The sequence below is a fragment of the Salvelinus namaycush genome, chromosome 21 (genome assembly GCF_016432855.1).
Source record: "Salvelinus namaycush isolate Seneca chromosome 21, SaNama_1.0, whole genome shotgun sequence".
In the NCBI taxonomy this organism is placed as follows: Eukaryota; Metazoa; Chordata; class Actinopteri; order Salmoniformes; family Salmonidae; genus Salvelinus; species Salvelinus namaycush.
The window spans coordinates 29820505-29964683 of record NC_052327.1 but is presented as its reverse complement, the minus strand read 5'-3'; the positions used below and the strand labels follow the sequence as shown (position 1 = coordinate 29964683).

Genomic DNA, 144179 nt, shown 5'->3' with positions numbered 1-144179 from the left:
GAACAGTTAAGTGGACTGTGTGGAATGTGTGAAATTCAATTACAGACCCGCTGTGGAGGCACTCTGTGCAACACTGGCTGATTGGAGGAATCACCAGCCAGGTGGCGACCCTGCAGGCAGTATCTAGCACACAACACAATGCCCTGTGCCACGGCCAAGAGCTGGGGCTCTGCCACCTCCCAGCCCACCAAGAAACTCACCACTCCACATTGAAACACTAGGACATGGACATGGTCACTAGTTACAGACATGCAGTCTCCACAGATGGCTCTAGCTGCCTTTCTGCACTCAGGTCACTGGGAAGGGAAAGTACATTACATTGTTGGGCACTTTCCTCTATAATTCATGCCCTGCTACTGAAATAGCACGTTCTGATAGCGCTCATGATTTCATCGCCACACACTTACAAAATAGAACCACTGCATATGTAGGATTTTAGAGGAAAAACAAGTGTAGGATTGTGTTTGTGGTTAGAAAAACACACAAGTACCGAACATTATGGTGACATATAGAGTATCCTAAATATCCAGATGTAGGATCTTAATTTGATCACCCTGTTGCAGGATAACTGTTTTATTCCAAAGGGTAGGTTTAACAGAGCAAGTGAAATGTGGCCATACTTTATCACTCATATATCATCAATGATGCTATTTAGGCCTATACAGATGTAGGATCTTAATTTTATCATTCTTTTTTTGCTGAGAATTTTCCTGTACAGCAGGAAACGCAAACTTGTAGTATATTTGAGGTTTTAAAAGGCCTCTGAACTCCCTGTAACGGCAGTCGTAATCCTCCTCCTCGGACGAGGAGAGGCGAGACGGATCGGACCAATACGCAGAGTGGCTAGTTTCCATAGTGATTTAATAATTAACAAAAACAATATGCGATACAAAATAACTACCGTGACAGTCCTGTGTGGCGGAACACTGACACAAGAACAAACACCCACAAAACACACGTGAAACCCCGGCTGCCTAAGTATGATTCTCAATCAGGGACAACGATTGACAGCTGCCTCTGATTGAGAATCATACCAGGCCGAACACAAAACCCCAACATAGAAAATCACACATAGACAGCCCACCCCAACTCACGCCCTGACCAACTAAATAAATACAAGAAAAAGGAAAAACAGGTCAGGAACGTGACACTCCCTTACAAAAATGCATCAACCGCTACAAAAATGTCCATCAATTAGAATCCACATTATAATTCACATTTCCTGTGGCTGCGGGGTTATTTTCATGCTGCAGCAAACTGACTCAAATGAAGATCCTACATCTGTAATGTAATCCTTTGGAGTTTGAGCTGGTAAAGTGTTTGTTTATGATGTTGAATTCATGGTCACCTCCAAATAATAAAAAATGTTAATGAACAAAAAAGACTGTATAAAATAAATAATATAAATACTGAGATATATTGTATGCTCAAATTTTGTCAAATATGATTTCATACCATTACAATTGCTCAGAGAAATATATTAATACTATTTTTCTCTAAATTAGGCACCCCTAAAGCTTCTCATAAATAAAATCAAAATGTAATTCCCATTAACATTCCACTTTTTTAAATGAATCCTAATTTAAGGAACTGCATTGTGGCCTTTCATGGCTTCCTGTTTCACTGTGGTATAACAATGAGGTAACATGCATGTAAAATCCCTTTGTCATCCGTCACAATGTGAAAAGGCAAAGAACTCACAAATTAAATAGACAAATTGTTGTTTACCTTCATAAATCAGACAATGGGTACAAAACAATAGCTGTGGTGGGTTTGGCATTGAAAGAAGGATGCATATGCAGAAAATAACCTCATACCTACTGTAAAATATGGTGGTGGACCTTTGATGTTATGGGGCTGCTTTGCTTCCACTGGTCCTGGGGCCCTTGTTAAGGTCAACGGCATTATGAACATTTCCAAGTTCCAGGACATTTTAGCCAAAAGCCTGGTTGCCTCCACCAGGAGGTGGATCTTCCAGTGGATCATCCAGCAAGAAAAGAAACCCAAGCACACATCAAAATCTTTTTACAAATGAATAAAAAATGCAAAACTGAAATATCTTGAGTCAATAAGTATTCAACCCCTTCATTATGGCAAGCCTAAATAAGTTGAGGAGTACATATTTTTTCTAAACAAGTCATATAATAAGTTGCATGGACTTACTCTGTGTGTAATAATAGTGTTTATCATGATTTTTGAATGACTACCTCATCTCTGTACCCCACACATATTGTACAATTATCTGGAAGGTCCATCAGTCGAGCAGTGAATTTCAAATCAAATCAAATCAAATTTGATTTATCACATGCGCCGAATACAACTTGTGTAGACTTTACAGTGAACTGCTTGCTTACGAACCTTTCCCAATGATGCAGTTTAAAAACTAATAATACAAAATGTAATGGTAACTAGCACAAGGAATAAAATAAAATACACAAGAATGGAGCTACAGTATATACAGGGAGTACCAGTACTAGATCAATGTGCAGAGGTACGAGGTACTTGAGGAAGATATGTACTGTACATGAAGGCAGGGTATTATCAGATTATCAGTGTAAAAGTGTGTGTGTGTGTGTGTATGTTTGTTTGTGTTGTGTCGGTATGCGTGTGTGTGTGTATGTATTGTTTGAATGTGTGAGGGATTTGTGTGGGAGTAACAGTGTAGTGTGTGTGAGTGAGCGTGGTATATAAAGTCTAGTGTGGTGTGTACATAAAGTCTAGTGAGTGTGCATAGGGTCAGTGCAAGATAGAGTCATTAATTGGCTATTTAGCAGTCTGGCTATGTTGGTCTGAGAGCTGATGCTCTGGTACCATTTGCTGGATGGTAGCAGGGTGAACAGTCTATGGCTTAGGTGGCTGGAATCTTTGGCAATTTTTTGGGCCTTTCTCTGACACTGCCTGAAATAGAGGTCCTAGATGGCAGGAAGCTCGGCCCCAGTGATGTACTGGGCTGTCCTCACCACCCTTTATAGCGCTTTACAGTCAAGGGCGGTGCAATTGCCATACCAAGCTGTGATACAGCCAGTCGAGATGCTCTCGATGGTGCAGCTATAGAACTTTTTGAGGATCTGAGGGCCCATGCCAAATCTTTTCAGAACTTAAAGCTCTTCGCCCGCTCCACAACAGCCCTGTCAATGTGGATGGGGGCGTGCTCTCCCCTCTTTCTCCTATAGTCCACGATTAGTTCCTTGGTCTTACTGACGTTGAAGGAGAGGTTGTTGTCCTAACACCACACTGTTAAGTTTCTGACCTCCTCCCTGTAGGCTGACTCATCGCCATCGGTGATCAGGCCTACCACTGTTGTGTCATCCGCAAACTTTATGATGGTGTTGGAGACGTGCGCGGCCACGCAGTCGTGGGTGAAAAGGGAGTACGGGAGGGGACTAAGCACAGACCCCTGAGGGGCCCCCGTGTTGAGGGTCAGGGGAGGTGTTGTTGCCTACCCTCACCACCGGGGGCTGACCTGTCAGGAAGTCCAGGATCCAGTTGCAGAGGGATGGGTTCAGTACCAGGGTCCCTAGCTTGCTGATGAGCTTGGAGGGGACTATGGTGTTGAATGCTGAGATGTAGTCTATGAATAGCATTCTCACATAGTTATTTCCCCTCTTATCCAGGTGGGACAGGGCAGTCTGAAGTGCAACATAAATTGCTTCATCTGTGGATCTGTTGGGGCGGTATGCAAATTGAATTGGGTCTAGGGTATCTGGGATGATGGTGTTGATGTGTGTCATGCCCAGCCTTTCAAAGCACTTCATTATTACCGATGTGAGTGCTACAGGGCGATAGTCAATTTGGGCAGGAGATGTGTTGGTAGAAGTGAGGTAGGAAGGTTTTAAGTCACCCTGCGTTAAAGTCTCCGCCCACCAGAAACGCTGCTTCTGGGTGAGCGGTTTCTTGTTTGTTTATGGCCCCATACAGTTCGTTGAGTGCCAGAGTGATGAGGCCCATGGTAACTTTAAAACAGTTACAGAGTTTAATGGCTGTGATAGGAGAAAACTGAGGATGGATAAACAACATTGTAGTTACTCCACAATACTAACCCCAATTTTTTTAAACCTTTATTTAACTAGGCAATTGCCAGAGTAATTGACAGAGTGAAGAGAAGGAACCCTGTACAGAATACAAATATGACAAAATATGCATCCTGTTTGCAACAAAATATTCATCCTGTTTGTAATACTGCAAAAAAATGTGGCAAAGCAATTAACCTTTTTACCTGAACACAAAGTGCTATGTTTGGGGCAAGTCCAATACAACACATTACTGAGTACCACTCTCCATATTTTCAAGCATAGTGCTGGCTGCATCATGTTATGGGTATGCTTGTAATCGTTAAGGACTGGGGAGTTTTTCAGGACAAAAATGGAATGGAGCTAAGCACAGGCAAAATCCTAGAGGAAAACCGGTTTCAGTCTGCTTTCCACTGCGATATGAATTCACCTTTAAGCAGGACAAAAACCTAAAACATAAGGACAAATCTACGCTGGAGTTTCTTACCAAGAAGACAGTGATTGTTCTTGAGTAGCCGAGTTACATTCTTGGCTTAAATCTACTTGAAAATCTAAGACAAGACCTGAAAATAGTTGTCTAGCAATTATCAACAACCAATTTGACAGAGCTTGGAAATTGTTTAAACAATACTGGACAAATGTTGCACAATCCAGGTGTGGAAAGCTCTTAAAGACTTACCCAGAAAGACTCACAGCTGTAATCGCTGCCAAAGGTGCTTCTACAAAGTATTGACTCAATGGTGTGAATACTTGCATGTATATTTAATCCATTTTGAATTCAGGCTGTAGCCTAGTGGGGCGGCAGGTAGCCTAGTGGTTGGAGCGTTGGGCCAGTAACCGAAAGGTTGCTCGAGCTGGCAAGGTAAAAATATGTTATTCTGCCCCTGAACAAGGCAGTTAACCCACTGTTCCTAGGCCGTCATTGTAAATAATAATTTGTTCTTAACTGACTTGTTTAGTTAAATAAAGGTAAAAACAACAAAATGTGGAATAAGTCAAGGGGTATGAGTACTTTCTGAAGGCACTGTAGCTCAGTAGCTTATTTGTTTAATAAAGAATTTTTTGCTTATCTTTATAAAGGGTGCAAATAATTTTGAAGGTGACTGTATATATTATGTATTGGGTGAATTGAACAACCTGGTGACTCTGCCTGTCTCTCCCATTGTCAGAGCTGGCTAAGGGACAGTACAGTAAGTGCCAGTGGCTGGGCTGATGTGAGATTGAAGTGGAACTAAAGGGGGCTCACCCAGGCAGACATGACTTCTGCATTTTGTTCCCAGAGCAAGACTCGGTCCCTTCAGGAAATACTGTACTACAGTGGATGTACAGTAACTAGTGGTAACAGTAAAATAACATACAATTATTATGAAATCAAAACAGTTTTTTCTTACTGTGCCATGGTCATTGGTACAGTAACAGGCAAGAGTAACAACAAAATCAGACCAGCATTTTCTGGGTCTCCACACTCCCCCACCCATCAACATCACCTCTGACTGGCAGGCCAACTAATGTGTCCTGACAGAAGAGAATCATCCTCAGTTGAGAGGGAGCAGCCGTGGGAGCAATGCCTGCCTGCTACATTATGTTTGGTCATCAGCAAGAATGACCAGACTTCAATCATACAAGATTCGAAATAGCATCTCTTATTTTACTATACCATCACCCAACCGTTCCGCTTTTCTTAAGCTGATGATACACTAGCAATGTTTTGAGGCAATAGTGATGAGCAACGTTGCCAGAAATGGTTGCTGCCAGGGCCATAGCCAGGGTCTGAGTTTTAGTGAGGTCTGGGGGGGGTGTTAAGAAAATGGAAGCTAATTTACTGCATTTCTATTCAATTTAAAAACTCTAAAATGCTATTTGGAGAACAGCAAAAAAAAGCAGCCATTATCACATTGGTTGCTGTAGTCGATCTGAGTCGATATACCTCAGTCGATCTACAAAAACATAGACTATTAGCTATATAATTAGCCGCTACAGTACATATAAACTCACATTAACTTAGCACCAGGATGAATAACTATAACTGAATAGGTATGGAGGGAGAAATCTGTTAAAATATTTTATTAATTAACAAAAGGTAAACAAATATGTTTGCTTTACACAACTGTTTTTGTTGCAATTTTACAGCTAATTTCCTGCAATTCTACACATTTTGCCATGACTTATACCATGTTAATATGATATCTGAGGGAGCTTGTCCTAACAAAATCAATGGGGGTGTCACGCCCTGGCTATAGAGAGGTTTTTTATTCTCTATTTTGGTTAGGCCAGGGTGTGACTAGGTTGGGCAGTCTATGTTCTTTTTTCTATGTTGTTGGTTTTCTATGTGTTTGGCCTGGTGTGGTTCCCAATCAGAGGCAGCTGTCTATCGTTGTCTCTGATTGGGAGCCATACTTAGGTACCCTGTTTTCAATTTTGTGTTGTGGGTGATTAATTTCTGTTTAGTGTGTGTTGCACCTGACGGGGCTGTTTCGGTTGTCACTTTGTTGTTTTTGCTTTTTAGTGTTCAGTTTCTATTAAACATGACGAACACTTACCACGCTGCGTTTTGGTCTTCATCTTCTTCCGACGACAGCCGTTACAGGGGGCCCCTGGGGGCCCCTGGGCATGTGCCCTGTGTGCCCGTTCATTAATTCGGCCGTTATTACTACAAGTTTCTATATATCTGGCTAGACTAATTAGACTAATTAACCAATCAAAAGAAAAATCACTGCCAGGCTAATTGAGTGATTGTCAGTGAGTGACATATAACAAGAGGAAAACTACTGATGCACAACGAAGTTTCAAAATTGAACCTTGTGTATTCTACTATTCTTTCTAATTTTTGTATTAAAAAAAAATCCTCAATCCGAGCACAGATATTGGTCATGTGAACAGTTTGCCATTCAAATATTTTAGGGAAAAATGACGGACATTTTTCGAGCTGAAGTAAGAGAAAATCAACTCCCGTTTTGGAGTGAAATGTTGGCCATTCACGTCTCAAATGTTTCTTCACTGCAACATTCGATCATGTTACATGAATAATACACTGAACAGAAATATAAACACAACATGTAAAGTGTTGGTCCCATGCTGAAATAAAAGATCCCAGAAATGATCCATATGCATAACAATGTCACTAAAATGTTGTGCACAAATTTGTTTACATCCTTGTTAGTGACCATTTCTTTTGCCAAGATAATCCATACACCTGACAGGTGTGTCATATCAAGAAGCTGATTAAACAGCATGCTCATTACACAGGTGCACCTTGTGCTGGGCACAAAAGTCCCCTCTAAAGTGTGCAGTTTTGTCACACAACTGTCACGCCCTGACCATAGATTGCTTTGTATGTTTCTATGTTTTGTTTGGTCAGGGTGTGATGTGGGTGGGCATTCTATGTTGTATGTCTAGGTTGTCTGTTTCTATGTGTTTGGCCTAGTATGGTTCTCAATCAGAGGCAGGTGTCAGTCGTTGTCTCTGATTGGGAGCCATATTAAGGTAGCCTGTTTTTCATTGTGTTTTGTGGGTGATTATTTTCATTTCAGTGTTTTTTGTATTCACCGTTCATGACTGTTTCGTTTCGTTCTCGTTATTTTGTTTTGTGTTCATGATAATAAATTATCAATATGGACACTTACCACGCTGCGCATTGGTCCTCCTCTTCTCATTCCAACGAAGAGCGTTACAACAACACAATGCCACAGATGTCTAAAGTTTTGAGGGAGCGTGCAATTGTCATGCTGACTGTAGGAATGTCCACCAGAGCTGTTGCAAAATAATTGATTGTTAATTTCTCTGCCATAAGCCACCCCCAACGGTGTTTTAGAGAATTTGACTGTATGTCCAGTCGGCCTCACAATCGCAGACCACGTGTAACCACACAAGCCCAGGACCTCCACATTCGGCTTCTTCACCTGCGGGATCGTCTGAGACCAGCCACTCAGAGAGCTGATGAAACTGTGGGTTTGCACAGCCAAAGAATTTCTGCAAAACTGTCAGAAACCATCTCAGGGAAGCTCATCTGCATGCACGTTGTCCTCCCCAGGGTTTTGACCTGACTGCAGTTTGGCGTCGTAACCGACTTCAGTGGGCAAATTCCCACCTTCGATGACCACTGGCATGCTGGAGAAATGTGCTCTTCACAGATTAATCCCGGTAAGCAGTTTGCTGATGTCAACGTTGTGAAAAAAGTGCCCCATGGTGGTGGTGGGGTTATGTTATGGGCAGGCATAATCTACAGACAATGAACACAATTGCATTTTATTGACGGCAATTTGAATGCACAGAGATACCTTGACGAGATCCTGAGGCCCATTGTCGTGCAATTCACCCACCGCCTTCACCTCATGTTATCAACATGATGATGCACTGCCCCATGTCGGATGGATCTGTACACAATTTCTGGAAGCTGAAAATGTCCCAGTTGGCCTACATACTCACCAGACATGTCACCCATTGAGCATGTTTGGGATGCTCTAGATCAACATTTACGACAGTGTGTCCCAGTTCCCGCCTATATCCACTAACTTCGCACAGCCATTGAAGAGGAGTGGGACAATATTCCACAGGCAACAATCAACTCTATCAACTGTCCCTCTCTTTCTAAAATTATCTGCCGAAATTGTTGCAACCCCTATTACTAGCCTGTTCAACCTCTCTTCCTATCGTCTGAGATCCCCAAAGATTGGAACCGTACCTTCTCCACTATGCAATCCGGTTACCGAGCTGGTCATGGGTGCACCTCAGCCACACTCAAGGTCCGAAATGATATCATAAACCGCCATCGATAAAAGACAGTACTGTGCAGCCGTCTTCATCGACCTGGCCAGGGCTTTCGACTCTGTCAATGTCCGCATTCTCATCGGCAGACTCAATAACCTTGGTTTCTCAAATGACTGCCTCACCTGGTTCACCAACTACTTCTCAGATAGAGTTCAGTGTGTCAAATCAGGTGACCTATTGTCCGGACCTCTGGCAGTCTCTATGGGGGTGCCACAGGGTTCAATTCTCGGACCGTCTCTTTTCTCTGTATATATCAATGATGTCGCTCTTGCTGCTGGTGATTCTCTGATCCACCTCTACGCAGACGACACCATTCTGTATACATGGCTGTTCTTTGGACACTGTGTTAACCTGTTAGTGATCCCTTCACGCGCCAATCCCTTTAGCGGGATCGATTTGACAACATCCAGTGAAATTGCAGAGCGCCAAGTTCAAACTACAGAAATATCAATATTCAATATAACCGAAAATATAAGTGTAATACATCAAAATAAAGTTTAACTTCTTGTTAATCCAGCCGCAGTGTCAGATTTCAAAAAGGCTTTACGGCGAAAGCAGACCATGCAATTATCTGAGGACAGCACCCCACATACAAACACATGAAAATAATTTTCAACCAGGCAGGTGGCGACACAAAAGTCAGAAATAACGATATAATAAATGCCTTACCTCTAAAGATCTTCTTCTGTTGGCACTCCAAAATGTTCCAGAAACATCACAAATGGTCCTTTTGTTCGATAATGTCCTGCTTTATATCCCCAAAATGTCCATTTATTTGGCGCGTTTGATTCAGAAATACACCGGTTCCAACTCGCCCAACATGACTACAAAGTATCTAATAAGTTACCTGTAAACTTGGTCCAAACATTTCAAACAACATTCCTAATCCAACCTAAGGTATCCTAAAACGTAAATAAGCGATAAAATTTAAGACGGAATATACTGTGTTCAATACCGGATAAAAACAACGTGAAGCACACTCCAGTTCACGCGCATCAAACAGTAGAGTCCACTTGGAGTGACACTTCCAAAGAACAGCCCTACTTCTTCATTTCTCAAAAGAAAAACATCAACCAATTTCTAAAGACTATTGACATCTAGTGGAAGCCATAGGAACTGCAACCAGGTTCCTATTAAATAGTGCTTTCAATAGAAATCTAATGGGAAATACTATGATCTCAAAAAAAATTCCCCTGGATGGATTGTCCTCGGGGTTTCGCCTGCCAAATCAGTTATGTTATACTCACATACATTATTTTAACAGTTTTAGAAACTTTAGAGTGTTTTCTATCCAAATCTACCAATTATATGCATATCCTAGCTTCTGGGCCTGAGTAACAGGCAGTTTACTTTGGGCACGCTTTCATCCGGACATGAAAATACTGCCCCCTATCCCTAATTAACAAACAAATGATCTTCAATAACATACACACTCCTTCCGTGGCCTCCAACTGCTTTTAAATGCTAGTAAAACTAAATGCATGCTCTTCCACTGATTGCTGCCCGCACCCACCTGCCCAACTAGCATCACTACTCTGGACGGTTCTGACTTAGAATATGTGGACAACTACGAATACCTAGGTGTTTGGTTAGACTGTAAACTCTCCTTCCAGACTCACATTAAGCATCTCCAATCCAAAATTAAATCTAGAATCAGCTTCCTATTTCGCAACAAAGCCTCCTTCACTCATGCTGCCAAACATACCCTCGTAAAACTGACTATCCTACCGATCCTTGATTTCGGCGATGTAATTTACAAAATAGCCTCCAACACTCTACTCAGCAAACTGAATGTAGTCTATCACAGTGCCATTCGTTTTGTCACCAGGGCTCCATATACTACCCACCACTGCGACATGTATGCTCTCGTTGGCTGGCCCTAGCTACATATTCGTCGCCAAACCCACTGGCTCCAGGTCATCTACAAGTCTTTTCTAGGTAAAGCCCCGCCTTTTCTCAGCTCACTGGTCACCATAGCAACACCCACCCGTAGCACGCGGTCCAGCAGGTATATTTCACTGGTCATCCCCAAAGCCAACACTTCCTTTGGCCGCCTCTCCTTCCAGTTCTCTGCTGCCAATGACTGGAACGAATTGCAAAAATCACTGAAGCTGGAGACATATCTCCCTCACTAACTTTAAGCATCAGCAGTCAGAGAATAGTATAGTATGTATAGTATGCTGGACGGTATGGTATGCTGGATGGTATGGTATGCTCGATGATATAGTATGCTGGACGGTATAGTATGCTGGATGGTATAGTATGCTGGATGGTATAGTATGCTGGATGGTATAGTATGCTGGACGGTATAGTATGATGGATGGTGGCAGAAACTTCCTTAGGAATCTAAAGACCCAACCTAGATTCAAGCCAATGTCTTAAGTAGCTGAACTTGTTAATACTCCAACCTCTTGAAAGTGACAAACTGACAAGTTTTCATTTTAGCCCGAGATAACTTTATCGAAAGAGTGCCTTTTATTTGACAGCCTGCACTTGTGTGTATGAGGTAGTTGTGAAATTGTTAGATATTATAGATATCTGCTAACCATGTGTATGTGACCAATAAAATTTGATTTGATTTAATGAATTGATTTGAATTGACAAATTTCCTTATATGAACTGTAAGTATAAAGTATTTAAAACTGTTATGTTAATATTTTTGTTGAGTGTACATACGGTGTTCAGTTTGTCATGTTTAACTGACAAAAATATCTACGCTAGGGTGCATGCTAAACGATAAGCATGCTAATTAAAGCGCATAGATAGTCAATGGGTCAAACTGGCTAAATTAGCTAGCTAGCCACAGATCGCTTGCTACAGTGCCTTCAGAAACTATTCACAACCCGAGCAGGCTGTTTCTTAAAAAAGAAAGAGCAATTAGGGAATATTGTTGGAGAGGATTATGGCGAGTTAGAAGCCTGCTGAATGATGCACAATCAGGAGTAGCGCTGTCTCGTTACAGCCTGAATTTAAAATTTAGTCACTGATCTAAACACAATACCCCATAATGTCAAAGTGTAATTGTTTGTAGAATAAAAAATGAAAATAAAAGCTGAACTGTTTATAGTCAATAAGTATTCAGTCCCTATGTTATGGTAAGCCTAAATAAGTTCAAGGGTAAAAATGTGCTTAACAAATCGTATAATAAGTTGCATAGACTTTCTACATATTCAATAATAATGGTTAACATGATTTTAATGACTACCCCAATTGAGTAGTGAATTTCAAGCACAGAGTCAGAAAGACCAGGGAGGTTTTTCAATTCCTTGCAAAGAGCACCGATTGGTAGATATGTACAACAAAAAAAGCAGACACTGAATATCCCTTTGAGCATGGTGAAGTTAAGCTTTGGATGGTGTATAAATACAGGCGCTCTTGTAATGACACTCAGCGAGAAAAAGGTGTCGATTCACGCGCAGAAGAAGCAGGAAGCAGGAGCGCGGCAGAAGGCAGGAATCGTGGTCCCAGGCAGACAAGGGTCAAATACAGGTAGGAAGTCAAAAAACAATACCTCACAACCATACAAACAGAAAGAACTGAACAGGGAACTGATGAGACCAGGTGAGAAACGAACACAGGTGAAATCAATGAACAAAAATTCAAGAACAAAGAAAAAGAACACAAGATTGACAAAACAAAGAAAAGCAGAACCTTACAACCTTACAGGCTCTTGACGACCCAACGGCATCGGAGGGTGGAGTGGGCGGGGAGCAGAGGCGGACACCTACCTCGGGGGCGAGGTCCGGCAGGCTGGTTCGATGTAGGCAGGTCCTCCCCCCGACGTCCAATGGTGGGGGGAGCACTGCGGGTAGAGACTGGAGGATGAAGAGGACTGTAGGTGACCGGTTTTAACAGAGACACATGGAAGGACGAGGAGATTTTATACGGACGGGGTAACTGGAGGCGGTACGTGACAGGGTTGATGAGATGGGTTATCTTGAAGGGACCAATGAAGCGAGGACAGAAATCTTTGCAGGGGAGGCGGATGTCTCTGGTAGAGAGCCACACATGCTGTCCGGGGTGAAAGAGTGGCGTAGGTCGGCAAAGCATTTTTGGGTATTAGAGGCTTCCTGCAGATGCCGGTGAGCGGTCTCCCATACCCGCTCACTATGCCGAAACCAGTCATCGACAGCTGGGACAGTACCAGACTCCACCTCCCATGGAAACATGGGGCGGTTGGTGACCAAGGACACACTGAAGCGGAGTAAGGCGGAGGGATGAATACATGAGTGAGTTCTGAACGTATTCGGCCCAGGCTATATACCAACTCCAGTCGTGTGGAGAGGCAGAACATTGTTGGGGGAGGTACTTCCCTATTTCTTGGTTCAGGCGCTCCGTCTGCCCATTGGTGGACCCCAGAGGAGAGGCTGAGGGTGACCCCCAGTCGGTCACAAAAGGCTCGCCACAAACTGGGGCCCACGTCAGAGACGATGTCCTCTGGAATCCCATACAGACGGAACACCTGCTGGAACATACACTCAGCCAATTCCATGGAATTAGGTAAATGGGGAAGAGGAACCAGATGACACATTTTTGAAAAACAGTCTACTATGACAAGGATGGTGGTGTTGCCAGAGGATTCAGGAAGGTCTGTAATGAAGTCAACAGCTATGTGGGACCAGGGTCTTTGAGGCATTGGCAAAGGTTGAAGCTTACCGGTAGGGAGATGACGAGGGCTTTTGGTTTGGGGGCAGACTGGACAGGAGAGTACGTAGTCCCTTACGTTGGATGCCATTGAGGACCACCAGAACTTACGGGCTAGAATTTCAGTGGTTTGTGTAATGCCCTGACCCCAAGGACGTGTGACACCATTACATCAGTTGGGGTCTAACAGCTGCTGGTACGTAACTCTTCCCAGCTGGTGTCTCAGGAAGAGCCGGGTCTGAGGATAGGGCTTCCTGTATGGCATAGTGAACCTCCCACTGTACCAGTCCCATAGTGCAAGAGGAAGAATGGGTGTAGGGTCGGAGTTACTGGTCGGAAGGTCAAACTGGCGGGAGAGAGAATCAGCTTTTACGTTTCTTTCCAGGGATGTAAGTAACATGAAAATGGAAGCGTGTGAACGAGAGCCCAGCGGGCTTGTCTGTAGTTTAACCTCTTGGCCCCTCTGATATATTCCAGATTACAATGATCTGTTAGGGCGAGAAAGGGATGCTGTGCACCCTCCAACCAGTGGCGCCAGTCTGAGGGCCAGCTTATATGGCGAGGAGTTCTGTTCTCCACATCATAATTCCTCTCAACGGGGGATAACTTCCTGGAGAAGAAGGCACAGGGATATGATTTGGGAGGTGTTCCCACCCGCTGAGAAAGTATGGCTCCTACTTCAGAGGCATCCACCTCCAGGGTGAAACGAAGGGTCGGATCATGTTGGTGATGGACAGGAGCTGAGGTGAAGAGGCGTTTCAAGTTGTTGAAAGCAATCAGGGCGGTATCAGTCCATTGAAGGGTCCGGGTCTTTTGGCTGGTAAGGGCAGCGGCCGTAGAACTGAAATTCCGAATGAACCGGCGATAGTAGTTGGAGAACCCAATGAAACGTTGGAGTTCCTTAACGGTGGTGGGTTTGGGCCATTTACTGATGGCGGTGACTTTGTTCTCATCCATGCTGACCCCTTCAGGTGTCAGTACGAAACCGGGGAAGTTTACATGGAAGGAGCTCTTTCAGTCTTCACTTAAAGGTTATGGTCAAGGAGCCGTTTAAGAACCTTTTGCACATGCTGTATGTGTTCCTTCAGGGAGTAGGAGTAAATCAGGATGTCATCAATGTAGACGATGAGAAAGCGGTTGATCATGTCCTGGAAAACCTCATTCGTAAAAGATTGGAAGATGGCGGGGGCATTAGTAAGGCATGACCAGGTATTCATAGTGCCCTCGTGCGGTGATAAAGGCCGTCTTCCGTTCGTCGCCTTCATGTATACGGACTAGGTTATAAGCACTTCACAGGTCAAGTTTAGTATAGATGTTGGCACGGCCCACTTGTTCAAGGGTCACTGGGATCAGAGGAAGAGGGAAACGGTTCTTGACCGTGACGTCATTCAGGGAACGATAATCAGTACATGGATGGAGACCACCGTCCTTTTTCCCAATGAAGAAGAAGCTGGACGCAGCCGGGGAAGGACGAAAATAACCGTTTGAGTGATTCATCAATGTAGTTATCCATTGCCGCATTTTCCGGGATAGATAGGGGGTAAACACGGCCCGTCGGTGGGGACACTCCAGGGAGTAAGTCAATAGCACAGTCTCCTGGGCGATGTGGTGGCAGAGTGGAGGCCTTGGTTTTGCTGAAAACATTGCTGTACTGGGCGTATTCAGATGGTATGCTGGGTGGCACTGCCGAGGCAGAGTCCTCAATGGTGGTGGCTCTGCAGGGTAGGTTGAGACAACTGGAGAAGCAGGTAGAAGACCAAGACAGAATTTCACCTTGTCGTCACGAGATGGCAGGGTCGTGACGACAAAGCCAGGGGTGTCCGAGTATGAGTGGCTGTTTGGGGGATGAGAGTTCAATGAGTTGAATGGTTTCGGTGCGGAAGACTCCAATCTGGATGGTGACGCTCTGTGTCAGGTGCGTGATGAAGCCCGTGCCCAATGGCTGCCCGTCCAGCGTGTTAATCCTTAAGGGAGGGGTGACAGGTGTTAGATCAATGTCAAACTCTTGTACTAGCTGGTGATTGATAAAATTACCTGCTGCTCCCGAATCTATCAAGCCCTCTATGTACTTAGTAAGCCCCTTCACGGTTATCAATACTGGGACTGAGAATTTCTTCTGGGGGATATTTAGAAATAAGGACATGCCTACCTGCATGGCAGCGAGGGGACCCTTCTTATCTCATCTCTCCGTGGGGTGCGAACAGGGCAATGGCTAAGTTGATGATCTTTCCCTCCATAGTATAGGCAAAGCCCTTCTTGGATCCGTTTTTGACGTTCGATACACGGGAGATGTCACGCCCTGACCAGAGTTTGCTTTGTATGTTTTATGTTTTGGTTGGTCAGGGCGTGATCTGTGTGGGCATTCTATGTTGTTTGTCTGGTTTGTCTATTTCTGTGTTTGGCCTGATATGGTTCTCAATCAGAGACAGGTGTTTTGCGTTGTCTCTGATTGGGAACCATATTTAGGTAACCTGTTTTGTATTGTGGGTTGTGGGTTATTGTCTATGTGTAGTGTTTGTGTCAGCACTAGTTTTGATTAGCTTCACGTTCGTCGTTTATTGTTTTGTATTAGTTTGTCAAGTGTTCTTCGTTTTCGTCTTCGTTAAATAAATCAAGTATGTATTCATTTCACGCTGCGCCTTGGTCCTCCTCTCTTCAACGTTACGACGATCGTGACAGAATAACCCACCAAAATCGGACCAAGCAGCGTGAAAGAGTGGAACAGCGCGTTGTGGAAAAATGGACTTGGGAGGAGATTCTGGACGGTAAGGGACCATGGGCACAGGCTGGTGAATATCGCCGCCCTAAAGCTGAGCTGGAGGCAGCGAAAGCGGAAAGGCGGCGGTATGAGGAGGCTGCACGTAAGCGCGGCTGGAAGCCAGAGAGGCAGCCCAAAATATTTCTTGGAGGGGGCACACGGGGAGTGGTGTTAAGCCAGGTAGGAGACCTGAGCCAACTCCCCGTGCTTACCGTGGAGAGCGTCGTATTGGGCAGGCACCGTGTTATGCGGTGGAGCGCACGGTGTCCCGGGTGCGTGTGCATAGCCCGGTGAGGTACATTCCAGCACCTCGTATCGGCCGGGCTAGAGTGGGCATCGAGCCAGGTGCCATGAAACCGGCTCTATGCATCTGGTCACCAGTGCGTCTCCTTGGGCCGGGGTACATGGCACCAGCCCTACGCATGGTGTCCCCGGTTCGCCAGCACAGCCCAGTGCAGGCTATTCCACCTCGCCGCACTGGCCTGGCTAAGGGGAGCGTTCAGCCAGGTAGGGTTGGGCAGGCTCGGTGCTCGAGACCTGAAGTGCGTCTCCACGGTCCGGTTTATCCGGTGCCTTCTCCACACACCAGTCCGCCTGTGACAGCTCCTCGCACCAGCCCAGTACCACCAGTGCCTACACCACGCACAAGGCTTCCTGTGCGTCTCCAGAGCCCTGTACGCCCTGTTTCTCCTCCCCGCACTCGCCCGGAGGTGCGTGTCCCCAGCCCGGTACCACCAGTTCCGGCACCACGCACCAGGCTTATAGTGCGCCTCCACAGCCCAGTACATCCTGTTCCTTCTCCCCGCACTAGCCTTGAGGTGCGTGTCCCCAGTCCAGTACCACCAATTCCGGCACCACGCACCAGGCCTATAGTGTGCCTCGGCAAGCCTGAGCTGCCCGTCTGCCCAGCGCCGTCTGAGCTGCCCGTCTGTCCAGCGCCGCCTGAGCTGCCCGTCTGTCCAGCGCCGCCTGAGCTGCCCGTCTGTCCAGCTCCGCCTGAGCTGCCCGTCTGTCCAGCGACCGCCTGAGCTGCCCGTCTGTCCAGCGACCGTCTGAGCTGCCCGTCTGTCCAGCGCCGCCTGAGCTGCCCGTCTGTCCAGCGCCGCCTGAGCCGCCCGTCTGTCCAGCGCCGCTTGAGCCGCCCGTCTGTCCAGCAATGCCTGAGCTGCCCGTCTGTCCAGCGCCGCCTGAGATGCCCGTCTGTCCAGCACCGCCTGAGCTGCCCGTCTGTCCAGCTCCGCCTGAGCTGCCCGTCTGTCCAGCGACCGCCTGAGCTGCCCGTCTGTCCAGCGACCGCCTGAGCTGCCCGTCTGTCCAGCGCCGCCTGAGCTGCCCGTCTGTCCAGCGCCGCCTGAGCCGCCCGTCTGTCCAGCGCCGCCTGAGCCGCCCGTCTGTCCAGCGCCGCCTGAGCCCTTCAGTCATGAGCTTCCCTTCAGTCATGAGCTGCCCTTCAGTCATGAGCTGCCCTTCAGTCATGAGCTGCCCTTCAGTCATGAGCTGCCCTTCAGTCATGAGCTACCCCTCAGTCATGAGCTACCCCTCAGTCTGGAGCTGCCCCTCAGTCCAGAGGCGCCCCTCAGTGGAGTGGGGTCATTTAGGAGGGTCGCCGTTCCTAGGAGGCCACGGAAGCGGGGATTGACTATGGTGGAGTGGGGGCCACGTCCAGCGCCAGAGCCGCCACCGCGGATAGATGCCCACCCAGACCCTCCCCTATAGGGGGGGGGGGGGGGGGGGGGGTACTGTCACACCCTGACCAGAGTTTGCTTTGTATGTTTTATGTTTTGGTTGGTCAGGGTGTGATCTGTGTGGGCATTCTATGTTGTTTGTCTGGTTTGTCTATTTCTGTGTTTGGCCTGATATGGTTCTCAATCAGAGACAGGTGTTTTGCGTTGTCTCTGATTGGGAACCATATTTAGGTAGCCTGTTTTGTATTGTGGGTTGTGGGTTATTGTCTATGTGTAGTGTTTGTGTCAGCACTAGTTTTGATTAGCTTCACGTTCGTCGTTTATTGTTTTGTATTAGTTTGTCAAGTGTTCTTCGTTTTCGTCTTCGTTAAATAAATCAAGTATGTATTCATTTCACGCTGCGCCTTGGTCCTCCTCTCTTCAACGTTACGACGATCGTGACAGGAGAGGAGCATGGCCCAACTGCATGGGCTTTGGGATCCTCGATGGAGATGGACAGACGAATGTATGGATTTAAATCCTGAAGGTCACCTCTACAGGCCAGCTCCGCCTGAAGTTCCCTGTTGAGCCCTCATCGGTAGACGGTAAGTACAACAGCCTCACTACATCCACTCCCTGCAGCCATGGTGCGGAACTCGAGGGCATACTCAGCAGCTGAATTGCGTCCTTGTTGAAGTTCTATGAGGAGGTCTTCTATAGGACGACCGGAGGGAGAGTGCTCGAATATCTCTGATGAGGGTGTGGAAATGTCTCGGATCCGAGTTTTGTGCTGTTGGCAGTCCATATGGCGGTGGCCCAATCCAGGGCTTTTCCTGGGAGAAGAGACAGCAAAATTCACCCTGCTCGTCAGTGGCAAAGTTAGTTGGGTTGTGCTTAATGTATTTGCTGCATTGCATCAGATATCCCTGACATTTCCCAGGCGAACCGTTATATTTTCCAGGCATGGGTTTGAATGAAGAAGGGCTATGGGTTACGATACCTGGCATTGGAGGAGTAGGGATAGGCTGGCCGGGGAAGATGGAAAATTTCCTCCATAACCTCTCTAGGGTATGTGGGACGCTAGCGTCCCACCTGGCCAACATCTGCTAAAATTGCAGAGTGCCAAATTCAAAATACAGGAATACACATAATAAGCATTCATAAAATATACAAGTGTTATACATCGGCTTAAAGATGAACTTCTTGTTAATCCATCCGTTGTCAGATTTCATAAAGGCTTTACGGCGAAAGCATATCATGTGATTATCTGAGGGTAGCGCCCCGTATAAAAAAGCATACAAACATTTACCAGCCAAGTAGAGGAGTCACTAAAGTCAGAAATAGCGATAGAATTAATCACTTACCTTTGATGATCTTCATATGGTTGCACTCACAAGACTTCCAGTTACACAGTAAATGTTTGTTTTGTTCGATAATGTCCCTCTTGATGTCCCAAAAACTCTGCTTTGTTGGCGCGTTTTGTTCAGTAATCCAATGGCTCCAAGGCGGTCACAGCAGGAAGAAGAATACATACTAAAAGTACCGGTAAAGTTCGTTGAAACATGTCAAACGATGTTTATAATTAATCCTCAGGTTGTTTATTGTCTTTATAATCAATAATATTTCAACCGGACAATACCGTTATCAGTAGAAAGGAAAAATAACAAATGGTGCGCGAATCAGGTCTGCAAAGTTCCTCTGTCCTCTGACCAAAATGGCTGTTTACTCGTCGTTTGTAAAATAAAAGCCTGAAACCATGTCTAAAGACTGATGACATCTATTGGAAGCCATAGGAACTGCAATCTGATTCCTAACCCATTGGATTCTCTGTAGGCATTGAGTTGAAAAACAGCCACATGAAAATAATTCCACTTCCTGGATGGATTTTTCTCAGGTTTTCACCTGCCAAATCAGTTCTGTTATACTCACAGACATTATTTTAACAGTTTTGGAAACTTTAGAGTGTTTTAGAGTGTTTTCTTTACTTTGGGAACGCTTTTACTGCCCCCTACCCAAAGAGGATAAGCTCCACTTGCTGGGTTAGGTGCCGCTGTAGCTCCGCTGAATCCATTCCGTTTTTTTGGGGTGAGGTATTGTGTAATGAATACTCAAGGAGAAAAAGGTGTAGATTCACACGCAGAGCGTGGCAGATGTTTATTAAGCATTCGCAGAAGGAAGGAATCGTGGTCGCAGGCAATGGTCAAACACAGGTAGGCAGTCACAACCAAACAATAACTCACAACCATACAAACAGAAAGAACTGAACTAAATAGGGAGCTGATGAAACCAGGTGAGAAACGAACACAGTTGAAAATCAATTAACAAAAATGAAAGACAGGGCTATGTTCCAGAACACAAAGAAACAGGGCTACGTTCAAGAACACAAAGGAAAAGGACACAAGGTTGACTAAGAAAAGACAAGCAGAACCTTACATCTCTGCCTAACTCAGTTGCCGGAGAGGAAGGACATTGCTCAAGGATTTCATCATCTGGTCAATTATGATTTTAAAACAGTTACAGAGTTAAATGGTTGCAATATGAGAAAACAGGATGGATCAACAACATTGTAGTTACTCCACAATAATAACATAAATGACAGAGTTTAATAAAAATATTATAAAACATGCATCCTGTTTGCAACAAGGTGTTTAATACTGCAAAAAATGTGGTAAAGAAATGTGTTTTTTGTCCTGAATACAAAGCATTATGTTTATGGCAAATTCAACACAACACATCACTGAGTACCACTCTTCATATTTACAAGCATGCTCTGGGTATGCTTGTCATTGGAAAGGAAGGGAGTTTCTTAGGATAATAACAAACGGAATGCAGCTATAAGCACAGGCAAAATTCTAGCGGAAAACATTGTTCAGTCTGCTTTCGAGCAGACACTGGGAGACAAATTCACATTTAAGCAGGACAATAACCTGAAACACAACTGGAGTTGCTTACCGAGACAACATTGAATGATCCTGAGTGGCCTAGTTACAGTTTTGACATAAATCGACTTGAAAATCCATGGCAAGACATGAAAATGGTTGTCTAGCAATGATCAGCAATCAACTTGACAGAACTTGAAGAATATTTAAAAGAATAATGGCCAAATATTGTCCAATCCAGGTGTGCAAACTCTTAGAGACTTTCCCCAAAAGACTCACAGCTGTAATCGCCGCCAAAGGTTCTTCCACAAAGTGCTGACTCTTGGGTGAGAATACTTACAGTATGTAAATGAGATAGGTCCCGTGTGGCTCAGTTGGTAGAGCATGGTGCTTGCAACGCCAGGGTTGTGGGTTCGATTCCCACGGGGGGCCAGTACAAAAAAAGTATGAATGTATGTACTTGTAAGTCGCTCTGGATAAGAGCGTCTGTTAAATGACTTAAATGTAAATGTAAATATTTCTATATCTCATTTTCAAAAAATGTGCAAACAATAAAATAAAAAAATATTAACTTTATCATTTTGGGGTATTGTGTGTAGATGGGTGAGAAAAACATATATTTAATACATTTTGAATTCTGGTTGTAACACAACATAATGTGGAGTAAGTCGAGGGGTATGAATACTTTCTGAAGGCACTTACAGATCCTGTGTGGCTCAGTAGGTAGAGAACGATGCATGCAACGCCAGGGTTGTGGGTTTGATTCTTACGGGGGACTAGTATGCAATCACTACAGTAATTCGCTCTGGATATGAGCGTCTGCTAAATTTAAATTAATTAAGTAAATATGTTTATGTTTTAGAAAGTTTTAGGTTTTTGTGTGTTTAACTAGCTGGTTAGCTAGCGCCCCCATCTCACGAGTCACAAACCCGGATCCGGGATCCCCCCATCAAAAAAGCTGACTAGCATAGCCTAGCCTAACGCGACAGGGATATCATATAATATAATTTTCATGAAATCACAAGTCCAAGACACCAAATGAAAGATAAACATCTTGTGAATCCAGCCATCATTTCCGATTTTTAAAATGTTTTACAGCGAAAACACAATATGTATTTCTATTAGCTAACCACGATAGCAAAAGACTCAACCGCATATTTTCACCATTTTTTTACCGCATAGGTAGCTATCACAAATTCGACCAAATAAAGATATAAATAGTCACTAACCAAGAAACAACTTCATCAGATGACAGTCTTATAACAGATTTATTGTATAGCATATGTTTTGTTCGAAAAATGTGCATATTTCAGGTATAAATCATAGTTTTACATTGCAGCCACCATCACAAATCTCACCAAAGCAGCTAGAATAACTACAGAGACCAACGTGAAATACCTAAATACTCATCATAAAACATTTATGAAAAATACATGGTGTACAGCAAATGAAAGACAAACATCTTGTGAATCCAGCCAATATTTCAGATTTTTTAAGTGTTTTACAGCGAAAACACCATATAGCATTATATTAGCTTACTACAATAGCCAAACACACAACCGCATTCATTCAACGCAACGGTAACGATAGCGAAAAAACCAGCAAAAGATATACATTTCTTCACTAACCTTCAAAATCTTAATCAGATGACAGTCCTATAACATCATATTACACAATACATATATGGTTTGTTCGAAAATGTGCATATTTAGCGGCACAAATCGTGGTTATACAATGTGAATACGTAGTCAAAATGAAAAAAAAATGTCAGGAGAAATCTTGGAGAGGCACCTAATCTAATCAAATAACTAATCATAAACTTTACTAAAAAATACATGTTGGACAGCAAATGAAAGATACACTAGTTCTTAATGCAACCGCTGTGTTAGATTTTTTAAAATAAGTTTAGTACGACATACAGCTTACGTTATAGCGAGACAGCGCCCAAAATCAGGGAGAAAAATACGACTACACATTTTCGACAGAAATACGAAATAACATCATAAATGGTTCCTACTATTTGATGAGCTTCCATCAGAATCTTGTACAAGGTGTCCTTTGTCCAGAATAATCGTTGTTCGGTTGTAGAATGTCCTCTTCATCTGTCGAATTAGCAACCAAAGCTAGCCATGTGGCGCAGGAGTGTCCAAACTCACCATAACGCAAAACAAAGAAAAGGCCGAAAATCGCAATAAACTGATATAAACTGATATAACTCGGTTTAAAATAACTACTTTATGATGTTTTTAACACATATATCAAATAAAATCTGAGCCGGAGATATCTAACGTCTATAACGAAAGCTTTTCAGAACGCAATTCAGGGGTCCTTCCCGCGCCTTGCTGAACAAAGGAAACTTGGGGTCATGTCATTCCAAGAGCTCTCATTTGACCTCAGATCAAGCTATACACCCCATTCCACCTCTCACAGCCTATTGACATCTAGTGGAAGGCGTATGCAGTACATGTAGATCCATAGATTTCAGGCAAATTAATAGGATGGCCCTGGAACAGAGCCTCGATTTCAGATTTTTCACTTCCTGACAGGAAGTTTGCTGCAAAATGAGTTCTGTTTTACTCACAGATATAATTAAAACGGTTTTAGAAACTAGAGAGTGTTTTCTATCCAATAGTAATAATAATATGCATATTGTACGAGCAAGAATTGAGTACGAGGCAGTTTAATTTGGGAACGATTTTTTACAAAGTGAAAACAGCGCCCCCATATTGACAAAATTAAAGGTATAGTTCACCCAAATTACAAAATTACACATTGGTTTCCTTACCCTGTAAGCAGTCTATGGACAAGGTATGACAGCAATTCATGTTTTGGTTTAGTTTCCCTGGTACTGTTTCCACATGCTAAAGTTCTAGCATTTGTGGCACATTCTGTTGCCAGCAACATTGATCGGCAATATTGTGTCAGGAAATGACCAGTGTATCATCAGCTTTAGTCTGCAGAACAGCACACAATACCAAAGCTACATGATCACACATGTAGCATGATCCAGGTTAGTTAAAAGCGTTATTTACCACTTTTGCGTATTCTGGCATCCGTCGAAGTGAGGGTTGTTTGGTTACAGCTGATTGGTCAGTCAACACTAGTCAAAACCAATCCAAATGACAACTGTGTGGATCGTTACTTTACATTGGTCTTACTGTACTGTCTAGCCTCCAGAAATCATGGGCTAATGTGCTGGCATCGTTGGACTCCCAGTGTGAGCTCTGACATAGACAGAAGACGAAATTCAGACAGATTATGATGCCACATTATCACTGCAATGCAGCTTCCTAAATACCATTTCGTCCTCTGCACCTTAACCAAGCTCTATACCTTCCGATCTCTCCTCCAGATTCTTCATAGGAAAATCATGTTTCAGTGATTTGAATGTTAATTTGAATATTTTGCTTACTCAGTTTCAATAAGAGCCTGGGAGTGCTGTCACCCCAGCCACCCTAAGTATGAATATGATGAAGCAGACAATGAGCATAAGGAGGGGCATGATAAAACCAAGTAGGCTGTTTCTAAAAAAAGAACGAGTAATTAGTGAATATCGTTGTAGAGGAGTATGGTGAATTAGAAGCCTGCTGGATCATGTAATTAAGAGTAGCCCTGTCTCATCCACAGCACTGAGAGGAGGTTTCTGTAGGGATACTGCAATAGCAGCATCCCTTGGATCTCAGTGTGGGAAATATAGGAACCACAATGGCCATGCCTTCATCGTGACTACTTTAACGCTTGTGGAAAACATGATAAATATATTTTACAAAAATATTAAGATTGTGTATGATCATGACAATAATATGTTTGCCTTTAAATCAATGTGTGCATTTACAATTCTAAATTTTAATTGAGGGTTAAATCAGACTTTAAAGAGGCATGGCTAGCAAGCTGATCATCCGTTTATTATATCGACAGACGAGCACATGTGCCATCTCCCCTCTGTAGGAAGTGTGTATGTGGGAGTAGGTTATAGACAGTGTGTTGGTGTATGGGGGAGGGGGGTCTCCAGCAGAGTTGCTAAGCCATTCTTCTGCCTGAGAGCAGCAGTTTAGTCGGCCCCGATTGGAGCTCCAGACATATAGTGGCTTTTCTCTACTCTATGAATCTGTTGAAGGGAGCAGTAGAGAGGCATCTCTAAACGGACAAGTGGTGCACGTGCTGAGGGCTCAAAGCTCAATGATTCACTGTGTTGTGTATGTTTCGTGGAGCCAGAATCCACCCACTGAGCTTGGTTTCACCTGGCCCTGAGCTTGGTTTCACCTGGCCCTGAGCTTGGTTTCACCTGGCCCTGAGCTTGGTTTCACCTGGCCCTGAGTTTGGTTTCACCTGGTCCTGAGCTTGGCTCCAGGAGAGCATACTAACAATACACCCTATGTTATCAGCTTCTCACATGTGCGTCTATGCAAATGTTTAAAAAATGGTTGGTTAAGATTGGTTGATGATAGGTGCCTTAAGCTTACATTGGCTCAATTTATGGCAAAGGGAGTCATCTGCTCTTATTTCTTCAAATCTACTTTTTTCTTTTTTTACATTGTATGGTTTATATAACCATTCGATGAATTTGACTTTGGATTAATATCAGTCCCCATAAATAGCTAATTGAAAGAATAGAGGAAAAAGGTCTGCTTAAATAGCTGCCTTAGAGAAGAGAGGGATTTATAATAGAATGGATCTGAGAGAAAGCAAATAACAACAGATATAAAGTAATAAATAAAGTATTTAGATGACTGACAGCACCACATTAAAGGCTGGCCTTTTAAACAAATTGGGTGCTCAGAGAGGCATATTGCCTGTGTGCTACAACATGTTTTGTAGCTCAGCTATATAACCACTGTGACAAAGAACTAGCACAAGCCACAGGACATTATGCCAATGACTCCAACAAGCTCAGATAATGGGTTCCCTGATAATAATGAAAACTGTGAGCTATGGAATACCATTATGAATTGTTGTAAACAGAGTAGTGTACATAAATGAATGAGCAATGCTCAGAATTTATCGTCATGCCAATCTATCTGATGCTGGACTGCAGTTTGTTTTGTGCCTCCCTTTTTATGGAGCAATGAAAACAGGCTAAATTAGATCCAGTGTGCAATAATGAACTTTAAAGTACTCATCCAACACCTACCATGTTCTGCAATGGGGAGCAGAGGGTAAAAGTATCTCCTGTTCACTGGTTTGAAACATACCCAAATATTTCTCATTCTATTACAGTATATCACTGGTGTTGATATCCAACACCCTAATGAACTGTAAAAGTCCTATACTTGAGTAATGCCAATGGAATAAAGGTTAGGTCCCACGGTAAAGGATTTAAATAGCTAAAGTAATCCAATAATTAAATAGAGTCATTGTGATGTTGCTCTTTTTATCATCTGGTGCTGGCTTCGAATAATATCATTATTCAGCAACATATTACATTTTATTATGTTTACATTATGAGGCACTATCGTATTTATTGTGTCTGAAAATGTTGTCATCAAGCCTCTTATGGAATGGCTGTGAAGAATCTGCTGCCCTGGGACTAATAAAAGCAATTAATTATAATACAAGAGAAGACAGCTACCAAAGGGCAATGAAGGCTGTTTAAACTACTGTATAGGTTAAAGAGATGCAAGGACCTCCTCATGGGTGTGCCATGGTTGTGAACAGCCTATTATGTTTGCAATAAGTCAGTGGTGGTTCTTGAGCGGCAGAGAGCGAGAGCGAGAGCGAGAGCGAGTGAGAGAGAGAGAGAGAGAGAGAGAGAGAGAGAGAGAGAGAGAGAGAGAGAGAGAGAGAGAGAGAGAGAGAGAGAGAGAGGGGTGAAGGAGAATGCAGCAGGAATGTGTATGACGCAGACAGAACAGGGCAAAGCAAACAGCCCTCAGCCCTCGTGCCACCCTGGTACGTGTGGACCTGGCTGGCTGGCTGGCTGGCTGAGGAGAGCCGTGTTAGGGAAAGATGGACGAGAGTCTATTAGCATAATCTTAATACAGATTCTGAAGGAGGCCCCGGTTTTAGCGTATAAGACAGGAACTCTGCTACCTCCAGCTCTTTGCATTATGTGTGAAGTGTTTTGTGCCAATGCTAACATTCTATACAGTAGGCTAAAGCCAGTTCCATTTACATGTAATATTCTAAATATAAAAGTTGTTTTTATATAATTGCCACTGTTATTGTGCTATGGTAAATTTGTTGAAACAATCAGTTGGGTGTTATTTAAAAAATAGTGCTGATTACTGTGGTGTTATGATAGCCACTTTGAAAACATCTAACTCTAACCCCAGAGGGGTAGTATGGGACAGCGCTCTCCAACCATCTGCCTTCTGTCACTGGACCCTAATTAACTGCAACCAAACCTTTGTTAGGTAGGCTGAGAGTACAATAGCACTGACAGCAACAAAACAGCATGTTTTTTGCAAGGAAATAAAAGGCACTGAGAATTGCTCAGGTGGGTCCACTTGAATAGGTTGCCAAGCATGGGCTAAAGAAATTCAAGATTTATTTTCAATCGACATTGTCATTAACCAAATTGATTACATTAATGTAATGGCAAGGCAAACCATGTATTGATGTATGTCAATGAATAAGACTGACCTTTACAAGTGTGTATTCAAGACGGCCAACTGCTCTATGATTTTTTTATTAAAACAATTAAAATGATCTATAGTAGGCATTTCTGTGAATCACATGGACTTAGGACCTACCCTTATATAGCCAACCACCTGCCTACTCTAGTCTATCCCATGGGTAATGAGCTTTCACCATCTGACTGCCTATTGAAATGTATGCTTTTCATTCTCTGAGTAACAAGGAGTTACAATTCCATCTCATTAAATTCAAAAAGTAGTGTTAATTCACGAATAATACAACTTCCATGTTTGGTTAATGAGAGTAGTCAGGAGGACTAAGGTATCTCTTGCATGAAAACAACAGCTCACGCGACGGCTTCACTTTCACTTGTTTTGAATTCGCTGTCCAAGGTTCTGAAATGTGTTTTCCCGAAGCTACGTCACGTGACTTCGCTGTCTCGCTCAGCTCACTGTTTTCGGGAGATTTCACGTGAGAATACGACAAACCACCTCGCGCACGCTATAATTATCTTCCTTTGCCAGTCTCCGTTTAAATTCATAGTCGGTCTGTTTTTTCTTTATTTTTGGGTAGAAATGTGGGAATTGAAGCCCTAAAATCTCCTCAACGAATTTAGGATGATACATCCTTGTTCTATGTTTTGTTCCTCTCTTTTTGTACTTCATGCCAACATGGTAAATGCAGGGGCAGAGCGGGCTACTGCTTGTCCGCAATCAGAAAGTCCACGTCTGTCTGTGTACCAGGTTTAAGAGGATGTAAGGAACAAGTAGCTTTTTTCAATCAAAGTCTCCTTATAAAAATGCAGAAGGGAATACGACTGAATGATGGTCATGTCACCTACCTGGGTCTTTTGGCAAAGAAGGATGGTACGAGGCGAGGTTGCTTGAGCAAAAGGAGCTCAGACAACACAAAATGGCACACAAAGTGGTTCGCTTTATTCCAAAATATGCTGTTTTATTTTGAGAGCGAGTCCAGCTCTCGACCTGCGGGATTATACCTGTTGGAGGGATGTGTGTGTGACAGGGCGCCGTCACCTAAACCTTCACAATCATCCAAAGAGTGTTTAGAAAAGCAGGTAGGAATAACACACATACAAGTTCACAACATTGTTTCATTTGTCTTTTTTACGACTGTAAAGTTATAGGTTGTCATTGAATACACATGAATGATGCACGAGTTACCGGCGTGCAGATATCCTCATGAGTTTGAAAGCAGGTTATCATGTGAATCAGACGGTTCAGTGTTATGAGTACATGTAGCATATATATTTTGAGGAAAAGTACCCCCCCCATTATTTATGCTATTTATCCCATCTCTCTTTATCCACAGCAAGTATTACATTACAGTCCAGTTAAATTATAACCTACAGTTGGCCTCTACCAGATTCAATAAAGAACTGTTTGCTCAGTGTGCGTGCGTGTGTTATGTAATCTGTGCATCGGTTTAATGATTCCATTATAAACACCTAATTGAATACCGAGCTGCCTCGCGGTTTCCTGCATTGTTTTTATTGTATTTTATTAACAAGTATTTATTCGGTTTTGCTGCATTGTGCCTATATAGTGTCGATTATTTGAGACAAAAAAACAGGCAATTTACTGGCAATTATGTATTTCTACATGGTCTACAGGCCTACATGTTTAAACAAAACATGTGGTTGATATGGAACTATTATTGTCAAACCAAATGTTATCTCACAGTGAAGTTTGGTGACACTGTTTTCTTTTTTCAAGAAAATTGCGCTAAAGGTATTGCGTACCACAGTCGCCATCTTGCGGAAATTTGACGTAATATCACTGTTTGACGTATTGATATAACTCTCGCACTGTTTTTATTAATAGCATCCTACCTCGGCAACTGAGTCTGCAGCAAATATTGTTAAGTAACAAGACCGTACGCCAAAACAACGGGCATGGGGTCCTCGTCACTATTGTTTTTATGTTTTGGTACACTGTATTTTGCTCTCAGAGAAATGGGATGAGTTATTCCTTCACATTGGGATCAGAGGATGAGGCTGTTCAAATCTGGAAGAAAAAATAAAACATAATCGTTTGTCTTGATTGGCTTCTACTGTCTATGATGCTGCAACCTGGTCTCAGATCATTTCGTTATTCTTTATGTAAATCCGAGACACTCCATTTAGTATGATATGTTACGTTTCATGTAGTATGTATTAATTTGTGGATGTTCATCACCCATTTCCTTTAGGCTGCAACCTGGTCTCAGAGCATTTTGTATTATTCTGTTAGTAAATCCGAGGCACTTTAAGGTTAGGGTTAAGTTTAGGAGTTAGGTTAAAGGGTTAAGGTTAGTGTTAAGTTTAGGCGTTAGGTTAAAGGGTTAGGGTTAGCTAACATGCTAAGTAGTTGCAAAGTAGCTAAAAAATACATTTCCTCTCCAGTACTTTTAACTAATGAAACATATGATTTACAATGCTGGAGAAGCCTAAACCTGTAGAAGTAGACACCATAAGATCCTACTTCCTTACTTCAATAAGATGGTTAATTAACTGATACTTTTCATCTTCTTATATGGCTCATCTTGTTTAACATTCCTTACAAAAAACAGTCATGAAAAACAGAATAATTCATGGTGCTGCAATCTTTGTGTTCTCTATTACTGAAAAGGAAAGTTAATATTGTGCACATGAAGGATGATGTAATGATTGTGGAATGTTTTGTGTGTAGGATCATTGAATTGAGGCTCTATCTGCTAGTAGTTCTGTTTACTTCTGTTCTGTTCTGCTCTGTCTGCAGTCCCTATCCATGTCTGTATAGGCTGCAGTCCAAAGTGAGTCCATGCCTTTCCTGTGAACAGCTGTCCCTGTGCTGACAAAGCAATATGTGGCATATTGGCTAATATTTTGCTCTTCCAGTTCCCCTCATTAGAGAATGAAAACTCCTTATATTATGAACGTGCAAATTGTTTCAGAGGAATTTGTCAGGAATTTCCTTCTTTTGATCCATCCTTTTCAACATGATTATTGGATGGCTTACTACAACAAAACACAAGGTTATAATGTTGTTTTGATAGTCTGTGAGTCTGTATTTGTGAAGGAATGATCCATTCTCATCTGTCTTACTCCATAGCTGCCAGAGTCAACAGGCTCTGTTCACAACTCAATACAATGTTACATAGCTCAGAATATATTTGTCACACCCCATTGCATCCTACTAACATCTCCAAGCCAACATACATTACTTCTCATAGCAATTGTTTATTCAAAAACAAGGACACCACCGGATTCTCACATTAGTGAGTGTTCATTGGCCAGTCAATGTGAGCGATGAGCAATAAATAATAAATGATACGTAATTTCTTTAATATAGAAGAATGAGCAGTATATGTATGCCTTATGGGTATGCATAACCATAGACCATGCACCTTGTTTGCACACCAATAGCAAGTTCATCCTGAATGATAAGATATAGGATGGCACAGAGACAGTCAACCGCCTAAATCTGTGACAACCCTAGGATTTGAGATGTAGACTTTTAAAGTTCAATCGAGTTTAAGGCTTAACTGAATGAACAACGGAGACAAAATACAATATGAAAGTTGATTAAAATAGGTTGGGGGAGTGGACTCGTCTCAGAGGGAAGATCCTTTGATGCCAAGTAGTTCTAAACTAAATATTATCTTCAATAGTCATGGTATGCTGGTTTGTAATCAATGTACTGTACTATTCATATAACCATATTTATCTCACCCTCATTTCTGCCCTCACACATTGGCAGCTTTAATCGAAATTTGACTGTGAAGTAAAATTCAATGATGCAGGTCGTTGTGAAGTTTGACAGCTTAAGGGGCCACCATATTGATGAAAGCTCAGAAAGATGGGTGCCTGTGCTTTCTAAAGAGAGTGTTAATGCCCCAGGTAGAATGACAGGTCAGTAGACGTTTTTGGCTTTCTTCTATTTGCATCAAAATCAGGAGTTTGAATGACCTTTGATCTGTTAACTCATTACAATTCTGGATTTGAGCGTTTATTCCCACATTCAATTTATCCCCAAATGTCGTTGTCTAAAGCTGATAAGGTATTTTAGCCCATGGTTCATATGGCAACCCTATTTGCAGGGAACTGCAGAGAGTATCTGTGTGTTGTCGCGCCTCCACTCCCTTCCACTATTAACACAATCAACCGCTATCTGTTGTAAATGTGCTCCTTGCACTACTTCAGAGGGGTCAGGGCCCATTGGGGAACAGCAGCATTTTACAGCATTCGGCAACCAGTGATGGCTGATGTATTTCTGTTCTGTTTTTTTCGTATCAATCTAAAAAATGTTAGCTGACATAGTGATTGTCAGTGTCTAACATAAAAAGAGGAAAACTGCTGATGCATAACCAAAATATGAAATTACACCTTGTGTATTCTACTATTCTAACACTCAACAATAAGTTCAGACCCTGATTGACTTCCTAAAAAAACATTGAAAGTGTGTGTGTTATGATTCAGCTGTAGACATAAAGCATGAAGTAGGCTGTGTGTTAAACAAGCCACTCTCTCTGCTTTTAGAGAGAGGATGAAGGAAAACTACAACAACAACAAGCATGCATCCCTGAAATAAATAGATCCGATTATCTTTGAAGGAAGGATGAATACCATTCAGCCATGAATAGTGATGAGGTGCAGGTTGATGGGTTCCTGTTGGCCAAAGATTAGGCTGGGCATTCGCTCAACATGGCTGCTGCCAAAGTACACACTAGGAGTCACATTTTTAACCTTGAGTGTGATTCCAATGTGTGAGATGTGATAATGTAGGCTGTTCTTTTGCCAAGCAGCGCTGATCTTTTCCTATCTTGCCATGCCAATCATTGTGTGTTTTGGTGTATTTGGTGTATATTTTCAAAAGAAAAGTGCACTGAGATTCTTATTTGAGGAAAGAAAAGTTAGCATATGTTAATGATGTAAATGTACAACAGTTAAGAAATTTACTATATGTACAAAACAGGGTCTGGCAAGGTCTGAAATTAACTTTTAATCCACCAGATAATGTGGATGGTCTATGATTGTTAAGTGACTGTGATGGTTCGTACACAGACCTATTGGTGCTGGGGAATTCAGTGTAGAGAAGGCCAGCTTAGTTAAAATGGAGTGAGACAAGTAGCGCTAAGAGCCTATCCATTCGCACAGAGTGGAGTTGCTAGGTAACAGGTAGTGCACCGTTATGTAATTGGCAGTGCCTCCAGCTTACATGTCTTATGGCTTTTCCTCCTGGGATCCGGAGCCAGCCAGGCAGCCAGGCGGTCAGACAGCCGCTCAGGCGGTAACGCGGTCAGGTGGCCAGGCGGTTAGGCGGCCAGGCAGCCAGACAGTCAGGAGAGGCTTTCTACTAAAATCCCCATTGATCGAGCTGGTGGGTGAGGATGTGGGTTTCCTTTCCCCACTCATTTGTGCAATGTACTCCCCTAATGTCAACAATGAGAAAGGGTACACACAAGCTTAGATTGTGAGAGGGTTCATGGTTTCAATGATGTGTGTCTGCAGCACACTGATTTTTTTGGGCCAGAAATACTCTTCATAATCTTCTGTTAAAATATTATTTTTGTGTAACTATGTTTGTGTTGCAGCTGCTATACTGTGCATTGTCTGACCTTTTCGTTGCATTTTGTGGTTATAATATGATAGCTCATTTAGATTTCTATGGATTGAGAAAATACTTTTTCTCATACATTAAAAAACAAAGAATCCAAATGCCGCTTTACCCATGCAATGTAGTAATGTGTTTTAGAGCTAATTAAGCCTTTGTTTTTTCTGTGTGTTTCAGTACTACTTCACTGTAAATTTCACCCATGAAAACCAGAAAGCCCTGGAGTTGCGTACAGAGGATGTCAAGGACGGTGATGAATGGGTGGCTGCAATAACACATGCCAGGTACCAGGCCTCTATTGCAACCTGTCTACCCAGTCAACACCTACATTAACACACACATGTGCTATTATTGATGTCTACTGTATGGATGGGTGTAATCTCTTAGATAAGGCATGATGTATGGTTTGAAATGTACAATTTGACTCTGTTGAGATGTGATAGAACTGTCATGCAGCATTAAGGCAATGTTTTTGACATACATTTCTGGGGGCAAATGCTGTAGAAAACCTGATAGGGACCTTGAGAAGGATTTTTAAACATTCGTGTCACCTGAGGTAATAGTTTGTATGCAGCTGATGTTAAACCGTATTCCTGATATACTCTGGTTTCAGGTGTTGTTATTGAACTGTTAATAGTAAATCGGTATTGTGTAATTTCAGTTGAATGAAACAGGGTGACTGGTGACGTAGCTTACTGTATAATAATCATTGTGAAATAAGAAGTGCTGTTGTGATGATTGGTGGTCTATTGTGACTGTGGATTAGGGCACTGCTCTGAGGATATTCTTAACAATATGGCCCTGCTGTATTTTGGTTGGTTATCTGCTGAGACATGTGCAGCAATGTACTGTAGCTACACTTCACTGAGCACAAAGGCTATTAATAGTTACGTCACTGCATTATGAGGCTGTTCATAGACCTGAGGTCTGTATGGGTACACATGTGTATGTAGGGCAGGGGTTGAGTGGTGGATGTATACAGTCTGCATGGGGGAGCATACAGTCTTGAGTGTGTCTATCTGGACCTCTGAAAGTATGGAAACATGTCTGTGGAGAGTTGCTGCAGTGTGTGTGAGTGTGTGTTTCCTGTCCACAGTTACAGGAACCTGGCCACGGAGCACGAGACGCTCATGCAGAAGTATCTCCATCTAATTCAGATCGTGGAGACAGAGAAAACGGTTGCTAAGCAACTTCGACAACAGATAGAGGATGGGGAAATAGAGATTGAACGGCTAAAATCAGAGGTAATATTCATTATGATTCCTTCTGTCTCAGTGGGGGATTGTTATGTTTATTTTTTACTTAACAGGAAAGCGTTTGGAGCTTGTGTGGGATCTAGAGCAACTACAGTACAGTGAAATATCTCTCAGGAGCACCGCTCAAGATTTCTAGGATTTTGTCATCTGAGTGAACTAAAATGGATAATGACTGTACTAGTTGTTTCTTTATGTCTATATTATTGAATAATACGAGAGAGAGAGAGAGAGAGAGAGAGAGATTAGGATAGATTGGGAGGGACGCTCTGTCACAAAGAGATGTGTGCAGACCCACCACTTTACATCTCCACTCATAAGAAATCCCTCCAATAGAGCTATGTTCCCTGCTGTATTCTTCAGATCAAATAGTCATGTTACTTTAATGTGCAAATGTGGGGCTTGAAATGAAATGGTGTGCTGAATATGCATGAACAAGGCTTTATTATACAGAGTGCTATCCCCCCCACAACATAACAATAAACCCTTTCAGCCTATACAAAGTAAATGGGGACACTTACCTTCAGACAGTTCTGAGTAGCTCCCAGCTCTTTTGTGCAGCACATTTATGGCTTTTCTATGTACAGCAGCACAGTATCACACAGTGTGAGTCTGCATTTCTAACCAATGGAAATGAGTGCTGTTGTAGAGATATGAGCCAAGTGAACAGAGTTAGTATTGCCACCACTACTACCACATGTCAGAGCTGGCAGCTTTGACAGCCTCTAATTTCATTTGACACAGTCACTTTGTTAATACGCTGTCAAGTGAGGAGGAAACTTGGAGAGCAGGTTGTGAGTGATGATGACTGGTGGATCTTGTCTGTGGCTGTCCTCTCTGTCAGATTTCCGGGCTGCACAAAGACAATGGGAAGATCCAGTCGAGTCCAACAGCTGAACCCAGTGAAGATGATGACTCTGAACTCAAGAAAATAAAAAAAGTACATATTTACACAAAATATGTTCTACTCTATTTTCAGTGTATTTGCCAATGATGCAGGAAAAAAACTCACCTTCCATTCCCCGTGATTCCCGTGGTCCGCTAGGTGCAGAGTTTCCTACGAGGCTGGATGTGCAGGAGGAAGTGGAAGACCATCATCCAGGACTACATCCGGTCTCCCCACGCCGAGAGCATGAGGAAGAGGAACCAGGTGGTGTTCAGTATGCTGGACTCTGAGGCTGAGTACGTCCAGCAGCTCCACATCCTGGTCAACAATTTCCTCCGACCGCTCCGTATGGCCGCCAGCTCCAAGAAACCACCCATCACCCATGACGACGTCAGCAGCATCTTCCTCAACAGGTGTGCAGCTGTAGATGATCACGCCAAGCTAACCACTCACACTGCTGTCTCTCACCTCTCTCAGGGAGACAGTGATATGACTGTCTCAATGCTGTAGGATTTTATGTTCATGCATTACAACTATGGTCGATAATGAAAATATAATAACCCTGAGATGTGATGGCATTATGCTGTGTCAAAGCCTCATTCTAAGATGTTTCTTTTGTATTTTATTTAACCTTTATTTATATAGGTAAGTCAATTAAGAACAGATTCTTATTTGCAATGACGACCTGTCAAGAGGCAAGTGCAGCGGTATAAAATCTTAACACACTTGCACATACAGGCATATTCACTGTTGCATGTTTGAATCCTTTTCACCTAACTATGGCTAGTGTATATTTTTCTCAGAATGGACACTTAACATCTTGTTAATTTCCCCTTTACTTTAGTGAGACCATCATGTTTCTGCATCAAATATTCTACCAAGGGTTGAAAGCAAGAATAGCAAGCTGGCCAACATTAGTTTTGGGTAAGCTGACTAAAGTGCTTTTTTCAGGGAATGGATGGATGAATATGATAATACTATGTCCCAATTGACCTCATACATCATCTATCAATCTCTCATTCACTTGTTGGTCCTCTCTCTTCACAGCTGACCTGTTTGACATCCTGCTGCCAATGTTGAACATCTACCAGGAGTTTGTGAGGAACCACCAATACAGTCTGCAGATCCTGGCACACTGTAAACAGAACCGAGACTTTGACAAGCTGCTGAAGCAGTATGAGGCCAAGCCAGACTGTGAGGAGAGGACTCTGGAGACCTTCCTCACCTACCCCATGTTCCAGGTAGGCATACAGTACTGTACATTCCACTGTCTTCTCATTGACTGTCCAGTCCCCGTCTCTCAGCTCAAACAGCTCTCTCTCTTCAGACAAATGCTCCTCCATTGATCACCAACAACAGAGCAGATATTTGTCTCACATGAATATCCCTGTTGTTTTTTTCATAAACACATAAACTGGTTGTTTGTGAAGCTCAGGGTTTCATAATGGCTCTTTTCTGGCAAGGCATGCAGTTTCAGTGCAGTCTGCTCCACTGGGGTCTACTTTGGACTCTGCTGTGTTGGTAATACATTTCTGCTGATGACTGAGAATGTGCGTTAGAAGTCCCTACTGATCTGCTGCAATGAGTTTGATTGTGTGTGTGTGTGTGTGTGTGTGTGTGTGTGTGTGTGTGTGTGTGTGTGTGTGTGTGTGTGTGTGTGTGTGTGTGTGTGTGTGTGTGTGTGTGTGTGTGTGTGTGTGTACGCAATCTTGTATGCAAGTGTGTGTGACTCACCTGCCCCTATTCATTTTCTGTCACTCCAGATTCCCCGCTACATTCTTACTCTCCATGAGCTCCTGGCCCACACACCACATGAGCATGTGGAGAGGACAAGTCTGGACTACGCCAAGTCAAAGCTGGAGGAGCTGTCCAGGTACACCTGCCCTACCACCTTATAGCGCCAAAGCAGCACACAGGACACCTCAGTTTACCATGCTTACTGTACAGAATGCATACACACTGACAGTGAATACAATGACATTCCAAATGTGAAAAGACCAACCTCTCTGCCCCTAGAATCATGCATGACGAGGTGAGTGAGACAGAGAACATCAGGAAGAACCTGGCCATTGAGCGCATGATCGTAGAAGGCTGCGAGATCCTCCTTGACACCAGCCAGACGTTTGTCAGACAAGGTAAGCTCTGAGAGAAGATACACAAAGGAACCCAAGATCCCACATAAAGGCAGAATCATAGAGGTGGATTTTCTACCTCGCAACTGTTTGACTGCCAGTGCCTTTGTGTTCTCACAACTTCAAACCTCCATAGGCCTACCTGAGCCTCCATAAGGAAAGACTTAACCAGCGGCTTGGGCAATATAATCCTGTCTGCCTTTATAGCATGTACTGAAAGTGGGCCGACTCTTTCATTTCCAAGGGTAATCAGGCTGTTGGGAGGCAATCCGACAGTGAGTCAGGGACTGTAAATGTCATACATCCCCAACGGACTTTGATGGACATATAAAGAAAAGGAAAATCATATAGAGATATGGTTTAACCCTACAGTATGTATATATCCCCCCCAGTCATTGAACAGGTGAAGGAGGCCTCTCCCAGTCTTGCAGTACAGTTGATCTGTGGGCTCTCATCACTAACTGGACTCCCTGCTGTATGTCTCTCCCCCTTCTGCCATACAGGCTCTCTCATCCAGGTGCCAATGAGTGAGAAGGGTAAGATTACCCGTGGGCGACTGGGCTCTCTGACTCTGAAGAAGGAAGGGGAGAGGCAGTGCTTCCTCTTCTCCAAGCATGTCATCATCTGCACCAGGGGCTCTGGAGGGAAGCTGCACCTCACCAAGGTGGGCCTGCCCTGGGCTGCTGAGCCTACTATACAATCTCTTAAGATGCATCCTGGACCAAAATAAATTACAATACATAGATGAGGCTTTCGTTAATACCAATACTTATAATCATGGTCCTATGATATTGAAGTCAACCCATCCTCTTAAGGAGTCCCTTATTACTTGGGTGCGGATTTACTGTTTTTATTGACCTGTAGGTCTATATGTGTTGCTACATAATAATGTAAGTCATATTGTTATTGATTATTCAGTAGTGGAGGGGATTCTTGGAATGTGGTTGTGAGTGTGCTAATGCATATTGTATGTTGTTCTCAGAATGGCGTGGTCTCTCTTATTGACTGCACTCTTCTGGAAGACCCCGAGGGGACAGATGATGAGTGTAAGCACCGCACTGTTTCATTCATATCTCACTGAAATATGGAGCACATATGCTTACTGTATGTAGAGTGTAACATATGATAAGTTTAGTATTACACTTTTATGAAGTATACTAGCTATAGCCTCCCTGCAAGTTTCATCTGTTCATCATCATTTAGAAGTACAATAAACCTCTCATTTATGCCATGGTAATGACCCATTTCTCCTATTCACCTCTGTGTTTGTTTTGCCCAAAGCCAAACCAGACAAGGGTGTACAGGACATGGAGCACCTGGACTTTAAAATCGTGGTGGAGCCTAAAGAAGGCCAGTCGTTCACAGTGATCCTAGTGGCCTCCTCGCGGCAGGAGAAATCTGCCTGGACCAGTGACATCAGCCAGGCACGTCTGCTCTGCTCTCCTCTGCTTTACTCTGCATGCATCACGTCTGTCTGTCTCCAGCAGGGAGACATGTGGCCTGGATGTCTGTCTGCAGAGTGGCTGTACTCACACCTTTCCTCTCCCTTAACCTTCCCTTCTTCTCTTTTACAGTGCATAGACAACATCCGCTGCAATGGGCTTATGATGAATGCATTTGAGGAGAACTCTAAAGTCACCGTGCCACAGATGATCAAGTAAGCCCCATTCACAACTACAGCCAAACAGTCAATGGGATTATCATGGTGTCTTTATTTGTGTGTTCTAGTGTTTTCATATGTGTTTGTGGGTTTTTTCTGTGAGCAGGTCTGACGCCAGCCTGTACTGCGATGACGTGGACATCCGTTTCAGTAAGATGATGAACTCATGTAAGGTGCTGCAGATCCGCTATGCCAGTGTGGAAAGACTTCTAGAGAGACTGACCGACCTGCGCTTCCTCTCGATCGACTTCCTCAACACCTTCCTGCATTCCTACCGCGTGTTCACCAGCGCCGATGTGGTGCTGGACAAACTCATCACTATCTACAAAAAGCCCATCAGTGCCATCCCAGCCCGGTAAGGCCATAAAAGAGCTGCTAATGCTTTACCATTTAGCCTTGACTTTGACCAAGAAGAAAAATCTCTAAATCTATCTCATGCCTAGTGCTGTTTAAAGATGATACATTGTCAGTGTTTTTGCATGGCCATGGCCCCTACACAGTAAAGAGGGCTGTAGTTAGTGCTGGTGATGATAACATCCCCTGACAGGCCCAGCAGCCTCTGGCCTCCTCTGGCTGCCTCTCTCTCCTCTAGCCCACCACTGATCTCCTCACAGCTCTTTTTCCACAGCCCACAGTATTACTTCTTTACCGTGTGCGTTTGTGCGTGTGTGGGTGGGTGCATGTGCGTGGGCGCGTGTTTGTGTGTCTGCGTGCCTGCATGTGTGTGTGATGGAAGGTGAGGTGAGGAGAGCTGGGTAGAGGTCATGTCTGTGTGGGTGATGGAAGGTGAGGTGAGGAGAGCTGGGTAGAGGTCATGTCTGTGTGTGTGATGGAAGGTGAGGTGAGGAGAGCTGGGTAGAGGTCATGTATGTGTGTGTGATGGAAGATGAGGTGAGGAGAGCTGGGTAGAGGTCATGTCTGTGTGTGTCAGTGTGGTTGGTGTGTGTTCTGTGTGAGAAGGCAGTAATTGGGCCCAGCCTCTTCTTCTGCCTGCCTAAGAGCGTCTCAGCAGGGCTTTGTCGCTGTCACCTTAGCAACTGGCCTCTCTGCTGCAGGACCCCACCCTCTCTGTTCTGCAGAGGATCTATAGTATGACATATTTATGGTGCATGTTGTCGACCAGAGCAGCGCTGACCCTCTCTCCGTCCCAGGAGTGTGAGCCTAGGTCCCAGGCTCAGATCAGGGGGAGCTCCCTCCCCATGCCCACACCATGCAGCATGTTTTCATGTGGAGCCTGTCATGTCTCTGTGAGCCACCGCCACTCTGATGCTTGTGTCAGCAGCATGGCTATTTGCTCTGTCACTCGCTGTGCTATTTATGGGAACCCGTGAGGTCGCAAGGAGGGTGGCAGTGAGTGGGAGAGGTTTTCAGCAACATTGTATCATATTCAAAAATGACAAGCGGGACTGCAGAAGCACCATCTTGCCTTGTTGCTGTTGACAATGTATTGATTTATTTACATTTTAGTCATTTAGCAGACACTCTTATCCAGAGTGACTTACAGTAGTGAGTGCATACATTTTCATTCGTACTGGTCCCCCGTGGGAATCGAACCCATAAGCCTCGCGCTGCAAGTGCCATGCTCTACCAACTGAGCCACACTGGACTATCAATACAACACAAAAAGACATGGATAATTCTGATCTCCTTGTTATTTGCAACACACTGAAGTGCTAAAGTACAACGCTACAGTACATCCTTCTGACTACAATAAAATGTGTTGTTTTTTAATGATGCAGATCCCTGGAGTTGTTCTTCGCCAGCAGTCAGAACAATAAACTCCTATATGGGGAGCCTCCCAAATCCCCCAGGGCCAGCCGTAAGTTCTCCTCCCCCCCTCCCCTGGCCATCACCAAGACATCGTCCCCTAACCGCCGCCGTAAACTCTCCCTCAACATCCCCATCATCACTGGGGGCAAGGCTCTGGAACTGGCCGCCCTCAGCTGCTCCTCCAACGGCTATGCAAGCATGTACTCCTCCATGTCCCCCTTCAGCAAGACCACCCTGGACATCAATAAGCTTTATGTCACCAGCCCCATCACCAGTAAGATCCCTGACGAGGGAGAGGGCAAGACAGACAAGGCAGAGGAGACCATTGTGTCTAAACAAGGTAATCCAGCTAAGGGGCGGGTGGGGTGGGTGGGTTGTCCTTATTGGTGCTTCTTAAAAGGAATATTGGGCTATTTATATGAATATAGCACAGGATTTGTATAATGACATGTGTCTAGAATGTGGTATGTACTGACCTGTTTTGCGCTTGGTGTACTGTAGATATTTCAGTTCCGGAGGAAAGTGACATTGACCAAAACCAGAGCGATGACGCAGACCCAGAAACGTCTCCTATCAAGTCGCCAACCACCCCCAAAAACATGAAATGCAAAAACTCTTCAGGTACATTGTGTTCCAGACTGCACAGTGGTGTCATTATCACTGTGCCATGATACCAGAGCACCTGGATCACATGCTGGCATGCCACCTGCGTCCTCCCCTCAGCCAAAATGCCATATTTATCAAGAACTCAAATATGCTCTCCTGTTTGACAAGGGAAACAGAGTCAGAATTAAGAAATCAAAGCACCCATTTTGATTGTTAATTTTATATGCATTTTCCCTATTTATGTTATATCCTCCATCTCTTGTTTTTATTAGAAATAGTCAAACATGATAGAGAAAAAGTATTTTCTACGCCTATTCAACTGCCAATGTGCATACACTCAAAGAATGCTAAACTTTGTGTTCAATGAACTCCGCCACACATAAAATTCATGCAGACTGTAACTTCGTGGCGAGAATAAGAACATGCTGGGAAAGCCAGCGCTAGGAATGAGTAGGTGTTGGGGATACTTGTGTCATAGCAACTACAGTATGAGTGTGTTTCCCAGCCTGCCGCCCCCGGTAACGAGGTTGTTTTAGTACAAAACAGTCAGTGAAGAAGGCTTTTGTTGTCTGTCCCAGCTCCAGGCACGTACACAGATCAAATCAAATAAAACATTTTATTTGTCACATGCGCCGAATACAACAAGTGTAGACCTTATGGTGAAATGCTTACTTACAAGCCCTTAACTAACAATGCAGAGTAGGAAAATATTTGCTAAATAAACGAAAGTTAAAAAAGTAACACAATAAAATAACAACGAGGCTATATATGTGGGGTACCGGTACCGAGTCAATGTGCCGGGGTATGGGTTAGTCGAAGTAATTGAGGTCATATGTACGTGTAGGTAGGGGTAAAGGGACTATGCATAGATAATAAACAGCGAATAGCAGCAGCGTAAAAAAGGGGGTCAATGCAAATAGTCCGGGTAGCCATTTGATGAACTGCTCAGCAGTCTTATGGCATGGGAGTAGAAGCTTTTAAGGAGCCTTTTGGTCCTAGACTTGGCGCTCCGGTACCGTTTGCCATGCGGTAGCAGAGAGAACAGTCTATGACTTGGGTGGCTGGAGTCTTGGACAATTTTTAGGGCCTTCCTCTGACAACGCCTGGTATAGAAGTCTTAGATGGCAGGAAGCTTAGCCACAGTGATGTACTGGGCCCTACGCACTACCCTCTGTAACGCCTGGCGGTCGGATGCCGAGCAGTTGCCATACCAGGCAGTGATGCAACCAGTAAGGATGCTCTCGATGGTGCAGCTGTAGAACCTTTTGAGGATCTGAGGACCCATGGCAAATATTTTCATTCATTTTCATTCTCCTGAGGGGGATTTAGGTGTTGTCGTGCCCTCTTTACGACTGTCTTGATGTGTTTGGACCATGATAGTTTGTTGGTGATGTGGACACCAAGGAACTTGAAGCCCTCAATCTGCTCGAAGCCCTCAATTTGAGGGAGAGGTTGTTGTTCTGGCACCACACTGACAGGTCTCTGACCTCCTCCCTATAGGCTGTCTCATCGTTGTTGGTGATCAGGCCTACCATCGTTGTGTTGTTGGCAAACTTAATGATGGTGTTGGAGTCGTGCTTGGCCACGCAGTCGTGGGTAAACAGGGAGTACTGGAGGGGACTAAGCATGCACCCCTGAGGGGGCCCCGTGTTGAGGATCAGCGTGGCAGATGTGTTGTTGCCTATCCTCACCACCTGGGGGCAGCCTGTCAGGAAGTCCAGTATCCAGTTGCAGAGGGAGGTGTTTAGTCCCAGGGTCCTTAGCTTAGTGATGAGCTTTGAGGGCACTATGTTGATGAACGTATTATAGTCAATGAACAACATTCTCACGTAGGTGTTCCTTTTGTTCAGGTGGGAAAGGGCAGTGTGGAGTGCAATTCAGATTGTGTCATCTGTGGATCTGTTGGGGCGGTATGCGAATTGGAGTGGGTTAGGCTTTCTGGGATGATGGTGATGATGTGAGACATGACCAGCCTTTCAAAGCACTTCATGGCTACAAATCAAATCAAATCAAATTTTATACATTCACATATACATATGTGAATGCTATGGTTTGGTAGTCATTTAGGCAGGTTACCTTGGCGTGCTTGGGCACAGGGACTATGGTGGTCTGCTTGGAACATATAGGTATTATAGACTCGGTCAGGGAGAGGTTGAAAATGTCAGTGAAGACACTTTCCAGTCCGCGCATACTCTGAGTACACATCCTGGTAATCCGTCAGGCCCTGCAGCCTTGTGAATGTTGACCTGTTTAAAGGTCTTACTCACATTGGCGAGAGAGAGCTTGATCACACAGTCATCCGGAACAACTTGTGCTCTCATGCATACTTCAGTGTTGCTTGCCTCGAACCATGCATAGAAGTAATTTAGCTTGTCTGGTAGGCTTGTGTCACTGGGCAGCTCGCAGCTGGGCTTCCCTTTGTAATCCGTAAGAGTTTGCAAGCCCTGCCATATCCGACAAGCGTCAGAGCCGGTGTAGTAAGATTCAATTTTCGTCCTGTATTAACGCTTTGCCTGTTAGATGGTTCGTCAGAGGGCATAGTGAGATTTCTTATAAGCGTCCGGATTAGTGTCCCGCTCCTTGAAAGCGGCAGCTCTAGCCTTTAGCTCAGTGCAGATGTTGCCTGTAATCCATGGCTTCTGGTACTTACGAACACTGTGGGGATGATGTCATCGATGTATTTATTGATGAAGCCGATTACTCATGTGGTATGAATCTCGGAACATATTCCAGTCTGTGCTAGCAAAACAGTCTTGTAGCTTAGTATCTGTGTCATCTGACCACTTCCGTATTGAGCGAGTCACTGGTACTTCCTGCTCTAGTTTTTGCTTGTAAGCAGGAATCAGGAGGATAGAGTTATGGTCAGATTTGCCAAATGGAGGGCGAGGGAGAGCTTTGTACAGGTCTCTGCGTGTGGAGTAAAGGTGGTCTAGAGTTTTTTTTCCTCTGGTTGCACATGTGACATGCTGATAGATATTAGGTAAAACGGATTTAAGTTTTCCTACATTAAAGTCCCCCGGCCACTAGGAGCGCCGCTTCTGGATGAGCATTTTCTTATTTGCTTATGGCCTTACACAGCTCGTTGAGTGCGGTCTTAGTGCCAGCATTGGTTTGTAGTGGGAAATAGACAGCTGCAAAAAATATAGATAAACTCTCTCGTTAAAAAGTGAGGTCTACAGCTTATCATGAGGTACTCTACCTCAGGCGAGCAAAAACTTGAGGCTTCCTTAATTTTAGAGATCGCGCACCAGCTGTTATTGACAAATAGACACAAACCACCACCCCTCGTCTTACCGGAGGTAGCTGTTCTGTCTTGCCGATGCACGGAAAACCCAGCCAACTGTATATTATCCATGTCGTCGTTCAGCCATGACTCGGTGAAACATAAGATATTCGTTTTTAATGTCCCGTTGGTAGGATAGTCTCGAATGGAGCTCATCTAATTTATTTTCCAATGATTGCACGCTGGCCAATAGGACAGATGGTAGAGGCGGGTTATCCACTCGCTGACGAATTCTCAAGGCACCCAGATCTGCGGCCCCTGTATCAGGGTCTCCTCTTCATGTGAATGACGGGGATTTGGGCCTGTTCTGGGAGCCGCAGCAAATCCTTTGCATCTGACTCAAAAAAAATTATTGTTCACTTCAAGGTGAGTAATCACTGTTCTGATATCCAGAAGCTCTTTTCGGTCATAAGACAGTGTCAGAAACATTATGTACAAAATAAGTTACAAACATGAAAAAACAAAAATAGCACAATTGGTATGGAGCCCATAAAACTTCAGCCATCCCCTCTGGTCTAAGGCTCTACCTGTGCAGAGCACATGCCCCTTCCATTCGCCAAAGTGCTTTTTTGGGGTTGTGGTACAATTCCCCCACAAAAGTTTTTGTATACCTTTGTTGCCCTCAAGTCGTCAGGTTTGCCACCACCCAACCCGTCCGTTGGTCGAGTCTTGAACCAGAATCTGTCTTTACAGGATATGTTGAATATGACAATTCTCTTTCAAGCCCAGGAAGCCATTCACCAACTTTTCCAGCTTAACTTTTTACGGCTGAGATTGGACTTGACAACAGCCAGTGAAAGTGCAGAGCGCCAAATTCAAACAACAGAAATCTCATAATAAAAATTCCTCAAACATACAAGTATTTTATACCATTTTAAAGATAAACTTGTTGTTAATTCCACCACAGTGTCCGATTTCAAAAAGGCTGTACGACGAAAGCACACCATCTGATTATGTTAGGTCAGTACCTAGTCACAGAAAAACACAGCCATTTTTCCAGCCAAAGAGAGGAGTCACAAAAAACTGAAATAGAGATACATGTCACGTTCGTCATAACATTGAAGAGAGGACCAAGGCGCAGCGTGATACAAATACATTCTTCTAATTTATTATAACGTAACGAAGAACACTTAACAGACTTACAAAAGAACAAATGAACGTGAAGCTATAATTTAAACAAGTGCAGACACAGGCAACTTACACATAGACAATCACCCACGAACTACCTAATGAATATGGCTGCCTAAATATGGTTCCCAATCAGAGACAACGATAGACAGCTGTCTCTAATTGAGAACCAATCTAGGCAACCATAGACATACATACACCTAGACTAGACACTGCCCCATAAACATACAAAACCCCTAGAGAATACAAAACACATACATCCCCCATGTCACACCCTGACCTAACTAAAATAATAAAGAAAACAAAGATAACTAAGGCCAGGGCGTGACAATACAATTAATGACTAACCTTTGATGATCTTCATCAGATGACACTCATAGGACTTCATGTTACACAATACATGTATGTTTTGTTCGATAAAGTTCATATTTATATCCAAAAATCTTAGTTTACATTGGCGCGTTGTTTAGTAATGTTTTGCCTCCAAAACATCTGGTGATTTTGCAGAGAGCCACATCAATTTACAGAAATACTCATAATAAACACTGATAAAAGATACAGGTGTTATACATGGAACTTTAGATAAACTTCTCAATGCAACCGCTGTGTCAGATTTCAAAAAAACTTTAGGGAAAAAGCACACCATTCAAATAATCTGAGTACGGCGCTCAGACACAAAAACAAGCCATACAGGTACCCGCCATGTTGTGGAGTCAACAGAAGTCAGAAATAGCATTATAAATATTCACTTACCTTTGATGATCTTCATCAGCATGCACTCCCAGGAATCCCAGTTCCACAATAAATGTTTGTTTTGTTAGATAAAGTCCATAATTTATGTCCAAATACCTCCTTTTTGTTCGCACGTTTAGTTCAAAAATCCAAATTCATGACGCGCAGGCCAGACAAAAAGTCAAAAATGCCATTACAGTTCATAAAAACATGTCAAACGATGTATAGAATCAATCTTTAGGATATTTTTACACATAAATCTTCAATAATGTTTCAACCGGAGAATTCCTTTTTTTTCAGAAACGAAAAGGAACACAGCTACCTCTCACGGGGGCGCGCCTTTCTGAGCTCATGGCACTCTGCCAGACACCTGGTTGAAACAGCTCTCATTCCCTCATCCTTCACAGTAGAAGCCTGAAACAAGGTTCTAAAGACTTGACATCTAGTGGAAGCCTTAGGAAGTGCAATATGACCCCATAGACACTGTATATTGGATAGGCAAATCTACAAACCTCCTATTTCCCACTTCCTGGTTGGATTTTTTCTCAGGTTTTTACCTGCCATATGAGTTCTGTTATACTCAGACATCCTTCAAACAGTTTTAGAAACTTCAGAGTGTTTTCTATCCAAATCTACTAATAATATGCATATCTTAGCTTCTGGGCCTGAGTAACAGGCAGTTTACGCTGGGCACCTTATTCATCCAAGCTACTCAATACTGCCCCCAGCCATAAGAAGTTAATGTCAAATTACAGTCGGTACTTACCAAAGAATGTAGTTTCACTGAGCAACTATTGCTGCTATCCTGGCACGTACGTTAAGTGCATTAAGTGCTCTACCCTGCACCGTAGATGCTGCTGCCCTAGGTCCATAGTCATTGAACACTGTTGTTTACATACGGTTTCACCCACGTCATATGTACAGTGAAGAACGAAAAAAAAAAAATCCAAAGATTTTACCGACTTACAGTTAAGGAAATCAGTCAATTGAAATGGTCTCACGATCCCACAGGTGAAGAAGCCGGATGCTGAGGTCCTGTTCTGGTGTCATTATTTATTTCAGCTCATGAAACACTTCACATGTTGCGTTTATATTTTTGTTCAGTATATACACACACACACAGTAGTCTAGCCAAGGCTCAGGCTATATAACTACTGCAGTACACCTTTTCTATTAATATACTGTCCATACTAGCTAGACACACCATCATATACATATTCCGGACTGAGACATTGCTCGTTCTGATATTTCATTATTGTAACATATACGCAGGGAGTCACAAGCAGTTGCCGAACATTTAAAAATGAACATTAAGAAAATACAAAAACAGGAGAAGCGTACTGAACGTAACCAAAACTGCCCAAAGACTATATGAAGGGAGAGTAATCAGGGTGGTGATGAAGTCCATGTGTGCAATGTAGGTTGCCAGGACCAGTGGTTAGTAGACTGGCAACGTCGACCGCCAGAGGGAGCAGGTGACAGTACCCCTGAGAGCACTCCTCAGGACCATACCCCTCCCAGTCCACCAAGTACTGAAGCCGACCCCCACGACGTCAGGAGTCCAGAAGGGACCTAACAGCATAGGCGGGGGTCCCCTCGATGTACAGGGGAGGGGTGTTGCTGTGAATGGCATCAGCCAGGAACCACCAGCCTGAGGGAAACATGAAAGGAGGGTGAGATCTGGTAGTTGGTGGGGAGTTCTAAACGATAGGTTACCTCATTGACCCTACGAAGGAGTCTCAGCTTCCACCAGGGCAGGTAGAGCGGGAAGTTCCTGGTTGAGAGCAAGACGCGATCACCAGGATGGAACACGGGAGCCTCACTGGTCCTGATGCCGGAACCACTCGTCCACTGAAGGGGCCTCTGTCTGGCTTGGAGTCCACAGAGCCAGGGTCGGCTGACATCCCAGGACGCACTGGAAGGGAGTCAGCCCGGTGGAGGAGTGACGAAGTGAGTTCTGAGCATATTCCACCCAGGGAAGTAACCGGACCCACTCCACCTGCCGGTCCTGGCAGTGTCTCCTTAGGAACCTCCCTAGCTCCTTGTTGGTCTTCTCCACCTGCCCATTAGACTGAGGCCGATACCCAGATGCGAGGCTGACTGCGGCCCCCCAGCTTCTCCATAAAGGCTTTCCAGACCCGCGACATGAATTGGAGACCAAGGTCGGAAATGATGTCCTCTGGAAAGTCAGTGCCGGAAAACCTGCTGGACTAGTGCCTCGGTGACCTGGAGAGTGGTAGGTAGACCAGAGAGGGATAAAACAGGATTTCGAGAATCTGTCAACCAGAATAGTGGTAAAACCCATCAGAAAGAAAGAGATACATTACAAAGTCTATGGACAGATGTGACCAAGGCTGCTGAAGCACAGGAAGGTGAAGTAGTTTCCCTGCTGGAGCGTGCTGGGAACATTTAAATTGAGTACATGACTTAACATAGTGGGTGACGTCCTGCGCCAAAGTGGGTCACCAGTATTTATTGGAAAGGGATTAGATGGTGTGGGTGATATCTGGCTGCCCATAGGCGAGGGATGTGTGCCAGGATTAACAGCCAATCTCTCACCAACGTGGGGACGTAGATTCCCTCTGGAGGGCATGTAGCAGGAGCGGGTTCCCTCTCCAGAGCCTGGCAGATATTCACATCTACGTCCCAAAACACAGGGCCAACGAAACGGGGGGACCGATTGATGGGTTGGAGGACACTCACAGGGCCCTCCACCAATGTGGAATCACAGGGTGCGGGAAAGCAGGTGCTCTGGTGATTGTCATCTTTGACCAGGAGATGGTGGAGTTATGAAGTTGGAGCCACAGGATGACTTCGTGTACGGGTGCAGTGATGAGGAAGGGAAGGCTTTCCTGGTGCTTGGGTCCCACGGTGAGGGTGAGTGGTGCTGTGACGTGCGTAATTATGCCGGATCCCAATGGTTGCATATCCAGGACTTAGAAAGGAAAGGCGAATGGGTATGAAGTTAAGTTCAGGGAGGAGGCGAGGGCCTGGTCAATAAAGTTCCCCACGGCACCGGAGTCCACTAGAGCTGTAGAAACAACCCTTAAAGGACAGCCAGCAAAATGGGAACCAGAAAGGGTTTGGCGGAGAATGATAATTGAATACTCACACCTACCCTGGGAGACAGAAGTTCACAGGGCTGTTCTAGTGGACCCCAGGCTGGAAAGCGCCGGACACCACTGATGCCCCTCTTAGCCGCAACAGGAACAGAGCATCAGCTGTCTCCGGCGACGCCGCTCTGCTGCGGAGATGTGTGGCCCCTACCTCCATGGGTTCAGGCTCTACCTCAGGACAGCCAAAGGCGGGAGGTGAGTGGCGAACTGGACACCGGCACTCCCAAAGAAGGTTATCCAGACAGATGGCCAACGCGATGAGCGCATCCAAGGAGGTTGTCACCCCGACATGCCAGCTCCATCTGGAGCTCGTCACACAGTCCACTGCAGAAAAGGGTGCCAGCTCATTCCAGCCGCTGGAGGCTGCCACAGTCCGAAAGGTGAGGGAGTACTCTGCAGTGGTCTGGGCACCTTGCATGGGGTTGAACAAGTCACTCACCGCTCTCTGGAGGATGGTTGAAGACCACCATGAACTTATCATAGGAACCCAGCTCCTACTCTTCCCTCTCCCAGACGGCCGGAGCCCACACCCGTCCGGTCAGCAGGGAAATGACCATGGCAACCTTAGACCTCATGTGGTGGGGATCCCATCTGATAAGCAAAATACAGGGAGCACCGGAGTAGGACGCCACGGCATTTGTATGGAGTACGGTCATACTTCTCCAGAAGGGACAGTCAGGCGTCGCTGACCATTGTGACAACCTGTGGTAGGAGGCCCTCCGTTAGAGATGGAGAACCTCGCTAATGGTCTCGAAGCGATGGAGAACACAGAGGACCTCCTTCATGGTCGTACCCAGTAGAGCCAGCTGGTCATGGTGTTGGTGGAGTAGATGACCCTGTTCTTCAACAGGCAGGAAGATGTTTTAATCTTCTGCAGTTTCCATCATTTCTGAGGCAGTATACTGTCACGCATACACAGTGAGTCAGGTGCAGAAAGTGAGTTTAATAATAATAAAAAATAAACGTTATACAAACAAGGATGAGCATGACCAAAACCAATACTGCCTGATGACTGTGGCTTACTGAAGGCTGTATGAAGGGAGAGTAATCAGGGTGGTGATGAAGACCAGGTGTGCTTAGCAGGTGTGTGCAATGATGGTTGCCAGGACCAGAGGTTAGTAAACCGGCAACGTTGAGCACCAGGGGAAGGGAGCAGGAGTAGGCATGACAATTGTTTGGTATTACTGTACTGTTGGAGCGAGAAACATAAGCATCTGCAAAACATGTGTACAAGTCCAATAAAATGTGATATAGGGTATGTTTTTACAGTTATTGTACATTTCAGTTATTGATATTTTCTTTATTTAGTGTATTTTAATTCCATTACTAATATTGCAGGAGGTGCAGAAGACGTGAATGCGCACTTGCTCAAACAGGCATTTTTTTGGGTTGCATGTAACTTTTTATTTAGACTTTTTTTGGGGAGTACATACCATCCGGAACGGCAGTAATGACTATAGTGGCTCAGTGAATCTCCATTCTTTGGTAAGTACCGAATGCATGACATTATTAAGCTTGAAAAGCTGGTAAATGGCTAATTGACTGGCTACTTCCTGGGCTTAAATGAGAATGCCATATTCAACGTCTCCTTTGTAAACACACTCTGGTTCAGTAGCATCTGTTGATATGCCCTGTATGTAGCTCACGCACATCTGGTTGCGCCTTTTTCCCAGTCTGCCCTGTACTGAGATTGCTTCTTACGAAAAAAGATTGCAGTTTAACTGTAGTACAATGCAGTATAACTGCACTTATTCTGCAATTACTGCGTCCAAAATATCACAGTTGACTGCAATTACTGCAGTCTTAAAACGGCAATATTTTTTTGTAAGAGGTGCTGGGTATCCAAATATGCATAGCTTGAGAGATTCGGTCACTGATTTGAGTGTGTGTGTAGCTAGCTACCTAGTTTAAATATCAACAGTACTGCCACAGCAGCATTACATTTGATTAACACTTGATAACACTTGATTTAGACTACATCATAAGCAATATTTGGTCTGGTTGGCTGATACGGGCAGCAGAGAGAGGTAAATCACAATCAGTAAAAGATATCGAGCTATTTACATTAATCATCAACATCAATGAACAGCTGATAGCCCACCCTCTTCCATATGTCAATTATGTCTTTAGGAGGCACTGTAACTCAATAGTGTGCAATTGCAGCCTGCAATTCGGGGCGTTCCTGCATGTGGGCTTTTGGAGCGTTCCTACATGCGCCCCCCCTGGAAGCATCCCATTTGTTCTTTCATGAGCCCCGCCCCTCGTGCACCCTGTTGGTTCCTGCAGAAATCAAGCTCCCGCCTGCTGAACACCTGCCCTCACCGTCGTTAACAGAACTGCGGAAAACAGTACCTGACAGGCAGGGGCAAAGGACACTGTCTACCGGTGTACGGATAGCTAGCTACCATTGTCGCCCCCGGCCCTTCTGTGGGGATTATCGCGGATGGCATCCGTTATCGTGCATTAATGCCACCTGCTGTACTGGAGCACCCCGCCTACCACACAAAAAAATGGATCAATAGAACTATAAAGAGGGGTTCCTGCAGATGCAGGAATGCCCACATGCAGGAACAACCCAAGTTGCATGCCGCAATTGCACCCTTCTCCTGTAACTAGCTTGCTTACAATTTGTGATGAGTGAGTGTGTTGTTGCAGAAATAAATAGGCCTATACCCTATTTTTTTAATGTTCGCTACAGAGCACCTGCCCCTTGCAGGTCTGTGCACGGCCCTGCCCAACTCTTAGGACAGAATGTGTACCAAGTCAAAGGTGAACAGAAACCTGACATAATTTACATTAACAGTACTCAGATCAGGTTTATATTACTCTCACCATAAAGCTCAACTGATTTGATTTGTTCATTAATCACACAGTAATGTCTGTATATTGTCAGTCAGTGTGCAGACAGTGTGATGAGAAACCAGTCAATTTCTCCATTATGCTGATATTGGTGGCTATATTTAGCTACACCCATCTTGAATATCAAAGCCTCATGTAAGGTCTCTATGCTCTACTGGGATAGAATGTGGTGCTCTTGGGTTGCTGCCCTCTACTGTAGACAAAAGAAATTAACATCTGTCCTGTTACACAATATGAATTACACAGCCAAACTAGATCATGTGTTTTGAGGTAAGATCCATTAAGTTGCTAAGCGTTGTCAACAACCTCTTAAATCTCAGCGAGCAGGTTATAGTTGCATCTATTTCCCTCCGGTTCCTATTGAAGTAGTAGTGAGAGACCAATTAAGAGCATTTGATGCAGGTGACACTTTAATGGATAATTTTTGTGGCTGTCCTAGTGCAGTCATAATGTCAGCAATTCTGTTTTATGGTCTCTCCATTTTGTACCTACATTACTTTATTGTAAAGGTATCACACTGCATCAATCAAGTTCACTAAAATGAATCTCATGGCATTTTACGGCCAGTATAACTGTCTCCATATTGTATCTCCCTGTAGAATTCTCCCTGTTTTCCTACAATAATGGCACGGTGATGTCATCGTGCCGCCCTGAGATGGACAACAACAATCGCAGTGCCCTCTCTGCAGCCTCCGCCTTCGCCATCGCCACGGCAGGAGCCAATGAGGGCACGCCCACCAAGGAGAAGTACCGCCGCATGTCCCTGGCTAGCACAGGTACACAGCGTATTAAACATCAGTTTTGTCCACAATGGAACAATTTGCGTACACCACATTTTCAAAAGCATGAGATCTTCAATGTCATTTTTGTTCTCAAGAGAAAAAAAAAAAAATCATAAAAAATGTAGGTGTGATATTTACATGGCATATTTGATCCATTTTCCCCAGGGTTCCCAACAGACCAGAGGAATGGGGACAAAGAGTTTGTCATCCGAAGGGCTGCAACCAACAGAGTCCTGAATGTTCTGAGGCACTGGGTGTCAAAACACTCTCAGGTAAGTCTTCCAGATACATAGTCATTACTTCTAAGGTCAAATAGTGTCCAATCAGTTAACTCTTATGTGTGTGTTTGTGTTGACCTCAAGGACTTTGAGAGTAACACTGAGCTGAAGCTAAAGGTGATAGCCTTCCTGGAGGAAGTGATGCATGACCCAGAGCTACTGACCCAGGAAAGGAAAGCAGCCGCCAACATCATCAGGTACCTACCGGCACTACCGCCGCCTCAGCTTATGAGGCGAAATCTGGACCCTTACAAATCAGCCGGGCTAGACAGTCTGGACCCTCTCTTTCTAAAATTATCTGCCGAAATTGTTGCAACCCCTATTACTAGCCTGTTCAACCTCTCTTTCGTATCGTCTGAGATTACCATAGATTGGAAAGCTGCCGAGTTCATCCCCCTCTTTAAAGGGGAGACACTCTAGACCCAAACTGCTACAGACTTATATCTATTTTACCCTACCTTTCTAAGGTCTTTGAAAGCCAAGTTAACAAACAGATTACCGACCATTTCGAATCTCACCGTACCTTCTCCGCTATGCAATCTGGTTTCAGAGCTGGTCATGAGTGCACCTAAGCCACGCTCAAGGTCCTAAACGATATCATAAACGCCATCGATAAGAGACATTACTGTGCAGCCGTATTCATCGACCTGGCTAAGGCTTTCGACTCTGTCAATCACAACATTCTTATTGGCAGACTCAACAGCCTGGGTTTCACAAATGATTGCCTCGCTTGGTTCACCAACTACTTGTCCAATAGAGTTCAGTATGTCAAATCGGAGGGCCTGTTGTCCGGACCTCTGGCAGTCTCTATGGGGGTGCCACAGGGTTCAATTCTTGGGCTGACTCTCTTCTCTGTATACATCAATGATGTCGCTCTCGCTGCTGGTGATTCTTTGATCCACCTCCATGCAGACGACACCATTCTGTATACCTCTGGCCCTTCGTTGGACACTGTGTTAACTAACCTCCAGATGAGCTTCTATGCCATACAACTATCTTTCCGTGGCCTCCAACTGCTCTTAAATGCAAGTAAAACTAAATGCATGCTCTTCAACCAATCGCTGCCCGCACCTGTCCGGCCGTCCAGCATCACTACTCTGGACAGTTCTGAATATGTGGACAACTACAAATACCTAGGTGTTTGGTTAGACTGTGAACTCTCCTTCCAGACTCACATTAAGCATCTCCAATCCAAAATTAAATCTAGAATCGGTTTCCTATTTCGCAACAAAGCATCCTTCACTCATGCTGCCAAACATACCCTCGTAAAACTGACCATCCTACCGATCCTCGACTTCGGCGATGACATTTACAAAATAGCCTCCAACACTCTACTCAACAAATTGGATGCAGTCTATCACAGTGCCATCCGTTTTGTCACCAAAGCCCCATATACTACCCACCACTGCGACCTGTATGCTCTCGTTGGCTGGCCCTCGCTTCATACTCGTCGCCAAACCCACTGGCTCCAGGTCATCTACAAGTCTCTGCTAGGTAAAGCCCCGCCTTATCTCAGCTCACTGGTCACCATAGCAGCACCCACCCATAGCACGCGCTCCAGCAGGTATATCTCACTGGTCACCCCCAAAGCCAATTCTTCCTTTGGCTGCCTTTCCTTCCAGTTCTCTGCTGCCAATGACTGGAACGAACTGCAAAAATCTCTGAAGCTGGAGACTCTTACCTCCCTCACTAGCTTTAAGCACCAGCTGTCTGAGCAGCTCACAGATCACTGTACCTGTACATAGCTCATCTGTAAATATCCCATCCAATCTACCTCATCCCCATACTGTATTTATTTATCTTGCTCCTTTGCACCCCAGTATCTCAACTTGCACATTCATCTTCTGCACATCCTACCATTCCAGTGTTTAATTGCTATATTGTAATTATTTTGCCACCATAGCCTATTTATTGCCTTTCTTATCCTACATCATTTGCACATGCTGTGTATAGATTTTTCTACTGTATTATTGATTCTGTTTGTTTATTCCATGTGTAACTCTGTGTTGTTGTATGTGTCAAACTGCTTTGCTTTATCTTGGCCAGGTCGCAGTTGCAAATGAGAACTTGTTCTCAACTAGCCTACCTGGTTAAATAAAGGTGAAATAAAAAATAAAATAAATTATGGACACACTGTTAATATTGAGTACATGGGCTATCACCTTTTATAGGGCTTCTATGTACCGAGTAAAGAGAAACACACATTATAAATACATACTTGACTCTGTTGTATGGTCTATTAGGACCCTGACACAGGAGGACCCAGGTGACAATCAGATCAGCCTCGAGGAGGTGACACAGCTGGTGAGTGGGATGACTGCACGTGTAAATGGCAATTGAGTCAAAGGAGGACAATCTCTCCTTGACATACGTATGTTAAGTATGTGTCTCAGGAATGTTTGAATATAGTGAAGTAGTTGTCATACCTCACGTCTTGGGAATGGTTACCGGTGATGCGCTGTGTGTGTGCTAGGCATCAGTAGGGAAGGCGGAAGCGTTTGAGAGCCATTCTGCCTTGGAGATAGCAGAGCAGCTCACCCTACTGGACCACCTGGTCTTTAAGGTCATCCCATATGAGTGAGTGACACTGAGTGACACAGCTGATGATACATACACACAGTGCGTTCGGAAAATATTCAGACCCCTTGACTTTTTCCACGTTTTGTTATGTTACAGCCTTATTCTAAAATGGATTAAAATTGTTTTTTTGTCTTCAGTCTACAGTTAATACCCCATAATGACAAAGCAAAAACAGGTTTTTAGAAAATTTTGCAAATGATTTAAATATTACATTTGCATAAATATTCAGACCCTTTACTCAGTACTTTGTTGAAGCACCTTTGGTAGTGATTACAGCCTCAAGTCTTCTTGGGTATGACGCTACAAGCTTGGCACACCTGTATTTGGGGAGTTTCTCCCATTCTTCTCTGCAGATCCTCAAGCTCTGTCAGGTTGGATGGGGAGCATCGCTGCACAGCTATTTTCAGGTCTCTCCAGAGATGTTCGATCAGGTTCAAGTCCTGGCTCTGGCTGTGCAAATTAAGGACATTGAGACTTGTCCCGAAGCCACTTCAGCGTTGTCTTGGCTGTGTGTGCTTAGGGTCGTTGTCCTGTTCGAAGGTGACCCTTGCCCCAGTCTGAGGTCCTGAGCAGGTTTTCATCAAGGATCTCTCTCTACTTTGCTCTGTTCATCTTTCCCTCAATCCTGACCGGTCTCCCAGTCCCTGCTGCTGAAAAACATCCCCACAGCATGATGCTACCACCACCATGCTTTACCATAGGGATGGTGCCAGGTTTCCTCTAGACGTGAAGCTTGACATTCAGGCCAAAGAGTTAAATCTTGGTGGCTTCCCGAGCATCAGTGCTAGCTGTGCCACTAGAGATTCTGGGTTCGAGTCCAGGCTCTGTCGCAGCCGGGTGACCCATGGGGCAGCGCACAATTGGCCCAGCGTCGTCCGGGTTAGGGGAGGGTTTGGCCGGCAGGGATGTCCTTGTCCAATCGTGCACTAGTGACTCCTGTGGCGGGCCGGGCGCAGTGGACGCTGACACGGTCGCCAGGTGTACGGTGTTGCCTCTGACACATTGGTGCAGCTGGCTTCCGGGTTAAGTGGGCATTGTGTCAAGAAGCAGTGCAGTTTGGTTGGGTTGTGTTTTGGAGGACGCACGGCTCTCAACCTTCGCCTCTCCCGAGTCCGTACGGGAGTTGCAGCCATGAGACAAGACTGTAACTACCAATTTGATACCACAAAATTGGGGAGGAAAAAGGGGTAAAAAAATAAATAAAAAATAATCTTATTTCTCATGGTCTGAGTTTTTAGGTGCTTTTTGGCAACACTCATGTGCCTTTTACTGGCTTCCATCTGGCCATTCAACCATAAAGGCCTGATTTGTGGAGTGCTGCAGAGATTGGATGTCCTTCTGGAAGGTTCTCCCATCTCCATAGAGGAACTCTGAAGCTATGTCAGAGTGACCATCGGGTTCTTGATCACCTCCCTGACCAAGGCCCTTCTCCCCCGATTGCTCCATTTTGGCCTGGCGGACAGCTCTAGGAAGAGTCTTGGTGGTACCAAACTTCTTCCATTTAAGAATGATGGAGGCCACTGTGTTCTTGTTTTTTGGTACCTTTCCCCAGATCTGTGCCTCGGCACAATCCTGTCTCGGAGCTCTACGGGCAATTCCTTTGTACTCATGGCTTAGTTTTTGCTCTGACATGCACTGTCAGCTGTGGGACCTTATATAGACAGATGTGTGCCTTTCCTAATAATGTCCAATCAATTGAATTTACAAGAGGTTGACTCCAATCAAGTTGTAGCAACATCTCAAACAATGGACAGGATGCACCGGATCTCAATTTCGAGTCTCATAGCAAAGGGTCTGAATACTTTTGTAAATAAGGTACAGTATTTGTTTTTTTATTTGTAATACGTTTGCAAAAAATTCTCAACCTGGTTTGCTTTGTCATTATGAGGTATTGTGTGTCGATTGATGAGGAACATGTTTTAATTAAATTTAGAATAAGGCTGTAACGTAACAAAGTCAAGGGGTCTGCATACTTTCCGAATGCACTGTACAATATGGGAGACAGTGATTTTTAAACAAAAGCTATGCTGTATTAATGAGAATAAATTGTTTTTCTACTTGATCTTCCAATATTGTTTTACAGAGAGTTCTTTGGTCAAGGCTGGATGAAGAATGACAAGAATGAAAGGACACCATATATCATGAAAACAACAAAGCATTTCAATGATGTATGCAGCCAACAACGCCCATCTTCCAACATATTACCACTGTACATTTTCACTTTTTATTAGTGTGTGGCTTTGGTTGTTATGCATTAGGAACATGGCTATTCCTTGTCTGTCTTGCCTCTGTTAGATCAGTAACCTGATTGCCACTGAGATCCTGCGTTGTGACGACGTGACCACACGGGTGGCGGTGATGGAGAAGTGGGTGGCGGTGGCGGACATCTGCCGCTGTCTCCATAACTACAACGCTGTGCTGGAGATCACCTCCTCCCTCAACCGCAGCTCTGTGTTCCGTCTCAAGAAGACCTGGCTCAAAGTGTCCAAGCAGGTGGCCACATTTCCCACTACACACACCCAGCTCACTGAGGGCTCATAGCGTGGTCCTAGTAATATTACTACATGTTTTATCATTGCACTAGGACCTCAATACATTATTATAAACAGCTTATGACACCACAGACCTATGAATCGTTATTGCTTATTACAGATTACACATCACTTTAACTGTTGATTATACTGTACCTGGGTGTTTTCCAAAATAATATTATTTTAAACAGTATTTTATTTTATCCCTCAGACTAAAACCGTAATTGACAAGCTGCAGAAGTTGGTTTCGTCAGAGGGGAGGTTCAAAAACCTAAGAGAGGCTTTAAAGAAGTGAGTGTTTCTTCTGGTTGTTCTAATAACTACAAAAGCCAATGTGTATCAGACAATGATGCTGGCCATTCAGGCAGTGGATCGATCAAAGTATTGTCAAATTGGTGACATCCTACTCTTCTGTTTTTCCTTCTAGCTGTGACCCTCCCTGTGTACCATACCTGGGGATGTACCTCACTGATCTGGCTTTCATTGAGGAGGGGACACCCAATTACACTGAGGACAAATTAGTCAACTTCTCAAAGATGAGGATGGTCAGCGGTCTCTGCTATGTGTAATGTTACAGAGATATTAAAATGTATTCTATGGCTTTGTATTGTATACATGGCTTCTGTTCTCTCTCTCTACAGATTTCCCATATCATCAGAGATATTAGACAATTCCAGCAAACAGCATACAAGATTGATCATCAGCCAATGGTAAACTTTTAAAGCTTTTTTATGCTAACTTATTTTATATTGTACATATAGAGAAACAAAAGAAAATGGCCATGAGGGAAATCCTGAGTGTCCGTATTTGTCACATCGTATAGATTATCGTAGTAGTAGCCAACCTGCTGAAACTGTATATTTGTCCTGGTCTAGGCAGCACAGTATTTGCTGGACAACAGCTCTGTTCTGGATGAAGAAAGCCTGTATGAAGCCTCTCTCAGAATTGAGCCTAAAGTCAACAACTGAAGAGGATGACAGTTTCCCAAAGTGTACTCTCTGTTAAAGAACTATGTCATACACAGTAGACGTATACAATAACTGGTGTTAAGTCATGTTTAACATGTTTGCTCTCATACGTGTATTGTTTTTAGAAGTATTATGTACAAATGTTAATTTAATCTTCACGTTGTTGAAATATTTCATTTTCCTCTGCAACAAGGACCATTTCACTGGGCTTACTAGGGTGATAACTAAAGTCACAATGATCTTGTATAATGGTATGTCCTTTAACCAATTAAATTGATTGACATCTTTTCATACTGTGGACTTTGCACTTCCTGTAAGCACACATGCTGCCAGTATCATATTGTACATAGGAAAGATTGTTCTCTTTACTCAAATAGATGTGTTTATCTGCAACTGATGTAGCATTGTAAAAATCAAACCAGGTAAAACATTGACATTTTCTCACCCCAAATTGATGTGGCTAAACCAATGAGTGTTCCTTGAATTGTTCTATCAATTCCGCCTCAGCTCTGCTTTGTTTATTTGCTTCCGCTTGTTGTATCTATCAACATTTGAGTCATCCTGTCACAGTTGTGACTGAGATGTGAAAGTCACTAGCATCACAGAGCTTTGTCTTGTCATCATGAATAATTCTTACGTAACAAGATAATACACTTGCCTGATACAAGAAACACCTGCTCTTAGAAGTTACTGATTTTCAGCACAGTACTGAATCTGCTCTGAAAATAAATAACTCATAAGGGCATGTTCACACGACAAGCTTTAATCTAAGAACCAGCAAAGTCTGGTTTGTTTTGAAAACAATTTTATTAAGTCCTGTGTGAATACAACCTACTAACCTAGAAGATGATTAACAATATCTGTAGCTTTATTTCATTACTGTTGCATGTTTCATTGTAACAGGCAGTTAAATCAAAATTCATGCTATATATTTTCAAAAGTAATTCAAGTAGCCATGAATTCAACTTTGTTTTGCAGAATAAGCTCTATTAATCCATGTAATTTGAAGGGACAGTAATAAGCCAGTGTATGTTTTATCTCCAATACAAGTGTATTTCCAGTTTGACAATGATTAGTTGGTGATATCTTGTTTCACTATGACTCACTGGGCACAGTTGTCAATTCAATGTCTATTCCACATTGGTTCAACAGAATTTCATTGAAATGAAATGGAAACAACGTGGATTCAACCAGTATGTACCCAGTGGGGAGTTTGGGGAGGAATATGTTAACCATTTTGCTGCTATTCTTGGAGCATGCCATTGTATAATGATATGTAGCTGTTTCCCTTTTTTAAACCACATGTTCGTTTGCTTTCAATTTAATATAAACGGAGCACACATTTTAAAGAAAAATAAAGCGAAACCCTTGAAATTGTATTTTTAGGCTTTGTGATATTCGTGTACAGTGCAAGGTTGTTCCGCTATTATACTGTATATTTCAAAGACAATCTATGTCCTTTTGCTGTTCCAGTGATTGTGGAACGTGACCGTATATCACTCTGTTAAATGCATTGTTAAGAGTATGATAAAAGTAAGTGAATGAGTTACTCCGCCTGCAGCATTCAAAAGGTATTTTTGTAGTATTAGTATAAGGGAAGGGGATACATACACAGGGAAGTATTTTGTACTTTGTTGTTAATTCACCTGCAGAAATGTATTCTGTACAGTTTGTATATGCAGCCCTGCATATTTCTTAATGTGGAACAGTGTCAAGTACACCTCAAAAGCATTGTATCCCAAGCTTTAACACAAAATGCTACAACAATTGTGATTTTGAAACCATGACTTAGAGGTAGAAGACAACTTCAAAGTGTTTTGCATATACTGTAATCCTGTCTATAATCATTCTCTTAGCAGGAATATAGTGATGTAGTGCTTATTCTGTGAATATTTGTATGTATTTTTACCATGTACAGTCTAGAAATATTTAAAGCTCATGTGGCAGGCATGCAACACTATCAGACAATATTAAAACAATATATATACTTATATATACTGTATACACTTATACGTGCACATACTCTTAATAAATATACACATAAATGAATTATTAACAAACGTTTTGCTGTTAGCAATACCCAGTGGTATGAGAATTATCTTTCAACCCTTATGTTTATTTCCACGGCTTGAGAAATATTTCCAGTTTTATAAAAATACAACAAATATGTATGTTTCCTGATTACCTCTTGCTAATAAATCTATTCTATCTCAGGGGCATTGTTGTCTCAAGTGTGTTTGTGGAGAAAATGATATTTTTCTCTCTGCCACCTCTATCACACACAAACACACACACTGCAGCAACTTTACTTGAATTTATATTTATGTATAATAAAAGTTCGCGTATATTTCGTCACCTTTTGCACAGTCACGGCGAAGTCGGGAAGTGATCAAACCTCGTGACTTTCGGTTAGTTAATTCATTGCTCTCACTGTTTGCTGCAGGAAGACAACAGCTTTACTAAACTTTGAAGTATGAAGATCTTAGTTTTGTTGATTTTTTCCGTATACTCTGTTACTTCTTTATATCCGTTTTCCGAGGAGGGTAAGTTGCAATTGAATCTGTTTTAGGCTATGTAGAATCGAAATGATACCTAATTTGCGCTTTCAAATTAACCTATCATAATACGAGCGAATGAAAAAGGGCTGAAAAAGACAAAAGAAAAATAGAAAAGTCGATAAAGGGTGAGGAGAAGCAGTACTACGGACTCTAGGAAGAAAAGAAAAGATGACGAAAAAGACCATCAAAATGACTGAAATGTTTTTGGAAAATAAGGTCAATTGATTCAAGACATACTTTATGACAGTAGGTCTTACTGATCACAGTTCAAAATAGTGATGCACAAACTAATCTTGCACTTGGTTCTGAAGCCTACCTCTATGATATATATATCATTGTGCAGTGGCGCTTTATATATATATATATAATTGTATTTTGTTCAGTGTAGGCCTCTACTTGAATGCATATTCTACAGGCTACCTCTATCCTAAATGTTACCTTTATGTTCAGTGGGAATGAATCACATGACTGCTATACAGTTGTTAGTGAATGTTGCACTAAAATGTCACAATGACAATGTTACAATGAATAATGCACTAAAGTACAAGTTCAAATGTTAAAATAAAGTTACAATATGTTTCAATACATGTTGCACTAAAGTAACAATGTTGAAATACGTTGATGGTTGTTTTTTCTTTGTCTTTCCTCTCAGTATTCATATCGCGTTGTATAAGGGTTTTTGATGTGTAAAATGGTCACACTAGAATGTGACGGGGCATTCTAGTGGCAATGCTGGGGACTGCTAGTGACAGAGTTTTAAATGTGTTAATAACTGGGTTGGGATATATAAGAACTTTGATAACTGCATAGGAGAAATATGTTAATTTAGTATACGTAACATTATCCTGTGACCGACCATGAAACACACTTTTTCACCTACTTTTCCAATAAAATGTCAAAAAATAATGATTGATTACTTCAAAGGGTTACTAATGACACTTGATTTGGATATTTTCATGTCTGAGAAAAATTTGGGATTAAATGGGTTAATGTCGATTGATTTATCAACATCACATTGTGATCAGAATGACTGATAGAAGAATGGCTTTTAGCCTATTGATCTTTACAATCTCAAATCAAATGACCCTTCTCTGTTTTCTTTACAGGCGAATATCACTTTAAGTTATGGATGTCGCGGGTAAGTTCGATTTGGCACGGAACCAGGTACTTTCCTACAATACAAGGAAGTGTTCTGTTTTTTCTTCATATCTGTCTGCAAAAAGTATTATTTGAAAATAATAAATATTGGAGAATATTCTCATCATACTAAGCCTTATAGATAGAATACATTTTATTTTAAACTGCAATAGTGTGTATAGAATTACTGATAAACTAGGCAACTAGACAGATAGAAGAGTGTCTTATCATTGTAAATAAGAATTTGTTCTTAACTGACTTGCCTAGTTAAAGGTTAAATACAAAATATCTAATGCATTTTGAAATGCACTGTATCTACATAAAAAATATTTGTAAAATCACAGTGACCTGAATTTTGAGATGTTACTGTGTCATCCATGCAGTACAACAAGGTGTATGACATGGAGGAGTACTACCACAGACTTCAGATCTTCATTGAGAACAAGAGGAGGATTGACTATCACAATGAAGGAAATCACAAGTTCACAAGTATGAATAACTGCATGATGCTTGGTTTTCTTCAGATGTTAGAAGTGTCCACATCCTTTGAGTATGATCAGTGGAGACTGCTGAGGGTAGGACAGCTCATAATAATAGCTAGAACGGAATGGTATAAAACACATGGAAGCCGTTACCACGAGCCCATTCTCCCCAATTAAGGTGCCACCAACCTCCTGTGTGGCATATTAATTCTGTCTTCTGACATTTGACCTTTTTACCTAGTGGGACTGAATCAGTTCTCTGACCTGACGTTTGCTGAATTCAGAAAATCTTTCCTCTTGACTGAGCCCCAGGTATTTATATTCCTGTTATGTATACTTCTCTTGATTTTTTACTTGAAAAACACATTTTAATCTTTCTTTCTGTCATTCTTAGAACTGTTCTGCCACTAAAGGGAGTCATGTGAGCAGCAATGGACCATATCCAGAGTCGGTCGACTGGAGAAAGAAGGGGCACTATGTCACAGCGGTGAAGAACCAGGTATCCTAACACATACAGTATAGGATGCACTTTAATGATATAAATCATGCATTATCTGGCAAGGTAAAGATGCTTATGTGGAAGACCACTGTATGTGCTGAAAATAGATGTTGATTTGTGGTGTTCAGGGGCCCTGTGGTAGCTGCTGGACCTTTTCCACTACAGGCTGTTTGGAGTCAGTCACAGCAATCGCAACAGGGAAACTCTTACAACTGGTGAGATACTTATCTACTTCTCTATTCTAAAAAATTAAGTGGGAAGGAAAGTTGGCCTCCTTTTGCTGAGGTAATTCAATACCATTTTTACAATTGTGTTTAAGGCTAGTAGTCGCAATACATTTTGGAATTAATTGAAATTCTTGTCCTATTTCTGATCTTGAATAATGAAAAGTATATTTTATCCAACTGCTGCTGCCTTTATATTGTCCAGTCAGAGCAGCAACTAGTGGACTGTGCTCAGGCCTTCAACAACCACGGCTGTAATGGGTGAGTGTCACCACTGGAGAACACGTTTCTTTGTAATATATATTCACACAATTTCTTGGTCTTACTGGACACTTAGATTCTTACTGAGGCTCTGAAAAAATTATCTTTTAGCGGGCTCCCCAGTCAAGCATTTGAGTACATCAAGTATAACAAGGGAATCATGACAGAGGATGACTATCCATACACTGCACATGTATGTAAACAGCCATTCCATCTTTATAACTACAGTACTAGCACTTCAAACGGTGACGATATATTAACATCATTCATGTTGGAATCATTTTGAAGGATGACACTTGCAAGTTCAAGACTGATTTGGCTGCTGCCTTTGTTAAGGATGTAGTCAACATAACAAAGGTAAGTAAATGCAAATTACTCTGGATTATTTGGTACATTGACTACACAGGCAGTCAGCTAATTGTGTATTTATTACATTGCAGTATGATGAAATGGGTATGCTGGATGCAGTGGCCAGATTCAACCCTGTCAGCCTTGCCTATGAGGTGACCTCTGATTTCATGCATTACGATGGTGGTGTGTACACCAGGTGAGAATGAGTCTCTGCTATTTTGTTAAACCTAGAATAAGGATCATATCTGTGCCTTAAGAGCTATGTTGCATATTTTCCAATAAGCAGTTAAAAACAGGACTCACAGCTGTAGCCTACCTACCATACAACCAGCATCAGAAAGCAATACAAATAGATATGTAGATTTTGCATGACTTCTTCTTTCTATAAAAAAGGAATCATGGCCTTGCATTCTGCATCTTCACTTCTCTTATTGTAGCATGGAGTGTCACAACACCACAGACACAGTGAATCATGCAGTGCTGGCTGTGGGGTATGGTGAGGAGAAGGGCACACCCTACTGGATAGTGAAGAACTCCTGGGGAAGCAGCTGGGGAATGAAAGGGTAAGACTTCAATGACAAAAGTAGAATAACATTGTGAACAGTATGGGCCCAATGTTATGTAACAGAACAGTGTTATGATACAGTATGTTGTGCTGTTTTCACAGCTATTTCTTCATTGAGCGTGGGAAAAACATGTGTGGACTGGCTGCCTGCTCATCTTATCCCCTTCCTGTGCTGTGAACGTTGAATTCTGCACGCCATGGGGGCAAGAGTACTAAAAAGGGACATGGAGCCAAAGACTTCATTATCATTTAAAATTTTAAATCAATGATATGGTTTGATTTTTATGTTTGCTCACCACCTCAGGGAGTCTGATTATATACTGGGAGAAACACACTGCACATCTACTGTTTTTAATCAGGATTTGATTGATTCGATTATTGTGCTGACATGAAGTTTGTTATGATTTTAATCACGTGAAATTGTTTTTTAATACAGATTTAATGTTTGTGAATAAAGTTTCTTGATTTCTCTGTCACAATTTGATGGGCGACACATTTCGAATTCAGATAAGACTGTGTGATGATGCTGTTTATATAGTCCAGAGTTCTTTTTAATGAACCGGGTAGTTTGGCTTCTGGATGCTGATTGGCTAAAAGCCGTGGTATATGGTCTAATATACCAAAACATTTATGCCAAAACATTTATTTGTATGTTGGTAACCAGTTTATAATAGCAATAAGGCACCTCTGGGGTTTGTGGTATATGGCCAAGGCACTCCACATTGCGTTGTGCATAAGAACAGCCCTTAGCTGTGGTATATTGGCAATATACCACACACCCCCCCCCCCAGGCCTTATTGCCAGTGCTTGAACTGAAATAAGTGCTGATACTGATTTTGGGTAATGGTACTGTTTACATTTAGGTGCAGGAGCCCCACAATACATGAGCTAACATTCTATAAGAGGAACGGTAGTTGAAGCATCAGAAAATGCAAGGTGCCGGTACTCAGCTTCGGTGACCTGCCCAAGTCAAGCACTGCTTAAATAAATGGGTATGATGCAAAACTACTTGTTTACTGTTCTAATTACATTGTTAATTAGGTTATAATAGCAGTAAGGCACTTTGGGGGTTTGTGGTATATGGCCAAAATACTATGGCTAAGGGGCTGTAACCAGGGACTCCGCATTGTGTCATGCTTAAGAACAATAAATCAAATGTATTTATAAAGCCCTTTTTACATCAGCCAATGTCACAAAGTGCTATACAGAGACCCAGCCTAAAACCACAAACTACAAGCAATGCAGATTAGAGGCACGGTGGGTAGTAAAAACTCCCTAGAAAGGCCAGAACCTAGGAAGAAACCTAGAGAGGAACCAGGGTCTGAGGGGTGGCCAGTCCTCTTGTCTGTATTGGCCATATACCACACACTCGGGCCGTATTGCTTAAATACTGTATATTCCTTTCTGCATGTAGCCAGATAGAAAAGCTATCTTTGACTACATTTCCCATGATGACCAGGCCCGTAACAGGAAATCAGTTTCTGAGCCAATGGAAAGCATTTAGTCAAAACGGCGCTAAAACACGTTAACAGACAGCCTCTTTGCCTTTGGTTGCTGAATTTATTTATTTTTGTAAATTAGCTATAGCTAGGTAGACAACTTTTTATTTTATAGACCACGACAATAATACATCCACAGACTGCACAAGTGGTTGCTCGCGAAATAACAAGACTAGCCAGTTATTATGATGCTAATGTTGAGATGCTAGCCTAGCTGATGATGTCCAGTCTTCCTCAAAATAATTTGAAGGAACAACTCGAGAGACATAGCAATGCTGCTCAGAGAAAACTGTCGTTGTCTAAACCCAAACCAGGGTAAGTATCTTGATTGTCCAGCTGGAGTTGTATGACGTTGCTAACTGTTAGCTCTGGTCCTGGGAGATCTGGGCGGCCTTCTTCAACGCTCTGTTGGACCGATTTGGTTCTGTGACCGGCTGCATTAGTTACTCACAAAAAAAAAGTATGTATGTATATTATAATGCTGATGGACTATCCTATTTATGCGCAAGCTGTCGTAATATGCTGCGTTCACGTGCTCGTCGCAACCAGGAAACTCGTACATTTTCGAGAAGCTACAGTAACGTTAACTAGTTGTATATGTGGACATTAACAAGTTTCCTAGTTCCGACCAGTACGTGAACACGGAAATAGTTCCAAAATACGAGAACTATTTTTGTACGGTCAAATTAACTCTGGTCCATGCGCATGCGTCGGTTCCAACGTTAGACTGCCTACATATTTCTAACTAAGACCATTTTAGTTGGGACAAGTAATTTACCTAAACCTCAACTAAATCTTGTAATGATTAATGTGGAAATGGAGCGAGTTGAGGAGACTAAACTGCTTGGTGTAACCCTGGATGGTAAGCTGTCGTGGTCAAACCCTATTGATGCAACGGTAGCTAAGACAGGGAGAGGTCTATCAATAATAAGGCGCTGCTTTCTTGAAATTGCTATGAACAAAACAAGTACTACAGGCCCTAGTTTTGTCTCACCTGGACTACTGTCCAGTCATATGTCAAGTGCCACAAAGAGGGACATGGACAAATTACATTTGGCCAATAACAGAGCAGCACGGCTGGCCCATAAATGTACAAGGAGAGCCAACATTTAATAAAATGCATGTAGAGGGAAGATTGACTGCATCACTTTGTGCGAGGTATTGATTGACATGTTGAAATCACAGAGCTGTCTGTTTTAAGGGACTAGCGGACAGCTCAGACACCCATACATACCACAAAAGACATACCACCAGAAGTCACTTCACACCCCTCAAGTACAGAACAGACTAAGGGAAACGCACAGTACTACATAGAGCCATGACTGCATAGAACTCTATTCTACATAATGTAACTCAGTCAAGGAGTAAAATCAGATGAAAAAACAAACAGATAAAACTACACCTTATGGAAAAGTGCAGACTGTGAAGGCACACACATGATAACACGCACTCTAAACACACACAGACATTTTAAAGGGACGGTTCACTCATTTTGAATGTTACATTGTTTGTGTGCATCTAAATGGTGTAACTATTGATTCCCTTGGTCATTTCATGTTCATGTGTATCTGAGTTATTGCCGTTAAAGCAGGCAGAAATCCAGCCAGTGTGACATGGCGCTGTGATAGTTGCTCTCACTACATTGGAAGTTAATAGGAATACGACTTTTAGATTGCGAAAACATCTATCATACATGTCAGATTTCAGTACTGGCCGATGTCATAACTCGGAAGGATGTCTTCTCTTGAATGAGCCATTGATCATATTTTTGCGATATTTCTACCTCAATAAATTTAATTTAACAGAGGGTCTAGCACATTTTTCCTATTTGTCTGCCTCTTTAGTCCAGGGTGCATTGCATGGTGCTGTTGCCAGAGATATTATAGAAAGGAGAATCCAATGAATGAAGGAACAACTCTCCACCCAGCAGACTGTCAACCAATCGCATTCACGTTGTCATGCTGCGTCACGCGGTTTGCTTAGCTAATCGTCAGGCAATGCAAATAGTCTGGGTAGCCATTTGGTTAGCTGTTCAGGAGTCCTATGGCTTGGGGGTAGAAGCTGTTAAGAAGCATTTTGGACCTCGACTTGGCGCTCCGGTGTCGCTTGCCGTGCAGTAGCAGAGAGAACAGTCTATGACTAGGGTGGCTGGAGTCTTTGACAATTTTTAGGGCCTTCCTCTGACACCGCCTGGTGTAGAGGTCCTGGATGGCAGGAAGCTTGGCCCCAGTGATGTACTGGGCCGTACGCACTACCCTCTGAGGCCGAGCAATTGCCATACCAGGCAGTGATGCAACCGGTCAGGATGCTCTCGATGTTGCAGCTGTAGAACCTTTTGAGGATCTCAGGACCCATGCCAAAACTTTTTAGTTTCCTGAGGGGGAATAGGCTTTGTCGTGCCCTCTTCACGACTGTCTTGGTGTGTTTGGACCATTCTAGTTTGTTAGTGTTGTGGACACCAAGGAACTTGAAGCTCTCAACCTGCTCCACTACAGCCCCGTCGAAGAGAATGGGGGCGTGCTCGGTGCTCCTTTTCCTGTAGTCCACAATCATCTCCTTAGTATTGGTTACGTTAGGGATAGGTTGTTATTCTGGCACCACACAGCCAGGTCTCTGACGACCTCCCTATAGGCTGTCTTGTCGGTGATCACAACCACTGTTGTGTCGTCTGCAACGTTAATGATGGTTTGGAGTTGTGCCTGGCCATGCAGTCGTGGGTGAACAGGGAGTACAGGAGGGGACTGAGCACGCACCCCTGGGGAGCTCAAATGTTGAGGATCAGCGTGGCAGATGTGTTGCTACCTACCCTCACCACCTGGGGGCGGCCCATCAGGAAGTCCAGGATCCAGTTGCAGAGGGAGGTGTTTAGTCCCAGGTTCCTTAGCTTAGTGATGAGCTTTGAGGGTACTATGGTGTTGAATGCTTGTAGTTGTAGTCAATGAATAGCATTCTCACATAGGTGTTCCTTTTGTCCAGGTGGGAAAGGGCAGTGTGGAGTGCAATAGAGATTGCATCATCTGTGGATCTGTTTGGGCGGTATGCAAATTGGAGTGGGTCTAGGGTTTCTGGGATAATGGTGTTGATGTGAGCCATGACCAGCCTTTCAAAGCACTTCATGGCTACGGACGTGAGTGCTACGGGTCTGTAGTCATTTAGGCAGGTTGCCTTTGTGTTCTTGGGCACAGGGACTATGGTGGTCTGCTTGAAACATGTTGGTATTAGACTCAATCAGGGACATGTTGGAAATGTCAGTCAAGGCACCTGTCAGTTGGTCAGCACATGCCCGGAGCACACGTCCTGGTAATCCTTCTGGCCCCGCAGCCTTGTGTATGTTGACCTGTTTAAAGGTCTTACTCACGTCGGCTACGGAGAGCGTGATCACACAGTCGTCCGGAACAGCTGATGCTCTCATGCATGCCTCAGTGTTGCTTGCCTCGAAGCGAGCATAGAAGTGATTTAGCTCATCTGGTAGGCTCGTGTCACTGGGCAGCTCGCGGCTGTGCTTCCCGTTGTAGTCTGTAATAGTTTGCCAGCCCTGCCACATCCGACGAGCGTCGGAGCCGGTGTAGTATGATTCAATCTTAGCCCTGTATTGACGCTTTGCCTGTTTGATGGTTTGTCGCAGGGCATAGCGGGATTTCTTGTAAGCTTCCGGGTTAGAGTCCCGCACCTTGAAAGCGGCAGCTCTACCCTTTAGCTCAGTGCGAATGTTGCCTGTAATCCATGGCTTCTGGTTGGGGTATGTACGTACAGTCACTGTGGGGATGACGTTCTCAATGCACTTATTGATAAAGCCAGTGACTGATGTGGTGTATTCCTCAATGTCATCGGAAGAATCCCGGAACATGTTCCAGTCTGTGATAGCAAAACAGTCCTGTAGTTTAGCATCTGCTTCATCTGATAATTTTTTTATAGACCGAGTCACTGTGCTTCCTGCTTTCATTTTTGCTTGTAAGCAGGAATCAGGAGGATAGAGTTGTGGTCGGATTTACCAAATGGAGGGCAAGGGAGAGCTTTGTACGCGTCTCTGTGTGTGGAGTACAGGTGATCTAGAATTTTTTTCCTCTGGTTGCACATTTAACATGTTAATAGAGATTTGGTAGAACTGATTTAAGTTTCCCTGCATTAAAGTCTCCGGCCACTAGGAGCGCCGCCTCTGGGTGAGTGGTTTGCTTATTTCCTTATACAGCTGACTGAGTGCGGTCTTAGTGCCAGCATCTGTTTGTGGTAGTAAATAAACAGCCACGAAAAGTATAGCTGAGAACTCTCTCGGCAAGTAGTGTGGCCTGCAATTTATCACAATATACTCTACTTCAGGCGTGCAAAATCTTGAGACTTCCTTAGATTTCATGCACCAGCTGTTGTTTACAAATATGCACAGACCGCCCCCCCTCGTCTTACTGGAGGAGTGTGCTGTTCTATCCTGCTGGTGCAGTGTATATCCCGCTAGCTGAATACCCATGTTGTCATTCAGCCACGATTCCGTGAAACATAGGATATCACAGTTTTTGATGTCCCGTTGGTAGGATATTCGTGATCGTACCTCGTCTAATTTATTGTCCAATGATTGCACGTTGGCGAATAGTATTGACGGTAACGGCAGCTTCCCAGTCGCCTTCTCCGGGTCCTGACCAGGCATCCGGCTCTTTGTCCTCTGTACCTGCGTCGCTTCCTCTTGCGAATAACTGGGATGTCTGCCCTGTGGGTTGTTTGGAGAATATCGTGTGAGTCCTGCTTGTTGTTGAAGAAATCTTTGTCTAATCCGAGGTGAGTGATCGCTGTCCTGATATCCAGAAGCTCTTTTCTGCCATAAGATATGGTTGCAGAAACATTATGTACAAAATAATTTACAAATATCATGAAAAAAAACACATAATAACACAGTTGGTTGGGCGCCCGTAAAACTGCTGCCGTTCCTTCCGGCGCCATTTTATATCATCATCTGTGGATCTGTTGGTCAGCGCATGTAGGAGTACACGTCCTGGTAATCCGTCTGGCTCTGCGGCCTTGTGAATGTTGACCTTTTTAAAGGTCTTACTCACATCGGCTACGGAGAGCGTGATCACACAGTCGTCTGGAACAGCTGATGCTCATGCACGTTTCAGTGTTACTTGCCTCGAAGAAAATTCAGTGTATAGGTAGAAAAAGTGCCTATTTTTCTCGAAAGTACATAATCTCACGATTCCAAAGCTATACGATATTACAGATAGCAAGTTATCTGAAAAGATATGTAATTTTGTTCTTGTTGACAAATTTGGTGCTACTGTTGGATTTTTGAGCTGGCGCCCAATAGACTCCCGTTTACTCCTTGAAGGAGAACGCTCCTTGTCCCAGAATTGCCCAGAATGCACCGCGTGACCTTTGACGTGGCATCTCCTCAAAAGTATATCTGCCATTGAGAATGTCAGACTCCACTCTGTGAGGCACATTGATCTGCAGGTTGGACATGGTGAGATTGTAGACTCCTAAATTGATAGTGCAGTTTGTTTATGCGATTTTTACTGCTAACTTTACATGCTGATATTGTCTTTGGTATTATTTTGTGTAGCTACTTTTGCTTGCTAGCTTGCCAGCCAGCGCATAGAAAGCATTGCATTGTGGATTTTGTAGTTGACTTGAGCTGCAACTTATTTCCACAACAATTTTTAGTGTTGCTACCAACCTTATTATAATGCCAAAATTAAACATTTGTTCACAAAAAATATTGTTCTCACACATTAGTGTTATTTAACACTGTAAATTAAAGGAATGAGAGGTTTGGTCTGGATTTTTCCTTTAATATTGTTCTGTTGTATTATTGATTTTGTGTTATTGATATGTTATGGTAGATTAGTGTGTAATAATGTGTTATGTACTGTTTTATTTTATGTATCTGCGTAATTGTGATTGGACCCCAGGAAGAGTAGCTGCTGCCTTGGCATAAAATACACCCCAAAAAATTGGGCCAGAGCTAGCTAGAAGTCAGTAGCCAGCAGAGATATATTCACAATATACTGACTAAAGTAGGTAGCTTTCCAGATAAGGATTTTCTGGATAAGAGCGTCTGCTAAATTACTAAAATGTAAGAATTTTGAGGACATTGGAGCTACAAGTTTTCCGTGTAAAAAGTTAGCTATAATGACTTCACTTTTCTTTGCAGGACATTTTGTTTCAAAAAGAAGTCCACATCAGGTATCACCAAGGTGGAAGTTCCCACTAAGGTAAACAGCTCAAATGGTTTAACAAACAGGAGTGTCAATGTTCCTCATGATAATGCAGTAATTAAACCTCCTTTGACATTTTCAACCAAGCCCGAAAGACCTCTCTCCAAAATCAACTTCTCCTCAGTCAATCCCATAAGCAAGTATGAAGCCATCAGTCCTGTATTAAACCCCTTTTCAGTGAGGAAACCCATCCCAGCTGTGTCTGCTGCAAAGATCTCCCCTGCTTTGACCAAATCTGATAGCTTGATCACAGGTAGCAATGGCAGCAAACCCACAGGACTTGATAGCTCTTTTGGTATTCCCCTGGACGGATGGGATGATTTTGATGACTTTGAAACCCCTGTCAAGGGAAAAAGTACTTTACCAAGCCCAGGGATCTCAGGTAGGAGTGTCAAGGTGACACCTGTTTCCAGTGTTGAGCAATTGGATACTAACACACATAGATCAGACAAAGATGTCCCTCTACGAGCGCTGAATACAAAGACCAACAGCTGTCATAGAAATAAGTGTAGTCTTGATGGGACAGAACAATGTACTCTCACAATGGAGGACTCACAAGATGCTTCGGAGTCTGCCAGTACTGCTCCAAGAGACAATCCCATCCAGGATCCAGCAGAGTGGGAGCACTGGGAGGTGGAGGATTCTCCCATTAAAATGGTTAGAAGACGACCTTCTGCTTCTCAAGCCAAGTCTGTGCTGAGTGACAGTGAAGATGAGAGCATCACTGCACCCGGTCCAGTTGAAAAGACAGGTGAATAGTACTCTTAAAATATAGCCTTGCTCAGGTCCAATTATCAGTGTCTCAAGTCCAAGTATTTTCCATTTGCACATTTATTGTAAGCTGGAGGTCACCTACTTAAAGGAAAACTACACCCCAAAACTGTTTCATGAGTGTATTGTTGATTTAGTCCCACAATGTTTTGCATATCAGCAATCACGTTTTCAAGATGTATAACTTTCAACATACATAAATACAGCTGGTATGATGCATTTTGCATTATATGGTGCTGCGTTTTGCGCCATATCGGCTGTATCTTAAACTTGATTGCTGACATGCAAAACATTTTGGGACTATATTAACAATGGACAAATGAAACAGATACCAAAACATAGCTTTGGGGTGGAGTTTTATTTTAAGGATGAACATCTTGGCAGGGTGTTGATAAATAATTATATCAACATTGAAAAGACATCAACTCATCTCCCAAAATGTTTCCGCAGATCATCAAAGTAAATGGAATGAGACAGATGTCATAGACCTTGATGACAAGTCCGAGCTAGATGGAGACCTAGATTTCATCCCTCCTTCCCCAAGTCCAGAGGATTTCAGTCATTCTACTTCTACAAAGGAAACAAGGTACGTTTCTGCTGTACATGTGTACATTCATCTGTTGCATTTTAGTCTATGATTATGTTTTACATTTCTGTCTAATGGAAGTATGACTTGAGCACTGATGGTGTGAATGCAATTGTCTTTATATGTTGTACAGCAAGCTATATAGTACCTTCAGAAAGTTTTCATACCCCTTGACTTATTCCACATTTTATTGTTACAGCCTGAATTCAAAATGGATGAAATAGATTTTTCTTCTCATTGATCTACACACAATACCCCATAATGGTAATCAGGGAGGCAAACTAGTCACCTTTCAGGGGAAATTCTCAGTTTTGAATCAAAATAGGTGAGCTACATGATTCGTGTAGATCCGATTAGAGAAGTTTTCGGGGAGGGGCTTTGGATGACTACTGGTTGTATGCGAATGAGTGATGCGCATTTGGAGCAATACTGGCTGTGTCCAAGGCTCTGCCAATCGTTCACATAACAACAGAATGCAGCACGTGGCTGAAGAGAGAAGAGACAACCAATGTGCTACTTACAGCATCAGCACTCGTGCATGCTGGAAAGACAGCAGGAGAGTGGAAAGGCAGTTTGTATCCAAAAGTTTGCCAGTTAACTTACAGCAGCGCATCCCCTAAACGATAGCGAAGAGGTAGGTCAGAAGCCTGACCATGGAGACGGGGGTGAGAAGGTGATGAAGCGTACTTCATGAGCTGTAACCAAAAAACAATTTGCATTTGGAAAGTTTGAGGTGAGGGAGAAAGTGTGGTTGAACAAGTATTGTTATCATTGTTAATTCGATCCAGCTAGCAAGATACTTATCTGTTAGCTAGCCAGAGAAATGTTGACCAACATTAGCCAACTTAACTGAACAAATAATTGAGGCTATGGTGTGAAAATTAGCTAGCTAAAAAGTCAGACAGCTAACATTAGCAAGCTAACGTTACAACATCAGATGAGCTAACGTTAGTAACCTAACCAATTTGCTATAGTATTAACTTCTTATGGCTGGGGGCGCTATTTTCACGTTTGGATGAAAAGCGTGCCCAGAGTAAACTGCCTGCTACTCAGGCCCAGAAGCTAAGATATGCATATTATTAGTAGATTTGGATAGAAAGCACCCTGAAGTTTCTAAAACTGTTTGAATGATGTCTGTGAGTATAACAGAACTCATATGGCAGGCGAAAACTTGAGAAAAATCCAACCAGGAAGTGGGAAATCTGAGGTTTGTAGTTTTTCAAGTGATTGCCTATCCAATATACATTGTAAATTCTGGTCCGATTGCACTTCCTAAGGCTTCCACTAGATGTCAACAGTCTTTAGAACGTTGTTTCAGGCTTCTACTGTGAAGGGGGAGCGAATAAGCTGTTTGAATCAGGGGTCTGGCAGAATGCCTTGAGTTTAGTCACGCGCGCAGCTGTGAGCGTGAGCTCTGTTCCTTTTCATTTCTAAAGACAAAGGAATTGTCCGGTTGAAACTTTATTGAAGATTTATGATAAAAACATCCTAAAGATTGATTCTATACATCGTTTGACATGTTTCTACGAACTGTTTCTACAAACTTTTTTGACTTTTCATCTGGACTTAGTGCTCGCGCCTTGTGCATTTGGATTACTGGACTAGACGCGTGAACAAAAAGGAGGTATTTGGACATAAATTATGGACTTTATCGAACAAAACAAACATTTATTGTGGAACTGGGATTCCTGGGAGTGCATGCCGATGAAGATCATCAAAGGTAAGTGAATATTTATAATGCTGTTTCTGACTTCTGTTGACTCCACAACATGGCGGGTACCTGTATGGCTTGTTTTTGTGTCTGAGCGCTGTACTCAGATTATCGCATGGTGTGCTTTTGCCGTAAAGCTTTTTTGAAATCTGACACAGCGGTTGCATTAAGGAGAAGTATATCTTTAATTCTATGCATAACACTTGTATCTTTCATCAACGTTTATGATGAGTATTCCTGTAAATTGATGTGGCTCTCTGCAAAATCACCTGATGTTTTGGAGGCAAAACATTACTGAACATAACGCGCCAATGTAAACTGAGATTTTTGGATATAAATATGAGCTTTATCGAACAAAACATACATGTTTTGTGTAACATGAAGTCCTATGAGTGCCATCGATGAAGATCATCAAAGGTTAGTGATTCATTTTATCTCTATTTCTGCTTTTTGTGACTCCTCTCTTTGGCTGGAAAATGGCTGTGTTTTTTTGTGACTAGGCACTGACCTAACATAATCGCATGGTATGCTTGCGTTGTAAAGCCTTTTTGAAATCGGACACTGTGGTGGGATTAACAAGTTTATCTTTAAAATGGTGTATAATACTTGCATGTTTGAGTAATTTTAATTATGAGATTTCTGTTTGAATTTGGCGCCCTGCACTTTCACTGGCTGTTGTCAAGTTGATCCCGTTAACGGGATTTCAGCCGTAAGAAGTTAACTGGTAACGTTATACGACTCCTTGCCGATCCTCAAGATATATTATGTGTTAGTTGCTTACTGGACCCTGGCAATCTGTGAAATGTTAACTAGCTAACTACTATCTGTGAACTCATGTTTTCCCTCTACAGTATGTGGTTAATCAGAATGAGAGAATTAGGTGAAAATGAGTCGCTGCTTGTTAAACAAGTGTACAGTCGTGGCCAAAAGTTTTGAGAATGACACAAATATTAATTTCCACAAAGTTTGCTGCTTCAGTGTCTTTAGATATTTTTGTCAGATGTTACTATGGAATACTGAAGTATAATTACAAGCATTTCATAGGTGTAAAATACTTTTATTGACAATTACATGAAGTTGATGCAAAGAGTCAATATTTGCAGTGTTGACCCTTCTTTTTCAAGAACTCTGCAATCCGCCCTGGCATGCTGTCAATTAACTTCTCGGCCACATCCTGACTGATGGCAGCCCATTCTTGCATAATCAATGCTTGGAGTTTGTCAGAATTTGTGGATTTTTGTTTGTCCACCCGCCTCTTGAGGATTGACCACAAGTTCCCAATGGGATTAAGGTCTGGGGAGTTTCCTGGCCATGGACACAAAATATCGATGTTTTGTTCCCCGATCCACTTAGTTATCACTTTTGCCTTATGGCAAGGTGCTCCATCATGCTGGAAAAGGCATTGTTCGTCACCAAACTGTTCCTGGATGGTTGGGAGAAGTTGCTCTCGGAGGCTGTGTTGGTACCATTCTTTATTCATGGCTGTGTTCTAAGGCAAAATTGTGTGTGAGCCCACTCCCTTGGCTGAGAAGCAACCCCACACATGAATGGTCTCAGGATGCTTTACTGTTGGCATGACACAGGACTGATGGTAGCGCTCACCTTGTCTTCTCCGGACAAGCTTTTTTCTGGATGCCCCAAACAATCGGAAAGGGGATTCATCAGAGAAAATGACTGTACCCCAGTCCTCAGCAGTCCAATCCCTGTACCTTTTGCAGAATATCAATCTGTCCCTGATGTTTTTCCCGGAGAGAAGTGGCTTCTTTGCTGCCCTTCTTGACACCAGGCCATCCTCCAAAAGTCTTCGCCTCACCGTGCGTGCAGATGAACTCACACCTGCCTGCTGCCATTCCTGAGCAAGCTCTGTACTGGTGGTGCCCCGATCCCGCAGCTCAATCAACTTTACAAGACGGTCCTGGCGCTTGCTGGACTTTCTTGGGCGCCCTGACGCCTTCTTCACAACAATTGAACTGCTCTCCTTGAAGTTCTTGATGATCTGATAAATGGTTGATTTAGGTGCAATCTTACTGGCAGCAATATCCTTGCCTGTGAAGCCCTTTTTGTGTAAAGCAATGATGACCACGTGTTTCCTTGCAGGAAACCATGGTTGACAGGGGAAGAACAATGATTCCAAGCACCACCCTCCTTTTGAAGCTTCCAGTCTGTTATTCGAACTCAATCAGCATGACAGAGTGATCTCCAGCCTTGTCCTCGCCAACACTCACCTGTGTTAACGAGAGAATCACTGACATGATGTCAGCTGGTCCTTTTGTGGCAGGGCTGAAATGCAGTGGAAATGTTTTTTGGGATTCAGTTCATTTGCATGGCAAACATGGCAAAGAGGGACTTTGCAATTCATCTGATCACTCTTCATAACGTTCTGGAGTATATGCAAATTGCCATCATACAAACTGAGGCAGCAGAGTTTGTGAAAATTAATATTTGCGTCATTCTCAAAACTTTTGGCCACGACTGTAGCTGGAGCTGGCTTAAGCTGGATGCCACTAGAGGTGAAGGGAACACCACACACTTTCTCTATCACTTTTTCAGTACAGTGGATAAAAAGGGGTATGCGAGGTGTACTCTGCCTGAATGAGGTCAATTATGCCATCAAAAGGTATCATGCTCTACTGGCACATTGTAGAACAGATGTCCACAGGCAGAAAGTGTACAATGTTACAATGTGCAGTTTAGCCCAAAGATGTTGCTTTTCTTGTGTTGAACTTGACAGTAACACTTGTGTGTGAGTGAGGGGGGGTTATTAAATGTTTTTACTTGGTAAATGTTATTTTTGCACACATGTAGCCTTATGCACTTGATCGATGTCTTATAGTGGCCTCTATAATAGAGCAAACATTGTTTCATTCTAACAGGCATTCTATTTCTGCGTGTGTGGGGGGGGGGGGGGTCACAAGCATTCTATTATAAAGGCTGTCATGGCTAACTGCAATATTAGTGTATTATTTTTTCTCAAGACTTGTGTCATTTGCAGTAAAGTTTTGGCAACAAATAACATTGGATTGCTTTCTTTACATTTTTTAGCTGTGTGTTAGGTTCACATTAGCCACTTTCTATTTTACACACAGACTGATCATATTCTTTGTTGTTTAATTAGTTAACCCTTGTGTAGTCTTAACATTCTGTGTACTCCCCTTGTCCTAAGGGTCAAAAATGACCCGTCTTCACTAAACCCCTAAAATAAAGCAGCTTAATTGAATTTTAAACCCCAAATCTATTTTGCATGAAGAAGCAACCTGTCATTCATCACAAACATCAGGGTTTTCCCTCTTCACAATGCAGAAAGACTGCATTTAATCAGTGGACACCACTCATTTTTATTACAACACACCTGTCATAATTGTTTTCTTTACTAAAGTAGAGGTGTATTATTATTGTTTAAGGTAATGCATAGGTCTAAACATATTTTTTTTTTAGAAAGAGATAGCACTTGTGTAGCAGAAATGTGCAGAAAGTAGTTTTGAATGCATTTTATTGAAGGGAAACAATAAGTCTTGAACTTTTTTGGCAACATAGTGATATTTTCTTATACTGTACAATGAGGAATTCAACTACAAAATACTATTCTTCTCCCATTTTTTTAAACTATTGCCCCCACCCACAAGGTGTATAAACAACAACAATAAAATAAGATAATAGATACAAAACTAAAACATGAAGAACATAAATCAATCAACTCTAATTAGCACATGTAGGACAGTATGCAAGTGTGTGTGCATGGACTTTCCAGATGTATTTCTCACATGTGCAGGAAATAGTATTTATTTTACAGTCCTTCTTTGGGGGGCAGAATTTGCATCTCCTCCTCTTGCCTGCTGCAGCCTCAGGTGGATCAGGACAAGATTCAGCCCCCTGAACAGCTTTCGCAAGCGCTGCTGTGCGGGGGAGGTGCTCCCTTCTTTGAATGTGTGGGGTTACAAGTGCCTTTCCCAGCTGCGCCAGGAACACCCTCCTTTTGTTCCACTTATCAGACATCCAGGTAAGGTTGATCTTGTTCCATATCATGAAGGCATTGTATGAGGACACATCAATGGTGATATGGAAGATGACCAGCGGGCAGTCATCCTCCTGCAGCTGTAAGTTCCAATCATCTTGTCCAGGTTGTCCATGCCTCCTTTGTTGTGGTTGTAGTCCAGGATGATGGCTGGCTTCCTGTCCTCACGATCACTGATCTCAGCCGTTTTGTGCAGTGTGCTCAGGAGGACCACATTCTTGTTCCTCTTTGGGAGGTAAGAAACTAGAGTGGTGGTGGGGGTGAAGGCAAACTTTGATGAGAAGGCCTCTCTCCCCCTTGTTGTGAGGAGTGCAGGGGGGAGCTCAGGTTTGTTCTTTTTAACTGTGCCAACCATGGTGAGTTAAATCAGTAGCATAATCTCAATTTCCTATTGTGTGTGTCTTTGGTGTTTGTGGTGTGTAAATGATTTTAGAACTACCGGGTCAAAAATGACCCTAAGACAATCTTTGTACCCTGGTGGTGTACAGTTTTCATGGAAATATGAACAAAGGCGATGTTTTACTTTTTCTAATGTTGGGGTCACTCCAAGAAACGTCATCAAATTTCAAGTTGAAAAAAAAGATCACTTGGGTGGTTTTCTCTGCTGTTAAACATAGTGGCGGGTCATTTTTGACACTTAAAACAACACAAGGGTTAACCTGCATTTCCCCCTAGCAGGGATGTTTTTGCATGTTTTAGTGCTCAAAAAAAGTGTCACCTTTTTGGACCCTCACCAGTTTGCATCCCTGGGCAATGTGAAAACATGTTTTATAAATTTTTGTAAATGTATTGAACATGAAATACAGATATCTCATTTACATAAGTATTCACACCCCTGAGTCAAAACTTTGTAGAAACACCTTTGGCGGCGATTTGCACATCTGGATTTGGAGATCTTCTCCCATTCTTCCTTGCATATTTTCTCAAGCGCTGTTAAGTTAGATGGGGAGTGGTGGTAAACAGCAATCTTCAAGTCTTTCCACCGATTTTCAGTGGGATTCAAGTCTTGGCTTTGGTTGTGCCACTCAAGAACCTTCATATCCTTGTTCTGAAGCAGTTCCAGCATTGGTTTGGCTGTATGCTTGGGGTCATTGTCCTGTTTGAATGTAAATCTTCACCCCAGTCTGAGGTGGTTTGTACTCTGAAGCAGGTTCTCAAGGATTTGCCTGTATTTGGCTCCATTCATTGCTCTATCCTTACAAGTCTCCCAGTCCCTGCTGCTGAAAAGCATCCACATAGCATGATTCTGCAAACACCATGCTTCACAGTGTGGATGGTGTTAGACAGGTGATGAGATGTGCCTGGTTTTCTCCAGACATTGTGCTTTGCATTCAGGTCAAATAGTTCTATTTTTGTCTCATCAGACCACAATCTTTTGCCTTATGCTCTTTCTTTCATGTGCCTTTTTGCAAACTCCAGGTGTGCTGTCATTTGCTTTTTCTCAGGAGTGGCTTCCATCTGGTCACTCTCCCATAAAGCCCAGATTGGTTAAGTGCTGTAGAGACTGTTGTGCTTCTGGCAGATTCTCCCATCTCAGCCAAGGAACTCTGTAATTCTGTCAGTGTGGTCATTGGGTTCTTGGTCACCTCCCTGACCAAGGTCCTTCTTGCCTGGTTGCTCATTTTGGTCAGACAACCAGCTCTCGGCAGAGTCTGGGTACTTTCATATTTAATTTCCCAATGATGGAGAGTGGAGACCACTGTGCTCTTGGAAACTTTCACCACTTTAGAAATAGTTTTATACCCTTCCTCAGATATATGCCTCATCACAATTCTATCTTGGAGAGCTACGGACAGTTCCTTGGACTTCATGGTATAGTTTCTGCTCTGAGATACTGTGGGACCTTATATAGACAGGTGTGTTTTTTTCGAAATAATGTCCAAACAATTGAATTGGCCACAGGTGGACTCCAATCAAGTTGTAGTGACATCAAGGATGATCAAAGGTAATTGGATGCAACTGAGCTCAATTTGGAGTCATAGTAAATTAATACTTATGATATTTCTGTATTTAATTTTTATATAAATTAGCAAACATTTCTAAAACCTGTTTTCACTGTCATGGGGTATTGTGTGTAGATGATGGGTGAGAAAATAAAATCCATTTAATCCATTTTAAATTCAGGCTGTAACACAGCAAAATGTGGAATAAGTCGAGGGGTATGAATACTTTCTGAAGGCACTGTATCTACTTGGCAAGCGTTGTTTATGATCACAACAGATTGAAGACACCTGGCTCTGCAGTCCGTAAAGACGTCAGCCCTGTATCAACAAGAGGGTCAGTGTCAAGCCTGCAAAGAGTGTCTGATGGTCCTCTTAAAGAAAGAAAAGGTGAATAACATGGGTTATGTTTAAGCCAGATGTTTTGGTCTGTTTTTATAATTCCAGTGAACATTGCATATAATTCTCTTGTATTGACTCCTCATTTTATTTGTTCCTTTAGTCACCAATCCAAAGTCTGAATATCAGCTCTTGAGTATCATGGAGTCCATCTGTGCTCTGGTGGATTCCATCCCTGATCATGAACTATTAGGCCTGTCCTGTGGGACAGAGCTCTTACTGCAGCGGGCTCATAGGTAATTCATTTAATCTGAACTATTTTATATGGGACAACCGCTGTAGATTAAGTTTCAGCTGTAGTTTTACTGTGACATCTATTAATCTGTTAGTCATATCACCCTTTTTACCATCAGGAAAAGGATAATTGCTACTGGCAGCAGTGACACATCTTTCGGGACACAACAGCCAGACAGCGCTGTCTTGGAATCCAGATTCAGTGAAAAGACTACTTTTTCCTTTGCTACTCCAAGTGTCATGTCTTCCACCACTTGCCTGCCCAAGGGTAAAGGAGATTCTTCCATGAAAGCCCTTCCCTTCAGGAGGTCCTCAGTCATATCTGTGGACTACGACAGTAGTGTTTTTGAGGACTCTGACTGTATGATCAATGTTCAGACTCCAGGCATCTCTTGGAGACCCAGCACTCAGGAAAATCCTATTTTCACTAGAGACAAGAAGAAAGCATCCACAACAGGCCAAAGTAATTGTGACTCTCCATCGAATTACGGTATCTTCAAAAAACAAATTGGTGATGTGGCTCAGTCAAATCTCTTCTTCTCACCGAAGAGCCCGGCAGCTGCTGTACAAATGACTGGGGAGAGCAGTACCCAAGCCTCTGTGGCACAAGCCCCAGCAGTCACGGAGCCAGACGATTTCTTCATTGATGACTTTGACATAGATGACTTCAATGATTCAGATATCCCTGATTACTTTGAACCCCCAAGCTCCTCAGCGTCAAGGCAGGACTCCAGTTCTGTCTCTAAAGTGGTGTGTGAGGGAGGACCAAGTACATCAACATGGCAGAAGAAACCAGCTACACCAGCTCCTGTGGCCAAGCCTCCTAAAATCACCTCTCCTGGCAAGTACATTCATTATAGGGCAGCCTTGAGATTGGATTATTCCTTCTACTAAACAAATGTTTTTTAGTTTTTCTTACATGGATTACTTGGTCTGTAGCTCAGACAGACTCATGTTTATCTCATAATTTGCAGAGCTCACATACAGAAACCCTGCCCACGATCGCTTCAGAGGCTTCAACTTCCCCCACTGTCCAGAGATGATGAAGATTTTCCACAAGCGCTTTGGTCTCCATCAGTTCCGATTCAATCAGTTGGAAGCCATTAATGCTACGTTGTTAGGTGAAGACACATTTGTCCTGATGCCAACAGGTGAGTGGGGAATCAATGCCGATTGTAGTATACAACAAGTGCCTTTTAATGCATTGATTCAAATATCTCAAACTGACTTTGCAGATATGTAATATTTAGTAGGTATGAACAGAAAATGTTGATTAGATAATGTAATGTGCTGGATGTGTTTTGTTATTTCCTGTTTTTCAGGAGGGGGTAAAAGTCTTTGCTACCAGCTGCCGGCCTGTGTGTGTGCAGGAGTGACTGTGGTCATCTCACCACTGAAATCACTCATTGTAGACCAGGTCCAGAAACTCACTACTCTGGATGTAAGTTTTCTACATACTGCTCACAGTGTGAAGTATGAAATGTACACATTCTTGCCACCCTATGCTTGGAATGTGTTTTAAATGTCCTTGCCTGTTTTTAGATTCCCGCCACAAGTTTGTCTGGTGAGAAGACTGACAGTGAAGCAGCCAGGATCTACTTGCAGCTGTCCAAGAAGGACCCCATAATTAAATTGCTCTATGCAACTCCTGAAAAGGTGAGAACTAAATAATTTAACCAGTAATGCTGTTATCAACCTCTTCTAATGGGAAATGCTATATTCAGACCTGTTTTTCAATCTGTTTTCCTCCAGGTGTGTGCGAGTGGCAGGATGATCAGTGCCCTTCAGAACCTGTATGAGAGAGGTCTTCTAGCACGCTTTGTCATTGATGAGGCTCACTGTGTCAGTCAGGTAGGTTCCTATATGTGATGCCTTATCTGGTCTAATGTTAGGTGTTAGAGGGAGACGATGAACCTGATGCCCTGTTGTTTCTCTCAGTGGGGCCATGACTTCCGGCCAGACTATAAGCGGATGTACGAGCTGCGGCAGAAGTTCCCCAAAGTGCCGATCATGGCCCTGACCGCCACTGCCACCCCCCGCGTCCAGAAGGACATCCTCAACCAGCTGCAGATGACCCAGCCTCAGGTGTATGTGCTCTAAGACGTGCCTTACCTGGGAAAAAACACCAGTACAGTTGTAGTATTGTCGTATGCAAACATACAGCAGCTGTTTGTATGAATGTTCCTCATGGTGTCATTTCTCTTTCAGGTTTACCATGAGCTTCAACAGAAATAACCTCAAATATGCTGTGTTACCCAAGAAACCCAAGAAGGTAGATGAGGACTGCATTGACTGGATCAAGAAGAATTATCCACGTTAGTGTTCTCCCTCACTTGGTCAGAGGTTTTTAATGCTAGTGGAATGAAGTGTTTTGAGGACTGGGATCATGACTGGTTTTTACTCCTTGTGTGTAGGTGGCTCTGGCATTGTGTACTGCCTGTCCCGTAATGACTGTGACAACATGGCTGACAGTCTTCAGAGAGCTGGTATACTAGCGCTAGCCTACCATGCAGGCATCAATGACAAAGACAGAGAATATGTGCAGACCAAATGGATCAATCAGGATGGCTGCCAGGTGAGGTGATTTCAACAGATGTTTACACGTTAACGTCACTAACCACCTTCATACTACTTGAGCTATCATTACCCAGGGTTAATGTTGTATCCCTGTACTCCAGGTCATCTGTGCCACCATAGCCTTCGGCATGGGCATCGACAAGCCTGATGTGCGCTATGTGATCCACGCCAGTCTCCCCAAGTCAGTAGAGGGCTACTACCAGGAGTCAGGCAGAGCAGGCAGGGACGGAGAGATCTCTCACTGCATCCTCTTCTACTCCTACTCTGACGTCATCCGCATCAAGAGAATCCTCACCAGTACAGATCTGAATTTTGACTATATAGACTTACAAATAATAGTCTGCAATTTTGTATGGGTTATATATCACTTATTGGAACATTTCCATGGAGGTATGGAAAGCTCCATGGACAATGTCTAAAATCCTTTATGTCAAAGTGTGAAAGTGATATTGAGAAAATGTCCACTCTGTTTTGATCACAGTGGACAAAGATGGAAACCACCATACCAAAGCCACTCACTTGAACAATCTGCACAGTATGGTACATTTCTGTGAGAACGTGATGGACTGCCGAAGGATACAGCTGCTGGCTTACTTTGGAGAGCACAAGTTCAACCCAGGCTTCTGCAAGGAACACCCTGATGTCATCTGTGACAACTGTGCCAGACCCAATGTAAGAGTTAACCCTTGATAATAGTTAGCACTTGTTCTATTTCACTGCAGTATTTTTACGGCTATGTGGTTATAATGTTTCATGTTTGAATTTTAAATGTTTCTATTTAATCAAGCTGGTTATATTATTTTTCGCTTTCAGCAATACAAAGCAAGAAACGTGACTGAAGATGTGAAGAAGATTGTGAGATTTGTCCAGGAGAATTGTGAAAAAGTTGGCTCCAGATACAGCAAATCTGCGAACCAAAACCGACTCACTCTGAACATGCTGGTGGACATTTTCTTGGGTAACCAGTAAATTAGAGCACCACTTAATTGAATGATTAAAAATTACTGTATGTTTAGTGTTTCTGAGAGAAACTCAACAATGCTTTCTGACAGGTGCTAAAACCGCTCGTGTCCAGTCAGGGATGTTTGCGATAGGAAAGGCTTACTCCAAACACAATGCTGACCGTCTGTTCAAGAAGCTGGTGCTGGATCACCTCCTGGTGGAGGACCTGTACATCACAGCCAACAGCCAGGCAGTGGCTTACATCTCTGCTGGACCCAAAGCCATCAATGTCCTCGGGGGACACATGCAGGTGAGCTTACACACATCATACTGGTACTTAAACTTAGTTCTCATTCGATACGTCAACAACTGTTGTGAACGTGTTCTGTCATTCGTTATTAGCTTCACATATTAGTTATGTTTGTGAGATCCCTGCAGTAGAAATGGGAACAGTTATTTTTCCTTGTCCTAGGTGGAGTTCTATGAGACCGAGAGTGCCTCCAACATCAGGAAGCACAAAACTGCTGTGGCCAAGGATGTCTCCAAGAGCGAGGAGATGGTCCAGAAGTGTCTGCAGGAGCTCACTGATCTGTGCAAGAGGCTGGGCAAAGTCTTTGGCATTCACTATTACAACATCTTCTCCACTGCCACCCTGAAGATGATAGCCGGTGAGTGCTGAGAGCATACACCACTATTTAGACTTATTGTATTTCATTCCTGTTCATATTCCTTTTCCAGACCAAGCAAGTGTTTACCTAACATTTTATTGGTAGACTTCCAATAACCAGGAGTTGTTGTAAAACTGCTTCCTTCTCCCAGAGACTCTGTCGGCCGACCCGGATGTGCTGCTGACGATTGATGGTGTGACGGAGGACAAACTGGAGAAGTATGGAGCAGATGTCATCGCGCTTCTGCAGAAATACTCTGAGTGGAAGCTACCCGGTGAGTGACCATACTGGGGAAAGCATGTCCTACACAACTCGATAAAACTGGATTTCATATGTTCATGTTCCTACTCAGTGATATCTGTGCCCTGCTGTGTTTGACCTGTAGTGTAGTTGGTTTGTGTTAACATGTGTCTGTCTGACTGAACCCCTCTGCAGTGGAGGAGCAGTCTGACACCACTGAAGGAAGCTCCACTATGGCATGGATAGACACAAGGCGAGGCCGCGGAGACGACGAGGAGGACTGTTATGAGGACGACGCTGGATCATCCAGTTATTTCAACAGTAACAACGGCAGAGGAGCGAAGAGGAAAAAGGCCCCCGCCTTCAAGAAATCCAAAAAGAGAAAAGGATATACAAACTCCAACTCTAAAGGGTTAGTGTTATGTGTCAAATCTTATATGCAGTCATATACAGTGACGAGTGAAAGTTTACACACCTGCTTATGAGTACAGTCTTCACATTGGGCTGCCTTAAAATTACATCTAAAAAGGGATTACATTTTATCTATACAGTAACAGTCAAAAGTTTGGACACACCTACTCATTCAAGGCTTTTTCTTTATTGTACTATTTTCTTATTTTACTATTGTATGTAGAATAATATAGATGACATCAAAACTATGAAATAACACACATGGAATCATCTAGTAACCAAAAAAGTGTTAAACAAATCAAAATAGATTCTGGATTCATCAAAGTAGCCACCCTTTGCCTTGATGATAGCTTTGCACACTTTCAGCAGAAGGCTGTGGTAGCCATGCTGGTTAAGAGTGCCTTGAATTCTAAATAAATCAGACAGCGTCACCAGCAAAGCACCATCACACCTCCTCCCCCATGCTTCATGGTGGGAACCACACATGCGGAGATCATCCTTTCACCTACTGGTGTTAACTTAAAATGACACAACTAGGTTCCAGTTTAACAACGTTTACTAAACCGTATTTCCACAATACATGGTTGCCATTGCACTCCGGTAATGGCAACCCCGCGCAGGCATACTAATAAGAGTGATGGTGCCGTGATGGGGATACTTAATACATGTACTTAACAGTTGGAACCAAACATCTCACATTTGGACTCATCAGACCAAAGGACAGATTTCTACCGGTCTAATGTCCATTGCCCGTGTTTCTTGGCCCAAGCAAGTCTTTTCTTTTATTGGTGTCCTTTTGTAGTGGTTTCTTTGCAGCAAAGACCATGAAGGCCTGATTTCACGCAGTCTCCTCCGAACAGTTGATGTTGAGATGTGTCTTTTACTTGAACTCTCAAGCATTTATTTGGCCTGCAATTTCTGAGACTGGTAACTCCAATGAACTTATCCTCTGCAGCAAAAGTAACTCTGGGTCTTCCTTTCCAGTGGCGGTCCCCATGAGAATGCCAAGAGTGTGCAAAGCTGTCATCAAGGCAAAGGGTGGCTACTAAAATATATGTTGATTTGTTTAACACTTTTTTTGGTTACTACATGATTCCATGTGTTATTTCAGTTTTGATGTCTTCACTATTATTCTACCATGTAGAAAATAGTAAAAATAAAGAAAACCCTTGAAGGAGTAGGTGTGTCCAAACTTTGACTGGTACTGTGTGTGTGTGTGATAAATAAATATATATATACACACACACACACAGTTGAAGTCAGAAGTTTACATACTTAGGTTGGAGTCAATTAAAACTCATTTTTCAACCACCACAAATTTCTTGTTAACAAACTATAGTTTTGGCAAGTCGGTTAGGAGATCTACTTTGTGCATGACACAAGTCATTTTTCCAACAATTGTTTACAGTCAGATTATTTCACATATAATTCACTGTATCACAATTCCAGTGGGTCAGAAGTTTACATACACTAAATTGACTGTGCCTTTAAACAGCTTGGAAAATTCCAGAAAATTATGTCATGGCTTTAGAAGCTTCTGATAGATTGTCAATTAGCCTGAGTCAATTGGAGGTGTACCTGTGGATGTATTTCAAGGCCTACTTTCAAACTCAGTGCCTCTTTGCTTGACATCATGGGAAAATCAAAATAAATCAGCCAATAACTCAGAAAAAACAATGTAAACCTCCACAAGTCTGGTTCATCCTTGGGAGCAATTTCCAAATGCCTGAAGGTACCACGTTCATCTGTACAAACAATAGTACGCAAGTATAAACACCATGGGACCACGCAGCCGTCATACCGCTCAGGAAGGAGACGCGTTCTGTCTCCTAGAGATGAACGTACTTTGGTGCGAAAAGTGCAAATCATTCCCAGAACAACAGCAAAGAACCTAGTGACGATGCTGGAGGAAACTGGTACAAAAGTATCTATATCCACAGTAAAACGATTCCTATATCGACATGACCTGAAAGGCTGCTCAGCAAGGAAGAAGCCACTGTTCCAAAACCGCCATAAAAAAGCCAGACTACGGTTTGCAACTGCACATGGGGACAGATCGTACTTTTTTGGAGAAATGTCCTTTGGTCTGATGAAACAAAAATAGAACTGTTTGGCCATAATGACCAGCGTTATGTTTGGAGGAAAAAGGGGGAGGCTTGCAAGCCGAAGAACACCATCCCAACCGTGAAGCACGGGTGTGGCAGCATCATGTTGTGGGGGTGCTTTGCTGCAGGAGGGACTGGTGCACTTCACAAAATAGATGGCATCATGAGGGAGAAATTATGTGGATATATTGAAGCAACATCTCAAGACATCAGTCAGGAAGTTGAAGCTTGGTCGCAAATGGGTCTTCCAAATGGACAATGACCCCAAGCATACTTCCAAAGTTGTGGCAAAATGGCTTAAGGACAACAAAGTCAAGGTATTGGAGTGGCCATCACAAAGCCCTGACCTCAATCCTATAGAAAATGTGTGTGCAGAACTGAAAAAGCATGTGCGAGCAAGGAGGCCTACAAACCTGACTCAGTTACACCAGGTCTGTCAGGAGGAATGGGCCAAAATTGACGCAACTTATTGTGGGAAGCTTGTAGACGGCTACCCAAAACGTTTGACCCAAGTTAAACAATTTAAAGGCAATGCTACCAAATACTGATTGAGTGTATGTAAACTTCTGACCCACTGGAAATGTGATGAAAGAAATAAAAGCTGAAATGAATCACTCTATGATTATTCTGACATTTCACATTCTTAAAATAAAGTGGTGATCCTAACTGACCTAAGACAGGGAATTGTTACTATGATTAAATGTCAGTAATTGTGAAAAACTGAATTTAAATGTGTTTGGCTGAGGTGTATGTAAACTTACGACTTCAACTGTACATGTGTTTTTTTGTTGTGTTTTTTCAAATGAATACTAGCGATATACTATATACTTGCAACTGTATATTTGAGTTATTTCATGCCAGACTTTGATTCAGAATACTATCTGGCATCTACATTTACCCGTTTCATTCTCTGCACTCCTGTCTCTTGGTGTAGGAAGTACAGCAACAATGGGTCGTGGACAGGGTCCAACTCCAGAGGTGGATCTAAAGGCCGGGGGTCAGCAGCAGGGCAGGGCTCAAGGCCTTCACCAGCAGGCCCAGTGGGGAGGAGGCCTGGCTTTATGGCCCTCCCCACACCACAAACAAACAGCCGGCCATTCCTCAAACCAGCCTTCTCTGTACTGTAGGAGTATAACTCCTGGCCATACCTGGAGTCTAACAGAGGGATTTTGGAGTAGCAAGGAAACTCCTAGTTAGTAGAGGATTTGAGACTGGGGTTCAATTTGATTACAATTTACTTGTAAATGATTTACTTGTTTCATTTTAACCAATGTGTGTTTCTGTACAGCATCTTCAATAGTCTTAACTTTTTCCACTGGATTATCACTGTTTGTTTGCTTCTTTAGCAGTATTTCTTATCCATTCTGACGTGACGTTTTCCACTTTTAATAAAGGCTCCCTAAATGTGATACTGCTTTAAACTGTTTTCATCTGGAAAAGGTAAACATGGGAGATTGTTTTGTTTTGAACCACGTCCTTAATACTGTACTTCCATTTACCCAAAAGCATGGAATGTGTAATGTTCCCTGTAGATGGCACTATATAATATAGAGCTTTCAAAAAAATGGTGTGAATTTGCATTGAAGAGCCATAAACCACAAGAAGCCCATTTTTAAATGTTTATTCAATGTTTATTTCAAATTTGAATAGTTTAATGGCACCAGTTACAAGGGACTATCAGAGAGAAACAATATTGTATACTGTGTTGTACAGAAGGTTTTTTATACATGGGATTCAGAATGGATCTGAACAAGAACTGGATTTGGCACATATTTGTATATTCATATTACGTAAATAAACAGCAACCTTCATTGGAGAGAGAAAGACACGTCTACAGACACTTATGTATATGCACAGCTGTGTGAGTGTTTGCTTGGGAGCTGGCGAAGGGGCGGAAGCATATTACAACAAGGTGACATAATAATGACTGGTTCTATTAACTCCCTCAGCTCTATAGCTGTAGCTCTGTCTGCCCTATACTTGTTAAGTAGTATTACTGTGGGAGTAAAGGGGACCTTCAGGAAAAGACAGCTCAATGCCATTTACCTTTTGCAGTCAAACTAGCTCATCTGCTGGCATGTTATTTTTCAAGCTGTACTTTTCACTTGACTACTATTTAATCTTCATGTCATTGGCAAACCATCATATGTAGAATATCTTGTACCTCCTTTAATCAGAGTAATGGCCAATCAGCGTTATTTATTAGCCTGTGGTTTCCATAATTGCCAACATACTATATGTAAACCAGGGCAGTTGTCCAAAGATAACAGAAATCCCCAACACACTACAAGCAAGAGTCTGAAACATCTACCAGACAAACAAGTACTACAGCCAGTTCCCAGGAGAGATCAAATAAACTAATGTAAACATGACATCACCAGACCAAATGTACTGTACAGATTCAAGGTTTTTCAGAGGCAACGTGCCTGTACAGATAGATTCAGACGGATACAGAACTACATAACTTTCCCTCAGATACACAAATGACTCACTCTGCCGTAAGTGCCGACCATACAACATCACATGGGATCAGTAACCACCACCCTACATTAACAGCTACATAGCAAACAGTGTTTTCCATTTAAGCCTGTGAGATTAAAGGGTAGTCCATACATTATGAGGAGGGTACTCTGCATCTGTCTCTGTCCATTCACTCATTTGCCCCTTTGTTAAAAATGCAGAGTTGTTAGGGACTAAAGATTCCAGGCACGGGGAAAGACCCTTCGGTCACAATGAAGTACTGTTGAACAAAATGCTGAAGACCAACATCCCAATAAGAGCTTTAACAATGGAAGGAAAAAAACATCTATAAAATATGGTACATACTAAGAATAATGATAATTGTCTTCATTTTACATTATTACTGTTTTTTATGAAAAAGGAAAAGGCGCGTACCATGAGCTCTAATTTGTTGGTAATGTAAATCCACTACATGGCAAAAGTATGTGAATATCTCATTCCAAAATCATGAGGATTAATATGGAGTTGGTCCCCTCTTTGCTGCTATAACAGCCTCCACTCTTCTGGGAAGGCTTTCCACTAGATGTTGGAACATTGCTGCAGGGACTTGCTTCCATTCAGCCACAAGAGCATTAGTGAGGTCGGGCACTGATGTTGGGCGATTAGGCCTGGCTCGCAGTCGCCGTTCCAATTCATCCCAAAGGTGTTCGATGGGGTTGAGGTTAGGGCTCTGTACAGGCCAGTCAAGTTGTTCCACACAGATCTCGACTAACCGTTTCTGTATGGACCTCGCTTTGTGCACGGGGGCATTGTCATGCTGAAACAGGAAAGGACCTTCCCCAATCTGTTGCCACAAAGTTGGAAGCACAGAATCGTCTAGAACATCATTGTATGCCATAGCGTTAAGATTTCCCTTCACTGGAACTAAGGGGCCTACCCCGAACCATGAAAAACAGCCCCAGACCATTATTTCTCCTCCACCAAACTTTACAGTTGGCATTATGCATTGGGGCAGGTAGCGTTCTCCTGGCATCTGCTAAACCCAGATTAGTCCGTCGGACTGCCAGATGGTGAAGTGTGATTCATCACTCCAGAGAATGCATTTCCACTGCTCCAGAGTCCAATGGCACCGAACTCAGTAGTAAGTGTTGCAACCGAGGACAAACGATTTTTAAGCGCTGCGCGCTTCAGCACTCGGCTGTCCTGTTCTGTGAGCTTGCCTTCCACTTCGCGGCTGAGCCGTTGTTGCTCCTAAACGTTTCCACTTCCCAATAAATTGCAAGGCTGTGTGCTCAATGTTACACACCTGTCAGCAACGGGTGTGGCTGAAATAGCCATATCCACTAATTTGAAGGGATGTCCACATACTTTTGACCATGTAGTATACAATGACAGTCAACTGATTTTTGACACTGCAAAAAACAGCACAATGTGCAGTGTAAGACTTCTGTTTACATTTCTATGTCTATTTGCTCTTACAATTTGACTGATTATTGCTTATTGAATGATGCTGCCTTAATTGTTGCATGCTTGGAAAGAACATTGAAGCTGCATAATGCTGATAATGTGTACGAACATAGACCATCAATTGACCTTTTTGCTCTTCCAGTTCCCTGACCTTTAAGAAGTAACACTAACAGACTATCTGGAACTGTCTTGTTGACCTTTACAGTATTTAGCATTAGGCAAGTTATAAATAGGAAATATGAATGTATAAAATAACAAATAAGTACCGTTATCTTGCATACTGGATCAACACTCCCCATCCAGGTACAGACAAATTCAACCTTTCAAGTCATCCTCTATCTTTGTGTGCTGTTCATTGGAAGTGCATGCATAATACACTAGCATAAGGAGCATGCATATTTGACTCAGGAATTTCTGCCTTTCTATGGTACGTAACTGTTACTGCACCAGATTTTCTACTAAGGGCTGCTTTTAGCACACCTCTGCCATAAACATGGGTATTTCACACCGCAGATGTCTGGGCTCCACACTGTTGATGGAGGGTTAAGAACTGAAATGTCTAGGACCACAGTAGACACCCAGCTGTAGCACTGACTGGTATATGCTGCAGTGTCTTCCTTGCTGGGTCTACATCAACTAGCAGGGTGCTGTTGGGGGACAGACTACACTCAGGGCCAGGGGATGCAGTGCTCTGGTTACATGGGAACAGGCTGGGCTCCCCAGGGCAGAGCAGGCAACAGCACCGCTGGGGGATCAGAGCATGGAGCATGGAGCAGCTGTGTGGGGGTCATGGTGTTAAATAACAGGCCATAACAAGAATGGCTGCAGCCAATAGTCACGAGCACCAAATGGTCAATATGCATTCCCCTTTGATTATACTCGTACCGGCCTCTTGCATGTGAGGCTGGTCGACTCATCAGTGCTCATTTATTTTGACGTCCCTTGAACCTCTACCTCATTCAATCTCTTTCTTTCAATCTCTCTTTCTTTATCGTTATCTCTCTCTTTTTCTCTCACTTTTAAAAAATAAGACCATATTTTTATCTGTCAACACTTCACATTATCAGCTTGAAGTGTGTTACATTCCTACATACAAACACACAACACACACTCACACCTGGACCAGGTACAGTAGAGGAGGTAGAGACGAAACCCCACGAAAACAGATTTGACCCAATATCAGCCATGACAGCAGAATTACTGCTCCCTTGAGCTATGAGACAGAATAGTCTGCACAGTCACTCAAACTGGAAAACGACTGACCAATCTGCATTTATTGTGATGTTTACAGGCATGAAAACATGTCTTTGGAGTACTATGTTTTCTGTTGGTATTGTAGTCCAGTCTACTTTTGACAATATGTATTGTTCCTCCACCATCTGTTGTGCCTTCCTGGCCTACAGTGGGCATTTGAAATAGTTGTCTTGACAACTAAAAAGTGTGCATGCTGGTGGAGTGAGAGAGGTGTGATCTATACGGAGTGGATCTGGATAAAAGCCCAGTTTTTGAGTCAACCCCCTCTCATATATGTCCATAAATGCCAGACCTCACTTGAAACAGAGCTAAAAAAAAGTATAATTTCATCTTCAATAACAAAATATCATTTCAGTTCTGTTAAAAATATACATGGAAAAACTGTCAATATAATAGGAAACAAACTACTTTGTACAAAAAGTACATCATTGTTATTCTTATACTAACAATTAATTATAGTATAATATACGCAAACTTAAGAGCTAGGTTGATAAGGAACTGAAAGAAATCATACATTTCAACAGATCTTCAATTTCATCAGATCTTAACATAATCAAGAAATGTACATAAAACAAAATTAAGAAATATGACAAAACAAATGCACACATTCAAAAGTACTGAAGTATTTAACCTAAAGAGTATTGCATATCTACCTAGACTGGTCCTATTGGTGCTAGTGAGTGTTTCCAAGAAGTTGATCATCAACCCTTCTAACAGATACTGACAATATGGGGTCACAAAACACCATGGTCACTGGTTTATTTAACTGTATCCTTTATAAAAACTTTAAACAGATTTCAACTTCACAGCTTCTACTTTATACACCTATTGTATTTCCACTAAAGTATAACTTTAAAACAATCCGACAAATTCAAAACCTTCTTCATATCATCTACTTTTTTCTTCATAAAAGGCATTTGGTAATCATCCCGACTTACTCAATTTCAATCACTTGCACTTTGACAGACTCAATGCACATCGCTCTAGCTTCCCTCATTTAAGGTGTTCTGATCAATGAAAACCATTATAGATGTATGGCTTGGGATGGATGTTACTTCATCTTAAAAGGCATGACTGTCTACTTCACTGAACACTTTTCAAAGCTGTATTTATCTCACTTCATTCTGAACCATTTCGATGACTTGGTGGCTTCCCTGATATCCTTGCATCACATTCTTCCCCTATGCAAATGCAATTTATTTTCCAAACAATACATAGTAAATGTAGGCAACTTTCATTCGTTGCAACAAAATGTCTCGCTCCTGTTAAAAAATACTTCAGTTCTTTAATTTCAGTTTCTTATTTTTTCGTTTATATTTTTTGAAAAAATAAAATACCTGAAATGACCTGAAATTCAACAAAAAAATGTCTTCAGGGTTTGTAAAAAACAAACGAACGGTAAAGTGGAAAAAAGGGGGAGTAACTCAAAATGGAGGGAGAGAGAGAAACTCCTGGCACAGTGATTCCAGGAGTGGTCCGACATGTATGTCAGCGGGAGTATCATGAGAGAAGCTGGGTTCATGGTTGGGACGGGGCTGCCCTCCATCTCTCCGGAGCTTTAATCGTCTTCTCTAACCCCGAACGGGCTTACGCACTCTACGGCCTCATGCTCTCTCTCATTTGTTAATGAGCAAACTGCCCGCCCAGCGGAGCTTGCAGGCAAACCACCGCCTGAGGGGACAAAAGTATTCGTAATGGAACTGCTCAAATTCGGGGGTCTGGCGGATATCACGTAAAAATGCAACGTCAAGGTCGGATTCAGTGAGGACGATGAGGAGGAAGAGCAAGACAAAGAGGAGTCCAATGGTCACAAGAAGCAAACGGAGGACACTTAAAACAAACGTATTCACCTGTTCCACTTCGCTGAGCGGTGAGGCTCCCTCTGCACCTTCAACCGTCGCTCTACTGTCTGACAAGTCGCCTGCATCCCCCACCGAGGGGGTGCCTGCCTCCGACTCCTTCTCCTCCTTGATGCTGCAGGGGGCTCCGTTGACCTGGCGTGCCACGGCCAACTCCAGGCTGTGCTCTGCCACAGGGGTGGGCAGCACGCTGTCAGAGGGGCTGTAGGCCTCGTCAGAGATCACCGCCGAGCCCTCGCTGGCGTCCGTGGCCAGGCTGCGGGAGCGCGGCATGAAAGAGTCCCCATGGGACACAGAGCGCACAGGTGTAGAGTGGGCACTGTCACGCAACGACTCCAGACCTGTCCAGGGCAGGGAGTGGAGAGAGAGGGAAACAGACTCAGAGAGGTTTCCAGTACACAACACTACAGTGCTAACACCTAATAAGAGATTGAGTTTCAACCATGTGAGTGAATATCAATGTGTTTATACAGTAACATAATGCAATCCATTTGCTTAATGATGGATCATATGAACATCACTCTGGACTGGACCATTGATCTATTATAGATGAAGGTCTGATGAGTGGGGAATGTCCAGTGACAGAGAGCTCAAGAAACACATGCTCCATACTGATTAGCAGCTTGTTCATTAGTCCCACAGCACGCTGAGCCCTCCCAGGTATAAACCTTGAAGATCACAGTGGGTAGGTTTATCTTTCAGACAATAATAACACTCACTAAGTATTGCTAATTTCAACCTATATGCAGGGAGTTATAATTCCCACAAAATGTGAGGTTCATACAATAGCAGGGGGAGAATATCATAATCCACAACATATAAATTAATATAAATAAGATACGTGCAATTATAAATAAACACCCCACATAAAGCATTTGGTCATTCTCAAATAAGAGATTTTTAATGTTTTCCTAATAATTATTGACACAGTATTGGTCTCTGGGGTAGCCTACAGTTAGCTTTAGGATGCATTAAAGGTTGCTAGCTGTCACATATGCTCCCTCTCCGGCCTCTAGGTCACCAGGCTGCTCGTTATGGCGCACACCTGTCATCATCGTTACGCGCACCTGCACGTCATCAGACTCACCTGGACTCCATCACCTCCCTGATTACCTTCCCTATATACACTGCTCAAAAAAATAAAGGGAACACTAAAATAACACATCCTAGATCTGAATGAATGAAATATTCTTATTAAATACTTTTTTCTTTACATAGTTGAATGTGCTGACAACAAAATCACACAAAAATGATCAATGGAAATGAAATGTATCAACCCATGGAGGTCTGGATTTGGAGTCACACTCAAAATTAAAGTGGAAAACCACACTACAGGCTGATCCAACTTTGATGTAATGTCCTTAAAACAAGTCAAAATGAGGCTCAGTAGTGTGTGTGGCCTCCACGTGCCTGTATGACCTCCCTACAACGCCTGGGCATGCTCCTGATGAGGTGGCGGATTGTCTCCTGAGGGATCTCCTCCCAGACCTGGACTAAAGCATCCGCCAACTCCTGGACAGTCTGTGGTGCAACGTGGCGTTGGTGGATGGAGCGAGACATGATGTCCCAGATGTGCTCAATTGGATTCAGGTCTGGGGAACGGGCGGGCCAGTCCATAGCATCAATGCCTTCCTCTTGCAGGAACTGCTGACACACTCCAGCCACATGAGGTCTAGCATTGTCTTGCATTAGGAGGAACCCAGGGCCAACCGCACCAGCATATGGTCTCACAAGGGGTCTGAGGATCTCATCTCGGTACCTAATGGCAGTCAGGCTACCTCTGGCGGCCCCCCAAAGAAATGCCACCCCACACCATGACTGACCCACCGCCAAACCGGTCATGCTGGAGGATGTTGCAGGCAGCAGAACGTTCTCCACGGCGTCTCCAGACTCTGTCACGTCTGTCACATGTGCTCAGTGTGAACCTGCTTTCATCTGTGAAGAGCACAGGGCGCCAGTGGCGAATTTGCCAATCTTGGTGTTCTCTGGCAAATGCCAAACGTCCTGCATGGTGTTGGGCTGTAAGCACAACCCCCACCTGTGGACGTCGGGCCCTCATACCTCCCTCATGGAGTCTGTTTCTGACCGTTTGAGCAGACACATGCACATTTGTGGCCTGCTGGAGGTCATTTTGCAGGGCTCTGGCATTGCTACTCCTGCTCCTCCTTGCACAAAGGCGGAGGTAGCGGTCCTGCTGCTGGGTTGTTGCCCTCCTACGGCCTCCTCCACGTCACCTGATGTACTGGCCTGTCTCCTGGTAGCGCCTCCATGCTCTGGACACTACGCTGACAGACACAGCAAACCTTCTTGCCACAGCTCGCATTGATGTGCCATCCTGGATGAGCTGCACTACCTGAGCCACTTGTGTGGGTTGTAGACTCCGTCTCATGCTACCACTAGAGTGAAAGCACCGCCAGCATTCAAAAGTGACCAAAACATCAGCCAGGAAGCATAGGAACTGAGAAGTGGTCTGTGGTCACCACCTGCAGAACCACTCCTTTATTGGGGGTGTCTTGCTAATTGCCTATAATTTCCAGCTGTTGTCTATTCCATTTGCACAACAGCATGTGAAATTTATTGTCAATCAGTGTTGCTTCCTAAGTGGACAGTTTGATTTCACAGAAGTGTGATTGACTTGGAGTTACATTGTGTTGTTTAAGTATTCCCTTTATTTTTTTGAGCAATGTATGTCACTCCTTTTGGGTCCTTCCCCAGGTGTTATTATTATTGTTTCTGTTTCATGTCTGTGTGCTGTTAGTGTTTCTTGTTTTGTATTATGTTCTGTTTATTTATTAAAACACTCCCTGAACTTGCTTCCCGACTCTCAGCGCACATCGTTACACTAGCTCATCAGTGATTGCATGCTTACTCTACAAAAAGCAAATGCAGCATTTTTCATTATACCAAAAGGATATGCAAATGTATCTATATTGAACAAATAATATAAGCGCAACATGCAATCATTTGAAAGATTCTACTGAGTTACAGTTCATATAAGGAAATCAGTCAATTGAAATAAATTCATTAGGCCCTAATCTATGGATTTCACATGAATGGGCATGGGCGCTGCAATGGATTGGTCTTGGATGGCATAGGCCCATCCACTTGGCAGCCAGACCCACCCACTGGGAATGCAGGCCTAGCCAATCAGAATGACTTTTCCCCCACAAACTGGCTTTATTACAGACAAAAATACTCCTCATTTGAGAGAAATAAGGTTTTTGTGCATATGGAACATTTCTGGGATTTTTTGTTTCAGCTCATGAAACATGGGACCAACACTTCACATGTTGAGTTTATATTTTTGTTCAGTGTATATATTCTCTTTTTACGAGCTACAGGACAGACGTCACTGCGGATGAGAAAGAGTTGTGCTTGCGCTGACTCTTCCATTCCTCAGACAGCCACCGCAGAAATATTACACCTTCATAGAGGCAGAGGGGTATCATCTCCTGATGATGAGGCATATTTTAAATGAAAGAATCTCCCATTCTGCGTGATGTTCAATCGATTCCCGGGGTCATTTCATGTTTTCATGTATCTGAGCTATTGCTGTTAAGCAGGCATATGAGTTTTAAACATTCCAGGTGTATTTCTGCCTTCTTGAATGGCAAATAGCTCAGATAGACATGAAAACATGAAATGACCACGGGAATCGATAGAACATCACTCAGAAATGCTCAAAAACCATATAACATTCAAAATGGGTGAATCTTTCCTTTAATGCTCATATGTGTTCTTTTCATCCATAGGCGGAAAAATCCTCCTCAAGGAATTACAAAATAGAGATTAGGCCAGCTCTGTTAAGCCATGCTGACTGCTGAGATCCTGTCAAAAGCAAAAGCAGGATGCCTCTTTAATGGGTGGCAGTGAGAGTCCATCTTCACTCATTGGTAATCTCCTTCAGTACATCCTAGGATATGCTTGGTTGCAGGGCAGATTACAAAATGCAACCTATAGACATTTCATTACACAATATATCTTCCAGAGGACATTGCGTAAAGCTCGTCAAAATCCTCCAAAGGCCAAAATATCGTAAAAAATATAAAACTGAATATTTACCTGAATTCAAAATCAAATCATAACTTCACAAATCAACAACAAAGCAGTATCACCTCACTAGTCTGTACCTCAACCATTACAACCAGAATAAGAAGACCCATAAACTCAGACTTCCTCTAAACCAGCAGATGGATAAAGGAACCGATGAAACTCAAAGAGGTCAAGAAATAGATCCAAAGACTCTGTTCACAAAGGGCCTCCAAGGACCATATGATTTAGAGGATCAGACATCAACGCATCAAAGGCATGGTATCATTTCCATTCTGTTAACATTGATGAGGTGGGAGTGAATTAACACACATGGATGCTGGTCACTGTGTAACACACTCCAGGAGGGCGATGATGATGAGGTTACCTGTCGGGGTGCTGGACTGGGGCCAGCCGTCGGGCAGAGGGGTGCCAGGCAAGATGGGGGGAGGCAGGGGGGAGAGGCTGCCAGGCTCCTGCCCAGTCAGGGCAGGGTAGAGGGGCAGGACGCCCATGGCCTTGCCAAGCATCCGGGGTCCCAGGCTCAGTACGCGTACCTTCACATCCCGGTAGCAGTGGTTGATCATCCGCAGGTGGACGTTCACCCGTGTGGTGATGCGGATCAGACACTTCACCATGGTGGTGTCTTCAAAAGCTCAAAGCATGCACGTCTGTGTACTATCCTGGTGGGCCCTGTCCCAGAGCCCCAGCGGTGCGCTGGTCTCGCTTTATGTGTTAGGCCAATGGCTGCAGTCTTGGCTGGCAGTATGAGGGCTAGCGAGAGCGACTGTCCTGCTGTAGCAGTATTCAGACGACCAGCACTGGCCATGTCCAGGCCCCACCCAGGGCAGTGACATACATGGAGAGGAAGGCCTTGGCTATTTTCAGCAGGGGTATTAATACTACTGTAAGACATCCAGTCAGCACAGGCAGGGGGTAACGGTTGACAGGTGAGAGCTTGTCATAACTCTCTGATACATACAGCACCAGACCCTTTCACTCACACTCTCCACTCTACTGCAGCAGCATAGAGTGTATAGCCAGGTGTACATACTGTACTGTGTATTTGGGAGACAGGCAGGGACTGAGCTGTGACAAGGACAGGTCTTCAGTCCTGCTGCTCCTGTTCACCTGAGCCCATGCTGCAGTGTCAGCCCCTGGGTTCAGGGCAGGTGGACTGACTGACGGCTGCACCAGCTGCCCTTGTACTGGCACTGTACCCCTCGCTCACACACACCCCTAGTGCTGATAGCTCGCACTGAAATAGACCAGCCTGAGTGACACACACACCTGTGACTTAGCCCTCCACTCCCACAAGCAGGGGCATGGCTAAGCTCAGGTTACAGTGTGTGTATATGTGTGTGTGTTCTGGGGGGAGGGGGGGGGCATAAAATACTTCCAAATAGAAGCAAGGACCTGATCCGTTTAAAAACGTTTGGATTTAACACCCTCCATTGAAATATCCACAGATTACCTTTAAAACCTCAGACCCAAACTAAAGCATGGCGACCCATTTCCACAACTATCCAGATTACCGTACATGTGTTCATTTGGATACAGACAACAATATAGAGCTGTGTCACTTCTGGCCACATTCCTGAAGGCTCTTATGGGACAATGATTCACCTTTGCCCATAACATGACCGTGGGGATTGTTATGGAGTGCCAGTGTTGACTGAGGGGAGTAGTGGGTCAGGGGTTAGGTCAAACACTTACCCTCCATGATGGAAATGTGGACGGCTCTCCGGCGGGTGCGTGGAACACTGGTGAGGCGCGGCCCGTGAGTGATGGACGGACAGCTTCTACTGGGAACCAGGCCAGCCCTTTGGAGACACACACATGAAAAACACACACACACACACACACACACACACACACACACACACACACACACACACACACACACACACACACACACACACACACACACACACACACACACACACACACACACACACACACACACACATCCCGTATTTGTCATCTGAGATGGATGATATAGCGCCCACATTGACATCTAGTGAATAGCATTGATCTTACCTGTGTATTTCTGGAGGCTCTCGTTTGATTTTGGCACTCTGCTCCATCACTTCTTTCGCCACTCGTCCACTACAATAAAGCACAATAATAGAGCTCAGGCTCACACCAGACCCCAGACTCCCTGGTGCCACACACTACACAGAGCAGTTCAGTGAGAAGCATCAGTACAGTACACAAGAACTGAGATTAGATTAACCTGGTGAACCCAACTCTCTCTAACCCAATCACCGTCTCCAGACTACACTGCAATATTATTTATGTTACAAAAGATTGAAACACAAACTCAACCTTTCATCATAACATACTGACTCAACTGTAGCTATTTTAAACCATTAGAAAGTTCAGATTTCCAGTAACTAGAACCAGTAATTTGAAAGGTTTCACAGACCAAGTTATTTCCCTGCTCCTAGCACTTCAGCATTCACAGATGTGAAAGGAATGAAATTAAATGAATGCTGGAACATTGCTCTGAATGCAACACTGTCCCCCTCCCTGTCCCCTCTGTGTCCCCTAGTCTAGTGTGTGAGGTGTATGGCTCAGGTAAAGTAGACTGACGTTACAACAGGGCCCCGAGGTCCCCTACTTAGGGAGAAGCTCTCCAGCATAGCTGTGGGCTATCTGCAATGCCCTCTACTTACTGTCATAATTTACTGTACCTGTAGCGGAAACGACTCCCCTTGAAGAACAGGTTGCTGCTGGACACTGTCCGCACCTGACTCGACTTCTCCAGCCTGATGGAGGGAAGAGAGGTGGAGAAGAAGAAAGGAAGAGAAGAGGGGTGAACTCTGGGAGCTGTTTTGGGTGACATCATACTTTTTACGTTATAGCCTGTTGCTGCAGTCAAATGACTAGTGGCCTCACGGGTGGAATGGTATTAACATTTTTCATAATTTCGTAATTAATCATCTTTGGTGTTTCTATGTCAAACGGTTTTGTTATATTTCAGTCTTCTGTGATGTATATAAAGTGTAATATTGGGATGCAAATGCAAAATTGAATACATTTAAACTCTCTATATTTGTTGAAGCCCATAACAATGTGTGTGAGCTGTATAGTTTGGTTTCAAAGTAGATTTGTTTAAGACTACAAAGAAAGACTCTGTGTGACCCTGATTTAGCCCACTGTAGTAAAATATTAAGGGAGTCTGTTGACTGGACATCTTCTCCCTCCTACAGCATCACAACCAGTTCTCACTTTGCTGTTCTCACTTTCAGTACATACAATAGGCTACTTTATTCAAGCCTCTTATATGGTATCCACAGTGTGTGGTTCTCTAAGCCCAACTCGGACTGAAAACCAACCACTTACCTCTCAATTATGTATTACTTAGTGCCTAGATCCTTGGAGAGGTGTGCATGCATTATGTAAGTAAGTAGCCTTGCACGAGCAGTAGCCTATCTCCTGGAGCAGTAGCCTATCTCCTGGAGCAGTAGCCTATCTCCTGGAGCAGTAGCCTATCTCCTGGAGCAGTAGCCTATCTCCTGTTTCTGTAGTGCGAGGCAGCTTGATGTACAAGTTCACCACATGCAGTATGTACTGTCTGTAAAGACATAATAGCTTACTTATTATTATGGGATAATGCAAAAGATGGTGCTAAATTATATATTATATAACATTAAAATCAAATGTGTGTGGTGCTTGCTTGATGTTTATTTATCCATCAGTCTGTTTCTGTGGGATTTAGCACACACAGACAGATGTCTTTCATTAAAGCAGTATGAAGCTCTGTGCCAATCAGCCAGGCCTCCCTGAAGATCCACCAGTCCCCACTAAGATCTACAGCTCTATAGCCGGATATCTCATCATACTAATTCCATCTCTGTGTGTGCTGTGCGCTGCCCTATGTTTGCCCCCCCCCCCCCCCCCCCCCCCCTTTCTCTATCTCCTTCTATCACCTGAGCACTCGCTCAACCCACATGCTCCTCAGCAACCTTCCCTGTCACCCTCATCCATTACTAGACTCTCTCTGGTCATTGTGTTGATGTGTTGCAGGGGGAGGGGACACACAATCAGTCATGGCTGAGACGGAAGGAGCACTCATTTCTCTGGAGGAGCCGTGGAGGGTTCACTGGCATGTCCCAGTGCACACTAACTCACAAAAACTCACCGTTGCCTCACGTCTCGTTCCCTATCTCATAAACAGCCTGACAACGCTGCTCTCAGGACACTTCAAGGTCAGAGGAGAGGAGAGCCCTCTTTAGATAGCTCTCACAGATGCCCTGGAGTAAAGTGTATAGCTATGACTTAGAGGAAGAACAACACTTACTTGTAGAAGGCTTGGTTCTCCACTCCACATTTCCACAGGTGCTTGCAGGCCTCAGGTGTTGGTGCAAAGTACGTCAAGATGATCTTTTTGTCCTGCACATTAGAAATAAATGTGCAGGAAAATAAAACAACCTGACAGTTTCTCAGTTTCAAGAGTCATTACTATTACTACTGCTGTTTATTGAACACACCAGGCTGTGGTATGACTAGAACATGCTATCTCCAGGACCTGTTTTCAGAGAGTATTGGCCATAGAACAGTCACAGTCGCTGCCCTGCTCTCTATACTTGACTCCCCCAACACATCAATAATTCATGCTCTCACCTCCTTCTGATTTGCATATATATGGAATATCTTTCCCTCGAACTTCAGTTTGGTCACCTCGTTCCTGCCCACAAGGAAGGGGATAGTTAATCACAGAACCAACTGCACTGTGAGCCACAAGCTCTTAAAAAATTAATCACAACCACTAGCAGACCACACAAACAGCAATGGAGCTCCATGTTTGGCTAACAGAACACATGTCTGATAATACCCCAGGTAAACTGGAGACATGGGATGGGAGAATGTGCAGAAGGTTAAAAAATCTAACAAAGCAGCTGTAAATGCTGTAACATATTGTAACATTCACATTGTCTACTTGGCCAGATTTTGTAAGTATTACAGACATACTGTACTGAATTAGGTGGTGGCATTTCTATATCAGGAGTGAATATCTAACTCATATTTAACTATTACAGACCCAATATAGTGGGCTACTGGCTTAATGAGAGGGGCTGTATGGAATAGTATGTTACAGCAGCACTGATCCATGTATGTCTTTAAGGATTCTTACAGTCCCTGCTGCATGCAAGATCAATTATTTGTTGTGGTTGAGAACATGTATTTTTCTTGTGCATTTAAAAACAAGTTGATTTCTAACAGACAGGCCTGTGAAATCATATGCCCAGAATAGTAGCGACTAACTAAGACAATGGGACACCTGTATGCATGCTGGCCCTCTGGTCAGGAGGAGAGAATCAGCAGTGGTATGTGGTTTAGGATTATTTATTTTATTTAACTAGGCAAGTCAGTTAAGAACAAATTCTTATTTACAATGACGGCCTAGGAACAGTGGATTAACTGCCTTGTTCAGGGGCAGAACGACAGATTTGTACCTTGTCAGCTCGGGGATTCGATCTAGCAACCTTCCAGTTACTGGCCCAACGCTCGAACCACTAAGCTACCTGCCACCCCAGAAATCAGCATCAGAGCAGAAATCATTCTACTCACCACTTGAGAAAATGAACCCTCTTGTTTCCCTGAAGCACGACAAATCCAAATGGGGTGAAGGCAAGAAAGGCTGGATTTCCAGACACATCCTGTCATACACAAAAAACATTGTTATGGCACAACACAATAGACCTACAATAGATACCTGTATGAAATACACACATACATACTGTATGACTGTGTAGATGCATGTGTGCTGCCATTTGCTTTAGCAATGCATTATCCATTCTACCAAGAGAGAACTCAAAGCTCAAGTAGAGGAAACAGGGTGTTTTAATGCAAATGTCTTAAAATGAAGCAGCAGTGTGTGAGAATTGGCCACCCAACCTTGCATGGATGAGGATCCACACCATATGTCTCCAGCATCTGGGCTTTCTGGAGAAAATTCAGCTCTGATGTTTCAGGTGTCTGGCCACTGAGAGAGAGCATCAATGTCTGATTAAGAAACTTAACATCAATACAGGTCTATGAAACGAAAGAAGAAAAGGTCAAATGCATAAATAATATTAACTATGACAGAACTACAGTGCCTTGCAAAAGTATTCATCCCCCTTGGCGTTTTTTCCTATTTTGTTACATTACAACCTGCAATTTAAATTTATTTTTAATGGACATACACAAAATAGTCCAAATTGGTGAAGTGAAATGAAAAAACGTAAAAGTGGTTTGTGCATATGTATTCACCCCCTTTGCTATGAAGCCCCTAAATAAGATCTGGTGCAACCAATTACCTTCAGAAGTCACATAATTAGTTAAATAAAGTCCACCTGTGTGCAGTCTAAGTGTCACATGATCTCAGTATATATACACCTGTTCTGAAAGGCCCCAGAGTCTGCAACACCACTAAGCAAGGGGCACCACCAAGCAAGCGGCACCATGAAGACCAAGGAGCTCTCCAAACAGGTCAGAGACAAAGTTGTGGAGAAGTACAGATCAGGGTTGAGTTATAAAAAAATATCCGAAACTTTGAACATCCTACGGAGCACCATTAAATCCATTATTAAAAAATGGAAAGAATATGGCACCACAACAAACCTGCCAAGAGAGGGCCGCCCACCAAAACTCACAGACCAGGCAAGGAGGGAATTAATCAGAGAGGCAACAAAGAGACCAAAGATAACCCTGAAGGAGCTGCAAAGCTCCACAGCGGAGATTGGAGCTTAGGACCACTTTAAGCTGTACACTCCACAGAGCTGGGCTTTACGGAAGAGTGGCCAAAAAAAATAAGCAAACATGTTTGGTGTTTGCCAAAAGGCATGTGGGAGACTCCCCATGTGGGAGACTTCCTCTCTGGTCAGATGAGACTAAAATGTAGCTTTTTGGCCATCAAGGAAAATGCTATGTCTGGCGCAAACCCAACACTTCTCATCACCCCAAGAACACCATCCCCACAGTGAAGCATGGTGGTGGCAGCATCATGCTGTGGGGATGTTTTTCCATTGGCAGGGACTGGGAAACTGGTCAGAAATTAAGGAATGATGGATGGCGCTAAATACAGGGAAATTCTTGAGGGAAATCTGACTCAGTCTTCCAGAGATTTGAGACTGGGACGGAGGTTCACCTTCCAGCAGGACAATGACCCAAAGCATACTGCTAAAGCAACACTCGAGTGGTTTAAGGGGAAACATTTAAATATTTTGGAATGGCCTAGTCAAAGCCCAGACCTCAATCCAATTGAGAATATGTGGTATGACTTAAAGATTGCTGTACACCAGCGGAATCCATCCAACTTGAAGGAGCTGGAGAAGTTTTGCCTTGAAGAATGGGAAAAAATCCCAGTGGCTAGATGTGCCAAGCTTATAGAGACATACCCCAAGAGACTTGCAGCTGTAATTGCTGCAAAAGGTGGCTCCACAAAGTATTGACTTTGGGGGGGGTGAATAGTTATGCACGCTCAAGTTCTGTTTTTTTGTCTTATTTCTTGTTTGTTAAACAAAATAATATATTTTGCATCTTCAAAGTGGTAGGCATGTTGTGTAAATCAAATGATACAACAACCCCCCCCCCCAAAAAAAATCTATTTTAATTCCAGGTTGTAAGGCAACAAAATAGGAAAAATGCCAAGGAGGGTGAATACTTTCGCAAGCCACTGTATTTCCCTTACACAGAGGAGTGATCAACAGAGTGAGCTGGCAGGATGCTGAATAGACCAGAGAGCTCTGAATAGATGGCCAGACAGACAGTGTATCAACCATCCTAGATACAGTACCTCTACCAATTAACATTTAATCAAGCACCAACCATTCAACAGCAATGGAGTAACGTGAGCATCAGCCTGACCTCTATCACAATCAATGGAAAAAACATGGAGATGCCAGTGGCTTGAATTACTGGTGCATTCAAAAGATCCAAATAGGCACCTGTCCCAGCATTCCAAGGATATTTTCTATGATCACAGAGTCAGGCATGTTAACAGGTGTTTTGTTGGTGATGAGACATGAACAACCCACTAGAGAGCAGCAGAGGATCTTATCTATAATTATAATTTTAAAGAACCTTTATCTATGAACCTCTGACTACACTCCTTTGGTCAGTCACATCCTCCATGCTGTCCACAGTATACAGTATGTCCCATGGCCATGACAAGTTCACTGAGCTGGGTCACTAGACAAAGCACTCAGTAATGGGAACCAACATTAAAAAACCTTCAAATCGACTCTGAGCTAGTGTGAAAATGGCTGATCCATGTTCCAATGTCTTTAATTTCTGTAGAGCACATTATCTCACACTAATTATGATTTAAACAAAGGAGAAGTGCCTTGTGGGAGGATAAATAGCTCAGACATTATGGCTAAACCATTATCCATGTGGCTCGAACCACATTAACTTTAGAGGCCTGAGGGTGAGTGTAAAGGATCAATGTTGGGAAGTGTCTGTCACAGCCTGTCCCACTGGGAACACCATGTCATTACAATGTGGAGAATTGGGTAATATTTGGTAGATACATTGATCAATGAGATTCCAACCTATTTGTACCCACAAAAAAATTGCCAAAAGTCTGTTGAATTCTGTTATCACTGCACTTTCAACCATTTAAAAGCACACTAATGTTCAAATGGGAATACAATGTCAGATATTTTATTTATACAACAACTTAATGTGCTATCACTGTGCTTGATCTAATAGCACAACCAAATAACCTGAATTGCAGTTAGTTGAGATTACATTAAAGTACATGGTGCAAGTGATCAATGCCATTTGAGATTCTGTGCAGATTTCTATGATTACATAAGAAGACATTTATTGTTATAGTAACCTCAAAATGTGGCCATGGATTTTAATGTTGAATAATGTTACATTTGTTTGCAAGATAACATTAGGCTATTTACTGTATTACAAAAGTAATATTGAATTGTGTTTGGTTGACAACACAACCAAATACCAACATTTAAAGGAGATGTATCTACTGCTTGGATAGTTTAATCTGAGCCACTGACTTAATCCTATTCTTTAACTTTTATTTTTGGTTGAGATGGAGATGTGAATCCAACAGATAATTTGATAACTTGTCGACAAGTTAATATGCTATTTACCATATTGCAAAAGTGATATTGATTGTCTTTGGTAGTCAACCCAACCTAATATCAACATTTGAAGGAGATAGAGCTATCTAAGCAGAAGATACATCTGTACCACTGAGTCTGGCTTTTAATTGCAATTTGTCATCAAATTAATAATTGATATGATGGATTCACATCTCTATTTCAACCAAAAATCTAAAGTTAAAGGATAGGACTAAATCAAATCAAACTTTAAATGCACTTCAAATACAGTTTTATTTGATCCTATTCTTTAACTTTTATTTTTGGTTGAGATGGAGTCATGAATCCAACATATTTATTATTGACTTGAAGATTCCATTTGAAATAAATCTTAAAACCCTAGGCCTATACAGTGTTTTCGGAAAGTACTCAGACCTCTTCCCTTTTTCCACATTTTGTTACGTTACAGCCTTATTCTAAAATGGATTAAATAAAAACATTTCATCAGCAATCTACACACAATACCCCATAATGACAAAGCGAAAAACAGGTTATTTGACATTTTTACAAATGTATTAAATATAAAAACAGAAATACCTTACTTACATAATTATTCAGACCCTTTGCTATGAGACTCGAAATTGAGCTTAGATGCATCCTGTTTCCATTGATCATCCTTGAGATGTTTCTAAAACTTGGAGTCCACCTATGGTAAATTCAATTGACTGGACATAATTTGGAAAGGCACACACCTGTCTATGTAAGGTCCCTCAGTTGACAGTGCATGTCAGAGCAAAAATCAAGCCATGAGGTCGAAGGAATTATCCGTAAATCTCCGAGATAGGATTGTGGGGAAGGGTATCAAAAACTTTCTGCAGCATTGAAGGTCCCCAAGAACACAGTGGTCTCCATCATTCTTAAATTTAAGAAGTTTCGTACCACCATGACTCTTCCTAGAGCTGGCTGCCTGGCCAAACTGAGCAAACGGGGGAAAAGGGCCTTGGTCAGGGAGGTGACCAAGAACCAGATGGTCACTCTGTCAGAGCTCTAGAGTTCCTTTGTGGAGATGGGAGAACCTTCCAGAAGGACAACCATCTCTGCAGCACTCCACCAATCAGGACATTATGGTAGAGTGGCCAGACGGAAGCCACTCCTCAGTAAAAGGCACATGACAGCCCGCTTGGAGTTTGCCAAAAGGCCCCTAAAAACCCTCAGACCATGAGAAACAAGATTCTCTGGTCTGATGAAACCAAGATTGAACTCTTTGGCCTGAATGCCAAGCGTCACGTCTGGCGGAAACCTGGCACCATCCCTACGGTGAAGCATGGTTGTGACAGCATCACGCTGTGGGGATGTTTTTCAGCGGCAGGGACTGGGAGACTAGTCAGGATCAAGGCAAAGGTGAACGGAGCAAAGTACAGAGAGATCCTTGGTGAAAACCTGCTCCAGAGCGCTCAGGACCTCAGACTGGGACGAAGGTTCACCTCAACGAACCTAAGCACACAGCCAAGACAATGCAGGACTGGCTTCAGGACAAGTCTCTGAATGTCTTTGAGTGGCCCAGCCAGAGACCGGACTTGAACCCGATCGAACATCTCTGGAGAGACCTGAAAATAGCTGTGCAGCAACGCTCCCCATCCAACCTGACAGAGCTTGAGAGGATCTGCAGAGAAGAATGGGAGAAACTCCCCAAATACAGGTGTGCCAAGCTTGTAGCGTCATAACCAAGAAGACTCAAGTCTATAATCGCCGCCAAAGGTGCTTCAACAAAGTACTGAGTAAAGGGTCTGAATACTTATGTAAAATGTGATATTTCAGTTGACTAAATTATCAGAAATGTCTAAAAACCTGTTTTTGCTTTGTTGTGTAGATTGATCAAGAAACATTTGTTTAATCAATTTTAGAATAAGGCTGTAACCTAACAAAATGTGGGAAAAGTCAAGGGGTCTGAATACATTCCGAAGGCACTCTTTGTATTATCTATTTTTAGTTGAATCCTGGGCTGAACTTAAACAATAGCTGTTGATGACTTCCCAAATGCTATACACTGTAGGCTTAAATAGCATCATTGATGATATACTGTATGATTGATAAAGTATGGTTTCATTTCATTTGCTCTATTGAACATACATTGTCCGGTCCTCTGGCAGTCTCTATGGGGGTACCACAGGTTTCAATTCTCGGGCCGACTCTTTTCTCTGTATATATCAATGATGTTGCTCTTGCTGCGGGCGATTCCCTGATCCACCTCTACGCAGACGACACCATTCTGTATACTTCTGGCCCTTCCTTGGACACTGTTCTATCTAACCTGCAAACGAGCTTCAATGCCATACAACAGTCCTTCCGTGGCCTCCAACTGCTCTTAAACACTAGTAAAACCAAATGCATGCTTTTCAACCGTTCGCTGCCTGCACCCGTCCGCCCGACTAGCATCACCACCCTGGACGGTTCCGACCTAGAATATGTGGACATCTATAAATACCTAGGTGTCTGGCTAGACTGTAAACTCTCCTTCCAGACTCATATTAAACATCTCCAATCCAAAATCAAATCAAGAATCGGCTTTCTATTTCGCAACAAAGCCTCCTTCACTCACGCCGCCAAACTTACCCTAGTAAAACTGACTATCCTAACGATACTCGACTTCGGCGATGTCATCTACAAAATAGCTTCCAATACTCTACTCAGAAAACTAGATGCAGTTTATCATAGTGCCATCCGTTTTGTTACTAAAACACCTTATACCACCCACCACTGCGACCTGTATGCTCTAGTCGGCTGGCCCTCGCTACATATTCGTCGCCAGACCCACTGGCTCCAGGTCATCTATAAGTCCATGCTAGGTAAAGCTCCGCCTGATCTCAGTTCACTGGTCACGATAACAACACCCACCCGTAGCACGCGCTCCAGCAGGTATATCTCACTGATCATCCCAAAAGCCAACACCTCATTTGGCCGCTTTTCCTTCCAGTTCTCTGCTGCCTGTGACTGGAACGAATTGCAAAAATCGCTGAAGTTGGAGACTTTTATTTCCCTCACCAACTTTAAACATCTGCTATCTGAGCAGCTAACCGATCGCTGCAGCTGTACATAGTCCATCTGTAAACAGCCCAACCAATTTACCTACCTCATCCCCTTACTGTTTTTATTTATTTACTTTTCTGCTCTTTTGCACACCAGTATCTCTACTTGCACATGATCATCTGATGATTTATCACTCCAGTGTTAATCTGCTAAATTGTAATTATTCGCTCCTATGGCCTATTTATTGCCTACCTCCTCATGCCTTTTGCACACAATGTATATAGACACATTTTTTCCCCTACTGTGTTATTGACTTGTTTATTGTTTACTCCATGTGTAACTCTGTATTGTTGTCTGTTCACACTGCTATGCTTTATCTTGGCCAGGTCGCAGTTGTAAATGAGAACTTGTTCTCAACTAGCCTACCTGGTTAAATAAAGGTGAAATAAAAAAAATAAAAAATACCCTTTGGAATGACTTTGATAGCAATATTTCAACTATTAAGTCGAGATTTCTCAACAATCATTCTCATGATAACACATTGGCAATAGTCAATGAGAAATATCAAAGCTAAGCAAGGGCTGGGCTAAAACCCTGGATGAGCCCAAAGGGATAGCTGTAGATAGATCAACTCTCCAATAGGAGGTGCAATAGGAGCCTTTTATTTTTTTCTGTTAATGGATCTTATATTGATCTGACATTTCAAAGGTACAAATTCAATATATTTTCCACATAGATTCCATGTTACAATATGTTGACAAATTATGTTGAAACTACATTGATTTAACCAGTTTGTGCCCAGTGGAGTGTATCATCATTAAGAAACGCTCAGTGATGCTTCATCAGCTAACCTGCTGGCAGAGAAAGTAGTGTGTGTGTGCATGTATGCCTTTGTGTGTTTGTATGTGCACACACTACAGTATCTTACTGCATTAGGTGTATTGCACTGCACTCCCTGACAGGTCTTGGGCCACGACCCTCATAATAATGACTGTATTAATGAAAGGTAGTTTTTGTGCTCAAGAAAATCCCACCATCTTGTCTCTGCAACATCCTGGAATGACAGTGGGCCATTAGATTAAACACATGTTTGAGAAGAGTGTGAAGGAACTAGTTTCCAAGACAATAAGCATTCGCACAATGGTAGTTAGTGCTTTCTCAGTCAAATTGATTCATCTTATAGGTGCAGTGTGTGTTTGAACGTGCATGCACGTGTGAGAGGTTAAAGAGAAACAGTAGATTGGTCCTTACATCAGTTCTGTCTTGTGTATGTCTGAGATTCGTTGCTCCAGCTTCTCTGAATGTTTTGGGAAGAACTGGAATTTAGAACTGTATCCTTCAGGATGCTTCCCAGGGTCATAGTCCCCAATCTCAGCTGGAACACAGTTAATAAAAATGATCCACCATTTCACATCACCACAGTCTAACCATACATGGTTACATACAGTACATACAGTAATATATCTAACATCCTTCCATTCAATAAATTATAAAAGTGGATACAGAATATGTTTGCAGTAATAACTTCAGATGAAGTGTGAACTCTTAAACAAGAATTATTAGGGCTAAGGTGAGTATTTACACAGTTCTACACACACATTACTGGCACCCTTGCCGAGGTGTTGTTAGATCACAGGCAGCCTGTGCTGTATGTCAGCAGAGCTCTTAATGACGACAAGTTAAACTGGCCCAGGGTTGCTGTTGTTTATTTGTGACTTCATACCACACTGAGCTCCCTCAGGCGGCTCTGACAATTCTTTCCCCCAGCGAGCGAGGACAAGGAGGTGATCAGGCAGCACCTCCTCATGAACAGAGCCAGTGCGCCTCCCAAAGGACCTGCCTTCTCTTTCTCCTAACACTGCACTTTCTGCGGCCTTCGGCTCGCTCGCCGTACCCCTCAAACATACAGCCTGCCTGCCTCTCGAGGGTCTACTGCGTGTGATCTCCATGCTTTGACAGCTAACGATACTGCTGAGAGCAAGATGCCTGATGATCATGCAGAGGGCTTACAATCTAGCATGAAATTCACATGTTTAGCATTCAAAGCATTGATCTTACTTATCAGCTGTCCCATCTTTCTTTATCAGCTATGGTTTTACAGTGTAAATTAGTATGGAGGTGCACGTGTTGTCTGCATTAACATTTTAATTTGATGCTTTGTAGTATACAGTAGAGATCAGTCAATACGGAAGTAAGAATCCCTCAGGGCATATAATTTACAAAGTGATAACTTCTCTGGATTTCTCATAAGGATGTAGTTATGTGAAAGTGCAGTGCAGAGAGTGGAGCAAGCAAATCCAGCCTGTCAGGTCCTGTCACTGTACCTTGCAGGATGAAGGCAGCCATCATGGCAGCATCTGTCGTCTTACACAGGAGGCGTCCGTGATACAGATCTCTCTTGATCTGCAGGAAGACTAAATATCTGGGACCAGAACAGAGTGGGCGAAGAAGGTCAGAGGTCATGGATCTCAGTCACCCATCTACTTTAATGAGATTCATCAACATTACAGACCACACTTATTTTTAGATCTATTGCAACAACAAGACATCGCCACAGATAAATCTCAAAAGGATGTAAAAAAAAATTGTGTGTTGGGGACAGGGTTTGGTAGGGGATGCCCTGAGGCAAACTGCTGCTATTGTCGACTGACTGTGTTTCTGTTCAAGCCTCCAGATTAGAATCCAGACAAGACCAGAGCATCCCAGAACACAGCAGCACTGTCCTGACAGATACAGCAGCTACACTGGCTGCAGACTGAGACTAACACCTGGAACAATGCAGGTGTTACCAATGATTACAGTACAGGATTGCCCATTTATTGATTCTAGCGTGAATGTAACACGTGATAGAAACAGTGGGAGAAACGACCCAACGGATCCCAGATTCCCCTGAAACCAACTTCCCACAACCAACACCAAAATGAGCCCAGGAGAACCCATGCATGTGAATGCGAAGAATATACACTACCGTTCAAAAGTTTGGGGTCAAATGTACTTGTTTTTGAAAGAAAAGCTAACTTTTTTGTCCTTTAAAATAGCATCAAATTGATCAGAAATACAGTGTAGACATTGTTAATGTTGTAAATAACTATTGTAGCTGGAAATGGCAGATTTTTTATGGAATATAGAAAGAGGAGAAGGCCAGCATCCCGGCGTCGCCTCTTCACTGTTGACGTTGAGACTGGTGTTTTGCTGGTACTATTTAATGAAGCTGCTAGTTGAGGACTTGTGAGGCATCTGTTTCTCAAACTAGACACCCTAATGTACTTGTCCTCTTGCTCAGTCGTGCACCGGGTCCTCCCACTCTTTCTATTCTGGTTAGAGACAGTTTGCGCTGTTCTTTGAAGGGAGTAGTACACAGCGTTGTACGAGATTTTCAGTTTCTTGGCAATTTCTCGCATGGAATAGCCTTAATTTCTCAGAACAAGAATAGACTGACAAGTTTCAGAAGAAAGTTATTTGTTTCTGGACATTTTCAGCCTGTAATCGAATCCACAAATGCTGATGCTCCAGATACTCAACTAGTCTAAAGAAGGACAGTTTTATTGCTTTTTTAATCAGAACAACAGTTTTCAGCTGTGCTAACATAATTGCAAAATAGTTTTCTAATGATCAATTAGCCTTTTAAAATGATAAACTTGGATTAGCTAACACAACGTGCCATTGGAACACTTTGGAGTGATGATTGCTGATAATGGGCCTCTGTACGCCTATGTAGATATTCCATACAAAATCAGCCATTTCCAGCTACGTTTCCAATACAATAACAATGTCTACACTGTATTTCTGATCAATTTAACGTTATTTTAATGGACAAAAAATTGCCATTTCTTCAAAAACAAGGACATTTCTTAGTGACCCCAAACTTTTGAACGGTAGTGTACATATCCTCGGCTGTAATTTTGTCATCTAGGCCAGCTCCACAACAGCTAATAGTATGTCACTTAAGGAGCCATAGGTGCTAAAAAGGAAATTTCATTTTCTCTCTTTGGGTGACTCCAGTTAAATGGCTGATGCTGTAAATTGTCTGCCCTACATTTCTTTTGTCTTTTCTGCTTGCCTTTCACATCTCTGCTGTCGGTAGATTTGGTGAAGGACAGCTGTGAAATTAAATGAATATTTGACCCATCTCTATCCTCTTCCCTCATTGTGTGATCTAACCTTTGTGCCATATATTGTCCAGTATCCCTTCAGTATTTGATTAATGAGGAAACTATATTGAAGAAAACTTCAGTGTCATTGATTATTTCCTCTCCTCTCCTTCCTCTCCTCTCCCTCTCATCCTGCCCTACCATTCTCATCATATCTCTTCCTCTCTCTAGTATGAGGTGGTCTATCCTGCCCTACCAATCTCATCATATCTCTTCCTCTCTCTAGTATGAGGTGGTCTATCCTGCCCTACCATTCTCATCATATCTCTTCCTCTCTCTAGTATGAGGTGGTCTATCCTGCCCTACCAATCTCATCATATATCTTCCTCTCTCTAGTATGAGGTGGTCTATCCTGCCCTACCAATCTCATCATATCTCTTCCTCTCTCTAGTATGAGGTGGTCTATCCTGCCCTACCAATCTCAACATATCTCTTCCTCTCTCTAGTATGAGATGGTCTATCCTGCCCTACCAATCTCATCATATCTCTTCCTCTCTCTAGTATGAGGTGGTCTATCCTGCCCTACCAATCTCATCATATCTCTTCCTCTCTCTAGTATGAGGTGGTCTATCCTGCCCTACCATTCTCATATCTCTTCCTCTCTCTAGTATGAGGTGGTCTATCCTGCCTTACCAATCTCATCATATCTCTTCCTCTCTCTAGTATGAGGTGGTCTATCCTGCCCTACCAATCTCATCATATCTCTTCCTCTCTCTAGTATGAGGTGGTCTATCCTGCCCTACCATTCTCATATCTCTTCCTCTCTCTAGTATGAGGTGGTCTATCCTGCCTTACCAATCTCATCATATCTCTTCCTCTCTCTAGTATGAGGTGGTCTATCCTGCCCTACCATTCTCATATCTCTTCCTCTCTCTAGTATGAGGTGGTCTATCCTGCCCTACCATTCTCATATCTCTTCCTCTCTCTAGTATGAGGTGGTCTATCCCGCCCTACCACTCTCATCATATCTCTCGCTAACTATATTTCTCTTTTCCTCAGCCTTCACTCTCCTTCTCCCCTCTCCATCCATTCATAATTCACATAATTCATTATCTGCACTCTGCATTCTGTGTTCATTTCATCACACCTAAGTGTAGACTCCCTGGACGGTAATGAATATGAGATGGCAACCACCTGATTCAAACAGGCTAGGTTGGTGTGCCTCCTTTCAACACATACACACATTGTAATAGACATTAGCAAACACACATGTACTAATGCACAGACACAAGAAACACATTCATACTCAATTGCACACGTACTTGCTTCTTTAATGTCATCATCAAGTGGTTGAAATCAGAGAGTATCAGAGGGCGTTTAAAGGCCCTATTGAGGGCACAGAGGGGCTTTTCTGGGTAACCTCATTGCAGACTGCACAGGGGAGAAGAGTCAGGCGAGGAAATGCATAAGTGATTCTAATCTGAGCTAGCTGGGAGCTAATCATGTATCATTTAGAGGAGTCTGCTAGCCGTAATTGACCCTCAGTCTTCCTCCTTCCCTCAGCAGTCAGCCAGCCAGAGAGACCAACGCAGAGCACAGCTACACAACCTCGCAATTTAGCAGCCATTCTACTTCAGAGAGCAGGCTTGCTCACAAGCTTAAACAGCACTGTCTTTTTAAAATATTTATTGCATTGTTTTTAGAAAAAGTGCTCTTTTATTATAGAGGCCCTTCAATAATGTCTGGGAAAAAATACTGTCAGTGCATTCAGAACACAAACATTTCTTGGGAAAATGAAAAGTGTGAGAGAAGGTGATAAACAACAGACGCTGCTTTGAAACTGCTTTAGAAAAGGCTAAAGTTATTGAAGATGTTTATACACAAAGCTTTCATGTCTGCTTTCCTTGACTTCCTCTTCATACTAGAGTCTGGGGGAGTGGTTGTTGGCATTTCTCTACTTTGCTGAGATTCACACAAAGTCCTACCTGGTGATTTCCTCTTTGAGAGCAGCGGGGTCAGGGGGGTAAAACTTGACTCTGAGACACATGGTGAACGGAGGCTGGGCTGGGGAACAAAGGAAAAGGAGAACCAAATAGTCAGGAACATTTCATGATCACAGTTCAAATGATTAACTGAAAAAATGCTCTAAATGCACCACCTTGCAAAAGTGTCTAGCATAGTTCTAACCTGACCTGTGTTTGATTCAGACACTATGAAGTTAGAATTTAAAATGACTAGTCAATTTAAACACTCATGGATTAAGCAATCTGTGAAGGGGGCACTGACAAATGATTACTGTAAATGACAATTAGCTTCGATCTTTACTTCATATCATCACAAGGTAAACAGTAGAATAGGTAAACGGTATCTCACTTAAAGGGAAAATTATTTTGCATCATCATAATGATGTGGCCGGTGACACTTTGCTTCTTGAAAGTCCAATATCTTGAAAACTTGACTGCTGACATGAAAAACATTTTGGGACTGTATCAACAGTGGACTAATGAAAAAAAATACCAAAAGATAGATGTTGACTGGATTTTCCCTTTAAGCTCTGTATCCACAATTAGGGAGACACAGTTCATGATGATTTGCAAGAGAGTGGGTGAGAGACCTTTTGTGTGGATTATCTTCTGCTAGGATTTATGTGAGTTCTCATAAGGGACAATTCATACAGTTCTGTCCTTCCAGTCAAATGGAGAATCTTGATCTATTGAAATCCTAATACAGTAACTTCCTACCATTTGAATTCAAATGCACATTCATTAGTCAAATTAGATGATGCGTCATTAAAGATGCCATGGTGATGATAACTATAATTGCTCAATTAGCAGAATGATCATAGCATGAAGAGGAAGACACTAAAGACTTACATTTCATCTGCTTGGCAATACACTTTGTGACCTCCAACCAATGCTGCATCAACAACAAAAAGACATATGATCAAAGTGTGACAAAAGTGAAACATGTCTAAAAATCCTGCAATGACACTGACACCACGCTCATATCACTCTACATCGCTCTACGAAGCAGGTTAAATGCAATAAACAGGAATGACAGTTCATCGAAAGACGTGTGAAAACCTGTGTTATGTCATGTCAGCTTCACGCCTAAAACACACTGACACATGTCTCTGTTCATATCCAACATCCATCTCTAATCATCATATAATTAATGCTATCAGTTCCTGATTTGTATAATTAAATCATCATCATACTGAAGCAAATTGAACAGTAAGGGCATACAGAGATAACAGCTCTCTCTATAAATGACAGTAATGGATGGTCTTTCAAATTATAATACTATACCACCAGCATGCCTGGGGCTGCCTAGACAGACAGACAAGCAGACACTGTGCAGTGGCAGTGCTCTCTAGGGTCAGTTCAGAAGGTGACTGGTTTTGCCAGTATATCAGGCACTGATTCATCCCCCATCCTTCTGGCAACATTCACTCCATCAATTCCCTCTCTCCGCCAACCCCTCACCCTAACAACAACCACTGAAATAGCCCTGAGTGGCAGCATAGGAAATGCAGGATGGGCAGGACCAGTCTTGTCTCTGATGCTAAAACACACAATGTGAGCGAGCACATGTTAATTCTTCATGAATCAAGCAGTGCAGCTACAAGCCATCTCTGAGTAATAACCCTCTGTGCTCTGCTGCTGCTGCTGATGATGATGATGATTGTATGAGTGTCTCTCTAAAAGCGTGTGTTATGAAAGTGTCACGCCCTGATCTGTTTCACCTGTTCCTGTGATTGTCTCCACCCCCTCCAGGTGTCGCTTATTTTCCCCAGTGTATTTATCCCTGTGTTTCCCGTCTCTCTGTGCCAGTTCGTCTTGTATGTTTAGTCAAGTCAACCAGCATGTTTTTCCGGTACTCCTTTTCTATTCTCTTTTTATAGTCCTCCCGGTTCTGAGCCCTGCCTGACTCTGGACTACTTTCCTGCCTGCCTGATCATCCTGCCTGCCCTGACCTTGATTCTACCTGCCCTTCGGTACCTATTGGACTCTGATCTGGTTTTGACCTTTTTGCCTGTCCACAACCATTCTCTTGCCTACCCCGTTGGATTAATAAACATTTTAAGACTCCAACCATCTGCCTCCTGTGTCTGCATCTGGGTCTCGCCTTGTGCCTTGATAGAAATAAATAAAATAACATATCTTCAATCTGGCCCTGTATCTCTTTAAACAGTCACCTCTACCACAGCATGCTTCATCCAACACAGACACAGACACACACACTCACTCACCCGCTGCTTGTCTGGGTCCACATATCTGATGCCGAAGTAGTCCTTCTCCAGCAGATTCAGGTGGTGGCAGATGAGGTCGAACAGATACTGTCCTTTAGCATCCCGCTGCAAGAGAAGGGAAAAACAATAGCATGAGAAACTCACAGCGAACACAAGAAAAGACCACAACTAACAACTTAAAAGGAAATTTTGAGGCAATATCCCCACTGATAGGGATCAAGTGGTCCGGCCCAGCCCAGGAACTCAACAACTTCATGAGGACATGAGGGAGAATGTGAGATTGAGGGAGGAGGTAATTACTGATAGCAGAACGTGCTTCATATTTTCCAGACCCTGTGGAGATATCCAGGATTCATCCAATATTAATGACAACCACTACAGCCATCTGCAGATTCTAGGCCAGAAACCCTCCATAGCTAAAGCACAATGAGAGAATGGATTAAGTGTGCTGACAACTGGCTGGGTTAGACTGACATTTGTTCAGGGAGATGACTCAGAGACGGGGAGGGTGATATGATACTGGGTCTTGAAGACTTTATGATAACCAAACAACGCACATCAAGTATCATACAGTATAAGTATGAAGATTTAAAGGCATTAATGATGTATGAATGGATTTAAAGGCATTAATAGGAGATCAAAGAGAAGTCAACTCACTTGGCACAAATTGGTAAATCAACATTGTTTCCACATCATTGCAATCCCCCAATATCTATGTGATGACGTTAAATCAACATGAAAAACTGAGTTGATTTGAAAAAAGTCCATGACAGAGTGACATTTTTGGCTGATTTCACTTTGAATTCACGTTAGTTGACAACTCAACCATATGTAAATCAAAACTAGACATTGAACTGACGTCTTTGCCCAGTGGGAAGACATTGAAGGAGAGGATAGAAGAGGACAGGAGACTGCCCACCTTCACAAGCCTTTCCCCTCCCTCTCTGACACATCGCTGAAAGACTTATCCAGCTCCCAGCACTGATTACCATTTAAAATGTCACTCAGACCAACATGTTTTCCATAATAATAGCCACACTCTCTGAATTATTCCAGAAAGATAAGTTATTTAAGTTTCCAACAAACATTGCACACCACCATTACAAGTTGTTTTCCCTCAGGCATTTGTGAGGACTGCTGGTATTAGCAAAAGCACACACCAGGGATGATTACAGCTCATTGGAACAGGGTGGTGATCCATTCAGCAGGCAGGCAACTAATACATCTCTCTACCTAGCCTACAACCTAAGAGTTTTATACTGCAGGCTCAGCCAGGCTGTCAGCTTAACACTGTGTCAGTCATCTAACTATAGTCTAGAGGAATGGCACTGGTCCTGTGATGAGCATGTGTACTGGGACTGGGTGGACTACAATTCTGACACACTGGCACTGTGTTTCAATACCCTGTTCTCATACAGTAACAAATCAAATTTTATTTGTCACATGTGCCGAATACAACAGGTGTAGACCTTACAGTGAAATGCTTACTTACAAGCCCTTTACCAACAATGCAGTTTTAAGAAAATACTTTAAAAAGTAGAGATAAGAATAACAAATAATTAAAGAGCAGCAGTAACTAACAAAAGCGGGGCAATATACAGGGGGTACCGGTACAGAGTCAATGTGCAGTGGCACCACTGTCGAGGTAATTGAGGTAATATGTACATGTAGGTAGAGTTATTAAAGTGACTATAAATAGATAATAACAGAGAGTAGCAGCAGCGTAGAAGGGGAGGGGGTGCAAATAATCTGGGTAGCCATTTGATTAGATGTTCAGGAGTCTTATGGCTTGAGAGTAGAAGCTGTTTAGAAGCAGAGAGAACAGTCTATGACTAGGGTGGCTGGAGTCTTTGACAATTTTTAGGGCCTTCCTCTGACACCGCCTGGTATAGAGGTCCTGGATGGCAAGAAGCTTGGCCCCGGTGATGTACTGGGCCATATGCAAATCCCTCTGTAGTGTCTTGCAGTCGGAGGCCGAGCAGTTGCCATACCAGGCAGTGATGCAACCCGTCAGGATGCTCTCGATGGTGCAGCTGTAAAACCTTTTGAGGATCTGAGGACCCATACCAAATCTTTTCAGTCTCCTGAGGGGGAAAGGTTTTGTCGTGCCCTATTCACCTATGGACCATGTTAGTTTGTTGGTGATGTGGACGCCAAGGAACTTGAAGCTCTCAACCTGTTCCACTACAGCCCCGTTGATGAGAATGGGGGCGTGCTTGGTCCTCCTTTTCCTGTAGTCCACAATAATCTCCTTTGTCTTGATGACGTTGAGGGAGAGGTTGTTGTCCTTGTCCTGAGGTTGTTGCACCACGAGGTCAGGTCTCTGACCTCCTCCCTATAGGTTGTCTCATCATTGTCAGTGATCAGGCCTACCCCTGTTGTGTCATCGGCAAACTTAATGATGGTGTTGGAGTCTTGCCTGGCCATGCAGTCATGAGTGAACAGGGAGCACAGGAGGGGACTGAGCACGCACCTCTGAGGGGCCCCCGTGTTGAGGATCAGGGTGGCGGATGTGTTGTTACCTACCCTTACTACCTGGAACGGCCCGTCAGGAAGTCCAGGATCCAGTTGCAGAGGGAGGTGTTTAGACCCAGGGTCCTTAGCTTAGTGATGAGCTTTGCGGGCACTATGGTGTTGAACGCTGAGCTGTAGTCAGTGAATAGCATTCTCACATAGTTGTTCCCTTTGTCCAGGTGTGAAAGGGCTGTGTGTAGTGCAATAGAGATTGCATCATCTGTGGATCTGTTGGGGTGGTATGCAAATCGGAGTGGGTCTAGGGTTTCTGGGATAATGGTGTTGATGTGAGCCATGACCAGCCTTTCAAAGCATGTCATGGCTACAGACGTGAGTGCTACGGTTCGGTATTCATTTAGGCAGGTTATCTTAGTGTTCTTGGGCACAGGGACTATGGTGGTCTGCTTGAAACATGTAGGTATTACAGACATGGAGAGGTTGAAAATGTCAGTGAAGACACTTTCCAGTCGGTCAGCGCATGCTCGTAGTACACGTCCTGGTAATCCGTATGGCCCTGTGGCCTTGTGAACATTGACCTGCTTAAAGGTCTTATTCACATCGGCTGCGGAGAGCGTGATCACACAGTTGTCCGGAACAGCTGATGCCCTCGTGCATGTTTCAGTGTTACTTGCCTCAAAGCGAGCATAGAAGTTATTTAGCTCGTCTGGTAGGCTCTTGTCACTGAGCAGCTCTCGGCTGTGCTTCCCTTTGTAGTCTGTAATAGTTTGCATGCCCTGCCACATCCGACGAGCGTCGGAGCCGGTGTAGTACGATTCGATCTTAGTCCTGTATTGACGCTTTGCTTGTTTGATGGTTCGTCGGAGGGTATAGCGGGATTTCTTATAAGCTCCGGGGTTAGAGTCCCGCTCCTTGAAAGCGGCATCTCTACCCTTTAGCTCAGTGCGAATGTTGCCTGTAATCCATGGCTTCTGGTTGGGGTATGTACGTACAGTCAATGTGGGGACGATGTCATCGATGCACTAATTGATGAAACCAGTGAAAAACAGATGTGGTGTACTCCTCAATACCATCAGAAGAATCCCGGGAACATATTCCAGTCTGTGCTAGCAAAACACTCCTGTAGTTTAGCATCTACTTCATCTGACCACTTTTTCATAGACCGAGTCACTGTGCTTCCTGCTTTAATTTTTGCTTGTAAGCAGGAATCAGGAGGATAGAATTATGGTCAGATTGCCTATTGGAAGGTGAGGGAGAGCTTTGTTCACGTCTCTGTGTGTGGAGTAAAGGTGGTCTATAGTTTTTTTCCCCTCAAGTTGCACACTTAACATTCTGATAGAAATGAGGTAAAACTGATTTAAGTTTCCCTGCATTAAAGTCCCCGGCCACTAGGAGCGCTGCCTCTGGATGAGTGTTTTCCTGTTTGCTTATGGCGGTATACACCTCATTGGGTGCGGTCATAGTGCCAGCGTCGGTCTGTGGTGATATGTAGACAGCTATGAAAAATACAGATGAAAACTCTCTAGGTAGATAGTGTGGTGTACAGCTTATCATGATATACTCAACCTCGGATGAGCAAAACCTTGAGACTTCCTTAGATATCGTGCACCAGCGGTTGTTTACAAATATACATAGGCTCCCGCTCCGTGTCTTACCAGAGGCTGCTGTTCTATCCTGCCGATAGAGTGTATAACCCGCCAGCTGTATGTTATTAATGTCGTCGTTCAGCCACGACTCGGTGAAACATAAGATATTACAGTTTTTATTGTCCCGTTGGTAGGATATAGAGTTGAAGTCAGAAGTTAACATACACTTAGGTTGGAGTCATTAAAACTCGTTTTTAAACCACTCCACAAATGTCTTGTTAACAACTATAGTTTCGGCAAGTCGGTTAGAACATCTGCTTTGTGCATGACACAAGTAATTTCCCCAACAATTGTTTACAGACAGGTTATTTCACTTATAATTCACTGTATCACAATTCCAGTGGGTCAGAAGTTTACATACACTAAGTTGACTGTGCCTTTAAACAGCTTGGAACATTCCAGAAAATGATATCATGGCTTTAGAAGCTTCTGATAGGCTAATTGACATCATTTAAGTCAATTGGAGGTGTACCTGTGGATGTATTTCAAGGCCTACCTTCAAACTCAGTGCCTCTTTGCTTGACATCATGGGAAAATCAAAAGAAATCAGCCAATAACTCAGAAAAAACAATGTAAACCTCCACAAGTCTGGTTCATCCTTGGGAGCAATTTCCAAACGCCTGAAGGTACCACGTTCATCTGTACAAACAATAGTATGCAAGTTTTAACATCATGGGACCATGCAGCCGTCACACCGCTCAGGAAGGAGACGCGTTCTGTCTCCTAGAGATGAACGTACCTTGGTGCGAACAGTGCAAATAAATCCCAGAACAACAGCAAAGGACCTAGTGAAGATGCTGGAGGAAACAGGCACAAAAGTATATATATCCACAGTAAAACGAGTCCTATAACGACATAACCTGAAAGGCCGCTCAGCAAGGAAGAAGCCACTGCTCCAAAACTGCCATAAAAAAGCCAGACTACGGTTTGCAACTGCACATGGGGACAGATCGTACTTTTTGGAGAAATGTCCTCTGGTCTGATGAAACAAAAATAGAACTGTTTGGCCATAATGACTAGCGTTATGTTTGGAGGAAAAAGGGGGAGGCTTGCAAGCCGAAGACCACCATCCGAACTGTGAAGCATGGGTGTGGCAGCATCATGTTGTGGGGGTGCTTTTCTGCAGGAGGGACTGGTGCACTTCACAAAATAGATGGCATCAAGAGGGAGGAAAATTATGTGGATATATTGAAGCAACATCTCAAGACATCAGTCAGGAAGTTGAAGCTTGGTCGCAAATGGGTCTTCCAAATGGACAATGACCCCAAGCATACTTCCAAAGTTGTGGCAAAATGGCTTAAGGACAACAAAGTCAAGGTATTGGAGTGGCCATCACAAAGCCCTGACCTCAATCCTGTAGAAAACTTGTGGGCAGAACTGAAAAAGTGTGTGCGAGCAAGGATGCCTACAAACCTGACTCAGTTACACCAGCTCTGTCATGAGGAATGGGCCAAAATTCTCCCAACTTATTGTGGGAAGCTTGTGGAAGGCTACCCGAAACGTTTATCCCAAATTAAACAATTTAAAGGCAATGCTACCAAATACTAATTGAGTGTATGTAAACTTCTGACCCTCTGGGAATGTGATGAAAGAAATAAAAGCTGAAATAAATCATTCTCTCTACTATTATTCTGACATTTCACATTCTTAAAATAAAGTGGTGATCCTAACTGACCTAAAACAGGGAATATTTACTAGGATTAAATGTCAGGAATTGTGAAAAACTGAGTTTAAATGTATTTGGCTTAGGTGTATGTAAACCTCTGACTTCAACTGTACGTGCTTTCATTTCGTCCTATTTCTTTTCCAGCGATTGAAAGCTAGCTAGCAGTAAGGATGGCAAAGGCAGATTAGCCACTCGTCGCCTGATCCGCACAAGGCACTCCGATCTCTTTCTGCAAAATCACTGTTTCTTTCTCCAGCGAATGATGGGGATGAGGGCCTGTTCGGGTGTTTGGAGTATATCCTTCCCATCCGACTCATTAAAGAAAAATTCTTTGTCCAATTCGAGGTGAGTAATTGCTGTTCTGATGTCCAGAAGCTCTTTTCGGTCATAAGAGACAGTAGCAGCAACATTATGCACAAAATAAGTTACAAACAATGGGAAAAAAACAAACAAAATAGCACGGTTGGTTAAGAGCCAATAAAACATCAGCCATCCTCTCCGGCGCCATCTTCACTACATCTTTTTAGTGTAGTTGTAACCTCACAGATTACTATACAAAATCAGACAAACTACAGTCTAAATCATTAGAATATCATGAATAAGTAACAATGTAATACAATTAATCTTCAAAGCAATGCTATAGGGCTATCTTCTGTATACCACCAATACCTTGTCACAGCACAACTGATTGGCTCAAACGCATTAAGGAAAGAAATTCTACAAATTAACTTTTAACAAGGCACACCTGTTAATTGAAATGCATTCCAGGTGACTACCTCATGAAGCTGGTTGAGAGAATGCCAAGAGTGTGCAAAGCTGTCATCAAGGCAAAGGGTTGCTACTTTGAAGAATCTCTAATATAAAATATATTTTGATTTGTTTAACACTTTTTGGGTTACTACATGATTCCATATGTGTTATTTCATAGTTTTGATGTCTTCACTATTATTCTACAATGTATAAAATAGTAAAAATAAAGAAAAACCCTTGAATGAGTAGGTGTGTCCAAACCTTTGACTGGTACTATATATATATATTTATATATATATATATATATATATATATATATATATATGTGTGTGTGTGTATTATGGTGTAAATTACATATTAATAGCTGAAGTGGATGTACACATGCAGCTGCTGATGTAGTGTCTTCTACGCATGACGTGTGTGACATATTAAGAGGATTGCAACTCCCAGTCTAACTAATAACTGTGATTTGGATGAGGAGGTGATAAATCAGTGCCAGGGAGTGAACAGAGATTAATGTTGGCGCTGATCACTCCACCAGAGATGGTAGAGAAAGCAAGACATCTCACTTGCAATTTTTTTCTGGTGGGGGTGGGGATGGGACAATAAGTAGACTGGAGCCAGCTGTTATTGGGCAGTTTCCCATAGAATAAAATCCTGTCTGTGTAAGTGGGCGTTCCCTCTCTTGCGTAAGCATGCCAGAGATTACGGAGGAACCGTGAGCTCACGCAGGAAAGCATGCGCACGCGAGAGAGAAAGCCCACTTTACATAGACAGGAACCGTGACCATTGTTTCCCAATGATAAACTGCCTGAGTAAGACATCTTCATATATCTACCATCTTTGGCTCCACTGCTCTCCCTCTCCACCTTCCTCTCCATGCCAGGGAAAAACAGGCCTCACGTGCCACCTCACTCCCTCCCCACTGGTTCACTGGGGGCCATTTAATGGAGCTCAGTAATGGGGTCAGTAAACACACATGCTCCTCACAATCAAACTCATAAGCTCATAACATAAGTCTTCACTCTCTAAGGAACATGCTTCAAGGTCAAGTATATCAGGTGTCAGATAAACCAGTCACACTGCTATTGATAACATGTCAGCCTCCTAATGCTGTGTTGGGGCTACGTTTAACAGAACATCATCACAGTGAAGGATGTGAAAATCTCTGCTTGAGTTCATGTAGAATCTGTAACCCCCTATAGCAGTATGGGAATGGAATGAAGTCTATTTAGTGGCCTTGGTCAGGAAAATAAGGTGGTTAATCCAAATGTATATCTACAGCATCCATATACTGTATCTAGCATCTCTCACTGTCCCTATTTGCATAACAACCAGAGACGTTCATGATGCCCTCAGTGTGGTCAGAGCTCTGCATGTCTATTTTTGGTAGTCTGACAGATGGGGTGCAGTGGACCTTAAATGCACCCGATTAAAGCATGCCAAGCACAATGTGATGTGTGGGTGAACAGCAGAGGATTCCCTAAATGAGCTCCTGACACAGAGGGGACTGAAGCCTGCTGGGAATGTCTGACCATGTGTGGGTAACATGCTGCTGTGGGTAACATGCTGCTGTGGGCCTGGACACAACCTGATGGCTGCTGCTGTTATTGGATCTTGATGGATCTCACCAGTCCAGAGAACAAGACGACATCATGTCCCTCTCCATCACAATTAAGAACAGTATGACCCTAGAGCTTCAGGCCAGGCCAGGCAGTTTGGACTGCAAGAGTCAGCCTCAGTCACTCGCGCTCTCCTCATTGGGCCTGTGATGGCAGAGGAAGTGTCCCTGGGAGCAGTAGTCTCCTCCATGTCATTACTCAGTCTCCAGATAACACACTTCATTAAGAGAGAGCTCTGTCAGAGAAGGCTTACTGGGTGCCAGCCGTGACTCTCCGGACAAATATCGGCGCGAGGGAGCGGTGCTCGAGGTGTCACAGTCTGACCTTTCCACAAGACTAAGGGCTCCCGGGCTGCCATGGGCGATCGCCACTGTCACTTCTAGACCGCTCTTTCACAGCGAGCTCACAAATCAACCCGACGAGCCTGCTTACTGGGCTCGGGCATCAAAAATAGAAGCGCAGGGCTGTTGCATTGTGCAAGGACACACACTCGCTTATCAATTATGCATATTAGATAATACAGTAAATTACACAGATCCCTCAATAAGATAAATCACAGTCTCTCACTCGTGTATTGACACAAATATCCTGTCATGCATCATTATGTACTACATACAGTGCATTCGGAAAGTATTCAGACCCCTTGACTATTTCCACATTTTGTTACATTACAGCCTTATTCTAAAATTGATCAAATTGTTTTTTCCCTCATCAATCTACACACAATACCCCATAATGACAAAGCAAAAACAGGTTTTTAGAAATGTTTGCAAATGTATTAAAAATAAAAAACGGAAATATCACATTCACATAAGTACTGTATTCAGACCCTTCACTCAGTACTTTGTTGAAGCACCTTTGGTAGAGATTACAGCCTTGCATCTTCTTGGGTATGAAGCAACAAGCTTGGCACACCTGTATTTGGGAAGTTTCTCCCATTCTTCTCTGCAGAACCTCTCAAGCTCTGTCAGGTTGGATGGGGAGCGTCACTGCACAGCTATTTTCAGGTCTCTCCAGAGATGTTCTATCGGGTTCAAGTCCGGGCTCTGGCTGGGCCATTCAAGAACATTCAGAGACTTGTCCCGAAGTCACGCCTGCGTTGTCTTGGCTGTGTGCTTAGGGTCATTGTTCTGTTGGAAGGTGAACCTTCACCCCAGTCTGAGGTCCTGAGCACTCTGGATCAGGTTTTCATCAATGATCTCTCTGTACTTTGCTGCTTTCATCTTTCCCTCGTTCCTGACTAGTCTCCCAGTCCCTGCCGCTGAAAAACACCCCCACAGCAGGATGCTGTCATGACCATGCTTCACTGTAGGGATGGTGCCAGGTTTCCTCCAGACGTGAAGCTTGGCATTCAGGCCAAAGAGTTCAATCTTTCATCAGACCAGTGATTCTTGTTTCTCATGGTCTGAGATTCCTTTAGGTGCCTTTTGGCAAACTTCAAGGGGGCTGTCATGTGCCTTTTACTGAGGAGTGGCTTCTGTCTGGCCAGGTCTGATTGGTGGAGTGCTGCAGAGATGGTTGTCCTTTTGGAAGGTTCTCCCATCTCCACAGAGAAACTCTGGAGCTTTTTCAGAGTGACCATTGGGTTCTTGATTACCTCTTTGACCAAGGCCCTTCTTTCCCGATAACTCAGTTTGGCCGGGCGGCCAGCTCTAGGAAGAGTCTTGGTAGTTCTAAACTTCTTCAATTTCAGAATGATGGAAGCCACTGTGTTTTTGGGGACCTTCAATGCTGCAGAAATATTTTGGTACCCTTCCCCAGATCTGTGCCTCGACACAATCCTGTCTCGGAGCTCTACGGACAATTCCTTCAACCTCATGGCTTGGTTTTGCTCTGACATGCACTGCCAACAGTGGGACCTTATATAGACAGACATGTGCCTTTCCAAATCATGTCCAATCAATTGAATTTACCACAGGTGGACTCCAATCAAGTTGTAGAAACATCTTAAGGATGATCAATGGAAACAGGATGCACAGGACTCAATTTCGAGTCTCATAGCAAAAGGTCTGACTACTTATGTAAATAAGGTATTTCTGTTTTTTGTTTTTATACATTTGCAAACATTTCTAAAAACCTGTTTTCACTTTGTCATTATGGGGTATTGTGTGTAGATTGATGAGGAAAACAATTAATTTAATTCATTTTAGAATAAGGCTGTAACGTCACAAAATGTGGAAAAGGGAAGAGGTCTGAATACTTTCCGAATGCAACCCATGCCAAGGAGAGCCAATGACAAAGCAAAAAAGGCTGAGAGACAGTGATGTATATGGACGAACGATGATGCTTTGAGTCAGACAGGAAGCCTTTCTTTGGTTACAGACAGCAAGTGTGTTAGTATTCCATAGCACTCCTCTTTCCCTCTCCTTCTCTTCTCTCTCTCCCTTTCTGAGTTGTTTCTTTCCCCCACACAGAGCCCAGCTGCATTATTCCCCTCCAACAGGCTCTGTAATTACAGGATGTGTGTGATTGTGTGGCGGGAATAAAGGATCTAATGAATAATGCTGGTGAATTCCTAATTAAAACTAATGCAGCGTCTCTTCAGTTGGGTTGGCCATGGATTGTTTAAGGGTGTCTGACCAAACTGCCAATATAATCTACTGGTCTGACCATTGACTAACCAAATAGCATCTCTGATAAAGACACTGATTTGTTTGTGTGAACAGGGATATGCAGACTCCTTTCAGATGAATCACTTAAATGGACTTGTTTTATAGCGAGGGGAAACACAATGCTGTTGGCTCGTGTGTGACTGGTGTGTGTGTGTGTGTGTGTGTGCGTGTGTGTGGGTGGGGGGGGGGGGGGGGGGGGGGGGGGGGGGGGGGTAAAGCACTGAGAGGAACAGGAGTGGTAGAGCCCTGGGATAATTCCTCTGGTTTCATTAGCAGATTACTTTCCTTATCTCCGGGGCCTGGGGTGTGTGAGTGATTGTAGCAGGCTCACTCAACCACTAGCCAGCCCTGTGTGAATGTTCAAACTCAGGCCCTGCTACCTCAACCAGTCCGCAGCAACAGCAGCATCACAGCCTGGGGTCTGAGGCCCAGAGCGCACCCACGGCAACTCATCCAGAACCCATTACATACAGTACACAAACAGTTCTGCTTGGAACAGAAAATCAACCATCAAGTTCTCAAGCCAAGTAACAGCCGTGTAATGTAGAGAACATTTAACGATCACCCAGGAAATCTATAGGTTCTTTTAAACAGAGAACATAACATCAGACCGTCCTAAAGAGCAGATCATTATGAGTTAGATTTATGAAATTAATTCTTTAGCACTCAACACATTTATCAAGCAGTTTAGCTTTATTGATCCCAGAGAGTGCCCTCCAGAGATCTGCTGTGTTCTGCTGTTATGGGAATGTAAGGCATCAAGGATACAGAGCAAATTCTCCACTCAGCAACTTCACACTTTCCCCATAGCCTCGCCTGTCAGGTTTATACTGTAATGTATGGAAGACACACGTCTGGGAACAAGGCCACAGACTCCCTCTAAAACTTCCACCTGCACTGGGCCAGTGCTGCTCCTCTACCCCAATTAAAACGTACTGTGTACTGTACTGAAATCTACTTTTCTTTACTGAACTATACTCTACTGTCACGACAACAACAGCAACCACTCTGGCTGCTCCTGTCTGGCGGACGGCTCTGGCTGCTCCTGTCTGGCGGACGGCTCTGGCTGCTCCTGTCTGGCGGACGGCTCTGGCTGCTCCTGTCTGGCGGACGGCTCTGGCTGCTCCTGTCTGGCGGACGGCTCTGGCTGCTCCTGTCTGGCGGACGGCTCTGGCTGCTCCTGTCTGGCGGACGGCTCTGGCTGCTCCTGTCTGGCGGACGGCTCTGGCTGCTCCTGACTGGCGGGCGGCTCTGGCTGCTCCTGACAGACGGGCGGCTCTGACGGCTCGGGACAGACGGGCGGCTCTGACGGCTCGGGACAGACGGGCAGCTCTGACGGCTCGGGACAGACGGGCAGCTCTGACGGCTCGGGACAGACGGGCAGCTCTGACGGCTCGGGACAGACGGGCAGCTCTGACGGCTCGGGACAGACGGGCAGCTCTGACGGCACTGGGCAGACGGACAGTGCAGGCGGCACTGGGCAGACGGCAGACTCTGGCCGGCTGAGGCGCACAGTAGCCTGGTGCGTGGTACCGGAACTGGAGGTACCGGGCTAAGGACACGCACCTCAAGGCTAGTGCGGGGAGCAGCAACAGGATGCACAGGACTCTGGAGACGCACAGGAGGCTTGGTGCGTGGTGCCGGAACTGGTGGTCCCGGGCTGGAGACACGCACCATAGGGCGAGTGCGTGGAGGAGGAACAGGGCTCTGGAGACACACTGGAAGCCTGGTGCGTGGTGTAGGCACTGGTGGTACTGGGCTGGGGCGGGGAGGTGGTGCCGGATATACCGGACCATGCAGGCGTACTGGCTCCCTTGAGCACTGAGCCTGCCCAACCTTACCTGGTTGTATGCTCCCCGTAGCCCGACCAGTGCGGGGAGGTGGAATAACCCGCACTGGGCTGTGTAGGCGAACCGGGGACACCATGCGTAAGGCTGGTGCCATGTATGCCGGCCCGAGGAGACGCACTGGAGACCAGACGCGTTGAGCCGGCTTCATGGCACCTGGCCCAATCTAGCCCTGCCAGTGCGGGGAGGTGGAATAACCCGCACAGGGCTATGCACACGTACAGGAGACACCATGCGCTCTACCGCATAACACGGTGTCTGCCCGTACTCTCGCACTCCACGGTAAGCATAGGGAGTTGGCGCAGGTCTCCTACCTGACTTCGCCACACTCCGTTGTAGCCCCCCCCCCAAGATTTTTTTTGGGCTGACTCACAGGCTTCCTACCGCGTCGTCGTGCTGCCTCCATTCGCCGGTATCCCTCCTCACACTGCTCCAGAGAATCCCAGGCGGGCTCCGGCATTCTCCCTGGGTCGATCGCCCACCTGTCGATCTCCTCCCACGTAGTATAGTCCAGACTCCGCTCCCATTGCCATAAATCCTGTGTAGGTTGCTCCTGCTGCTGCTTAACACGCTGCTTGGTCCGAGTTTGGTGGGTAATTCTGTCACGATCGTCGTAACTTTGAAGAAGAGTGGACCAAGGCGCAGCGTGATAGAAAGACATCTTCTTTATTATGAAGACGAAACAAACGAACAAAAACAACAAACAGACGACCGTGAAGCTATTCAAACAAATAGTGCTGACACTAAACACTAGACATAGACAATTACCCACAATAGCCTAATGCCTATGGCTGCCTTAAATATGGCTCCCAATCAGAGACAATGAATGACAGCTGTCTCTGATTGAGAACCATTCAGGCAACCATAGACTTACCTAGACACCTACACTCAACACAAACCCATACACTCTACCAAAAACCCCCTATACCATACACCCACCCCAGACGAGACAACTATACACAAACATCCCCCCTGTCACACCCTGACCTAACCAAAATATTACAGAAAACAAAGATAACTAAGGCCAGGGCGTGACATCTACTGTGCTGTACTATGCTGTCCAAACTTGTGAACCCAACTGTGGTTTGTGACTACTGTTGGGGTTCGTTCTTTGTTCCTTGTCAATCATTGGCTCATTGGTGAAATTAGCATTCAGACAATATATTTAATTAAATCATTCAAAAACCTTTATTAATGCAATTGCAGACAGAAGTTGACAACAGGAACATAGCACGCATGTTTCCGAGTAAGTTCTGCAAAATAGAAAAGGGTCCGAGTTGTTTTATTATTCCTACAGTCATATATCTTAGTGATGTCACTGCCTACGTCATTACCTTCTACTCATGAGACCAAAACCATGCTTACACAGCTATATAAACAAGAGTTTTAGTGTTATCTAAAATCTCAGCAGTAAATGTCCACTCCCCAATTTGATTTATAGTGGAATGTCTGACTAGTCTCTTATCTCTTACACTCCCCTGCAGAGTTCTGTCTTCACAGTCACACATTTCTCAGACAGTTTCTTTATAAGAGGCAGAGATTAGAAAAGACTGTGGAACAATATTAAACATTTATAATGAATATATATGTTGTTAATCTGTAGTCTAGGACCCTATAAATGTAAGGAGGGAGGGTCTTATAACCCCTCCCCTTCTATTAATACAACATAAATGTAACGATCGTTGTTGGAAGGATGGTCGGACCAAGATTCAGCGTGGGGTAGGTTAATCATTTTTATTTATGATAACCGGCACAAAAACAAGAAAGAGTATCAAACGAAACGTTCAGCTTTGTAGGGCTAAAAAGCAACAATACAAAAACAAGATCCCACACACAACAGGTGGAAAAAGGCTGCCTAAATATGATCCCCAATCAGAGACAACGATAGACAGCTGCCTCTGATTGGGAACCATACCAGGCCAACATAGAAAATTAAAAACTAGACTACCCACCCTAGTCACACCCTGATCTAACCAAAATAGAGAATAAAAAGCCTCTCTAAGGTCAGGGCGTGACAATAAGCATAATCAATTATTATAATACATCAAACATTTGGTACAGCCCCTATCATGACCCCAAGGTGAACCCGACACTACTATCATTTCCCATTGTATCCAATTCAATTGCAGAAATTCCTTTACCAATTTATTTTTTTTCGTTACCGATTTCGAGTTAAAATCACTTAATTCATAAACAAAATTGAGATCAGTAAAAACACTACAACTCATTTATGTCTACCATTACTTGTTACTTCTGTGAACTTTCATTATCCTCCCTCCCCATGAGGAAGAGTGATTAGAAAATATCTTAACAATATGTGGGTTTTTGGTAATGGACTTTCAAGGCACAAGGCAATGTTTCTTAAACTTACAGAAGGTAGAAAAATGTATCCAAAACTATACATACACTGAGTATACCAAACATTAGGAACCCCTTCTTAATATGCCTTAATTTCTCTTAGTTTTCATTTGACACCCAATTTGACATGCTCCTATGAACTTCACATGTTGGTGCTCATGGGTCCTTTCACATGGAAACTACCAAAACTTTCAAATCAAAATCAAATCAAATTTGTCACATCCACACAGTTAGCAGATGTTATTTCGGGTGTAGCGAAATGCTTGTGTTTCTAGCTCCAACAGTGCAGTAATATCTAACAATTCGCAACTATACAAACATTTAAAATTAAGGAATATATAAATATTGGGATGAGCAATGTCGGACTGGCATAGACTAAATACAGTATAATAAAATACAGTATATACACATGAGATGAGTAAAGCAAAAATATGTAAACATTATTAAAGTGACTAGTGTTCCATTATTAAAGTGGCCAGTGATTTCAAGCCTTCCTTTGATATCGGGTGCTGTAGGTGTCCTGGAGGGCAGGTAGTTTGCCCCCGGTGATGCGTTGGGCAGACCGCACCACCCTCTGTAGAGCCATGCATTTACGGGCGGTGCAGTTGCCATACCAGGCGGTGATGCCGCCCAACAGGATGCTCTCAATTTTGCATCTGTAAAAGTTTGTGAGGGTTTTAGGTGCAAAGCCAAATTTATTCAGCCTCCTGAGATTGAAGAGGCACTGTTGCGCCTTCTTCACCACACGGTCTGTGTGTGTGGACCATTTCAGATCGTCAGTGATGTGTACACCGAGGAACTTGAAACTTTCCACCTGCTCCACTGCGATCCCACGATGTGGATAGGGGCGTGCTCCCTCTGCTGTTTCCTGAAGTCAACGATCAGCTCCTTTGTTTTGTCGACATTGAGTGAGTGGTTATTTTCCTGGCACCACACTCCCAGGGCCCTCACTTCCTCTCTGTAGGCTGTCTCATCATTGTTGGTTATCAGGCCTACTAGTGTTGTTTCGTCTGCAAACTTGATGAGTTCAGGAGGGAGTTGAGCACGCACGTTTCAACGTGGCACCGTCATAGGATGCCACCTTTCCAACAAGTCAGTGTGTCAAGTTTCTGACCTGCTATACCTGCCTCGGTCAACTGTAAGTGCTGTTATTGTGAAGTGGAAACGTCCAGCGAGTGCTGAAGTGCGTAGCGCGTAAAAATAATCTGTCCTCGGTTGCAACACTCACTACCAAGTTCCAAACTGGCTCTGGAAGCAACGTCAGCACAATAATTGTTTGTCGGGAGGCCGAGCAGCCGCACACAAGCCTAAGATCACCATGTGCAATGCTAAGCATCGGTTGGAGTGGTGTAAAGCTTGCTGCCATTGGACTCTGGAGCAGTGGAAACGCTCTCTCTGGAGTGATGAATCACGCTTCACCATCTGGCAGTCCGACGGACAAATCTGGGTTTGATAGATGCCAGGAGAACGCTACCTGCTCCAACTGTAAAGTTTGGTGGAAGAGGAATAATGGTCTGGGGCTGTTTTTCATGGTTCGGGCTAGGCCCCATAGTTCCGGTGTAGGGAAATCTTAAAGCTACAGCATACCAGCATACAACGACATTCTAGACAATTCTCTGCTTCCAACTTTGTTGCAACAGTTTGGGAAGGCCCTTTCCTGTTTCAGCATGACAATGCCCCTGTGCACAAAGCGAGGTCCATACAGAAATGGTTTGTCGAGATCGGTGTGGAACAACTTGACTGGCCTGCACAGAGCCCTGACCTCAACCCCATCAAACACCTTTGGGATGAATTGGAAAGGCGACTGCGAGCCAGGCCTAATATCCCAACATCAGTGCCCAACCTCACTAATACTCTTGTGGCTGAATGGAAGCAAGTCCCCGCAGTAACATCTAGTGGAAAGCCTTCCCTGTTAAAGCAGCAAAGGGGGACCAACTCCATATTAATAACCATGATTTCGGAATGAGATGTTCGACGAGCAGATGTCCACATACACTATATAGCCAAAGGTATCGTGTTGCAGTTGCATGGGAACAATGCATTAACTTATTGTTAAAGAAAAGACAAACCCGCACACTGCTCTTACTAGTATTACTTTTTTATTGAAGCTTACATGTCGGCCTCTTGGCCTTCATCAGAGCGTACTGTGTCTACATGTACTGGAACCTCCAGAAAGTTGTTGCATGTTGAGAGAATCAGGTTGTATTGTCCAGGAACGAATTCCTGCAGCCTCCTATCAGCACCCAGGGTTCCCACCAGCAGCATGATGCTCTGCCTGGAGAAACAGCAAGCCGTTCACCCTCACCAGCCAGAAAGTGGGCCATCAAAACACAATAGGAATGAGGCAGAGTATGGATTTGCCCCAGAAACAGGAAGAACCAGAAAAACAAGCAAAGCAACAGAAGCTGGGGAGTGGGGATGGACTGAAAAAAACAAAGAGACTACATGTACATGTAATATAAACCACACATAATACTTAGCATGAGCGTCCATAGAAGCTTTTGCATGCTCAATTGAGCAGAATATTAAATATAGCTTTATATGAAATGTAAGTTGGCATGTGCAGAACACAGACGATATATCAACTCTTCAGGGAGAGAGAATCCACACTACCTAAATGGCATAGGTAAACTTCCAGTGCTCAAGTGCTTCAAGTTCAATAATGATGCATAATTAACAAGTGTGTCAAAGCTCTATGATAACAGCTTTTATAAACAAATCATTAATTACATACACAACTTAATGTATGTACAGGGTTCTAACCTAGTGTGGGCCAGATTTTCCCTGGTAGACTGGATTCTGTGAGAGAGAGCCTGGTCTGTCTGAATCATTTATTGAGATTGCAGCTCCTCGGGCCTCCATCAAAGCATTGACACGCGAAGCTGCGGTGCGCCTCTCACGCCTGCATGCACAGAGAGCCAGTCTCCAGGGCCAAACCGCTTTCTGCATTTTCATGGCTGGATTAATCAGTGGTAAGTGATCTCTCCTGGGGCTTGGGAAACAATGGTGGGGCTAAAGTGGCACCAAGGAACCCCCTGCCTCTCAACATGGAAGGGCTGGGGTAGCCAAAGGAACTGCAGTCCTGAGGTAGGAGCTATACCGTACTTTAATGCATACCACTCAAATTCTAAGAAAAAGGGTTCCAAAAGGGTTCTTCGGCTGTCCCCATAGGAGACCTTTTTTGGTTCCATGTAGAACCAACAGTGGAAAGAGTTCTTCATGGAACCCAAAGGGTTCTACCTGGAACCAAATAGGGTTCTTCAAAGGGTTCTCCTATGGGAACATCTGAAGAAACCTTTTAGGCTCTAGATAGCAATTTTTTTTATAAGAGTGCACCACTCCCCTTCTCCAGTGAGCCTGTTTGTAACAGTATAACAGTCCTCAAAACCACAATGACATAAAAACAACTAAGCATGTCATTGAAAGAGATGGTCTTCTCCCTCAGCAAGGTAAGAGGTGTCAGTATATAACTTTAACAGCTATTTTTGTCTATTAGGGCCAATGCACATAATTTCAAAGGGAGAACAGTGGATCTGTCGAGCTGACCTCATGTAAGGCAGAGCTGACTTAATCAGCATAGAGAAATCAAGCATTCCGCCCCTTCACTACCATGACTGCACTTTTCTCTCCGTTGATTGTTTTTTCCCTTCTGTTGGTTACAGTAATAATAGTATTTCATTCCTGATTCCTTATGTTGAGCTGGAAGCTCTATAGAAGAAATCTAAAAGTCCATTGGATCACAGTGTGAGATTGGGCCAGTTGATGCAGCTACACTCAGTAGATGAGGGTTTGAGGGTTGTTGTTGACTAGAGGGGTCTCTGTGTTGTGTGTGCTGTGTGTGTACAGTTGCTGTGTGCTGTGAAGAGAAAGTTAGAGAAATGACTGCAGCAGCTGCAAGGTACGAGAGACATGTACATGAGCATTTGGCAAACCACACCTTATATGGACGAGGTGGAGGAAGATTTAAATTCCACTCCGTGAGGCATGCATTGGTATGGCACCCACAGATGTATTAACATAGTCAGAGCTGCTCAAAAGCTCTTCATTAAGCAAAAAGGAAGAGAGCCTCCTGCTTTGACCAGTGAGCAGCACAGACTGGTGACATCCTAGAGGATACAGACACCACATCAGGGAGGCAGCCAACACCAGGCCTGGATCTGATGAATACAACAAGCTCTAGGATTTGCTCAGTGGGTATTCCTGTGGCATCCCCTACAGGGAACTGTCAAAAGGAGTAGTGTACACACTATACTTTATATACTGATTTATATACTGTAACAGACTGCACATGGACAGAAGGTGTCTTTAGTATTGGGATTGTCGCATTCCCATTAGAAAAACGATTTATCAAACAGCACAGAGTAGGGGATGCCTCTGTCATCACTCCTCTGTTCACCACCCTGGCCAGGCTCTGGGCAGCTCTATTCTGGACAAGTTGGCCACATGTTGAGGCTGTGTTGGTTAACTTTATGTGACAGGGGCCAGTCCCCTGGAGAAAACTCTCTAAGAGGGAGGAACCAAGAGAACCATGTCTATCGGAGGGAGCCAAACTGCCTCTGAAGTCTTCCTCATACAGCCCCAATAGGCTACTGTACACAGTCACAGAACACATTAAAAAAAACTGCTTCTGTCAGTCCTCTGCTCTTCACATGTTCTGTCAGCACTTCACATCAAGACTGTATGAAGCCCAGGGTATATATACCATCTGAAACACCATGGGAAAACCACAAAGACGCACAGCTCTGCTTGTGAAGTAACTTGGTGAAATGCAGTCATGGAAACGTCACAGTTTTTTAAAGAAAAAACAGAAGTGGAGGTGGATGAAAAAAAGTTTATATCGGATTTGGTTTGGTTTGTCTTTTTTAATATAAACCAGAGCTACAGTATATATGGCTCCATATTCACACATCAGTTGGCCCTGGACCTTCCACACACCTCTGTATGTAAGAAGAGAGTAACTGTTGAAATGCACATCCACACTATTCTATTCTCCTGTGGCCTCTGAGTCAATCAATTAAATATACAATAATGGGACTCACTTGACAAAAAATACCTTACATTCAAGAGGGAAATTACCTTTTTACAGTCAAAAGATCACAATTTCCGAGTGAATGCCCTCATTCTTCAGAAAGCCCCTCTTGCTGCCCTGCTTCCTGTGTGCTCTTTTTTCTTTGTGTGATGCACCGATATGACATTTTTGGCTGATACCGATATCCAATATTTTCCTTGCCAAAAAACCCGATACCTTTACCAATTACCGATATTTAACATTTTTGCGGCCTTTTAAGCATTCTAGTATAGTTAAATAGTTGACACACACACACATGGACGCAGCGGTCTAAGGGACTGCATCTCAGTGCAAGAGGCATCACTACAGTCCCTGGTTCGAATCCAGGCTGTATCACATCCAGGCCGTGATAGGGAGTCCCACAGAGCGGCGCACAATTGGCCTAGCGTCGTCCGGGTTTGGCCGCCATTGTAAATAAGAATTTGTTCTTAACTGACTTGCCTAGTTAAATAAAGGTTACACACACCACACTGACCAAAAAGTGATTTTGTTGGCGTTTACGTATGTCCCTATTACCAGCAAAACATATTTCCTATTTCTTTCACTTACTTGCTGTGCTGTTTCATTGTTCATTTGTTCAGTCGTTTCATTCTCAACCAGGATTTCTATGGAACACAGTTTGGGTCTTTGTGTGTCAAAAAGGATACACGTCAAACTATTTGACATGTCAAATAACACTATTTGACGTGTCAAATAAGCTTGTTGACCAATCAGTACCTGAATATGACTGCACGTCACATAATAATTTAACGAGCTCATAAATATTTTACGTAGTTACTACACATAGATTACACTATCACTCGTATTTCATATGTCACAACGATTCATCAATACGTATGCTATGATGCTGGTAAAGTTGTATCGCGCACCTACAGTGCTGGTCATTAAAAAAAGCTAGCTAGCTCATGGATGCAAAAAAAAATCTTCCCCAAAAACATAGCAAAACGACATAATCTGTTTCAGTTGCTATAGTTAGCTAGCTAATTATATAGCTAGGTGTCATCATCTAAAATAACCCTAATTTATAAGTTCTTATTTGATTAATGGTGGTCGGACACATCTATGTGAAGCTAGCCACAATAGGAATTAGCCACATTAGTGGACTTTGCGGTTAGCCCTCAAAATAATGTCATTGACAGTGATGCAAATGAATACAAATAGTAGAATTATGCCATAATTGAATAGATCATGCTAAACGAGGTTGGAATGTTGTTATATAAAACCAACAAAAGACAATAATTTGTTAATTTGACAAAAATCTGTTGAAATCACACTGGATGTATTATACTTTAGAGTTGCATTGGGGGCATACTTATTTCACTGCACAGCCTTACCTATGGATTGTGGATCAATGACATGGGGTATCAGTCTACTCAGTGACACCCAGAGAACATTAGCGTCATAGCTCTTATTGCAGGTCTCTGAAACAACTGTGAATTGAGCCACATTTATTGTCAACCTATGTGTATTGAAAACTATTCCCGAGGAAAAACAATACGGTGTGGATGTTTTGGAGTCTAATAACTCTGAGAAGGACTTTGGGAAAAAATATATTGGGTATTGAGTAGACTGATACCCCATTTCATTGATCCCCAATCCTTAGGTAACGCTGTACAGTGCAATATGAATGTCAATACACGTAATTGGCTGATTGGGGAGGTGATTTCACAGTCACAGTCCCGCGATAAGAGCTACAATGCTAATATTTGCATAAACTCTTCACAGTTGTGTTATGTGGGTATCACAGAGTAGACTGATACCCATTTCATTGCTTCACATTCCAACCTTGTTAACATTATCTAGTCTAAATATGGCATGATTCCACCAATTGCAACCTTCTGCATCACTTTCAAAGAGGTACTTTACGTTGAAGGCAAACCGCAATTTCCACTATTGTGCCTAATCCTTATTGTGGCTAGCTTTACAGCACATAACCCGCTCAGGTCGAGCCACACTAGCCAGATGAAGCTAGCTGGCTGCTTATAACGTTAGCTTCGAGTAACAGGGTTAAGTAGCTGACTAGCTATATATTTTCATGAACTGAAGTTCAATTTCAATAGGCGAACAACAAGTGGCTACCTAGCTAATCACAAGGATTCCTAAATCATTGCTAAGAAAAATGAAAATAACTGCAGTTCTACTGATCATTATTTTCAGGCTGGTTGTATTGGTGCTAGCTAGGTACCAAGCTAAAGCTAGCTAGCTACCCCAGAAGTTGCGGTCGAACAAATAATGCTTTATTTCCAACGCAGTATTGTAAACACATTGTTCGTGACCAGTGTTTGCAGACTTTTTTGTACAGCTTTGACAGTGCTACTGATAGTAGTGGTGGCGCTTGGCTTGCACGTGGAAATTCAGAACACACAACATTATATAATAGACTGTGTTATTTGAAGTGTCCAATTAAAAGCTTATTTAATGCGTCAAAGTGTTATTTGACATGTATCTTTTTTGACACACAAAGACCCAAACGGCGTTCCATAGTATGTCATGAAGCTAATAGCAGTGACACTATTACTGTGTAAATCTGGTAGGACAACACCTGAAAAATAGTGCACTTGGTAGTGTGTACCGGTGCTCGACCAGTCGCGAAAGCCAACATCACCCACGACAGAGAACGGTTGATTGTCAAGGGCAATGAATTCCATTATGTTGCCGTTAATGGATTTCGCCTTTGAGTTGTCTCTCTGAAATGTTCTTACTCTTTCAAATGACTGTTCGACTTGTTGACTGCTCGATCCACACAGCAGACATTGTGGGCTAGGTTAGGAATTCTGTGTTGCACGTGTAGTGCAAAATTTTACGTGGCGTC

General features: G+C 43.3%; 4 protein-coding genes across 4 annotated transcripts in view; 3 read left to right on the top strand and 1 right to left on the bottom strand.

The window, feature by feature from the left end:
- The first annotated feature begins 28097 nt into the window (after nt 1-28097).
- Nucleotides 28098-59453, top strand: LOC120065846 (ras-specific guanine nucleotide-releasing factor 1). The gene is made up of 27 exons (XM_039016895.1): nt 28098-28373; nt 33067-33173; nt 33986-34133; nt 34987-35082; nt 35188-35441; nt 35873-35952; nt 36076-36269; nt 36792-36901; nt 37045-37163; nt 37664-37824; nt 38143-38206; nt 38451-38584; nt 38735-38817; nt 38927-39175; nt 40560-40930; nt 41092-41211; nt 52914-53090; nt 53262-53368; nt 53459-53571; nt 55618-55678; nt 55848-55951; nt 58038-58122; nt 58250-58447; nt 58697-58776; nt 58913-59030; nt 59127-59195; nt 59361-59453. Exons 1-27 carry the CDS (start codon nt 28098-28100, stop codon nt 59451-59453), a joined length of 3771 nt encoding a protein of 1256 aa, XP_038872823.1.
- Nucleotides 59454-61845: 2392 nt separating this feature from the next.
- ctsh (cathepsin H) lies at nt 61846-66205 on the top strand. The gene is made up of 12 exons (XM_039018133.1): nt 61846-61996; nt 63118-63149; nt 63532-63637; nt 63872-63942; nt 64025-64129; nt 64258-64344; nt 64559-64614; nt 64726-64807; nt 64903-64971; nt 65055-65161; nt 65403-65528; nt 65633-66205. Exons 1-12 carry the CDS (start codon nt 61927-61929, stop codon nt 65706-65708), a joined length of 987 nt encoding a protein of 328 aa, XP_038874061.1. The 5' UTR covers nt 61846-61926; the 3' UTR covers nt 65709-66205.
- An 849-nt stretch (nt 66206-67054) lies between these two features.
- blm (BLM RecQ like helicase) lies at nt 67055-91915 on the top strand. Its single transcript, XM_039017562.1, has 21 exons — nt 67055-67344; nt 73169-73983; nt 74454-74589; nt 82533-82642; nt 82755-82887; nt 83005-83726; nt 83860-84036; nt 84208-84326; nt 84428-84541; nt 84638-84736; nt 84824-84972; nt 85094-85200; nt 85300-85460; nt 85564-85759; nt 85944-86134; nt 86276-86420; nt 86515-86714; nt 86877-87072; nt 87224-87346; nt 87508-87724; nt 90763-91915. Exons 1-21 carry the CDS (start codon nt 67247-67249, stop codon nt 90953-90955), a joined length of 4401 nt encoding a protein of 1466 aa, XP_038873490.1. The 5' UTR covers nt 67055-67246; the 3' UTR covers nt 90956-91915.
- A 3147-nt stretch (nt 91916-95062) lies between these two features.
- LOC120066284 (FERM domain-containing protein 5) overlaps nt 95063-144179 on the bottom strand; it is a 125293-nt gene continuing 76176 nt past the window's right edge. The window contains exons 2-14 of the mRNA XM_039017561.1: nt 121327-121431; nt 119948-119990; nt 119060-119138; nt 115308-115405; nt 114235-114358; nt 106802-106889; nt 106475-106563; nt 105527-105590; nt 105204-105286; nt 103594-103668; nt 102938-103006; nt 102614-102720; nt 95063-97209 (exon numbers count right to left, since the gene is read on the bottom strand). Coding sequence (XP_038873489.1) covers nt 96626-97209; nt 102614-102720; nt 102938-103006; nt 103594-103668; nt 105204-105286; nt 105527-105590; nt 106475-106563; nt 106802-106889; nt 114235-114358; nt 115308-115405; nt 119060-119138; nt 119948-119990; nt 121327-121431 — 1608 coding nt within the window. The 3' untranslated portion in view covers nt 95063-96625. The remainder of the gene's footprint in view (nt 97210-102613; nt 102721-102937; nt 103007-103593; nt 103669-105203; nt 105287-105526; nt 105591-106474; nt 106564-106801; nt 106890-114234; nt 114359-115307; nt 115406-119059; nt 119139-119947; nt 119991-121326; nt 121432-144179) is intronic.

Bases quoted from the DNA above. Each gene is read 5' to 3' on its own strand.
- LOC120065846 (XM_039016895.1), top strand. From the start codon at position 28,098: ATGCAGAAGGGAATACGACTGAATGATGGTCATGTCACCTACCTGGGT. The intron at 37,825-38,142 runs GTGGGCCTGCCC...TGTTGTTCTCAG, and splicing joins GGAAGCTGCACCTCACCAAG to AATGGCGTGGTCTCTCTTAT. The intron at 59,196-59,360 runs GTAAACTTTTAA...GTCCTGGTCTAG, and splicing joins AGATTGATCATCAGCCAATG to GCAGCACAGTATTTGCTGGA.
- blm (XM_039017562.1), top strand. From the start codon at position 67,247: ATGATGTCCAGTCTTCCTCAAAATAATTTGAAGGAACAACTCGAGAGA. The intron at 84,542-84,637 runs GTGAGAACTAAA...GTTTTCCTCCAG, and splicing joins TCTATGCAACTCCTGAAAAG to GTGTGTGCGAGTGGCAGGAT. The intron at 86,715-86,876 runs GTGAGCTTACAC...TCCTTGTCCTAG, and splicing joins TCCTCGGGGGACACATGCAG to GTGGAGTTCTATGAGACCGA.
- ctsh (XM_039018133.1), top strand. From the start codon at position 61,927: ATGAAGATCTTAGTTTTGTTGATTTTTTCCGTATACTCTGTTACTTCT. The intron at 61,997-63,117 runs GTAAGTTGCAAT...TTTTCTTTACAG, and splicing joins ATATCCGTTTTCCGAGGAGG to GCGAATATCACTTTAAGTTA. The intron at 64,808-64,902 runs GTATGTAAACAG...ATCATTTTGAAG, and splicing joins ACTATCCATACACTGCACAT to GATGACACTTGCAAGTTCAA.